The sequence below is a fragment of the Dama dama genome, chromosome X (assembly GCF_033118175.1).
Source record: "Dama dama isolate Ldn47 chromosome X, ASM3311817v1, whole genome shotgun sequence".
Classification (NCBI taxonomy): Eukaryota; Metazoa; Chordata; class Mammalia; order Artiodactyla; family Cervidae; genus Dama; species Dama dama.
Genome location: NC_083714.1, coordinates 69,749,257 through 69,893,435, shown reverse-complemented (window position 1 = coordinate 69,893,435; position 144,179 = coordinate 69,749,257). Strand labels below are relative to the sequence as shown.

Genomic DNA, 144,179 nt, shown 5'->3' with positions numbered 1-144,179 from the left:
GGGCTTTAGTAAACAAAGACTTTAAATAGGCTATTATAACTATCTTTGAAGATGTAAGAAATCATGTTTAAAGAATTAAAGGAAGTATGACAAAAGAATGTATCCTTAGAGTATATTCATAAAGATCTAGAAATGATAAAAAGAATGATATAGAAATTCAGGAGTTAAGAAATACTGTAACTGACAAAATGTTCACTAGAGAAACTAAATAAAAAATTTGAGCTTTCAGCAAAAGAAGCAGTGATTCTGATAATAGATCAATAGAGATTATTGATGATGATGAACAAAATGAAAAAGAATGAAGAAAAATAACAGAGCATTACCTACTAATGGGACAACATTATTTTCAAGCATACCAACATGCATAACGGGAATCATGAAAGAAGAAAAAAAAATAGAAGGGTCAAATATCTGAAGAAATAATAGAGGAAAACTTGCCAAAACTGATGAAAAACATTAATTTGAATATACAAGAAGCTCAACAAATTCAAATTAGGATAAACTGAAAGCGATAACACCAAAACATACCATAGTCAAATTGACAAAGGTCAAATGAGAGAATCTTGAATACAGAAAAAGAAGATGTCAGCGATACAAATGTTACTTAATGAGCTGAAGAGCTGATTTCTCAAACATCAGATAACCATGAATAACAGAATAAAGAGAAAATAATGGGGTGATAACTTAAAACTGTTGAAAGAAAATGACTATCAGGCAAGAATTCTATAAAATCTCCTAGGAAATCACCTTTATAAAATCTTCATTAAAAGTAAAGATGAAATTAGGACACTTACAGACAAATAGAAACTAAGAATATGTACTGATATCAGATCAGACTTATAGCACATACTAAAGCAATCCTTCACACTGATATGCAAGACACAGGATGGTAACTTAAATGCAGAAATGAAGAGAACCTGTAAAAGTAGTTAAGTGAGTGAATAAAAGGGCTCAGTCATGTCCAATTTTTTGCAACCCCATGGACTACAGCCTGTATTATAAAAGATAGAATATGTATTTTTGTTCCTGTTTTCTCCTTGTATCTATATTAGAAAGAAACAAAATAATAATTACCAAACTATGTTGTTGGGAAAACAATATTATAATTTACAAAGAATGTAGGAAATATTGGAATTTATTGAAGCAAAATTTTATAAGCTATTGAAATTAAGTTAGCATTGATCTCAATGTGATATTTTTAGATAAGATGCCAATTATATTCACCAAAGTAACCAGTAGGAAGTTATATTTAAAAGATGTATCACCAAAGAAAGAAAGAAAGAATTTTTAAAGGCAAAATAAAAACATTTACTTAATTTCAAAAGGAGGGGGGGGTGTGGCTTAACAACTAGAGGAAAAAAAAATGTAAGAAACATAGAAAACAAGTTGGAAAATTGACTGATGTAAAACCTATTTTATAAGGAATTACATTAAATATAAATGGATTAAACATTCTTATCTAAAGTCACATATGAGGAAAAGGGAGTCAAGAAAAAGAAACAACCTGATCCAACCATGTGCTATCTGAAGAGACTTGCTTTATATTCAAAGACAAAATTTTCAAAAGGAAAAGGATGAGAACAAATATAAGTAGCAGTAACAAAAAGAAAGCTGTAGTGGATATATTAGTGTCATACAAAATAAAATTAAGATAAAAATTGTTAGAAGAGACACTTTTATAATGACAAGAGGGTCGAAAATACACTATATGCATATAATAACAGAAGCTAAAGATATGAGAAAAACAGACAATATTGATGGGAGAGGGAAAATAGTATGACAAAATTATGTTTTGAGATTTTAAACCCCCACTATAAGTAATGGATTTTCTTGGTATTTTCTTGGGCTCCAAAATCACTGCAGATGATGACTGCAGCCATGAAATTAAAAGATGCTTACTCCTTGGAAGAAAAGCTGTGACCAAACTAGACAGCATATTAAAAAGCAGAGACATTATGTTGCTGACAAAGGTCCATCTAGTCAAAGGTATGGTTTTCCAGTAGTCATGTATAGATGTGAGAATTGGACTATAAAGAAAGCTGAGCGCCAAAGAATTAATGCTTTTGAACTGTGATGTTGGAGAAGACTCTTGAGAGTCCCTTGGACTGCAAGGAGTTAGATCAAACACGTCCATCCTAAAGGAAATCAGTCCTGAATATTTATTGGAAGGACTGATGCTGAAGCTGAAACTCCAATACTTTGGTCACCTGATGTGAAGAACTGACTCACTTGAAAAGACCCTGATACTGGGAAAGATCGAAGACAGGAGGAAAAGGGGACGACAGAGGACAAGATAGTTGGATGGCATCATGGACTCCATGGACATGAGTTTCAGCAAGCTTTGGGAGTTGGTGATGGACAGGGAAGCCTGGCTGCCTCATGCTGCAGTCCATGAGGCCGCAGAGTCGGACACAACTGAGCCACTGAACTGAACTGATCAGTAATGAATAAAACAACCTGGCAAAGGTAGACAATGAACTAAAAGCCTTTGAGAAATACTATAAACCAACTAAACCTACAGACATGTATAAAACACTCCATCCACAACAGCAGAATGTATATTTTTCTTAAGTGTATGTGAAACATTCTAGAGGCTATATGATAAGCTAGCCTACAAAATAAGCCTCAATAAATTTAAAAGAATTTAAATAATACAAGTATACAAAGTTTGCTCTCTGACAGCAAGGTAATAAAATTACATATCAACAATGGAAGAAAATTTGATAAATTTTTTAAAAAATATGTGGAAATTAAACAACACCCTACTAAACAGTCAATGGGTCAAAGAAAAAACAATCACAAGGAAAGAAAATTTTTGTGACAAATGAAAATAAAAGTGCAACATACCAAAACATATTAGATGTAACTAAATCAGTACTTAGAGTGAAATATATAACTGTAAATGTCCACATTAAGAAAGAAGAAAAATTTCAAATCAATAACCTAACAGTCCACTTTCAGACATTGAAGAATGAAGAACAAACTAAATCTAAAGCAAGTAGATAGAAAAAAATAAAGATTAGAGTAGAAATAATCAAAATAGGGAATAAAAGAGCAGCAGAAATAAAATCAATGAAACAAAAAAAATGGTTTCTTCAAAAGAGCAACAAGACTAACAAACTATTAGCTGGTTTAGGGAAAAAGAACAGATTCAAACTACAAAAAAAAAAGAAAACAAATAAAAGTTTAAAATTACTAACCATACAGAAATAAAAAGCATTATAAAGAAATGTAAATCCATGGCTGATTCATATCAATGTATGACAAAACCCACTGGAAAAAAAAAAAAAAAAATTCAAAAAAAAAAAAAAAATAAAGAAATGCTACAAATGACTTTACACCAACAAATTATGAATTTCAATTGAAAACCTCATCTAAAGGCACAAGCTTTTATTTCAAGAAGAAATAGACAATCTAAATGTATAACAAATGAAAAATTGAATCTAACCCAAAAAACTATCTACAAAGAAGGTCCCAGGTTCAGATGATTTCACCTCTGAATTCAATCAAATATTCAAAGAAGAATTAATACCAATTATTCACAACACTTCCAAGAAGGAGAAAAGGGAACAATTCCCAACTTAGTTTTGAGGCTGAAATTACCCTGATACCAAAACAAAATGCAAACCTTATAAGAAATTAAAATCGCAGACCGATGTATCTTATGAATATGGACATAAAATTACTCAACAAAATACTAACCTACCAAAGTCAGTCACATCATACACTATGACCAAGTGTAATTTATTCTAGGGTTGTAAGGTTGGTTTAATGTAATATATCAATCCAAATTTTTTAAATTATATATACATCTCAATAGGCAGAAAAATCATTTGACAATATCCAATATTCACAATAAAAATGTTCAGCAAATGATGAACAGAGGGGAACTTTCTCAACCAGATAAAGGGTATCTAAACCCTATAGCCATATAATTCTCTTCATTTCCTTTGGATATATACCCAGAAGTGAGATTGCGGAATCACACAGTGGTTCTATTTACAATTTTTTTTGAGGAACATCCATACTGTTTTCCATACCAAATGTATTAATCTACATTCCTACCAAAAGTTCTCTGTTCTTCACATCCTCACCAACATTTGTTATATTTTGACTTTTTGATAATAGCCATCCTAACAAGTGTGAAGTGATACTGGTGGTTTTTATTTGAATTTCCCAGATGCTTAGTGATGCTGAGGACTGAATTTCATGTACTTTTTACTCATTTGTAGGTCTTCTTTGGAAAAATGTCTATTAGGTCATTTGCCTATTTTTGAATTTGTGCACCTTTTGTTTTGTTTTGTTTTCGCTATCGAGCTGAGTTCCTTTACATAGTAAATATTGGGTTGGCCAAAAAATTCATTTGGAAACTTGCTGCCGGGGGAGGGGGGTGGGGAGGGAAGGGGGAGAGGATAGTAAAGAAGTTTGGGACTGACATGTACACATCATTATATTTAAAATGGATAACCAACAAGGTCCTACTGTATAGCACATGGAACTCTGCTCAATGTTATGTGGCAGCTTGGATGGGAGGGGAGTTTGGAGGAGAATGGATACATATATATGTATGGCTGAGTCCCTTTGCTGTCCACCTAACACTATCACAACATTGTTAGTAAGCTATGCCCAATATAAAATAAAGAGCTAAAAAACATACAATACAAAGCTGTCCATTGTATTTCCATACACCAGAAATTAAAAAATTAAGCAACAACAAAAAAGCTGGTTCTGATTTTTCTGTTACATACTATGGAAAAATCAGAACAAACTTTTTGGAGAACCAAATATTAAGCCCTTACCAGATATTTGGCTTCCAAATATTTTCTCCCATTACATTGGCTGCCTTTATACTCTTGAAAGTTTCCTTTGCTCTGATGAAGTTTGATAAAATCCCAGTTATATATTTTTGTTTTTGTTTCCTGTGCCTTTGGTGTCACACCCAAAAAATCACTTCCAGAGCAATGTCAAGAAGCTCTTTCTCTATGTTCTCTTCTGGAAGTTTTATGGTTACAGGTATAATATTTAAGTATCTACTCCATTTTGAGTAAAATTCTATATATGTTGTTAGATATATATTGCAGCATTATTCATAATAGTCAAGATATGGAAACAACTTAAGTATCTGTCAGTGTATGAATGGATAAAAGAAAATGTAACAGGTATACACACACACATATGCATACACACAGGAATATTATTCAGCCTTTAAAAAAGAAGTCAGTGTTGCCATTTGCAACAACATGAATGAACCTAGAAGATATTAGGCTAGGTGAAGTAAGCCATACATGGAAAGACAAATACTGCATGATCTCATTTACATGTAGAATCTAAAATAGTTGAACTCATAATAGCTGATAAAGAGTACAGATTGCAGCTGGAGGATGGGGGAAATGGGGAGATGTTGGTCAAAGTTTACAGAATTTTAGTTATGTACAATGAGTAACTTCTGGAGATCGAATGTATAGTATGGTGACTATGGTTAAGAATGCCGTACTGTATACTTGAAATTTGCTAGAATGTATCTTAAGTGTTCTCATCACAAAAATATTAGATAACTATGTGAGGTGATGGGTGTGTTAAATAACTTGATTATGATAACCATTTACCAGTGTATTCAGTTCAGTTCAGTTCAGTCACTCAGTGGTGTTCAACTCTTTGTGACCCTATGGACTGCAGGACACCAGGCTTCCCTATCCATCACCAACTCCCAGAGTTTGCTCAAACTCATGTCCATTGAGTCAGTGATGCCATCCAACCATCTCGTGCTCTGTCATCCCCTTCTCCCCCTGCCTTCAATCTTGCCCAGCATCAGGGTCTTTTTCAATGAGTCAGTTCTTCGCATCAAGTGGCCAAAGTATTGGAGATTCAGCTTCAGCATCAGTCCTTCCAATGAATATTCAGGACTGATTTTCTTTAGAATTGACTAAGTTTAGGATATTCAAAAGCTGTGTATGTATATATGTATATATATATATATATATATATATATATATGTGAAAGTGTTAGTCACTCAGTCATGTGACTTTGCGATTCTATAAACTATAGCTTGCCAGGCTCCTCTCTCCATGGAATTATCTAAGCAAGAATACTGGAGTGGGTTGCCATGCCCTCCTCCAGGGAATCTTCCCCACCCAGGATCAAACCTGCATCTCTTATGTCTCCTGCATTAGCAGGTGGGTTCTTCACCACTAGCAGGTTTGAAATGGTTTCAAGAATAACCTTGTATATATGATTTTAAAATCAGACAAAATTGATCCCATCTGCTTTTTTCTTTTGCCCTAGGTGTGAGATTTTAAGTCCTATGATATTTAGGATTTCCACCAATACAAGGGAAGATAACTTTAATGGAGGAAATTCTGGGCACTTCTAAGAATTCTTTTAGATATGGAACAAGAGTGCTTTCCTTTGATTTTAAAAAATGTCTCTTTAAAAAACCAATGTCATGCATGCATAAAATAGCTTATTTCCTTATGTTTCTCATAACAGAAGTGAATGGAAAACTTATTCTGGGAAAATCAGAAAATGGTACATGTTAAACCAATGTTCTGGGTGCTTGGGTATAGTGAAAAGACAGTTTCTCCCATCACTTGATACTACTCTCTCCCTTTAGCCTCAATTTACCTGGTCCCCTTTTGGCTGCCCAAAGTTTTCAACTGTGACATTCTCCAAACTAAATCTTTTCATGCTTCAAAATTCACTCTTTCTTCTCCATCTCTGCTCATTGTCCAGCCACATATTGAAGTTGATCTCAGTATTTAATCAGATTACTGTACAACAAGAGGTTAAGTGGCTCATAGCTCCCTTAGAGGAACTTTGTATTTTAAAAGTAGATAAATTTCTAATTGGTAGAATTCAGAAACCACCACAAAACAAATTATTCTTCCAGAAGAATTCAAAAGCAAAGGGGCTCAACTGCACTTGTAGAGTACCCTACCTACTTTCCTTCATGCCTACTCTACTGTATTTCTTCTCTCTCTCTTTTTAAATTTTATTTTAATAAAGCATAGTTGATTTACAAAGTTGTGTTAATTTCTGATGTATAGCAAAGTGATTCAGTTATATATATTCTTTTCTCATATTCTTTTCCATTATGGTTAACCACAGGATGTTGAATATAATTCCTTGTGCTATACAGTTAAGACCATGTTGTTTATTCTATATATAATAGCTTACATCAGCTAATCACACCCCAGTGCATCCCTCTCACACACCCCCTTGGCAACCACAAATTTCTTATCTGTCTGTGAGTCTGTTTCTGTTTTGTAGATATGTTCATTTATGTCATATTTTAGATTCCACATGTAAGTGATATCACGTGGCATTTGTCTCTCTCTTCTGATTGACTTCATTCAGGATGACAATCTCTAGGTCCACCCATGTTGCTACAAATGGCATTATTGCATTTCTTTTATGGCTGCATACTATCCCATTTTGTGTGTGTGTGTGTGTGTGTGTGCGCGCACGTGCATGCACGCATGTGCACACCTGTATCATCGCACATCTTCTTTATCCATTCATCTGTTGATGGGCATTTAGGTTGTTTCCATGCTTTGGCTATTGTGCATAGTGCTTCTATGAACATAGGGGTACACGTATCTTTTTAAATTATAGTTTTACCTTGATATATGCCCAGGAGTAGGATTGGTGGATCACATAGCAACTTTATTTTTAGTTTTTTTCTTCTGTCTTTAAACTCCCTCCCTACAGACTGTAGATGGCCCACTGGAGAATGAAGTGGGAAAACCACGTCAGTATTCTTGCCTTGAGAACCCTATGGATAGTATGAAAAGGCAAAAAGATATAACACTGAAAGACGAACCCCTCCAGATCAGTAAGTGTCCAATATACTACTGGGGATGGCTGGATGGCATCACTGACTCAATAGACATAAGTTTGACCAAACTCAGGGAGACAGTTAAGAACGAGGAAGCCTGGCACGCTGCAGTTCATTGGGTCGCAAAGAGTAGGATACAACTTAGCCACTAAACAACAATAGATTGTGAGAGTTGATCCTCAGACTTCACACCTGCTGTATTAGTTATACCATTGAATAACAAATTACTTCCAAACTTAGGCTGAAAACAACAATAAACATTTTTATTTCACAGCCTTTGTAGATCAGGAATTTTAGCACCGCTTAGCTGAGTGGCTCTGGCACATCTCTCACAAAGCTGCTGAGGCTACAGTTAACTCAAGGCTTCACTAGGAGATGATCTACTTCCAAGCTCAGTCATGTGACTATTGGTGTGCCTCAGGGCCTCTCTGCCTGTTGGCTTGGGATATCAGTTCCATAGGGCTGCTCACAGCATAGCTTCTTAATGCACACACACACACACACACATACACACACACACTGTGACTGAACCCAAGATAGAAATCAGAGATCTATATACAACCTTATCTTATCAGAAATGATATCCCATCACTTCTGTTCCTCAAAAGCAAGCCACTGAGTTCAGATCACACTCAAGGGAAGATGGTGACATAAGGGTCAGAATATCAGGAGATGGATAATGTTGGGGTCCATCATGGAGGCTCCTGCCACATTTACACACAGCTAAACAAGGGATGGGAAGGGTGACATCAATTCATTAATAAGTTTATAATGCTTAAATTTATATATAGAGTCTAAACTATTTATAGAGACTATATCTATAGATGTTCATTTGACCTATGTCAGTTACTGTTAGTATAGTGCCTGCTTTTATGAAGGTGCATATTTTAAGGATTTAGTAGAATGGGACTATGATCAAGAAAGAGAGAAGTGAACAAAGATATGGTTTAGCAAGCAGATATGAGTAATTATTTTGTTAATTTCTAAATAAATACTCATATTTGAACTCCTGATGCATATTGCATCATGCAATATACTGTAGATCCAAATGTAAATAGAATAGTCTCTGCCCTGCAGGTCTCCCAGTCTAGTGGAAGTAACTAACAGGTAAACAAAACAGGGATTCCCAGGTGGTTCAGTGGTAAAGAATCCACCTGCAATGCAGGAGACACAGGAAACGTGGGTTGAATCCCTGGATTGGGAAGATCCCCTGGAGGAGGAAATGGAAATCTATTTCAGTATTCTTTACTGGAAATTCCATGGACAGTGGAGCCTGGCAGGCTATAGTCCATGAGGTTGCAAAGAATCGGATATTACTTAGTGACTAAACCACTACCACCCCCAAACTGACGTATAAAGCATGTGTGAGAATAGAGGGTTGACTAAAATGCCACAGATAATGAAGTGTATATCTTTGCCTGAATAGCCAGGAAAGGAGTTGAATCGTTACCTGAGTCTTGAAGTAAGAATGTTTCAGGAGGGCAGAACTAGGGAGTGAATTGCAAGCAACAGTGAGAACAGTTTAAACAAAGGAGTAAGTCAGGAAGGCGTGGGCACTTTCTGGGGGCCCAAGATATTCAGCAAGAGGAGTCCTGGGTATATGAGCAAAGGGATGGCACTGCAGGAGGTGTTAAATATAAGTAGGAGCCAGGTCATATTAGGCCATGCATGCCATGAGAGGACCTTGGATTTTATCCTTAGGTTATTTATTTACTGCTGGAACTATTTAAGCAAAGGTTTAAGAAGGACAGATTTGTGATTTAGAAACATCACTTTAACTTCAGTGTGGCTTTCAGAGTGGGGATGAGGGAGGAAGCGAAGGGGAATGGGATTGTATTATGGTGCAATGGTACCGTGAGTACAATAGGATTGTATTAATACTACGGGTTTAAGAGTATGTGCTTTGGCCTCAATTTCTGCTTCATACGAAAATAAGCATCTTTATGATTTTTTTCCAGAAGGGGCTACAATCTTATCCCACATCTCTATGAGTGAGAATGCTAAATAAAATTTACATTTTATTTTTTATTTAAAATAAATAAAAATAAAATAAAATATTTTTATTTAAAATAACTATTTTACATTTTATTTATATTTGCTACAAACATACATTTGTTGTATTTCCAACAAAAATATGTGACATTATCTGTGTTAAATCCTTAAAAGAAATGTTAAAATAACTTTCATTAGGAAGCATGTGCTCACACCTCATGATGGGCTAAATAATTTGAAGCTGATCATTCAATGTATTGACATGGGACAAACAGTTCTGTGATGGACATATTCTTATTGACCTTGTGATGTGACTGTAACTAAGCCCCGAAATGTAAATCTGCTCTTCCTTACTCTTTTTTTTCCCCTATGCAGATAGAAACTAATTTGTCAGCATGCCAGGTTTAACTAGCTGAGATGAAGCTAAGCTAATTTAATAGGAATTGTTCAATATCTTCGACCGACCTGACACTGTCAGTTAAAGTGGATCTATGCCCCACTGTCTTTCATTATTCCCAATTCTTTCATCAGAATGGCTGAACATCAAGTCAAATAATATGCTTAGTAGTCAATAGGCTTGACTTTTTTCTCAAGGACATTCTTCTGGTGCCAGAAACTGTCAAGTGGAAAAATATGTACTGTGAAGGTGAGAGGACACTAATTAAATATACATAGCTCTAGCCAAAGAAGCATGAGGCACAGCTTACTGAATGAAAACTCCACAGACTGCTGACTGAGGTCACAGCTGTTGACTTGCCCTAAGTTCCTAAGTTGCAATTTCTCTTTGATGTGATTTAATATCCCTGTATTTACATTAGGCATGGGCCATCCTCAGGAAATGATGCACAGTTTCAAGTGCAAATATTATGGTTCAATTAGGCATGATTCATGCTTAGGTCATGAACTTCTTTACCTCTTTAGCTACATGTACTGCTTTTAAAGCATTAAGTTATTCTGACCTGTGCTGGACATATGATATGAGTACGAAATAAACCTTGGTTGGGTAAACCAGAAAAAAAGAAAAAAAGTTCTTCCTCAGTGTACAATCTAATGATACTCTAGAGTCAAACTTCTTTTGAAACTCTTGGTAATATTTTAACCATGGGGATCTCTGTGCTTCAATGTCCTCCTCTTTAACAGGGTAATGGTGATAACTGTCCTTACCTCTCAGGCTTACAACAAACTGTGGGAACTTCTTAAAGAGATGGGAATACCAGAATACCTTACCTGCCAACTGAGAAATCTGTATGCATGTCAAGAAGCAACAGTTAGAACTGAACATGGAACAACAGACTGGTTCTAAATCAGGAAAGGAGTATGTCAAGGCTGTAGAGTACATCATGTGAAATGCCAGGCTGGATGAAGCACAAGATGGAATCAAGAATGCTGGGAGAAATATCAATAACCTCAGATACAAAGATGACACCAACCTTATGGCAGAAAGTGAAGAACTAAAGAGCCTCTTGCTGAAAGTGAAAGAGGAGAGTGAAAAACTTGGCTTAAAACTCAACATTCAGAAAACTAAGATCATGGTATCTGGTCCCGTCACATCATGGCAAATAGATGGGGACACAATGGAAACAGTGAGAGACTATTTTCTTGGGCTTCCAAATCACTGCAGATGGTGACTGCAGTCATGAAATTAAAAGACACTTGCTCCTTGGAAGAAAAGCTATGACCAACCTAGACAGCATATTAAAAAGTAAAGACATTACTTTACCAACAAAGGTCCATCTAATCAAAGCTATGGTTTTTCCAGTAGTCAAGTATGGATGTGATATTTGGACCATAAAGAAAGCTGAGCACCAAAGAATTGATGCTTTTGAACTGTGGTGTTGAAGAAGACTCTTGAGAGTCCCTTGGACTGCAAGAAGATCAAACCAGTCAATCCTAAAGGAAATCAGTCCTGAATATTCATTGGAAGGGTTGATGCTGAAGCTGAAACTCCAATACTTTGGCCACCTGTTGCAAAGAACTGACTCATTGGAAAAGATCCTGATGCTGGGAAAGATCGAAGGCAGGAGGAGAAGGGGATGACAGAGGACAAGATGGTTGGATGGCATCATGGACTCGATGGACATGAGTCTGAGCAATGTTTGGGAGTTGGTGATAGACAGGGAAGCCTGGCACGCTGCAGTCCATGGGGTTGCAAAGAGTCGGACATGACTGAGAGACTGACTGAACTGAACAAAGGAAATATATGAAAAGCTTTTAGCATGATACGTGTAACTTAGTGTGTGCTCCAAACACTATAGCTAGTAGTACAGATTTGAAATTAAGAGACAGCACTTTAGAACAGGACATTCCAGATGGTCCTTTCTCTTCCTTAATTAAATCTATCTATCGCCTCTGTTGTAAACAGTCCACATCTGAGAGCTGTTGCCTTGATAAAACTTTAAGCATCACAAAGTCAAATTCAAGTTACAAACCTTTGGTCTGTTTGTTTTTGAAAAGCAAGTAATAATTGCCAATTTCTTGGATCGTCAAAGTAGTATAACTTAGCTATCTTGTTTGCACCTGAGAAAGCTGAAGAAATAGGAAATAAAAGATATGTATTTTGTGTTAATAATACTATAAGTAAAAAGGACTCCCATGTACACTGTGAAATGAAATTCAAGTGTTATTATTATATTTGCCCCAAAAGATTACAGTAAACATATATTAATAATCATCATTATTAATTTCATTTTTAATTTCATTAACAATTCTCCTTAGTTTATTGTAGCTGAAGAACAATGTCCTATTTATTGCTTCTCACACTTGATTGCATAGGATGAAAAGAAAAGAGAAGGAAGGATTTCTATCAGATTTCAAAAAAATACCTAAAAATCATGAGCTTAGTCCTTGCATTCAATCTTTTAACCCCACTATAAATAGGCCTTTTTTTTTTTTTTTTTTTTTTTGCTAGATGACGTTTGGTAGCCTTTAGCTATTCCCAGACTCAGTAGGTGTTAAATGTAGCAAATCACAGTGATCTATGAACATCAAAAATAGGATTCAGATATAGAAACATTATTGAAAAAAACCCCTGGCAATATCAACCTTCAAAAAGACATGAGGTATAGAATACTATAAATGAGAAATGAAACATGATTTCATTTAAAGAAGATGTTCTGTGCTTAGTCATTCAGTTGTGTCAAATTATTTTCAACACCATGAACTGTAGGCCACAAGGCTCCTCTGTCCATGGGGATTCTCCAGGCGAGAATACTAAAATGGGTTGCCATGTTCTCTTCCAGGGAAAGAAGATATTAGAAAGTTATTTTAAAGAGTTGTGAAATATGTCAGTAAATGTTAGATGAAATGGATAATTTCATGGAAATATATAAATTGCCAAACTGATTCAAGAAAAATAAAATGTATACAGAGTCCAATAAGTACAATAGAAATTAAAGCAGTAGTTTTAAAACTTTTAATAACTTAAACACCAAATCTGAAGTAAACACCATATCTGAAGTATCCTTTGTCGAAGATAAGGTGCCCATAGGTATGTGGATTTATCTCTGGGCTTTCTATTCTATTCTATTGATCTATATTTCTGTCTTTGTGCCAGTACCATACTGTCTTGATGACTGCGGCTTTGTAGTAGAGCCTGAAGTCAGGCAGGTTGATTCCTCCAGTTCCATTCTTCTTTCTCAAGATTGCTTTGGCTATTAGAGGTTTTTTATATTTCCATACAAATTGTGAAATTATTTGCTCTAGTTCTGTGAAGAATACCGTTGGTAGCTTGATAGGGAGTGCATTGAATCTATAGATTGCTTTGGGTAGTCTACTCATTTTGACAATATTGATTCTTCCAATCCATGAACACGGTATATTTCTCCATCTATTTGTGTCCTCTTTGATTTCTTTCATCAGTGCTTTATAGTTTTCTATGTATAGGTCTTTTGTTTCTTTAGGTAGATATACTCCTAAGTATTTTATTCTTTTTGTTGCAATGGTGAATGGTATGGTTTCCTTAATTTCTCTTTCTGTTTTCTCATTGTTAGTGTATAGGAATGCAAGGGATTTCTGTGTGAATTTCATATCCTGCAACTTTACTATGTTCATTGATTAGCTCTAGAAATTTTCTGGTAGAGTCTTTAGGGATTTCTATGTAGAGGATCAAGTCATCTGCAAACAGCGAGAGTTTCACTTCTTCTTTTCCATACTGGATTCCTTTTATTTCTTTTTCTGCTCTGATTGCTGTGGCCAAAACTTCCAAAACTATGTTGAATAGGAGTAGTGAGAGTGGACACCCTTGTCGTGTTCCTGACTTTAGGGGAAATGCTTTCAATATTTCACAATTGAGGATAATGTTTGCTGTGGGTTTGTCATACATAGCTTTTATTATGTTGAGGTATGTTCCTTCTATTCCTGCTTCCTGGAGAGTTTTAATCATAAATGGATGTTGAATTTTGTCAAAGGCTTTTTCTGCATCTATTGAGATAATCATATGGTTTTTATCTTTCAATTTGTTAATGTGGTGTATTCCATTGATTGATTTGCAGATGTTAAAGAATCCTTGCATCCCTGGGATAAAGCCCACTTGGCCATGATGTATGATCTTTTTAATATGTTGTTGGATTCTGTTTGCTAGAATTCTGTTAAGGATATTTGCATCTATGTTCATCAGTGATATTGGCCTGTAGTTTTCTTTTTTTGTGGCATCTTTGTCTGGTTTTGGAATTAGGGTGATGGTGGGCTCATAGAATGAGTTTGAAAGTTTGCCTTCTTCTGCAATTTTCTGGAAGAGTTTGAATATGATAGGTGTTAACTCTTCTCTAAATTTTTGGTAGAATTCAGCTGTGAAGACATCTGGTCCTGAGCTTTTGTTTACTGGAAGATTTCTGATTACAGTTTCGATTTCTGTGCTTGTGATGGATCTGTTAAGATCTTCTATTTCTTCCAGGTTCAGTTTTGGAAGGTTATACTTTTCTAAGAATTTGTCCATTTCTTCCAAGTTGTCCATTTTATTGGCATGGAGCTACTGGTAGTAATCTCATGATCCTTTGTATTTCAGTGTTGTCTGTTGTGATCTCTCCATTTTCATTTCTAATTTTGTTGATTTGATTCTCCTCCCTTTGTTTCTTAATGAGTCTAGCTAACGGTTTATCAATTTTGTTTATAAAAAAAACCCAGCTTTTACCTTTTTTGATTTTTGCTATGGTCTCTTTAGTTTCTTTTGCATTTATTTCTGCCCTAATTTTTAAGATTTCTTTCCTTCTACTAACCCTGGGGTTCTTCATTTCTTCCTTCTCTAGTTGCTTTAGGTGTAGAGTTAGGTTATTTATTTGACTTTTTTTTCTTGTTTCTTGAGGTAAGAGGCTTACTTTCAAGCAGTGGTTAAATTCTATCCTTGATTCCCTGATAAATGCAGTTTTGATTTAGAAATTTGGCACCGGGTCAAAGAAAATGTTGAATGAGCCTCCAAACAAGGAAAACAATGTTCCAATTGATTTCTAGCCCCTATGGCTCTCATTAAAGCTGTAATTCTGCCATTTCAAGGTAAATTCTAGCCGTTCCAATATTTGACAATAGACAGAACACTTATTACATTAATATAAATCAAATGATAAAACTTTACAAAAGGCCCAATTAAAACAACATAAAATATTTTAAATTTTCTTACTAACCCTGCCCGGGCTGCTCCAAATGCTCCTCCTCTGCCAACAGGTGCAACTCCAAAAGTCTCTCCTTTGTTGGACCCTAATGAAAGTTATGCTAATTTTTTAGCTAGATTAGAAACTGCTATTTCCTGTACTGTAATCGGAGAAGAAACCAAGAAACAGCTAGAGCAATACTTGTTTATGAGAATGCAAATCAGGAATGTCAAAGAGCTATCGCTACATTTCGTGAGACGGGGACTATTATTGATTATTTGAAGGCTTTTCACAATCTAGGATCAAAAACTCAAAAGATGCAAATACTAGCTGAAACAATGGCTACTACCTTTAAAAAGGGAAATGAAGGATGCTTCACATGTGGAGATAAAAACCATTTAAAAAGGGACTGCCCTAAGAAGGCTAATAAAATTCCTCCAAGAATCCACCCTCGCTGCCACAGAAGAATACATTGGGCCAAAAACTGTAAATCTAAATTTGATATTGAAGGAAAACATATTCCAGGAAATTCCAAACAGGGAACCTCCCAGGTCCCCTACAACAAAACCAGGGGGGCAAATTCTATCTTTTCCCTCAAACCCTCAACATCCGGCACTGCTGTCATCAATATACCAGCCCTTAATGATTTTTTCCTTTACCCTTAAGCATTCTCTTCTAGAGTACCTACAGGACTTTTTGGACCCCTGCCCCCACAAACCTTCAGTCTTTTATTTGGCCGATCTAATTTGGCTTCTAAAGGAATTACTATTTACCCTGGAATAATTGATTCAAATTGTAAAGGAGAGATTCAAATTATGATGTCATCTTAGATTCTATGGCGATTCAAAAAGAGGGACAAAATTGCTCAGTTACTTTTTTTGCCTTACATTTCTATTAACTCCTCTATTAATGTACGGACAGGCGGATTTGGCAGTACAGATCAAAACAATCCTTATGGACATCATTGGTATCTGAATATGCCCGGCCAAATATAAATATCAAAATTAATGGTAAAAGATATTCTGGTCTCCTTGGCACTGGATCTAATATTACTATTATTTCCAAACACGTATGGCCCAAATCCTGGCCTATACAGAAGGTCTCTTGTCAAATTGCAGGAATTTCTCAAACCAAAGTACAAGAAATTTATCAAAATGTTCAAATCTACCATATAATAGACCAAAAGGCCAACCTACAACAATAAGACCTTATGTGATAGAGGCACCCCTTAATCTAATAGGAAGGGACTTACTTATGCAACACAAACTCAGGTATAGATTCCACATTTTTCCTAGGGGCCACTGCATATTTAACAAACAAAATAATTACTAAAATAACTGAGAAAAATGACGAGCCTATTTGGACAGAGCAATGGCCCCCTACGAAAGAAAAATTACAAGCTACTAAAGAACTTATAGACACAATTAGAATCAAAATATATTGAGGAATCTTGCTCTTCTTAGAACTCTCCTGTTTTTGTTATAAAAAAGAAATCTAACAAATGGTGTCTCTTAACAGACCTTAGAAAAGTTAATGCATCTATGAAACCTATGGGTGCAATACAACCAGAGATCCCATCACCTATTACTATTCCTCAAAATTGGCACATTATTATTACTGGTTTACAAGTTTGCTTTTTTTAAATATACCTTTACACTCTTTAGACAGGGAGAGATTCACTTTCTCTCTCCCTTTTCCTAATAGTATCAGGCCTCATAAAAGATTTCAATAGACTATGTTACCTCAAGGTATGCTTAACAGTCCTAGTATTTGTCAAAATTTTGTAGCCAAGGCTTTACTTTCTATGTGGCAGCAATTCCCTCATGAATATATCATTAATAATATACTATAAATATACAAAGGAGAAATGATATTTTTGACACTGAATGACCATGATATTCTTTAGAGTCCAGAGAAAAGTTATTAAAATAAAATCTTTTTTGAAATTGCAAAACCAGTTCTTTTTACACGTGCAGTTAGGAAAAGGTTAACTTGTTAAAATTCTTTTTCAGAGCTCCAATTCTGCCTGGGAAACAAAAACAGGACTAAGAAAAAACCTAAAGTTAACTCTTATCATGTCTTTGGGATACACAGCCCACTCTATCTGGAACTCCAGCCACAAACAAATTGGTAGAACTCAAAATAAATAAATAAAACAAAAAGATATTTTAAATTTCAAATGGAAAACTATGCCTATCTATCTAAAATTATCTATGTCTCAATATATGTCTTTGTTTTCGGATAATATGAAGTTAATAAGCTCTATTTAAATTCAACTTCATGTGAACTGAAAAAATATTCAATATTAAATATAATGTTTATTTAATATAAATGTAATTTAAATATAACTATTTGTTAATCTAATTAAGACATGTCTTAAGTCATCAACATTATGTAATACTTTTATTATGCCTAGGTTTAAGGTAAACTAAGTTTGTCAACAAAAAGGTAACACTTTGTGTATATATATATGTATATATATATAAATGAGATGAAAACTTTTAGATAAACTCTATTAAAAATAATTATATTTTTGATAGAATAATCTAATATTATAATCTAAAACAATCCCTTAGGATGGTGGTTACTTAAGTTTCTGGAGTTATACTAAACTAAATAATAAAAGTTTGTTAAATAACTAGGTCATTTCCCAGTAAGACGGTAGGTGTTGCAAGAGGGCATCAAAGGGCAGGACACTGAAACCGTAATCACAGAAAATTAGCCAATCTGATCACACAGACCACAGTCATGTCTAACTCAATGAAAGTAAGCCATGCTGTGTGGGGCCACCCAAGATGGACAGGTCATGGTGGAGAGGTCTGACAGAATGTGGTCCAATGGAGAAGGGAATGGCAAACCACTTCAGTATTCTTGCCTTGAGAACCCCATGAACAGTATGTAAAGGCAAAATGATAGGATACTGAAAAATGAACTCCCCAGGTCGGTAGGTGCCCAATATGCTACTGGAGATCAGTGGAGAAATAACTCCAGAAAGAATGAAGGGATGGAGTCAAAGCTAAAACAACACCTACTTGTGAATGGGACTGGTGAAGGAGGCAGGGTTCAATGCTGTAAAGAGCAATATTGCATAGGAACCTGGAATGTTAGGTCCATGAATCAAAGCAAATTGGAAGTGGTCAAATAGGAGATGACAAGAGTGAACATTGACATTCTAGGAATCAGTGAACTAAGATGGACTGGATTTAACTCAGATGACCATTATATCTACTACTGTGGGCAGGAATCCCTTAGAAGAAATGGAGTAGCCATCATTGTCAACAAAATAGTATGAAATGCAGTACTTGAATGCAATCTCAAAAATTACAGAATGATCTCTGTTCATTTCCAAGGCAAACCATTCAATACCATGGTAATCCAAGACTATGTCCCAACCAGTAACGCTGAAAAAGCTGAAGTTGAACGGTTCTATGAAGACCTACAAGACCTTTTAGAACTAACACCCCCAAAAGATGTCCTTTTCATTATAGGGGACTGGAATGAAAAAGTAGGAAGTCAAGAAACACATGGAGTAACATGCAAATTTATCCTTGGAGTACAGAATGAAGCAGGGCAAAGGCTAATAGAGTTTTGCCAAGAGAACACACTGGTCATAGCAAACATAGCAAACACCCTCTTCCAACAACACAAGAGAAGACTCTACACATGGACATCACCAGATGGTCAACACCGAAATCAGACTGATTATATTCTTTGCAGCCAAAGATGGAAAAGCTCTATACAGTCAGCAAAAACAAGACCGAGAGCTGACTGTGGCTCAGATCATGAACTCCTTATTGCCAAATTCAGACTGAAATTGAAGAAAGTGGAGAAAACCACTAGACCATTCAATTATGACCTAAATGAAATCCCTTATGAGTATACAGGGGAAGTGAGAAATAGACTTAAGAGACTAAATCTGATAGACAGAGTGCCTGATGAACTATGGATGGAGGTTCCTGACATTGTGCAGGAGACAGGGATCAAGACCATCCCCATGGAAAAGAAGTGCAAAAAGGCAAAATGGCTGTCTGAGGAGGCCTTACAAATAGCTGTGAAAAGAAGAGAAGTGAAAAGCAAAGGAAAAAAGGAAAGATATTCCCATTTGAATGCAGAGTTCCAAAGAATAGCAAGGAGAGATAGAAACCCTTCCTCAGCGATCAATGCAAAGAAATAGAGGAATACAACAGAATGGAAAAGACTAGAGATCTCTTCAAGAAAATTAGAGATACCAAGGGAACATTTCATGCAAAGATGGGCTCGATAAAGGACAGAAATGGTGTGGACTTAACAGAAGCAGAAGATATTAAGAAGTGGCAAGAATACACAGAAGAACTGTACAAAAAAGATCTTCAAGACCCAGATAATCACGATGGTGTGATCACTCCCCTAGAGCCAGACATCATGGAATGTGAAGTCAGTTGGGCTTTAGAAAGCATCACTACAAACACAGCTAGTGGAGGTGGTTTAATTCCAGTTGAGTTATTTCAAATCCTGAACGATGATGCTGTGAAAGTGTTGCATTTAATATACCAGCAAATTTGGAAAGCTCAGCAGTGGCCACAGGACTGGAAAATGTCAGTTTTCATTCCAATCCCTAAGAAAGGCAATCCCAAAGAATGCTCAAACAATAGCACAATTGCTCTCATCTCATACGCTAGTAAAGTAATGCTCAAAATTCTCCAAGCCAGGCTTCAGCAATACGTGAACCGTGAACTTCCAGATGTTCAAGCTAGTTTCAGAAAAGGCAGAGGAACCAGAGATCAAATTGCCAACATCAGCTGGATCATTGAAGAAGCAAGAGAGTTCCAGAAAAGCATCTATTTCTGCTTTATTGACTATGCCAAAGCCTTTGACTGTGTGGATCACAATAAACTGTGGAAAATTCTGAAAGAGACGGGAATACCAGACTACTTGACCCCCCTCTTGAGAAACCTGTATGCAGGTTAGGAAGCAACAGTTAGAACTGGACATGGACTGACAGATTGGTTCCAAATAGGAAAAGGAATACATCAAGGCTGTATATTGTCACCCTGCTTGTTTAACTTATATGCAGAGTACATATGAGAAAGGCTGGGCTGGAAGAAGCACAAGCTGGAATCAAAATTGCCAGGAGAAATATCAATAACCTCAGATATGCAGATGACACCACCCTTATGGCAGAAAGTGAAGAAGAACTAAAGAGCCTCTTGAAAGTGAAAGAGGAGAGTGAAAAAGTTGGCTTAAAGTTTAACATTCAGAAAACTAAGATCATGGCATCTGGTCCCATCACCTCATGGGAAATAGATTGGGAAAACGTGGAAGCAGTGCCAGACTTTATTTTTCTGTTCTCCAAAATCACTGCAGATGGTGATTGCAGCCATGAAATTAAAAGATGCTTACTCCTTAGAAGGAAAGTTATGACCAACCTGGTAAGAGTTTGCATATTAAAAAGCAGAGACATTACTTTGCCAACAAAGGTCCATCTGGTCAAGGCTATGGTTTTTCCAGTACCCATGTATGGATGTGAGAGTTGGACTGTGAAGAAAGATGAGCACAGAAAAATTGATGCTTTTGAACTGTGGTGTTGGAGAATACTCTTGAGAGTCCCTTGGACTGCAAGGAGATCCAACCAGTTCATCCTAAAGGAGATCAGTCCTGGGTGTTCATTGGAAGGACTGATGTTGAAGCTGAAACTCTAATACTTTGGCCACCTCATGCGAAGTGTTGACTCATTGGAAAAGACCCTGATGCTGGGAGGGACTGGGGGCAGGGGGAGAAGGGAATGACAGAGGATGAGATGGCTGGATGGCATCACCGACTCAATGGACATGAGTTTGTGTAAACATCCGGAGTTGGTGATGGACAGGGAGGCCTGGCGTGCTGCAATTCAGGGGGTCGCAAAGAGTCAGACACGACTGAGCGACTGAACTGAACTGAACTGAGGTCATTTCCAAATGAAGTAAGATTTTAAAACATTAATTACTGAACATTAACTTCCTGTAACAAAAATTTTTCTTAGAGAAAAACTAAAGAGATTTTAACTTATTAATAAATATATATATATATTTTTATATAAATAAATATACATTATAATATATAATATGACATAATAAAATATTCACCAATCTGTAAAGTACTAACATACAAGACACTTCATAGTTGCTAAAGAAAAGTAAGATATATGCTTTTAATAAAAAGATATAAGAAATGGCAAATAAAATGATGAATACAAAAATATAAAAAAGGTTTATGACAAATGAAAGAGAATTTTATGGCAAATAGATGTGACTCATTGCCCTGAACTTTCTTCCTCTTCCTTCTTACATGTCTTGATCAATAGAAATTCTTTTCTAGGGGCCACTCCTCTCCAAAGTAAAACTATACAACATGTTATAACCCACCTATCAACTTACTTTGCGGTGATGAGAACACCTATTTCTATAAAAATATACAATGGCCCTGCCTATATTTCTAAGCAGTTCAAACAATTTTTACATTCATCTCTATTAAACAGATTACAGACATTCCTTATTATCCACAAACACAAGACATAATTAAACAAACGCATTACACACTGTAACTGCAGTTAAAATTTTAAATAAGAGGAAATACACAGGAACACTTTTGTCTTCCTTATCCAGATAAGACTTTACTAGATTCTAATTCAATATATTCTTTAAGCCTATAACTATTATTAATATAGCTTTATTTCTCTTTCCAGTCTGTAAGATTCTTAAAACAAAACAATATTAACTTCAATGCCTGTTTCACAATACAAAACAAAAACAACATAAAAAGTACACCATTTGTCAAGTAAGTTATTTGTTCCTAAGAATATCAAAAGTGCAAAATATTCACCTTTTCAGGTCTGTCTTGAAGGTATAATCATCTTCTTTAACACACTGAACAGAGAGACTCAACAGCTGCCAGGCTGCATTTCTTTTCCAAGGACAAGGTTAAATATATTTGGATGTGAGCAACATTTCATTTGTCACGTTATTCTGCATCAGCTTTTTTTTTTAATTTATTTATTTTTTTTTATTAGTTGGAGGCCAATCACTTCACAACATTTCAGTGGGTTTTGTCATACATTGATATGAATCAGCCATGGATTTACACGTATTCCCCATCCCGATCCCCGCTCCCACCTCCCTCTCCACCCGATTCCCCCGGGTCCTCCCAGTGCACCAGGCTGGAGCACTTGTCTCATGCATCCCACCTGGGCTGGTGATCTGTTTGCATCAGCTTTTTAATAATTTCACTTAGGAAAAAATGTTTGAATGTTTGCTCCTAATCCTTTGCCCCAAATAACACAAACCACTTAAAACACAGTCAGATCCCATTTCTTTTTATATCAGGAAGAATGTATGTACTGAATGAAGAGAAAATCAACCCATTAATTCAAAACCACAGCCAAATACCAGTCCCAAACAGATTTCTAGATGATTTTTTTCTTTTGGACTGAAATATTTCCTACGAATGTTTTCATCATTATCTATTGCTTTCCTTTCTTTCTATAACTATTGTTAATATAGCCTTATTTGTTTTAAATTTTTTAAAGTTACTGCAACGAGATATTTTGACAAAAGCAGAAAAACATTTTGAAACATTAAAGGACACCTCCCTTCCTTTGCCCATTGATATCAAGACGGGTTAACTAATCAATGGAAATCTAAGAAACTAATCTTACAGGGAAAGGGGTATGCTTCTATTTCTCCAGATGGATCCAACGAACTCACATGACTTCCTCTTCAGAAGATTCAACCTAAGGGGGCCCCCAGCATTCAGACTAGAGACAAAACAACAAAAACTCCAAGAGGAAATAATTCCAACACAAGCCATGGCGACTTTAAAAATTTCCACAAAACACTGCACTCGATGTCACCGACCTTATGATCTCCCTACTTGGGGACAGATGAAAACCCTTACTAATCAAACTGAAAATCTGATTTCTCAACAGAGAATGCCTCGGAATCCTGAAAATATTTTTCTTCGCTATGCTTGCTTTGCTTGCTTTTGCTTCCCCCACTCAGGTTGATTTGATTGATCACACTTATTGGGTTTATATACCTAACACCCCTTTTTTATTGTAGGTTATGAAATGGACAGATATAAGACCAATCATATCCATTAATGACTCAACACATATGCCCCCTCCTTGGAACTTGGAGGGGCCCTCTCATCTTGAAGAAGAAGAAAAACTAATTATATCTCTCTAGGTTATAAAGTCCTTCCTTTGTGTATGAGCCCAACAGAATTATGCATAAACATTAGCCGACAAACTTGGGCTTTCGCCCTGCCTCCAAAAGAGGACTCTTTCGGATGCTGCTTGGATTATTTACTGCCCTTTTTTGTCCGTGAATCATGTTTATACTACTGAAACTTTAGGGAAAGAATGAAAGAAAGAACAAAGAACACTATGCAAAGGGTTTACTAATAAGAACTTTAAATATATTCCTGTTCATTGGGACAAATGTCAGGCCAAATCAAGAAAATTAATGCTTGTGGATAATCATACAATTGTCGATTGGGGACCCCATGGTATGTGGTTATCTAACTGCTCAGATGATATTAACAGCACTATGTGTGATTACGTTACTCAAGTAGCATGGAAGGTTACTAATACTACAATGGAACATTACCATGACAGAAGACTTCTTGGGTGCCTTGACGGTGGAATGGCCTCCCCTCGTCCTTGAATCGTCCTTGATAAACAGATTGGGCCTGAACAATGGGATATCTGGAAAATTGCTACAAACACCGAAGAACTTGGGACTTGGACTGGACATTTCACAGGAACCAATCGTAGCTATAGTAATTATTTATTTCACTATAATAAATCATATTTTATACAAGCCTAGGTTCCACTTCCTTTTGTTGTAGCTATAGGAAATTTACAATTCAATAAGACTTTATGTTCTATAACTTGCATAAATTGTAAATTATATACCTGTCTTAACTCCTCTATTTCCTTGAGAAAGGACTCCCTTTTGATTCTTCAGTCTCAACATAATCTGTGGTTACCAATAAATCTCCAGCGGCCCTGGGAAGAGGGTCCCATGGCTGGACTTACTTCCCGGTTACTTACTAAATTGCTCCAGCGATCTAAACAATTCATTGGATGGCTGATTTTTGGCATTTTGGGGTTAATTCTATTTGCACCACTGCTGCTGTCACTGGTGTTGCTTTACAAACCTCAATTCAAACACATAATTTTATCCAAAATTGGACTAAAGATGCTCCTACTATGTGGGCCACTCAGGCTCAAATAGGTGAGGATATTCAAGATGAAATACAGGAACTGAAATCAGCCATCAAATGGGTTGGAGATCAATTATTAGATGTACAAAAACAGGTGATACTAAAATGTGATTAGAATTCTACTCAATTTTGTGTTACTCCTGTTCAATTCAATAATAATGCCTACAACTGGGAACAAATCAAATTTCATTTACAAAACATACATGATAATGCCTCTCTGAATGCACAATTATTACAAAAAGAACTATTTGAAACCTTTTCTAATAATCTCACCTCTTCCATTAATTTGGAAACTTTAGCTGAACAACTAGCTGATCAATTATCTAGGCTAGACCCACATGGATGGTTTCCAAGCATTACTCACAGCATCGGGTCTGCAACTGTAATTTTAGTTATTGTCTTGACAATTATATTTCTCATCTACTGTTACCTTCATGCAAAGATTGTTAAAACTAAACAAACTGTTATGGTCAGAACTCTTTTAACAAATACTATAAATAAATAAGGGGGGATTGCCAGGGAGTGTTTGACGGGAGGATTCCTAGGTGCTGTTTCTCTTAAATCCTCTGTTCTTTATCAGCTTCTGCCAGAAGTGAGTAGAACTGCACGCAGCTCTCAGGACTGAGGTCATTGTGTGAGACAGGCTTGGGTCTCCTTTAGTAAAACACTCTCTTTATGACAAAACTGCTTAGTTTCTCCCCTCTTTTCTTGAGATATGGATTGTCTCCTGACCTTGTGACCATTATTATTCTTTGTTTCCTTGGTAACAGTTACTGTACATTTGGTTTTCTGATCTTTATCATTATTGAAAGAAATTTCTTGTACTATAGCCTATATATACTCACAGAAAAATCATTAAAGCACCTTTGCTCCATCAGAGCTTGGGTCCCCGTGTCTGTCTTTCTTTCTTTCTCTCTCTCTCTCCCTCCCTCCAGCTCTCTCTTTCACTTTCTTATCGTCGACTCCAGACCTCCAGGTCCGGTCCATTAAAGGATCCCAACATGTGATCATCTCAACAGGTGCAGAAAAAGCATTTGTCTAAATTCTATGTCCATTTGCAATAAAAAAAAAATCTAAAACTAAAATTAAATTTTTTAACTCAGCAAACATGGAATACAAGGGAATCCCAACAACTTGATAAAGGACATCTACAAAAATCCTATCACTAATTTCATACTTAACAGTAAAAGATTGGCTGCTTTCTCTAGATCAGGAACAAAGAAAGGATGTCTCTATCCACACTCCTATTTAATATTTTGCCAAAAGTCCTATCCAATGCAACAAGAAAAGAACATTCATATAGACTAGAAAAGAAAAAATAAAACTGTCTCTATTCAAACACACTTGTCTATGTAAAAAGTACCAAAAATGTAAAAAAAGGCTATTAGAACAAACAGGTGAGTTTAGCAAAAATCTCAGGATAAAAGATCACTGTACAAAAATCTATCAAGAGCGAGGGGACATATGTACACCTATGGTTAATTCATGTTCATGTATGACAGAAATCAAACCAATATTGTAAACCAATCAATTAAAAATAAATATTTTTAAAAACAAAAATCAATCATATTTCTATAAAAATTTTTAAAAATCACTTATATTTCTATACACAAGTAGTGAACAAATTGCAATTAAAATAATAAACAGTATGGCTTACAATAGCACCAAAAACATTAAATACTTAGGTATAAATATAAGAATATATGTATGAATTGTGTGCCAAAAATAGTGAAACACTAATGAAAAATCAGAAAGACTTGAAGGATACAGGCATATATCACTTTATTGCACTTCACAGAAAATGCATTTTTTTACAAACTGAATTTCTGTGTCAACCAAGTCTAGGGTCACCAGTTTTCCAACAGCATTTGTTCACTTCCTGCTTCTGTATCATATTCTGGTAATTCTTGCAATATTTTAAGCTTTTTCATTATTATTATATTTGCTATGGTCATCTGTGGTTAGTAATCTTATGTTACTGCTAGGTAGGAAGTTAAGCATGAGCAAAGAGGGTTAGCCTGGCTGAAAATGATGCAAGCTGATCTATCAACCCCATCCCAGACCCAGGAAAGCTCACAGATACACTACCAAATAACCACAGAGACTTTTCCAACTTCTACACATGTTTCCTAAGCACACAGTGGATACAAACTAACCAGAGGTGCATCCTCAAGTAACTTTAGGCAGCCAGGATCCCATTAAGGGTTAATAAGCATTCTATGCATGTATGCATCTGATTGTAACAGATTGAATTAATGGAAGACATATACAACAGAGCCTGATGTTATATAATTTGTGATTGTCAATCAGCCTTGAGCGTATGCCCATTTGCATTCCTTTTCATTGATTAGTGGTGGGTACAAGCCTTATTTTGTACAGGGCACAACCAAAAGGAGGAGACAGAAAGTATAAAAAGGGGGAAGCCAAGAGGGAATTTGGATCACACTCCTTTGGGATTGGCCTGCTCCCATGCCTTGGGAGTGTCTCTATAATAGAAAATCTGTCTGCCTGAGCTGAACTGAGCTGTAATCTTTCTGTTGTTTTAAACCCTTTAGTCTGTCACTGCAAATGTTTGTTGCAATGAGACAAGAACTGAGGAAGAGAAATACACTAACCTGACACTACTATTGTAAAAAGGTTATGACTCATTAAAAGTGGTTAGGATTTTTTATCAATAAGGTATTTTAAACTAATGTATGTACATTTTAAAAGACATAATTGTATTATTTTACACTTTAAATAGACTATAGTATGGTGTAAAGAACTTTTATATACACTAGAAAACCAAATAAAAATCACATGACTTGGTATATCATGATATTTACTTTATTAGACTGGTCTGGAACCAAAACAACAGTATTTCTGAGGTATTTTTGTGTACTGTGTTCATGGATTGTACCATTCTACAATGGTAAGACATAAAAGTGATCTATGAATTGAACAGAATTTCAATAAAAATTACAGGAGAAATTTTCATAGAAGCTGATGCTAGAATTGATAGTGAAAAGCAAAGCAACGACCAGAGGGAAAACCATTTTGAAATGTACAAAATTTGAAATTTACATTATCCAATTTCAAGACTTACTACAAAGCTACAGTAATCAAGACTGTTGTGGGGAATTCCGTGATAGTACAGTGGTTAAGACGTGGCACTCTCGTTATCACCTTTCTAAATTCCATATATATGTGTTAGTATGCTGTAATGTTCTTTATCTTTCTGGCTTACTTCACTCTGTATAATGCAAAACAGAAAAAGAGACACAGAAATACAGAACAGACTTTTGAACTTTGTGGGAGAATGTGAGGGTGGGATATTTCAAAAGAACAGCATGTATACTATCTATGGTGAAACAGATCACCAGCCCAGGTGGGATGCATGAGACAAGTGCTCCGGCCTGGTGCACTGGGAAGACCCAGAGGAATCGGGTGGAGAGGGAGGTGGGAGGGGGGATCGGGATTGGGAATACATGTAAATCCATGGCTGATTCATACCAATGTATGACAAAACCCACTGGAAAAAAAAAAATAATAATAATAATAAAAAAAAAAAAAAAGACGTGGCACTCTCACTGCTTCTTGGCATGACCAAAATAAAAGACAGTGTTGTGGACAAAGAATGTGTTAGAGAAATAAAATAGAAGTAGTCTTGTTCAGGCTTCAGAGGCAAAAGAGCAGAGTAGGTCTCTGATCTTGCTTCTAACCTGCCTGGACACTGCCCTGACTGGGAGTGACTGCCTGTTGTGAGTGCAAGACTTACAGTACCATAAGTAAGATGGGGGAAGAATTTTGAGATTGTTGAGCCCCTGGAGGGAGCTTGGCCAATCAAGCCCCAGACTTAATAACATTCCAAGTTTTACAAGACAAAACAAAAAGCATTAACATGAAATCAGGCTTGCAATTTGGTCTCAGATTGATAATAATATCTGTCCTGGCATTTTACGTGGGAACCCTGAACTATAACCTTTGAAGTCTCACCCATGGAGTGGACGTGATGCCTGGGTCCTTTTCTCAATTGGGACTCCAGATGTGCTGTGACACGGGACTTCTCAGCACTGATTAATGCTGGATATTGGTCAAAATCCAATTTGGTCATGTATCCTCTGTTCTTCCTATTTCTCTTTTCTTTTAAAGTTAGTATATTGAAAGTAAGCTAGATAACTATCTAATAAATATTTGTATTATGTGTTTGTGTATAATGAGTGGTTTATTTTGTTAACAAATCCTTTGAACCTGAGATAAAAGTGAAAACTTTTGGCAAAACAGAATATTGCCTGCCATATCAGTTGCAGCCATCAGATTATCAACCAGGGTAGCCATCCTTGATTGTGTACTCTGAAGAAATTCATGATGGAGAAAAACAATTCTGGCCCTAGATAGCTGAGGTGCATATATCAAAGGGATGATTTCAATGAGCCCAAACTCTTGTATGGATGTGAGAGTTAGACTGTAAAGAAAGCTGAGCACTGACAAATTGATGCTTTTGAACTGTGGTGTTGCAGAAGACTCTTGAGAGTGCCTTGGACTGCAAGGAGATCCAACCAGTCCATCCTAAAGGAAATCAGTCCTGAATTTTCATTGGAAGGACTGATGTTGAAGCTGAAACTCTAATACTTTGGCCACCTAATGCAAAGAGCTGACTCATTTCAAAAGACCTTGCTGCTGGGAAAGATTGAAGGCAGGAGGAAGAGGGGGCAACAGAGGATGAGATGGTTGGATGGCATCACCGACTCGATGGACATGAGTTTGAACAAACTCCAGGAGTTGGTGATGGACAGGGAAGCCTGGTGTGCTACAGTCCTTGGGAGTCACAAAGAGTCGGACATTACTAAGCAACTGAACTGAACTGATTCCATGACATGAACTGACTCATACATAACAGTATATACAAAATTTAAGACTAATTGGATAAAAGACATGAATGTAAAATCTAAAACTATAAAACTTTTCAAGGAAAACAAAGTAAAGAATCCTTGTAAACATGAGCTAAGCAAACATTTCTTAGATCTGACACAAAACTTTTCTCTTCTTTTAATGAGAGGATAACACACAGATTAGGAGAACATATTTGAAGGATACATATTTGATGAATGAATGGTATTGGGAATATATTATATAAAAGACTTTCAAAACTTAATAATTAGAAAACAGATAACCTATGGGCAGAAGACCTAAATAGAAATTCTGTCAAAGAAGACATACAGATGGCCAACAGGCTCATGAAAAGATGTTCAATGTCACTAACTATTCAAGAAATGCAAATCAAAATTACACTGAGATATCACCTCACACCAGTCAGAATGGCCATCATCAAAAACTCTACATATAAAAAATTCTGGAGAGGGTGTGGAGAAAAGGGAACCCTACTACATTGTCAGTGGGAATGTAAATTGGTACAATCACTATGGAGAACAGTATGGAGGTTCCTTAAAAAATGAAAAATAGAGTTACCATATGATCCAGCAATCTCACTTGTGGGCATATATCCAGAAAAGATGAAAACTCTAATTCAAAAAGATACATGCATCCCAATGTTCAAAGCAACACAGTACAGTAGTCAAGACATGGAAGCAATCTAAGTGTCCATTAACAGATAAATGGATAAAGATGTGGTGTGTGTGTGTGTGTGTGTGTGAGTGTGTGTGTGAGTACAAAATTTGTTATATAACTTTATATATACATTTGTTTTATATATATATATATGTTATATATATATATATATATATTTGTTGCTGTTCATTCACTCAATCGTGTCTGACTCTGTGACCCCATGGACTGCAGCATGCCAGGCTTCCCTGTCCTTCACTATCTCCCGGAGTTTGCTCAAACTTATGTCCATTGAATCAGTGATACCATCCAACCATCTCATTCTCTGTCATCACCTTCTCCTTCTGCCTTCAATCTTTCCCAACATCAGAGTCTTTGTGTGTGTATATACACACACACACAATGTAATATTAGTCATATAAAATAATGCAATTTTTTCCATTTGCAACAACATGGATGGGCCTGGAGGCTATTATGCTTAGTTAACTAAAGCAGACAGAAAAGACAAACACTGTATTTTTACTTATATGTGGAATCTAAAAAATAAAACAAATAAGTGAATATAACAAAACAGAAACAGACACACAGATATGAGAACAAACTGGTGGTTATCAGTGGGGAGAGGGACTGAGGGAGGAACAAAATAGGGAAAGAGCTTAAAAGTTACAAACTACTAGAAATAAATAAGATACAAGGATATAATGTGCAGCACAGGGAATATAGCCAATATTTTATAATAACTATATGGAGTATAATATATAAAATTATTGATTAATAAAGTAAATATACTTCAATAAAAAATTCACACATGTAATTTATTATTTGTAAACAACTTACTGCATAAAACATCAGCCTAAATTCTAAGTTTGAACTTGTGGGAATTTGGGTACACACAATACACCTGCACCTTAGCTTTCTCCTTTCAAAGATGGGAATATTAATAGCATATATTTCATGGGGTTGTTGTGAGGATTATATGAGTTATATGCAAAATGCTTGGAACAGTGCATGGGAATAATAAGCTACACATTATTGTTACCTATTGTTACTATTATTTCATTATTTTGATTTATGAAAGGAAAATTATTAAAATAAATGAGCTAAATATGTTAGAACAATATATAAGAATTCCATACAGAAGTTAAAAATCAGTTCACATATCATGCTTTCTCTTTCTTTCCCTTCTCCAGGGGATCTTCCCAACCCAGAAATCAAACCCAGGTCTCCTGCTTTACAGGTGGATTCTTACCTGTTGAGCCACAAGGGAAGCCTAAGAATACTGGAGCAGGTAGCCTATCCCTTCTCCAACAGATCTTCTTAATCCAGGAATCAAACCAGGGTCTCCTGCATTGCAGTTGGATTCTTTACCAACTGAGCTATCAGGGAACCCTCTTATATAATTAAATTAGAGAACATGCTTGGCTTATTAAATATTGAGAAACATAAGTATTATATACTTTGCTAAGTCACTTCAGTCATGTCCGATTTTCTGTGACCCCATAGACGGCAGCCCACCAGGCTCCTCTGTCCCTGGGATTCTCCGGGAAAGAATACTGGAGTGGGTTGCCATTTCCTTCTCCAATATTATACACCTAGTATGACTAAAAATTATTTTAATGTATTTTATATAATAAATCTTTCATAATGGACTGACCTAAAAAAAACATTTTAATTTAAAATCACTTTTCAATCACATAGCATAGAAAAAAATGACAAAATGAATTTTTTAATTCCCTAGACAAGTCCAAGAAATTATATATTAATAATTCATCATTAGCAAATATTGGGTGCCTATTACGCCAGACATTCTAGGTGCTAGAGGTTTAACATTGAAAAAAATGTATTAATAAAAAGTCCTTTCTAAGGAGCTTATATTCAAGTTAGGAGAAAGAATACATGATGATGTGTCAAGATGAAAAATAAAGCAGACTAAATTAGAGAATGACACCTAGGATGGTCAGAGAAATCTTGCATGTTGAGATGACATTTGAGTAGAGATCTGAATAAAGTGAGGAGACAAGCAAGGAGCTATCTAGAGGTGTGATGTTCCAGGCAGAGGGAATGATCAGCACAAAAGGTCAAGGGCGAAAGCGCCAATTCATGCATTCAAGAAACAGGAAGATGGCTACAATGGTTTTAGACCAAAAAGGTTAAGAAATAGCTCTATTAGAGTTATCTTAAAAAATAGATAAATAAATGCTTGTAATTGAAAAGAACAGGTGAATGGAGACTGCTATGTGAAGAATAGGCACTGTTTCTTGGAAGCTCCTTCATGGAACGCCTCTATCACCTACAAGCTATAGTTTTCTTAAAGACAGGAATTTTGTCTTACTAATTCTTCTCAGTACTTGTCAGATACCAAACACTTCATATATATTTGATGGACTCAATCACATGAATAGAATATCTGATTGTTTCCTCTTGTCTTTTAACTTCTACAGTATAGCTGATACTAAATTCAAAGATCGTGAACTCAATTTTTGAACTTGGATATCAATATTAGTAGCTTAGGGTCACTGACATAGATAAAGAGGATGATTTGGGCCCCACATAAAAATAATGGACTCCAAAATCAAGATAAGTGGGCCTTTCTCTGTGACACGTGATATGGATGTGATAAATGTAATATGGTGACTATCCTGAAAGAAAATTATCTTTTGTCTACTTGCATATGTTACTGGAGATTGAGGTTAACCTGTAGATGTGATATGAGTTTAAGAAAACAAATCTAATTAAGTCTCCAGAGAGAAAGTTAACTGTGAACTCCACTGATGAGGAGGAAAGTTTGAGTTAACTTTTAGAGCCAGTGAAACTTACCTGGGATTCAGACCATGTTCTCAGATTACTGAGAAAGTCTATTGCATATTAGAAACATTTTGGATATGTCAGATTCATGAGAGTTTGGTTAGCAATAATTCTCCAGAACCTGATCACCTCTGAAAAAAGTGATACACTCAACTCTCTATATCACAAAGCTCTGGACACCTGTTGGAAGGACTCAACAATGAGGTTTTCAAACTATTCTTCATAATACATTAATAGAACTGAAGATGGGGTAGAGAGAGCAGAGGAGTTAGGAAAAGTGAAGGAGCTAGAAAAAGACAGAGTGTTAGACGGTATGATGAAAGGTCAATACCTGAACTGACAAAAATGGCCAAGGGATTTTTCAAAACATATGGAAATAAAATATTCTATTTTAAATTACGTATTTAGTTTAGTATAACTCCTCTCATTAATAGCCCTGAGTCTTTAATAAAAGGCCACAACACAGAGTCATTTCACATGAGCATCATTTGGGGAGTCAATACCATATACAATTAAAGTAAGACATAAAATGCAGAGTGAGAATTCAGCAGAAGTTAGAATTCAGCAGAATCACAGTCAGAGTTGACTGGGAGAAATATAAGCCACCAGGAATTTACAGAAATCTTTGCAAGAGCATTACACTTTCCACAAGATGAGCAAAGGATATTTGAGATGATCTTACCTAGATTTAATTGCCAGAGTGATCCCAGCTGGCATCTGAGCCACAAAAATCCAAGAGTAGATTTAAGTGCAACAAATATTTATTGACTGAAAGTCCCTGTGCTGGAGCCTTCAAGTCACAAAGATGACCCTGTGCTGAGGGAACATAAAATGCTGTGGTTGTACTACTATTTTTTATTATTATTATTCCACTGTGGTGTGATGGGAATTGGCACAGGTAGCATTAAGAGGCTGCTAGAAGTCATAAGAAGAAACGTGTCTTGCTTGAAATCTGAGAGCCAGAATCAAGGGCAGCTGGTATTAGTCTAAAAACCAATCTTTCTTTTAATATAAACTATCGAAGTTTTAACATCTCAGTCACTTAGCTCTTTAATCCTACTAGTTATCACTCACATTCAAACACAAGTTACAAGAAGCTGTCCTTTATACTTGTCTAATGTTTGAGCTTCTTTATATAGAAGAGTATGATTGTATGTTATTTTTAAAGAAACTATAGTAAAGTTAATTATATGGGATACTAAAGAAATTCAGTTTTGTGGTTTATCACATAATCCAAAGAAAATGAAACTAGGTATTGGAACATTTGGCAGATGGGGTCGGATATTTACATGTAAGATTCAAAATGCAAGTTAATCTCTTTTATTGTTCCAAGTCTTTTAAAGTACCAGAAAAAATTTTTTAAAAAGAATAAATCCCTGAGAGCACTGGAAAACAAGAGAGGGGACTATAAAATGCTAGAAACAGAACTTTCTAGAAAATTAAGAGCTTATGGCATGGCATTTTTACTGAGAAACAGGAGAAGAAGAAAAATATCAACAGCTTAAAAGAATCAGGAAAGAACATTTTGAAGGTAAAAGAAATTCCCAATGTAGTGAGAGCACACAAAGTGCAGAAGGCTATCCTAGGAAAATCAGAGACAACTAATAATGGCAAATAAGGAGAAGTTTAAAAAGTAAAAATGCATGTATAATTTTATATCAATTAACTTAAAATTTTAGATTAAATCAATTGTTTTCTAGAGACATTTAAGTCATTCAGGAAGAGGTAGGTTATCTGGACATTGTAATAACTATAGCAGAAGTGGTCAAAGTATGAACTGTCTGTTAAAGCTCACAATGAGCCACGAGGATCAGACACCTTTACTTTTTTTTACACAGTAAAGTAAAAGTACAGTACAGTACAGTGTCTTTACTTTTTACAGTAAAGACACCTTTACTGTAAAACACAGGAAAAGATGAGAAGCTACCAAACTCCCTTTATGAGGCTAGCACACCCTAAAGTCAAAACCCGACAGCAGAACATAAAACAAACATAAGGGAAGTGGGCGGAAGTAAAGAAAATAATAGTTGAACCTCACTTAGAAACAGAGATAACAAAATTTTAAACATATAATGAATAATACATTATGATTAAGTTTATCATAGAATGTCATGTGTGGTTCAACATTAACAAAATTAATTTGAAGATTAAAAGAAAACAATCACATGAACATCTCAATTGGTACCACATTTCAAAAACAGTGTGCATGCTCAGTTATGTCTGAGTCTTTTGCAACCCTTTGGAATATAGCCACCAGGCTCCTCTGTCCATGAGATTTTTCAGGCAAGAATACTGGAGTGAGTTGTTATTCCCTCATCCAGGGGATCTTATCAAGCCAGGGATTGAGCCCACATCTCCCGCACTGCAGGCAGATTGTTTACAGCTAAGCCATCAGAGAAGACCTCATTTAATGAAATCCAGTACTAATTCCTGATTTTAAAGAAAGAAAGAAAACCAGCAAAGAACCAACAAAATGTGAGTGAAAAATAAATGTACTTCTTAAATGTGATTAAAGGTATTGAAAATAAAACTATAGTGATGACCATATATTATAAGTATTCCCAATACAAACAGCATAGTGATGTTTCTCATGCTCAATATATTCAACATTGTAAAGGAGATCATGGCTAATGCAATCAAAAAGAAAAAAGAAAGCAATAATAGATAAACACTGGAAAGTAGGACACATAACTGTGATTATTTGCAGATGTTATGATAATCTTCCAAGAAAATCCATGAAAATCAGCTGAAAAGCTGAATGTAAACTGAAACTATATAAAAGTTAAAAAATAAAAGAAGTCAATACCTTTCCTTCATGCCAAAAATAACCAAGTTGATAATATCATGAAAACAGATCCTATTTTCAATACCAACAAATCTAAATATAACTAGTAAAATAATCTTATGTATAAGTATTCAATTTAAAAAAGTAAATGTGTAAGATGTATAAGGAGAAAGCAATATAACTTTTCTAAAAAGTTAAAATAACTCTAAAGAAATGAAGGGACATGGCACATTCCTGAATGGGAAGATTTAGTAGTAATCCAAAGTTATTCTATAAATTAAATCCTATTACAACCAAATACCAATGTGAATCTTTTTAGCTTCACAGATTTATTCTAAAATTTATGTAGGGGAGAAAATTAACAACAACAATTAATACACACAATCAAAAAAAAAAAAAAAAGAGAGAGAGAGAGGGTACTTTGTCCTTTCTACTGAGGTAAATGATAGATTCCCAAAAGATATGTACACAGCCTAATGCCCAGAACTGTGAATGTTACCTTACTTGGAAAGAAGGGGTGGGGGTGGGGGGAATTTGCAGATATAATTAAATTAGGATTGTGAGATGAGATTATTCTGAATTAACTGGGTAGGCCCTAAATTCAAAGACAAGTGTCCTTATAAGAGTGAAGAGAGAGAGATTTCAGAGATAAAAGAGGAAAAGGTCATGTGAAGATGGAAGTAGAGATTGGAGTGATGCAGATGGAAAATTCAAGGAACAAAAAACCCCATACAGCCACTGGCAGAAGAGTGACTCTGTCAACACCTTGATTTTGGACTTCTGTCCCCCAGAGCTGAGAGAATAAATTTATATTTAGAAGCCAACCCGTGTGTGGGAATACATTACAGAAGCCTGAAGAAACTAATAAAAACCTTTCAAAGATCAAAACATACAAAAGTATTAGTAATTAAGTAGTATGGTACTGGCACAAAAGAGACAAAATAGTCCAATAGAAAATAAACCCATTTTTATATAATAATTCAGTGTGTGATAAAAGTGGTTATTCACATCAGCAGGGAAATTATAGTAAATTTGATAAATTGTTTGGGAACATTTGGACAACTATTTTTTTTTAATCAACCCTGAAATTAACCCAAGCACAAAAATAATTTCCTGATGGGGTTAAAGACTTAAACAAAAAAATAAAATATATATATATATATTAGAAGAGGACTTCCCTGGTGGTCCAGTAATTAATAATCTGCCTGTCAATGCAGGGAACATGAGTTTGATCCCTTGTCCAGGGATATTTCACATGCCATGGGGCAATTAAGCCCATGCACCACAATTACTGAGTCCACACGTTGCAACTACTGAAGCCCGTATGCTCTAGAGCCCATGCTCTGCAACAAGAGAAGCCACATCAATGAGAAACTTGTGCGCCACAACTGCAATGTAACCTCTGCTTGCCACAACTAGAGAAAGCCCATGTAGAGCAATGAAGACCAAGCACAGCCAAAAATGAACTTTTTACAAGTACTTTATAAAAAACAGTATTGATTGAATGAACATATATTTATAATCTTAATATAAGAAAGGACTTCTTATGCAGAAGCTGTAAAGGAGAAGAAAGAGATTTTGTGGCTCCTGATGTGCTAAATCTAGAAAATATATGGAAGAGCAAAGAATAAGGAGGATTCAAGGCAGTCTAGAAGAAGAGTAAATTGGAAGGATGTAACTTATAAGATAGCAACACTTATTTTAAAAAATACAGTTTGGCGTTACCTAGTAAGTTGGATATGTGTATACCTTATAACTCAGCATTTCTTCTCTGAGGTATACATTTTACATATACATCAAGACACATATAGAAAAGTGTCTATAGTTTTGCTCATATAATAAATACATGAGATAACCTAAATGTTCATCAACAGTGAAATTTATAAATTGTGGAATATTCAAAAAATTGAATAGTGAAAATAAACTGCTTCTACATGTGTTAATCTTGATGCATTGCAAATATATAATATTAGACCAAAAAAAAAAATCAAGCCACATAGGAATAAACAGATATGACAGTTAATTTTATGCGTCAACTTGGCTGGGCCAAAGGGTGCCCAGATATGTGGCAGTAGTTTAAAAGAAGTGAGGTGGATATGTTTATTTCTGTTAACATGGAAAAATCCAAAACTTTAAATGAAAAACTAAGTTGCAGAACACCACACACAAAATGCTCCCATTTGTGGAGGAGATATATACACAGACATTTGCATGTGTTCATATGTGTGCGTGCATGTGTGTGTGACAGAGAGAGAGACAAAAACAGATAGAAGGTAGGTAGGTGGGTGAGTGGGTAGACAGATGTTTGATTTGCACATGTATGTTTTTATGTACATATAGAGAGAATCATTTGGAAGGACACACACCAATCCTAACAATTGCTACCTATTAGGAGAAAGAGGTATTTGGGCAGAGGGTCAGGTAAAGAAAGCAGTAAGGAAAGACTTTCATACATTACTCTATAGACTTCTGAACATTTTACACTGAGGATAAATTAGTATAGTACTTGTCTAACAGATTTTGGAGTTAAAATAATAAAGAGGATATGGCTTTTTTAGAATCTGAAATGGAATCAAAGTGCAACAAATGCCATGGGGCTTTAAAAGCGTGAAATGGCTGTCAATGAAAGCATGGTAGATGTGATTTAAAATTCAGTCCAAATGATCAATCATGCCTTTTCCGGTAAGCAATAAAAGCAACAAGATTATATTTTTAAAAGTGGGCTCTACTTCCCTGTCATGATTCTCTAATTTGACAGTCATCTCCTTTTAAGACAACACCATCATTAATGACCAGACAAATACTCTTGTCAATGAAACCAATTAATCTTATCTCGCACAACATGACTGCCCTTAACAGATTTATCCTGCAATCTGGAACAGAGATTCAGTGCTTTTTTTGTCTCTAGCCAACCAATCCTTCAACATGAAATCATCCTCTCATTAATTTCTTGTCTTAGCATCCAATGCAGTTTAATAACAGACAGATGAAGTCACATAAGATTAATTTTATCACCCCAATTTTTTATGGGGACTATAAATTCTTAGCAAATATTACTTAAGCAAATCTCAAAAGTAAATAAGTTTCTCTTCCTTTTTAATTTTCTGTTCCTACTCTCTGATAGGAACTGAGTGAGTTCATACTAGAGATACAAAGATAAGTAAGATGTGGTCCTTAAATATTCTGCTTTGTGAGTGTAAGGCTTTTTAAACTATATCTTCCCTATTAAAAATGTAAAACACGATCATTGTCTAAATTTTAGAAATGGTTAAAAAGTTATAAAGAAAAAATAAAATTACTCAGTATCATAATTACTGCACTATCCAGACATAATCTCCTGTAACATTCTGATGTATTTTGGATGGTTTTCTTTATATAGCTCAGATACTATTGATAGAATTCTGTATACAGCTTTTGTTGTTATTTAGCATTATACTATAAGTAATTCTCATGTTATTATAATACTTAATAACCATAACCTAATAACTGCGTAGTGCTCCACTATAAATATGGAAAGCAATAGGGAAAGGCTTTCTGAGGATGCTAATATTTCTCCTGAATCCTAATGGAATGTGTTCATGGGGTGGGATGGGTGGTAGGATGCAAGGAAAGGGAAAAGCATCTGAAAAGTAGCCCAGAACTACTGGAGGCAAGAGAAACACAGCACTTTGTCCAAAATCCAAAATAATTCAGAACTACTGGAATACAGAGTTCAAGTGGGACTGGCAGGAAATAATACCAGAAAGATGGACAAGGGCCAGATCATGAAGGGGAAAGGTAATCTGTACTATGTAACTATATGCTAAGCACTAGGTACAATTTTGTATTATGTCATGAAGGACTTTATGCTAAAAGTTTGAAATTTACCAACTGAGAGGCTGAGGCTATGAGAGGTGGGGTGGAGCAATCAATGATAGATCTTAAGGTGAGAAGTTGCATGAATAATGATAATTTAGAAAAATGGTCCAAACATTATGTCTATAAACATGTATTAAACTATGATGCAACAGTAAAAGAAATCAGCAGACAGTACTATGCCAAGTTAGAGGCTTTTTTTCCCCAAGACCTGGGTAGCATGTTAGGAGAATTACTTTTTTTGTAGAAAAATAGAAAAACAGTTCAAAAGAGAGTGTTATTTTGAGAGCCTTTGAGCAAAGGGCCATCTGTGAGCTGCTTGGCACCAAAGAGGAAGAAGGGAAGGGAGAGCAGTGGAAGATACTGAGAAGGAAGAGATATAAAAAGGAATTTCAGAAGTCGCACTGTTGATTGGACTCACAGTCTTGTGACACTCCTTGAAGAAAACCTACAAGTATGTAATTTTAGAGTTGGCCTAAAGTTCATTTGAATGTAACCCTGTACTAGAAGTTCAAGGCAAAGGCAAGGTGGCCAGCTTTATACTGATTTTTTAAATTGGAAGATAAGTGCTTTACATTATGTTGATTTCTGTTATACAACGATGTGAATCAACTATAAGTATACATATATCCCCTCTCTCTAGAGCCTCCATCCCACCCACCCCCCATCCCACCACTCTAGGTCATCACAGAGCACTGAGCTGAGTTCCCTGTGTTACAAGCAGCTTCCCACTAGCCATCAATTTTACCTATGGTAGTGTATATGGGTCAGTGCTACTCTCTAATGATTAAAGCAATATGTGAACAGTATGATTTCAAACTATGTAAAAACAAAGAGTAACAAATAATTTTAAAAATAAAACACCAAAAGGTAACAGGGGTTATCTCAGACTGATGGGAGTATTTTTTTCTTTTCTATATTTCTGCATTTTCTAGATTTTTACAATGAACAAATATCTCTGTTACCCTCATGAATATATAAATCTTTGAAGAAGGGTCTAGATTTGGAGTCCTTAGCATTTAAATTGCAGACTAAGTTAGGTACATGGATGAACTTCCCCTGAAAATGTTAGTTGCTGAGTCATGTCAGAGTCTTTGAGACCTCACAGACTGCAGCCTGCCAGACTCCTCTATCCTTGGAATTATCTAGGCAAGAATACTGGAGTGGGTAGCCATTCCCTCCTCCAGGGGATCTTCCTGACCCAGGGATCAAACCTGTGTCTCCTGCATCACAGGCAGGTTCTTTACTGTCTGATACACCAGGGAAGCCCTTCCCTGGTGGTGCTAGTGGTAAAAAAGAAACCTGCCTGTGAATGCAGGAGGCATGAGAGACATGGGTTTGATTCCTAGGTTGGGAAGATCCCCTGGAAGAGGGCATGGCAACCCACTCCAGTATTCCTGCCTGGAGAATCCCATGGATTCTGGCAGAGGAGTCTGGCAGGTCCACGGAGTCGCAAAGAGTCTGACACAACTGAAGTGACTTAGCATGCAGCACACATGGATGAGTTAGCCCAGAGAATATATTAGATGCAAAGTGGCCTAATAACAATCTTGAGAAATATTAACATTTAGGAACAAATGTGGAGACAAAGCAAACCACAAAATATTCTGATAACAAGAAGCCAGAAAGGTAGAATAAGTAGGAGTAATTCCTTTCATGTAAGCAAAGAAAGACATTTCAATGAGAAAGGAAGGCTTAAGGGTTTATATTTCCATAGACTAGAAGTCAACTAAAATAAATACAGGAAATTGCCTAGGAATTTGGTGCTTCTAGGGTTCTTGGCAAAATTTCCAAGAGTAGCTTTAGGAGATTAATGTTGGACGAGGCCAGACTGTAATGGGTTGAAGAGTTAATAAGAAGCAAGGTCAAAATAGTAGAAGGTTCCTTTTACAGGAAATGCCACTGTGTTTTCACTAGAAAGAAGCTGTCATTTAACAGCTACCTCCATGGAAAACTACTGAAGAGGAAAAGTTAAATTTTACATAACCTCCTGCTCCTTCTGCCTCTGTAACTCAGCTTGCTCCTTGCAAAGAATGGATCACATAGGGGACGTAGTCTCAGAAAGTGGGGACTCATAATACTAGGAAATGGAACTTCTCTCACTCACCCTTGTCCAGCTCTTTGCAAACCTGCTTAATCATGCCTGCATGTATAAAAACTCTGTAACCCCTTTGTTTGGGGCTCAGAGCTTGGAGTGTTAACTCCTCTGGGCCCACCGGTGTAATAAACCTGAGTTCTCCAACACTCTGTGTGGGGGGCTTGGTTTCTCCAGCACTGGTTTCTGCAACATTTCTGGAGGCTCCAGTGAGATTCCAACCACGCCGGCCCCTTGAGCTGCCTGACTGGTGGCTTGGCTGGGTTGGAGCAGAGGGGCCCGAGACGAACGAGGAGGCACACCACCTAACAGTATTCCGGGTTCTCTTTCAGACCAGTGTTCTGACCCTCCAGATAGCTGAGCCCTGACCAGACTCTGGAGCGACGGGACAACTCACCAGGAATGGCCACAGGATCAGGTAAGGCCCCAGGGCCAGTCCCCAGTCAGGTCCTACCCCAATGGGTAGAAGAGGAGACTGATCACCTCCTTGGAGCTCCTAGGAAGGGAACATCAGATAGGGAGAACTGGGGACTCAGGAGAAGTGAGGCATTGTGACTGATAACCTGCTTAGAGCTCCCAGAAAGGGAGGAACAGTTAAGGAAACCTGGGGACTCGGGAGCAGGGAAGCATTGTGATAGCCTCTGAATGACTGTCAGTGTGTGATTGCTGACAGAATGGAGTCAGAGAAATTTTTATTTTTGGAAACTGCAAAACCAATTATTTTTGCATATACAGTTAAAATCAACTAGCTTGTTAAAAGGCCTGCCTAGGAAAAAGTTTGAAGTTAACCCTTTCCATGTCCTTGAAATACACAGCCAACTCTGCCTGAGACCTTAGCCTTGGGCAAATTAGAACTTCAAACAAAGAAAAACAAAAAGGGAGGGGGGGGTCAAAGAGATATTTTAAACCTCAAACAGAAAAATATAAGTCCTCTGTCAGTCTGTCTGTCTGGATTTATATATGTCGCAGTATCTTTTTTTTTTCTTCTTCTGATAATATTGTTGAAGTTGTAAATGAGTTATAATTTAATTGGCCTAAAGAAATGTAAGCACTTACAAATCAAACAATTCTAAATACAAGAAAAATTAACCTAAATAAATTTCAGATTCACATAAACTGGGAAATATTCAATATTAAATATCTAGTATTAATGTTTGTTTGCTAAACTAATAAGGAAGTAGGATGTATGTTTTTAGTTAAAAAAAGTCATAAAAATAAAATTACATTTTATGAAGGGAAAAGAAAGTAGGTCTGACTTACAGGTAGCTGTTACAAAAAGTGATTAGAAGGTTTGTGGAAAGTGACTCCGGTTGGGGGGGGGGGGTCGGAACTTTTGTGCATGGTTAGGACTGACAAAGTTTAAAATAATTTTAATTAAGCTTACCTAAATGAGTTTAAAGTAAGCTGGTGCAAAACTTGAATTCAGCCTTTCTCCCTGTTAAGAGAGTTCAGATGTTGAACTGCTTTTAATAATAGATTTAAGGGTTTTTTTTTTTTTAACCTCTTAATTGATCTATTCTATATTTACCTTTGAAATCTTTTGTTAACTTTAACTAAGTAAATAACTATTATTTCACAGTAACTTATACGATCCTACCTGACTGTTATAAACCCTTTTGATATTTATTGACAAAACTTCCTAAATAAATTGACTTCTAGCTAACTTTGGGATGCTTCAGAGGGCCCCTGAGACATCCCAAAGAGCTATTAAGCTACCTGGGCTCATTGGACATGTTAAATTACATGGGAAGTACTGTTAAAGGGGTGATAAATCTTTTCAGGTTATACTGTATGGTTGATATTACTAAATAGATATCCTAAAATTGTGTGAAATTCATATAGATCTGATATGCCCTGATAAAATATAGTCAATTGCAATTCTATTTATCTTATTAAGGTGTTACATATCACAATGACCAGGTTTCTTTGTCAATTGCAATACAATCAGATTTTAAACATGCTTTCTATGGTTTTACTCTCATGCCTTTAGAAGAATATTGCTAGTTCTTCAGGATTTATGAAAAAGACTTTCTAAGATTAAATAGATAAACAAAGTTTGTTTTTAACAGTAAGCTGACACCAGACTAGAATTTGATCTTCTCTCTGTTTAGAAAACAAAGTTTTCTTAGAATGCAGATTTTGATAACAGATTACGGATTTCTTTGTGTTTAAGTGATTTATATTTGCTTTTAAAATCTTTTTGTTACTTTCATAAAGTAAATAAGCATTATTTAAGATTATGGCACATGTAGACAAAGTTCATAATGCTTCTACAAAACATAACTCCTCACAGTAAGACTTTTGCTATCCTGATGTCCTTAAAACATGGTGATAGTCTGCTCCTAAATCAAGAAATTAAAAATGGATAAAAACAGATGAAAATCAAAGAACCAGGACTATGGGAAGTCCAAGATAGCCACTTGGCTTTTCCCAGCTCCCTGACAGACCTCATTTTATTTGATGGGTTAAAGCCTTCCCTGGCTACAATGTTAATGCCCTCACAATGAGCTCTCAAATATATATATATATATATATATATATATATATATATATGCATATGTGTGTGTGTGTGTGTTTCACTCAATATTAACTTCTAGTTTTGTAATTAAGGTCTGTGCTTACTAAGGCTCACTTCTGAGATAGTTCCTTGTTATATTGCTAATAAGTTTAATTAAATTATTAAAAAGGATGCTCTAAGATTGTTTCTAAAGCTTATCTCAGTAACCAATCTTTGGATAAAGATCAGATGCTCCATGATGTACAACCAAGAGATTAACATTTGGCTATAATCATTTAACTTAGTCAGATGACCTGGGGTATGCCAGGCTATACCCAATGAAATTTCTTAACTTAAATTCTTGCTTGTGACCTTACTAATAACTGCTAGCTATATTATTTTCTATGTAGCTTTTTTCAAAAGATTGTTTCTCATGTTACCAAATGTGTGACTGAGCCTTTGATAAAATGTTGATATACAGTTCCATATTAGATCAATAATTGTAATAATGTAACTCTAGATATGGGAAGAAGCATCAAGAGGAAATATTTTCCTGGACGAAGAGGCTAGTAAGTCAGGTGTGGTCCAGAGACTTTTGCTACTTACAAGGCCTGATCTAGTGACAATACATTGAGTGGCCTGTCAATAGAATCTTTGTTAGACCTGGGAATGAGCCTTCCCAGCACTGTGGGACACAATGACCATGAAATGCCCCTAAAACATGGCCAAATATGTGGCTATGAAGGGGCCCTGCTGACTGGAAGTTGGCCCTTGCCAGCTGCTTCTACAAAGATTAAATCATGACTACTACAAGATGCTAACCTTCAACACCCCCTTGAAAGGAGTTCAGGGTGGAGACAAAAAAAAAAAAAATAAGCACTCTGTGCTCTGGAAGAAACTGGAAAAATAGGCCTCCAGATAGTCAGATGTTTTCAGGTAAAGATTTTCATGAGTCCAAATTCTTGCATCTTCTCATACCTAGAGAAACACTAATGTTAGGAATCAGTGTCTAGGCCTGGTTCTCCTGGCTAGCCCTTCTGCAGCTTTCCTCCTTCTATTAATCTTTGGGTCATATATCTTTAACTTTCTTGTTAAATTTGTTTCTCCAAGTAGTAGTATGACAAGAATATCCCCCGGCCAACACCCAGACAATGCTGAAACAAGCTGCCTTATCATTCTGTGGACATTCACCTCCCTCCGTAAATACACCCCAAGGTCCTTAGGCGATTCACCCTTTGAAATTTTATATGGGAGAACACCCCCAGTGACAGGAAAACTCAAGCAAAACCCCCAACAACTGGCTGACCTGGAGATGTCCTACACCTCCAGGCCCTGGCGAAAGTCTTCTACCATATCACCTGAGAAAATCTTAGAAAGGACACACATCCATTCCTTTGGGCAACTGGGTTCATCCTTATCAGCCAGGAGATGAGGTATGGGTTAAAGGTTGGAAAAAAGGACCACTTCAGCCAGTTTGGACAGGACCTCACACAGTTGTCCTGGCAACCCCTACTGCTGTTAAAGTTACAGGCGTCATGCCTTGGATGCACCACACCAGAGTCAAAAAGATAGTGGCTTCCTATGGTGAGGACACCTGGAAAGCAGTTCAGGACCCCACAAATCCCCTCAAAGTCCGGTTCCAAAAACAATAGCCTTCACCCAAGAAGGACGCTAAGCCCTGCTCTAGTCACTCCAGAAGCTGACTAGTCAATGCACGGCAGAAGCTTGAGGATCCAGCTTTCAAATTATCGATGGGTTTTCATTGTCAACCATGGCCTCTTTCCCTAATTAGTATCATCGCTGTGCTCTTCGTTATGGGGCCAACTAGATTCCCTGGCTGAGGTGGTTTTACAAAGTAGGAGAGAGCTAGACCTAATGACAGCTGAAAAGAGAGGGCTCTGCCTCCTCTTGAATGAAGAATGCTGCTTTTATGTAAACCAATCAGGAATAGTCAGGGACATGGTCCAACAGCTAAGGAAATGAATCATGAAAAGGAGAGAGGAACCAGCAAATTCCTGAGGTAACTGGAACAATATCTGGAGCTGGGCATTCTGGCTTCTCCCTTTACCCCATCCTTTCTTCATGTTCTTTGTGGCGCTCTTGTTTGGCCCTTTTATTCTCAATGTTATTACCCAGTTCAAAACCTCTTGAATTGAATCCATAAAGTTACAAATGGTAATAGCTCAATATAGCCCCTTAAATGATGGGGAGCTCTGAATGTCCTACCAAAGCATGAGATGATGCTTTCTATAATGAGTGACAGAAGCATCAAAAGAGGAGAATGAAGAGAAAAAGTTAAAATTTTACATAACCTCCTGCTCCTTCTGCCTCTGTAACTTAGCTTGCTCCTTGCAAAGTCTGGATCACGTAAGTCATGTAGTCTCAGAAAGTGGGGCCTCACAATACTATGAACTGGAGCTTATCTCACTCACCCTTGTTCTGCTCTTTGCAAACCTGCTTAATCATGCCTGTCCATGTATAAAACTCTATAACCCCTTTGTTCGGAGCTCAGAGCTTGGAGTGTTAACTCCTCTGGGCCTGCCGGAGTAATAAACCTGAGTTCTCCAACTCTCCGCGTGTGGTGCTTGGTTTCTCGAGTACTGGTTTCTGTAACACTACCAGTATAAATCTCCTTCCTTCTACTTTAAAAATATGATTAATTTTTGAAAGTGAAAGTTTCTCAGTTGTGTCCAACTCTTTGGAACCCCATGGACTATACAGTCCATGGAATTCTCCTGGCCAGAATACTGGAATGGGTAGCTTTTCCCTTCTCCAGGGGATCTTCCCAACCCAGGGATATAACCCAGGTCGCCAGCATTGCAGGCAGATTTTTTACCAGCTGAGCCACCAGGGAAGCCCAAGAATACTGGAGTGGGTAGCCTATCCCTTCTCTGGCAGATATTCCTGACCCAGGAATCAAACTGGGGTCTTCTGCATTGTAGGCAGATTCTTTACCAGCTGAGCTACCAGGGGAATGTAAAAAGTAAAAATTACCTTTTAGAATGAAATAAAATTTTTCTTAGCATGGAGATTATTAAAAGGATTGCAATGATATATCAAATAAAATATGAAAGGGCCTCACTCAGGGCTGGTATATAGGAGAACTTAACTAATGTTAGTTTTCAGAAAGAACTGCATCAAAAAAAATAGTAACAGTGGTCATGTTAGAAAAATGATAGGAAGGTGTTATTCTTTTCTGTAGCATCTGATTTTTCTAAACTATAATTTGTTAATTTTATATTTTGATGTTTCCATTCCTAAGAAAGTTGATGTGAAAAATCACCACAGTGTGAAATCTCACTTTCCAGTGTGAAATCATTATCTATGAAATTAAAGCACAATATAACTCACCAAACATTGGATGCTGACAACCTAAGTTCAAGGTATAGACACAACTACAACAGACTTCTGCATTAGAATATATATATATATATATACATATATATATATACACACACACACACACACACATGCCTGATACATAAAAAGTGATTAATAGATAAATGAACATGTGAAAAAAATATGTGGTATGACATTGAAGGAATGACATAATTCACAAATTTGCATAAAAGTATTCCCCATGATTCTGTTCCAATCCTGCCACTTAAAACATCATTCAGTCTCTTTCAGCCTCTAATACCTCATTTGTGAAATGGGAAAAAAATATTAATATTTTCTATACCTCTCAGGATGGTTTTAAGAATAAACTAACCATTTGAGAATCATTTACTCCATGCCTGGAGTGAACTGAACCCTGGCCAGTGAACTGAAGTGGAGGAATGCACAATTAAATCAAGACCCATTAGAAAGAGCTGGAAAGAAACCCTTATTCCCAATGCCTTCTGGGTCCATAGGTGGCAGGAGAGAAACATATAGAAAGCACACTCTTCACTCCCTTACTAACTCTGCCCGGAAGATGTGCAGCAACTTCCCTAACTGGTGAGTTAAAGATAACTGAGCATGCTTGGAGGTTTTCTGTGGAGGTGCACAGTGGTACACATTATGAAAACCCTGAAATGTCACTCTGTGCTAGTGCTCAGTAAGTTTATCTTCCTCAAGAGTAAAATATCAAGATGTCCGTTGTGACTTCATATATAAGCCATGGCGTGTCTTTCAGCATTTGTTATTAACAGCTACTTTGTTCTCCATCTCACTCATTTGTTTCTGAATTCAGGTGCAGAGGACAGGAAGACATTTCTTCCCCTCTAAAATTCCCAAAGGATTTATTCTCACTCATTTCACACAAAGACAGTCATTTTGGGAAACGTAGCAGAGTTACAGGAACTTCTTTCACTTTTTTAACCTATCAGAAAATGCACTCAAACCTGGAAGCCAGGCTTAACTATATAAGAGAGCTAGTCTTTTTTTTTGTTTGTTTTTTAACCTTTACTTCTAGCTCATCTCCAGTGTGCATTAAATTCTGGTCACAAAATGTCCTACCTCAGTTTGATATTAACTTCATTTTTCCTCATTACCATCTCACGGAAGATTAGCAGGGTCTCCAAGATATTGTGGGTCAGGTCTGGATATTAAATCTTAAATCATTTAGTTTAACCCTCTTTTATTGGATATTGCTATGTATGTCTACTATTAATAGATCTGTTTATTCTAGATTTACCCCGTTTCCTGTATCCTCTCTCCACTACTTACACATTTCACAGGTAGACATATATAAATGTATATAAACATACATATATATGTTTACTTTATAGTCAGATATACACTTAACAGAATAATAGAATACTAGGTGATTTATTTACATTAATTAGATCCTTGATCTTATTATCATTATTTTATAAATAAGGAAGTGGAAGATCAAGGAGATCAACTTATTTCCCCAGTCATACAGTTTGAAAGTGACAGATCAAGAATTAAAATCATGTCTTGCTGACTGTTGAATTCATGTATTTAACTACTGCTTATGGTTTGAGGTTGTGTAATGGCTTTGGAGAATTTTATTTTGTTTTTAAGTTCTATATTAAAAGCATTTTCTTCTATGTTTTAACTGAAATTATCAAACAAAGAAAAGCTTAATTTTCTAGTGAGTATCAACACAGCCACCACCTAGGTTCTACAATTAACACTTTACTATCATTGCTTTAGGCTATATCTGTTCATCAAACTGTCCTTCTATCCATCCATCATCCCATCTTAGCGTTATGTATTTTAAAGTTGCAGCTATCAGTGTACTTTCCCCAAATACTCCAGCATGTAGCTCATTAACAAATGAGCTTATAGATTTATAAGCTTTATAGATTTTCTGTTGATTTAAAATTTATATAAAATGAAATATACAAATCATAACTGTACTATTCCATAATTCCCTCTGCCAAAAACTACACAAAAGAGAAAAAAAACTTTGAGGGGTAAGAAAGCTGGGACAGTGTTTTTCAAACACAGGATGAGCTGTCACAGGAAGAAAAGTGTATCAGGCTGATGTGCTGATTCAGTGCTCAGTGTCTGCCATCCTACAACCTAATTGTGAGAACGTACCTTCTCTAAATCTCAATTTTCTCATCTGTCAAATTAAGATAGTATTACTCTCCTACTAGGATTATTGTTAGCATCAAATGAGATAATGCATGTAATGTGTTTCACCCATTATTGTTATTATCTTCATTAAATTAGCCATGTTTATCTTAAAAGATACAGGAGAGGGACTTTTTTTAATGCTATGTTAGTGAACTAACTTGATCTGTGATTGGTTATAAACTCCAAATTCAGGAGAACATATATACAGTAATCAAGGAACTGCTCTGTGATTAACCTCTGAGCTTTCTTAATTAGTTTATCTACAGTTCACTTTCATTTGTCACCACCACCTATATCCCAGGCTCTATTGTATGATCTGGGGAAGTTATGGATCTTAGTAGGAATAATAGGGAACAAATACTTATAATGAGGGGAAGTAATAAAAGTTGTACTGAGGGTACTTTGGAAAGCATATATTTGGTGACCTAATGTTCAAGTCTCTTATAGGTGTATTTTTGTTTAGAATAGCACCCCAAGGAGAACAAAATACTTTAATTATTTATAAAATACATTTATCATTTCTTTCCATCTTCATTCCATCACCCCTCTTCTCTTAGTCATGTGTTTCCCCAAAATAATCTGTTAGAGAAGTGTTGATATTTTGAATGGTTAGTAAAAAGCAATCTGAAAGCATGTCAATGACAAAGGATAGGACTTACCATCTAAAGATCCGTTTATTAACAGCAATTTACTCTTCTTTTTCTCCCTTCCCTCACTTTCAACAGCCAAAACTCAAGATTATATGTTAGAATGGGAAATACTAAAATATGATTATATCTCAATCCACCTCAATATTTAACAGTTCTTTGTCAATGTAAATTGACTTCAACAACTGATACACTTTTTAACCAGTTAAGTCATCAATCAACATATTAACATACTTAATATTAGTATTTATAATGACAAAATTACTATCTTTGAAATAAACTGCCAACAAGGTACTCAGTAATAACTGACCTCACTACAATGGTATTCTTTTATATATGAATATTGAGTTAGTGATATTTGGGTTAGATTTAGAATGTGCAGCTGAGCTAACATGCCTTATCAACATGTCTCTAAGCATATGCCATTAAGAAACACATGTATTCAAAGAAGGGAGGAAACAAAATCTTATATATAACTATCAAAAAATAAAATAATTCCTGGCCTGTTTTTTTGTTTTGTTTTGTTTTCAGTACTCAGAGAAGCATGTGCCACTTCTGCCTCCACTCCATCTCTATCCCTTAGCCTTTTTATACAAGTGCATCTTTCTTTAATGACTTAATATTTATAGCCTCTTTCTAGCCTTTCTAAAAACACACCAGAAAGATATACAATATAGCTACTCCTCCCTAATTGATTTTATTATAGATATTCACAATCTAGTCATATCACCCCATTAACAAGCACATATTTTGTTTCAAGCATATTAATGGGGGATAATTTCTAGCAGCCTAGTCAATCTATTACCATTCTTCTTAAAGACTGGAAGAGTTTCAAACTTGAACATTTTATCATCCACCATGTGGGCCTTGATCAAAGAAAAGGCAAATTGAATACTGCATAAGAAGATCAAGTAACTTAAGCAGTAATTTAAAGCAGTGTAAAAAAGGATCAGGGCCTTTAACTTATTTTCAATAGTACCTCTAGCTTGTTATAATCCTTCAAAGTCTTTTTTTTTTCCTTCAAAGTCTTTAGTAAAATAAGACATGGTCTATTTTGTGGTCTCCAATCTTTTGAGATGAGGTTACTTTATATTTCCTGTAATAGCTACTATTCCTTGAATACCACCTTTAACAAGCCTTTCATGTGTGTTCATTATCTTATATCCTACAATATCCCTACAAAATAGGTATTTTTAAAATGTACAATTTAAAGATGAGGATCCAGAGAAGTAAGAACTCGCCCCCAGTCATATAGACAGTAGATGGTGGAGATGGGAATTTGAGCTTCAATTTTATCTGATTCTAGGGCCCGAGCCTCTGGCTACTATATTGTACTGAAAAAATTAGATTCCCAGATAGCTCTAAAGTCTGGCCAAATACATACAAAGCTGGCGGGAAGAAAACCTCAATGTCTGGAGGAGGAGAGAGAAAGATGCCTGAGGTTCCCTGACTTCTGCTTTTTATCAGCACTGTTGAAGAGGTAACAAGTCCCAGAGAGGGATGATAACAAATCCTGCAGAGGAATGGCTGCGGGGTGGGTGAGAGCCTTGGCACAGAACAATCAAACTTCAACAAAGATCCTTGTGTCCAGGTTTGGCACAAAATTAGCTATTTTCCCCCATACCTGACAGCTACTTAGGCTAGGATAATGGGCAACTCAGTGGTATCTGTATGGCCAAGTATCTGAAGACCAGAATCTCAGCTAAAATACTGGGACAGCTTAAGACCCTAAATGTGTGACACAAACTCTACAGAATACAGAACCTTAAACATAAGATTTTACTTGTCCACTATCCCTATGGAATGGAGACTAAGAAGCAGAGATCATGTTATTACAGAAAATGATGTCATGTCTCTGGCACACTGAGTCCATCCATGCCTCCTATACTTATTTCTACCTGCAATGTTACACTATTTCCCATTTAACTAACACAGTATGTGAAGTACTAAGTGCTGAATTGCTAAGTACTTAGTACAGAACTTGGCATATAGGAAGTGCTCCATGACTATTAAAACAAGCACGCACTAGATAATAATAAATACCTTTGGAGTAGAACTAAATCTATGGGTCCTACTAGCTACTTATTATATCTCTCAAATTCAGTTATTTCTGTATAATATTAAAATTCTGTATACATTTTTAAAAACAAAACTTTAAAGCAATGAACCTTTAAATCTGATTTCAAAATAACTTTTTTTCCTAAATTCAAATTGATGTCACATCTAGTCTAAATATATTACTTCCTATTATAAATATGTTAATTAATATCTTACTCTCTTAGCAGTGGAATTTGGATATAAGTGTGTATGTGTATATATATGCACACAATTTAAACATGCTAAATTCAACTTGGTCAACCTAAAATGCATGTATGGATATATATATATCAGGAAAAGGTAAAGAAATCAAACAGTTCAATGTCATATAGTATTTATCAGATTTGTGTTCTAGTAATATAAAAAGAATTATAAGCAATGATGCATGTGTGTGCTGTTAAGCTGAGTCCAAATTATTTCAGTCCCATTTATGGTACTGGAGAAGTGAAGTGAAGTGATGTGAAAATTGCTCAGTTGTGTCCAACTCTTTGCAATCCCATGGACTATACATAGAGTCTATGGAATTCTCCAGGTCAGAATACTGGAGTGGGTAGCCTTTCCCTTCTCCAGGAGATCTTCCCAACTCAGGTATTGAACCCAGGTCTCCCACATTGCAGGCAGATTGTTTACCAGCTGAGCCACAAGGGAAGCCCAAGAATACTGGAGTGGGTAGCATATCCCTTCTCCAGCGGATCTTCCTGACCCAGGAATTGAACCGGGGTTTCCTGCATTGCAGGCAGATTCTTTACCAACTGAGCTATGAGGGTATTGAGGTACTCCACAAAAGTTTTCCATGTAAATTGTGAAAGCAGCTCACTCCTTCCTTGGAAATGCACTTACACTCTGTGCTAAAAAGTGGACTATAACTATAAATCATATTTTATATGCCATACTTTAATACAGAATTTGATGATTTTATATGAATACATAAAAGTAACAAACAGTAGAGAAACAGTAATAACAACAATGTATGAAAGTGTATCAACAAGCAGTAAACCTCCCCCTTTTCCTCACTCCAGTAATTACTGCTGATAGTTTCTTGTGTATCCTTCAGACATCTTTATTTTGCTATTTAACTTTTCATGCATACAGGATTTGTTTCCTGTCTTCCTAATTAGAGGGTGAGATCACTGAGTACAGGGTGTGCAGCATATATTTCTTCCATATTCTATATACTGTCTAACTCTGTGCTGGACACCTTATAAGCATGCAATAAAAATAACTGCAGCTGTGATGGTTCCATTGACTCTCTTAAAAAGGGGGAGAAATTCAAATCACGCATATTATACGAAATCAGGGCAACATTCTAAGGCCAAGTAGTAAAAATCTTTGTTCAATAATCCCTGGGTCACAGTATTAAATTCAGATGGTTCATTTTTTAAAATTTGGATAGAGAGGCATTCATTCATTGAGTAAATTCAGGCAGAATCAAACCTGGCTCTATACTGTGGGATATACAGAAGCACAACCATCTCATGAAGCAACCATCATTATTAAGTCCATTTTATAGACAAAGAAATTGAGATATAGAAAGGTTAAGTATTTCGTCAAGATTTATGCAATTAGTAGAGGCCCAAGTTGGAATTCAAATTCAGACAGCCAGCTTCTAAAGTGTATGTCCCTTAAGGGAAAGGAATATACTTGAGAGTTGGTATAAAGGAAATATTAGAACACGCTTAGCAATCCATTCATTGGGAAGGGGTTGTGAAAGAGAAGCAGGCAAAATGATTGTGAGGTTTCAAGACTGCATTTCTCAGGAAATAATTTGAGACACCTTCCAGATAAGCATTCCAAAACACCCATCAACACTGTATATCCTTTCATGCAAATAAGAAATCAAGCTTCCTTAGTGATGATTTATTTTTAAAGTTATAAAATACAATTATCACTCACTAAATAACATCACTTTATTTCCCCTGTATCATTCTACTACTGATACAAGTATACTAGGATTTTTCACATCAATAATAATATAGATAACTAGAATATTCTTGGCTAAATTTCAGCTTCTTAGCAGACTCACGTGAAGCAGATTAATAAATAATGCTTCCCTGGCTCAGAGGTTAAAATCTTACCAAGTACACATAGTCATGGCAGGATCAATTATCTGTCAGTCAAGTATTCTTTCCTGAAGTTTCTAGGCATTCAAATCCACATTTACTGCTAGTGTAGATTTAAAGAAACAAAATGCAGAAAACTGCAGCAGGAGTATGGAGAACAATTTTCTTGTACCAATATACTTTCTGGATCACAGTTCAATTCAGTTCAGTCACTCAGTCGTGTCCGACTCTTTCCGACCCCATGAACCGCAGCACGCCAGGCCTCCCTGACCATCACCAACTCCCGGAGTCCACCCAAACCCATGTCCATTGAGTTGGTGATGCCATCCAACCATCTCATCCTTTGTCATCCCCTTCCCCTCCTGCCCTCAAACTTTCCCTGCATCAGGGTGGATCACAGTAGGTGATCTCTATTTTTTCCTGATATTTAGAAGCTGCATCTTATTAAACGTTATCCATAGGTTCTCTAAAAGTTGCATATGCAGATCCAAGGGTCAATAAGATTGAAAGAAATGTTACAACAGAGAAATTATAAGAATACTGTGACTTCCAGAGACACTAACAAATACGGAATACCATGCCAGAATGCCTATGTATGTTCTCATAAATGTACTTTGTGACTTCTACCATGTGAAAGAAGCTAGAATTTACTCAATTGGATAATAATTACTGCCTAGAAAACCCTTCCTACACACTAGTATCTCCATGAATGTTTCCCTTTAAATATCAAAGCTTTCCCTTTACTAAAACCTTGTCACATGCAGAGAACGGGTTAACTGGGGGGTGGGTGGAAAAGTGATATTTGATAGGACTTGTTTTACTGACATGCTTCTAATCTGGAAATCTTCGACTTGAACACACATCTTTAAGCAAATTTGTACTTCAGAGACTTTGAAAAAGATCCTAAGTCCCAGCTTCTAGGAAAATATTCATCTCCTGCCAGTATATTCCATAAAATGGAACACGTCTGTGAAACATACTCATCATGAAAGTATTAAAGTATTAAAGAATTTAGAGAAGATATGTTGTTGCTAGTATTATTAAGCTACATCTGCACAGTCATGCACACTGGATAGTAAAATAGGAATAATATATTCAGCTATATTTATTTACCATGGTCCAGTCTAATCCTGAAGATTGCAAGAATTCTAAAAACCACAGTGCTACCATCCTACCCCGTCATCTCAGTCACAGAGAATAAGACCTGATGGCCAAATTCTCTAGTCAGAGTTGATAGTAAGCAATAGAAAATGTATTGTGACACAGAATATATTTCTCACGAAATATGCATGGAAACATTTTGTTTAACAGGTATGTTACTTGCCTGGAGAAGATCTCCTGTAACAACATTCCTGTATTTTCACATAGGTGGCCAATATCATGGTTTGGAGTTGTTTTTAAACTTTTTTTTTTTTTTTTTCAAATAGCAATTGGAACTACATTTGAGCCCCAAAGTCTAGAAATATTTGAGCTACTAATTTCTAATGCTCTGAACTTTTTGTTAAAATGTAAACTCTCCACCTTCTAACAAGTGCCTCACAATAGACTCATTGATCTGAAATATTTCCTCTATGTATATATGTATAATTTAATTGCAAAAGTTAATAAATAGAATATTTATTAACTTTTATTAGTATAGTATAATATTTTATTAATAGTATAAAGAATATGGGCAGAGACATGATTCATAATTCTATATATCCAATAGTTTTAAAAGTGATTACCTTGCCCAAGATGACTCAACTAATAACTGAAAAAGCAATATGTATTTGAATCCCAGGTCAGAGTCACTCTAGAGTGAAGAATATAAAAATGGTATGGACATTTTGCAAAAAACATACATCTGTGCATGCAAAGAAAAAATTTAAAGCTTATCCATGCATGAATTTTAACTTTCGTAAAAATACAAGCAATGATCTACTTGAGCAACTGGAATGTAAGGTCATTAATAAGTTTCCTTTGCTTAGAAACTCAAGAACAGGAGTTGTTTTATGACAGGTAATGATTAAGTTGTCTATTTTGTAAAACTGCACCCAAAATTCCATCATTATTTGATCAGAATTTTCACATAGAAAGTCTTAGGCATATACTTTGTGTGTGTGTATGTGTGTGTGTGTGCATGTAAATATATATATATATATATATATATATATATATATGTTGTGGTATGTGGAATCTAGTTCCCTGGCCAGGGATTGAACTGATGGTTATTATTATCAAAAGGAAGCACACACACCTATGGTCAATTAATCTTTGACAAAAGAAGCAAGAATATACAAAGAGAAAAGGTCTCTTTGGTAAGTGGTGGAAAAGTTAGACAGCCAAATGTAAATCAAAAATAACACACCCTCTCACAAAAAATACACAAAAATAAACTCAAAATGGCTTAAATACTTAAACATAAGACATGGCAACATAAAACTCCTAGAAGAGATCATAGGCAAAATTCTGACATAAATTGCACCAATGTTTTCTTAGGTCAGTCTCCCAAGGCAACAGAAATAAAAACAAATGAAAATAAAAAAATAAGACATATCAAACTCACAAGTTTTTGTATAGCCAAAGAAGCCATAAAGAAACAGAAAGACAAACTACAGAATGGGGGAAAAATATATGCAAACAATGTGATTGACAAGGGTTTAATTTCCAAAATATACAAATACAACTTAACAACAAAAACAGAAAACCCAATTGAAAAATTGGCAGAAGATCTAAACAAACATTCTGCAAAGAAGAAATACAGTCAACAGGCACATGGAAAGATGTTTAACATCTCTAATTATTAGAGAAATGTAAATCAAAACTACAATGAGGTACCACCTCATACCAGTCAGAATGGCCATCATTAAAAATCTATTAATACAAACAACAAATTCTGGTGATGGTGTGGAGAAAAGGGAACCCTCCTACAATACTGGTGGGTATATAAGTTGATATAGCCACTATGAAAAACAGAATGGAGGTTCCTCAAAAAAAACTAAAAATAGAATTATCACATGGTCCAGCAAACTGGCTCCTGGGCATATATCTGGACAAAACTCTAATCCAAAAAAATGCATGCATTCTTATGTTCATAGTGGCACTATTCACAACAATCAAGACATGGAAACAACCTAAATGTCTTTCAGCAGAGGAATGGGTAAAGAAGATGTGGTACATACATGCAATGGAATACTACTCAGCCATAAAAAATGAAATATTGCCATTTGCAGCAACATGGATACAATAGAGATTATCATACTAAATCAGATAAGTCAGAAAGAGAAAGACATAAATACTATATAATATCACTTACATGTGGAATTTAAAATATGACACAAAGGGACCTATCTAAGAAATGGAAACAGACACACACATAAAGAACAGACTGGTGGTTACTAAGATGGAGGAGACTAGGAGACAGATAGAATGGGAGACTGGGGTTAGCAGATGTGAGCTATTATATATGGAATAAATAAACCCTAAGGTCCTAGCATATAGCACAGATAATTATATAATGTAATATATGATAAACCATAATGGAAAAGAATACCTTAAAAAATAATATGTGTATGTGTGTGTGTATATATATATATGTGTGTGTGTGTATACATATATATATATATATATATATATATGACTGAATCCCTCTGCTATACAGCAAAAATTAATACAACACTGCAAGTCAAAAATACTTTGATAAAAAATAAAAACTTAAAAAGGAAGCAGATCTACTCTTTCCTCTTGTTCACTTTTAAAAGTCAATTAATAATCAATAATTATATGTCATCTTTTAGATCTGGCTCAACATCATTAGTCATCAAGAATATTCAAGTCAAAATCATGTTGAGAAACCACTTCACACTCTCTAGAACCACTGGAATCAACAATAGAGATAATAACAAGTATTGGAAAAGATACAGAGAAATGGATCCCTCATATTTAGCTGGTAGGAATGTAAAATGACGCAACCACCTTTGAAAACAGCCTGACATTTTCTCAAAAGGTTAAGCAGAGTTATCACATGACCCAGCAGTCTGCTTCTAGATATATACTCAAGAGAAATGAAAACACATGTCCACATAAATGTTCAAGTAGCATTATTCATAATAGCCAAAAGTGGAAGCACCCAAATGTCATCACAGTGTACAAGAAAATGTGATATATCCATACACTAGAATATATTTAGCCATTAAGAGGAGTGAAGTAGAGGAGCCAAGATGGCGGAGGAGTAGGACGGGGAGACCACTTTCTCTCCTACAAATTCATCAAAAGAATATCTGAACGCAGAGCAAACTTCACAAAACAACTTCTGATCGCTAGCTGAGGTCATCAGGCGCCCAGAAAAGCAGCCCATTGTCTTCGAAAGGAGGTAGGACAAAATATAAAAGATAAAAAGTGAGACAAAAGAGCTAAGGATGGAGATCCGTCCCGGGAAGCAAGTCTTTAGAGGACGTTTCCAGACACCGGGAAACTCTTGCACTGGCGGGCCTGGGGGAAGTGTTTGAATCTAGGAGGGCAACCCGACTGGGAGGGAAACAATAAATAAAACCCACAGATTACGTGCCTAAAAGCAACTCTCAGCAGAAAAGTGCCCCAGACACCCGCATCCGCCACCAGCAAGTGGGGGCGGCACGGAGAGGAGCGGGCGGCATTGCTTGGGGTAGGGTCTGGGCCTGAGTGCCCTGAGGACAATCGGAGGGAGCTTTTGTGAGTTGCCAACTTGAACTGTGGGAGAGCAGGGAAGAGAGAGAAAATTGACCGGCCGGAACACGCTGCCGGCCGTTCGCGGAACGGGGGGACTGAGAGAGTCCGGAGAGGGGCTCGCAGACTGCGGACCGGCGTGGACCCGCCGGAGGCTGGAGCAGGTTGCGGTGAGACACAGCGCGCAGGCACCCGACCGGCGCAGGCGGGGACTGGGGCTGGGGGCAGAGGGCAGAAGGCGCACGCACCCGACTGGCGCAGGCAGAAACCGAGATTGGGACCGTGGAAGGGAGCGGGTGCGCCGCACCCGGAGAGAGTGTGCCTGTCAAGCTCCTGGCTGCCTGGACCGCTCTGACGGGGAAGGCACAAGAGCGGACGCAGCCTTTTGTTCCGCACTTTTGTGGAACACCCGAGGGCTGGAGCTGCGCACAGTGCGCGGTGCGCTCCATATAGAGCAGCCGGGATCCTGAGCAGCGCAGACCGAGAAAGCAGCGCCAGCCTCTCCCGGCAGCGCCAGTCCATCCCCGCAGCGTCAGCCCCTCCCAGTAGCGCGACGGAACTAGCTACCTGAATAAGAGTCCACCTCCGCCCGCCTGTGTCAGAGCGGAAATGAGGCTCTGAAGAAACCAGCAAACAGAAGCCAAATTAACAAAGGGAACTGCTTCAGGAGAGAGCAGTGCAACAGATTAAAATCCCTGTAGAAAACACCGATTACACCGGAAGAGGCCTGTAGATATCGAGAAGTGTAAGCTGGAACGAGGAGATATCTGAAACTGAGCCGAACCGACACTGACCGCAACAGCTCCAGAGAAATTCCTAGATATATTTTTACTTTTTTTTTTTTAAATAAAAAAAAATTTTTTTTATTTTTTATTTTCTATTTTTTCTCTTTTATTTTCCTTTAAAATTCCCTATTACTCCATCACTCCTTAACTTTCATTTTCATAGATTTTTATGATTTTTTTAATTAGGGAAAATTCTTTTTTTTTTCTTTTTTTCTCCTTTTTCTCTTCTATTTTCTATTTTTCTTTTTCTCTTATTTCTTTTAAAGTCCTCTAGTACTACTCTACTACTCCTTAATTTTCATTTTCAATACACTATAACCTTACCAAAAAAAAAAAAAAAAAAAAGACAGGCCCTATTTTTTAAACTGAACTTCATATATATTTTTAAAATTTTTTTTGGTGTGTGATTTGGTTTTTGTTTTTAATATAGTATTTTTAAGAGTCTAATCTCTACTGTAGATTTTTAATTTTTGTTTTTCAATATATGATATAAATTGTGAACATTTAAGAATCCAATATTCAGTTCCCATTTTTATTCAGGAGTGTGTTGATTATTCTCTCCCAATCTTGACTCTCTGTTTTCTACCTCAGAATACCTCTATTTCCTCCTTTCCCCTGTTCTTCCCAATCCAATTCTGTGAATCTTGGTGGGTGTCTGGGCTACGGAGAACACTCTGGGAACAGACAACTGCGTAGATCTGTCTCTCTCCTCTTGAGTCCCCCTTTTTCTCCTCCTGCTCAACACTATCTCCCTCCTCCCTCTCCTCTTCTTCATGTAACTCTGTAAACCTCTCTGGGTGTCCCTAATGGGGGAGAATCTTTTCACCATTAACCTAGAAGTTTTATTATCAGTGCTGTGTAGTTGGAGAAGTCCTGAGACTACAGGAAGAATAAAACTGAAATCCAGAGGCAGGAGACTTAAGCCCAAAACCTGAGAACACCAGAAAACTCCTGACTACATGGAACTTTAAGTAATGTGACCGTCCAAAAGCCTCCATACCTACACTGAAACCAACCACCACCCAAGAGCCAATAAGTTTTAGAGCAAGACATACCACGCAAATTCTCCAGCAATGCAGGAACCTAGCCCTAAACGTCAACATACAGGCTGCCCAAGGTGACACCTAACACATAGACCCATCTCAAAACTCATTACTGAGCACCCCATTGCTCTCCAGAGAGAAGAAATCAAGTTCCACACACCAGAACACCGACGCAAACTTTCCTAACCAGGAAACCTTGACAAGCCAATCGTCTAACCCCACCCACTGGGGAAAAACCTCCACAATAAAAAGGAACCACACACCTCCAGAATACAAAAAGCCCAGTCCAGACACAACAATCTAAACAAGATGAAAAGGCAGAGAAATACCCAACAGGTAAAGGAACATGAAAAATGCCCACCAAGTCAAACAAAAGAGGAGGAGATAGGGAATCTACCTGAAAAAGAATTTAGAATAATGATAATAAAAATGATCCAAAATCTTGAAAACAAAATGGAGTTACAGATAAATAGCCTGGAGACAAAGATTGAAAAGATGCAAGAAATGTTTAATAAAGACCTAGAAGAAATAAAAAAGAGTCAATTAAAAATGAATAATGCAATGAATGAGATCAAAAACACTCTAGAGGAAAGCAAGAGTAGAATAACGGAGACAGAAGATAGGATAAGTGAGGTAGAAGATAAAATAGTGGAAATAAATGAAGCAGAGAGGAAAAAAGAAAAAAGGATCAAAAGAAATGAGGACAACCTCAGGGACCTCTGGGACAATGTGAAACGCCCCAACATTCGAATCATAGGAGTCCCAGAAGAAGAAGACAAAAAGAAAGGCCATGAGAAAATACTGGAGGAGATAATAGCTGAAAACTTCCCTAAAATGGGGAAGGAAATAGCCACCCAAGTCCAAGAAACCCAGAGAGTCACAAACAGGATAAACCCAAGGCGAAACACCCCAAGACACATATTAATCAAATTAACAAAGATCAAACACAAAGAACAAACATTAAAAGCAGCAAGGGAGAAACAACAAATAACACACAAAGGGATTCCCATAAGGATAACAGCTGATCTATCAATAGAAACCCTCCAGGCCAGAAGGGAATGGCAAGACATACTGAAAGTAATGAAAGAGAATAACCTACAACCTAGATTACAGTACCCAGCAAGGATCTCATTCAGATATGAAGGAGAATTCAAAAGCTTTACAGACAAGCAAAAGCTGAGAGAATTCAGCACCACCAAACCAGCTCTTCAACAAATGCTAAAGGATCTTCTCTAGATAGGAAATGCAGAAAGGTTGTATAAACATGAACCCAAAACAACAAAGTAAATGGCAACGGGACCACACCTATCAATAATTACCTTAAATGTAAATGGGTTGAATGCCCCAACCAAAAGACAAAGATTGGCTGAATGGATACAAAAGCAAGACCCCTATATATGCTGTCTACAAGAGACCCACCTCAAAACAAGAGACACATACAGACTAAAAGTGAAGGGCTGGAAAAAAATATTTCATGCAAACGGAGACCAAAAGAAAGCAGGAGTCGCAATACTCATATCAGATAAAATAGACTTTCAAATAAAGGATGTGAAAAGAGACAAAGAAGGACACTACATAATGATCAAAGGATTAATGCAAGAAGAAGATATAACAATTATAAATTTATATGCACCCAACATAGGAGCACCACAATATGTACGGCAAACACTAACAAGTATGAAAGAGGAAATTAATAGTAACACAATAATAGTGGGAGACTTTAATACCCCACTCACAACTATGGATAGATCAACTAAACAGAAAATTAACAAGGAAACACAAACCTTGAATGACACAATGGACCAGCTAGACCTAATTGATATCTATAGGACATTTCACCCCAAAACAATCAACTTCACCTTTTTCTCAAGTGCACACGGAACATTCTCCAGAATAGATCACATCCTGGGCCATAAATCTGGTCTTGGAAAATTCAAAAAAATTGAAATCATTCCAGTCATCTTTTCTGACCACAGTGCAGTAAGATTAGACCTCAATTACAGGAAAAAAAATTGTTAAAAATTCAAACATATGGAGGCTAAATAACACGCTCCTGAATAACCAACAAATCATAGAAGAAATCAAAAAAGAAATAAAAATATGCATAGAAATGAATGAAAATGAAAACACAACAACCCAAAACCTATGGGATACTGTAAAAGCAGTGCTAAGGGGAAGGTTCATAGCATTACAGGCTCACATCAAGAAACAAGAAAAAAGCCAAATAAATAACCTAACTCTACACCTAAAGCAATTAGAGAAGGAAGAAATGAAGAACCCCAGGGTTAGCAGAAGGAAAGAAATCCTAAAAATTAGGGCAGAAATAAATGCAAAAGAAACTAAAGAGACCATAGCAAAAATCAACAAAGCTAAAAGCTGGTTTTTTGAAAAAATAAACAAAATTGACAAACCATTAGCAAGACTCATTAAGAAGCAAAGAGAGAAGAACCAAATTAACAAAATTAGAAATGAAAATGGAGAGATCACAACAGACAACACTGAAATACAATGATCATAAGAGACTATTACCAGCAGCTCTATGCCAATAAAATGGACACCTTGGATGAAATGGACAAATTCTTAGAAAAGTATAACCTTCCAAAACTGAACCAGGAAGAAATAGAAGATCTTAACAGACCCATCACAAGCAAGGAAATCGAAACTGTCATCAAAAATCTTCCAGCAAACAAAAGCCCAGGACCAGATGGCTTCACAGCTGAATTCTACCAAAAATTTAGAGAAGAGATAACACCTATCTTACTCAAACTCTTCCAGAAAATTGCAGAGGAAGGTAAACTTCCAAACTCATTCTATGAGGCCACCATCACCCTAATTCCAAAACCAGAAAAGGTGCCACAAAAAAAGAAAACTACAGGCCAATACCACTGATGAACATAGATGCAAAAATCCTTAACAAAATTCTAGCAAACAGAATCCAACAACATATTAAAAAAATCATACACCATGACCAAGTGGGCTTTATCCCAGGAATGCAACGATTCTTTAATATCCACAAATCAATCAATGTAATACACCACATTAACAAATTGAAAGATAAAAACCATATGATTATCTCAATGGATGCAGAGAAAGCCTTTGACAAAATTCAACACCCATTCATGATTAAAACTTTCCAGAAAGCAGGAATAAAAGGAACATACCTCAACATAATAAAAGCTATATATGACAAACCCACAGCAAGTATCACCCTCAATGGTGAAAAATTGAAAGCATTTCCCCTGAAATCAGGAACAAGACAAGGATGCCCACTCTCACTACTGCTATTCAACATAGTGTTGGAAGTTTTGGCCACAGCAATCAGAAAAGAAAAAGAAGTAAAAGGAATCCAGATAGGAAAAGAAGAAGTGAATCTCTCGCTGTTTGCAGATGACATGATCCTCTACATAGAAAACCCTAAAGTCTCTTCCAGAAAATTACTAGAGCTAATCAATGAATATAGTAAAGTTGCAGGATATAAAATTAACACACAGAAATCCCTTGCATTCCTATATACTAACAATGAAAAAACAGAAAGAGAAATTAAGGAAACAATATCATTCACCGTTGCAACAAAAAGAACAAAATACTTAGGAGTATATCTACCTAAAGAAACAAAAGACCTATACATAGAAAACTATAAAACACTGATGAAAGAAATCAAAGAGGACACAAACAGATGGAGAAACATACCATGCTCATGGATTGGAAGAATCAATATTGTCAAAATGGCTATTCTACCCAAAGCAATCTATAGATTCAATGCAATCCCTATCAAGCTACCAACGGTATTTTTCACAGAACTAGAACAAAGAATTTCACAATTTGTATGGAAATACAAAAAACCTCGAATAGCCAAAGTAATCTTGAGAAAGAAGAATGGAACTGGAGGAATCAACCTGCCTGACTTCAGACTATACTACAAAGCCACAGTCATCAAGACAGTATGGTACTGGCACAAAGACAGAAATATAGATCAATGGAACAGAATAGAAAGCCCAGAGATAAATCCACGAACCTATGGACACCTTATCTTTGACAAAGGAGGCAAGGATATACAATGGATAAAAGACAACCTCTTTAACAAGTGGAGCTGGGAAAACTGGTCAACCACTTGTAAAAGAATGAAACTAGAACACTTTCTAACACCATACACAAAAATAAACTCAAAATGGATTAAAGATCTCAATGTAAGACCGGAAACTATAAAACTCCTAGAGGAGAACATAGGTAAAACACTCTCTGACATAAACCACAGCAAGATCCTCTATGACCCACCTCCCAGAATATTGGAAATAAAAGCAAAACTAAACAAATGGGACCTAATGAAACTTAAAAACTTTTGCACAACAAAGGAAACTATAAGTAAGGTGAAAAAACAGCCCTCAGATTGGGAGAAAATAATAGCAAATGAAGAAACAGACAAAGGATTAATCTCAAAAATATACAAGCAACTCTTGAAGCTCAATTCCAGAAAAATAAATGACCCAATCAAAAAATGGGCCAAAGAACTAAACAGACATTTCTCCAAAGAAGACATACAGATGGCTAACAAACACATGAAAAGATGCTCAACATCACTCATTATTAGAGAAATGCAAATCAAAACCACAATGAGGCACCATAACACGCCAGTCAGGATGGCTGCTATCCAAAAGTCTACAAGCAATAAATGCTGGAGAGGGTGTGGAGAAAAGGGAACCCTCTTACACTGTTGGTGGGAATGCAAACTAGTACAGCCGCTATGGAGAACAGTGTGGAGATTTCTTAAAAAACTGGAAATAGAACTGCCATATGACCCAGCAATCCCACTTCTGGGCATACACACTGAGGAAACCAGATCTGAAAGAGACACGTGCACCCCAATGTTCATCGCAGCACTGTTTATAATAGCCAGGACATGGAAGCAACCTAGATGCCCATCAGCAGATGAATGGATAAGGAAGCTGTGGTACATATACACCATGGAATATTACTCAGCCGTTAAAAAGAATTCATTTGAACCAGTCCTAATGAGATGGATGAAACTGGAGCCCATTATACAGAGTGAAGTAAGCCAGAAAGATAAAGAACATTACAGCATACTGACACATATATATGGAATTTAGAAAGATGGTAATGATAACCCTATATGCAAGACAGAACAAAAGACACAGAAATACAGAACAGACTTTTGAACTCTGTGGGAGAATGTGAGGGTGGGATGTTTCAAAAGAACAGCATGTATATTATCTATGGTGAAACAGGTCACCAGCCCAGGTGGGATGCATGAGAGAAGTGCTCGGGCCTGGTGCACTGGGAAGACCCAGAGGAATCGGGTGGAGAGGGAGGTGGGAGGGGAGATCGGGATGGGGAATACGTGTAAATCTATTGCTGATTCATGTCAATGTATGACAAAACCCACTGAAAAAATAAATAAATTAAAAAAAAAAAAGAGGAGTGAAGTATTAACTCATGATACAAAATGGATGATCTTTGAAAACATTGTGGTAAGTGAAAAAATGCCAGTCATAAAAGGCCACATTATATATGATTCTATTTATAGGAAATTTCCAAAACAGGAAAATCTATAGAGACAGGTAGTAAATTAATGGTTGCCTAGGGCTGGAGGAAAGGAGAAATGGGGGAAATAAGGAGAGACCACTAGTAGGTATAGGATTTTTTTCATGTGATAAAAAAAAAATATTGATCATGGTGATTGTTTCACAATTCTGTAAATATACTATAAATCATTAGATTGTATTAATATATTGTAAAAGTAAATGGCAATGTCCATGAACTGTCTCTCAAAAAAGCTATTATTTTCAAAAGGATAGAACAACAAAATAATAACTTCTGAGGGTTGGAGGAAGGAGAGGATTTCTTGATTTTTCCATTGTGATCATGAAGAGGGAGGAAAGGGAGAGTAGAGAGGAAAAAATGTGTGTTACTTTTACTTTAGTATTATTTAAAATAAAAGTCATAAACTTGTTGCAGGTATTTAGCAATTATAAAAAACATAATAACAAGAGTACTGGAAGTCTTAAAGAGATGAATCTAGAAGAAGGTATGTTCAATATCATTATATACTCTTTATTTCTATACTGGGGATGTTTGAATTTTTCAGGCATTTTCTGCTACTAAGGGTTCTGCTGTTAGTGTATTTTATATCTTTATGAAGACAGTGTCTTTGTTAGGAAGTCTTCTCATCTGAAATATTTAGAACCAGATTAATTGGCAAATTTATCATACTTAATCTAGAAGTAAAAACAATCCCCTTCTCTGAGAATTTCAATTCATCTTTATATATTATAATACATTAACTATCAAAAAATGGTATAGAAAAGGAGTAACCAAGTCAAAAATGACTTAATCGTTTGTCTAGGAAGAAAAAAGCAACAGAACATGTGAAAAGAGGAGAGAAGGAGTGAAGATAGACAAAGTTAGAGAGAAAGTAGAACACTAGAAAAAGTGAGAGACAAACTGAAATAAAGAGAACAAAAAAGAAGCAACTGAAAAGATTATTTAGGCCTTGTAACTGAAAAAAACTTTGTTGGTTCACAAAATAATAACTTCAGAGGGCTTAAGGAAGGAGAGGAGTTGGATAATAGAAAAAGCAAAAGATCATAGAAAAAGCAAGAGAATTCCAGAAAAATATCTACTTCTGCTTCACTGACTACACTAAAGCCTTTGACTGTGTGGATCACAACAAAGTGGAGAAAATACTTAAAGAGATGGGAATACCAGACCACCTTACTTGCCTCCTGAGAAATCTGTATACAGGTGAAGAAGCAGCAGTTAGAACCAGACATGAAACAAAGGACTGGTTCCAAATTGGGGAAGGAGTATGACAAGGCTGTATATTGTCATCTTGATCATTTAACTCATATGCAGAGTACATCCTGCAAAATGCTGGACTGGATGAAGCACAAGCTGGAATCAAGATTGCCAGGAGAAATATCAATAACCTCAGATATGCAAATAACATCACCCTTATGGCAGAAAGCAAAGAGGAACTAAAGAGTCTCTTGATGAAAGTGAAAGAGGATAGTGAAAAAGCTGGCTTAAAACTCAACATTCAAAAAAACTAAGATCATGGCATCTGGTCCCACCACTTCATGGCAAATAGATGGGGACACAATGGAAACTGTGACAGATTTTATTTTCATGGGCTCCAAAATCTCTGCAAATTGTGACTGCAGCCATGAAATTAAAAAGACTCTTGCTTCTTGAAAGAAAAGCTATGATCAACCTAGACAGCATATTAAAAAGCAGAGACATTATTTTGCTGACACAGGTCCGTCTAGTCAAAGTTATGGTTTGTCCAGTCGTCATTTATGGATGTCAGAGTTGGACCATAAAGAAAGCTGAGAGCTGAAGAATTGATGTTTCTGAACTGTGGTGTTGGACAAAACTCTTGAGAGTCCCTTGGACTGCAAGGATATCAAACCAGTCAATCCTAGAGGAAATCAGTCCTGAATATTTATTGGAAGCACTGATGTTGAAGCTGAAGCTCCAATACTTTGGCCACTTGATGCAAAGAACTGACTCACTGGAAAACACCCTGATGCTTGGAAAGATTGAAGGCAGGAGGAGAAGGGGATGACAAAGGATGAAATGGTAGTATGTTGTCACCGACTCAATGGACATGAGTTTGAGCAAGTTCCGAGAGTTGGTGACAGGGAACCTGTCAGAGTTGGACAGGGAAGCCTGGTGTGCTTAAGTCCATAGGGTCACAAAGAGTCAGACATGACCGAATGACTGAACTGAACTGAAGTTGCTGGTTCACAGAAGTAAATTAATATACTCTATGTATATATAAAGAACAGACTGAGAAATGTACTATTAAAATTATTCTATCTGCCATTAAAAAGAATTCATTTGAATCAGTTCTAATGAGATGGATGAAACTGGAGCCCATTATACAGAGTGAAGTAAGCCAGAAAGATAAAGACCAATACAGTATACTAACGTATATATATGGATTTAAAAAGATGGTAATGATAACCCTATATGCAAAACAGAAAAAGAGACACAGATGTACAGAACAGACTTTTGGACTCTGTGGGAGAAGGCGAGGGTGGGATGTTCTGAGAGAATAGCATTGAAACAAGTATACTATCAAGGATGAAACAGATCACAAACCCAGGTTGGATGCATGACATAAGTGCTCAGGGCTGGTGCACTGGGATGACCCAGAGGGATGGGATGGAGAGGGAGGCAGGAGGGGGGATAGGGATGGGGAACACATGTATACCCATGGCTGATTCATGTCAATGTATTGCAAAAACCACTACAATATTGTAAAGTAATTAGCCCCCAACTAATAAAAATAAATGGAAAAAAAATTCTCCAGAGTTAAAAAAAAAAAATTCTATCTGGAACATTGTTGTGGCAGTGATGGAGTTTCTGCTGAAGGAAATGAGGCTTTTAACTTTCCCATTGGCAAAACAATAGTCTTTTGACAAGGAGAGAGGAAGAAACTCCTTTTTTCTCTAATCTCCAAGAACAATGGGAACCTTAATCACCTGTACTGAAGAACAGGGTCAAGAAACCCCAGTGTGGGAAATAAGCTGGTGCTTGCAAGATATATGGCATCAGGGAGGACTGCAATTCAGGGACCCCTGTTCAAATGCATAGACAATGGACCTTTTATGGCTAGTTTTTAAATTTCCTTTTTCTTAAGAAGAAAAAAAAAAGATCCAGTTGTGCAGACATAGAAAACGAACATATGGGATGGGGGCACAGGCATAGGAATGGTGGGTAGGGTGAATTGGGAGATTGAGATTGACATGTACACACCACTATGTATAAAGCAGATAAGTAACAAGAACCTACTGATAGCACAGAGACCTCCACTCAGTACTCTGTGGTAACACAAAGGGGAAGTAAATCCCCAAAATAGGGCATGCATGTATATACATGGTGAATTCACTTTGCAACTGCACTCCAATACAAAACTAATTTTTTTTTTTAAATTTCCTTTTTCCGTCTGATAATTTTCTTCTGCCATTCCCAAACCATCAATAAAGTATTGTTAAGCATTTAAGAGTCAGGTATGAACTGTGTTTAGGGGTTTAATTTCTAGAGTGATGTGTTCATTCTTAGTGTAATGTGGGTTGGGTAAGAGGCAGTGGTGTGAAGAAAAAGTTGTAAGACAGCATAATATGACCAGTCGAAAAGTGAAGCACACTCCTTAAGAAAGAACTGATAAACGACCATCGGGCACACTTTTGGAACATACGACCAAGCATTCTCTAGTATTTCTAGGAAATACTTAGAAAGGAAACTGGGCAGAGACTAGGTTACTTGATTAGGTTAGTTAGGTAACATGGGGGAAGGAATGCTGAGGCTAGGTTATTTGAATATTTAAAAGGAAAAACAGCCACTGAAGGTCAGAGAGGTTGGAAAAACTTGGCTTTGTAGTAATAGTTAATTATCCCAAAAATGGAAAGGGAAAGCATTGTGGTTTTGTAAACCTCTCATTACCTGGCTGTTGCGTGACCTTAGATGGTTTTTAGATGCAGTGAGCCCAAGATTTCTCACCTATAAAATGAGGAAGTAGATCATCTTTAACATTCTGTTAGTGTCAGCATAATTGGAATAAGTGTTTGGTCTTAAGGTGATCACTGGGAAGGAAACAACACTTGTGTATATACTTTTAAATGTTAGTTTCCAATATTACATAGCTCAAATATGTGCCTTATGGCACCTTCACAATTCCTCATTTGTTTTCTGACTGTACACATCCACATAATTGTTTATAATTCTAAAATGTTCCTATTTCTCCTGCTCTCTTTTCTGATCACGACAGTAAGTTCTGATCATTATATAAAATTTAGAATACCAAAAATCATGAATATAAATTACCTCAAACTCCATTACACATAGATAACTAGCATCAACATTTTTTGTACTACATATAATTTACATATATATGCATACATTTCCATATATTGAGATGTTTTTCATTAAACAATTTATCTTAGCTACCTTTCAATGTCAGCATTGATTATTATTTTAAATGCCTTTACATTATTCAACTGTATGGATAAACAATAGCTTATAAATTGAAACCCCTCTTTTTGGACATTTAAATTGTTTCAGAAATCTCAGTATTGTAAGCATCACCAAAATGAACACTCCTATAACTGTTTTTGCTTACTATTATTTCCTTAAGAAAAATTCCTTGAAGATTTGCCAGGTGAAAGAATATGCACATTTTAAAGGTTTTTATTAAGTATTGCCAAATCATACTCCTGAAAATGTGTACCATTATACCTTTCCACTTGCAGCACATGGTCAGGTATTTTCTTCACAGTTTGGAATGATGATGGAAAATTTTAAATTTTACTTTGCCAACAAAACAGGTAAATAGCAGTATCTTCTTATTTTAATGTTCATCTTTTTTTTTTCTTTTATTAGTAGTATAGGAAACCATTTTTCATATATATTAGCCAAAAGACTAACCTATAAAAATATTCTTCTGAATTACTTATTCATTTCTTTTGCAAATAGTTTTCTCCTAAGATTGTCATTCCTCTTATACATTACCTTATAAATGGTGTTATTATGGTTTTAAACAGGAATTATCAAGACAGACCCTAAAATTGGATGAGAAATGTCAGCTTGTATTCTCTCTCCTATCTTCCCTTAGGTACAAGGTGCCCTTAGGAAAGTTATCACAAATCAGGTTGCTAGATAAAGAAAAAAGGCTAAATAAAAGTTCTTAAACATCAACAAATTCTAGTATTTTAAAAAATCATTTAATACATTTTTGGTAGATGAAAATTTGTTAATCTGCCCTGAGTAACAAAACTTTGACTCAATTACACTGTACAATACACAAATACTTTTTGTGTACTAAAAAAGATGATAACATTAGGACAGATTTAAGCCATATTTAATATGAAATAAGCGTTTCTGCAAGAAACATTCTTTTTCACATATAAACATTAGAGTAATTGAGGTAAGCCATTTGTAAGTTCTTGCTTCCTTGTGAAATCACTAATAATTATACTAATGGAAATATTTAATAACATGAGCTAAACAAACCTAAACACATTTCAAAAGATCTAACTTATTTCCAAAACAGTTGTTCAGAAAAATCAACTGAGCATTTCCCTAAGCTAGAGAAATTTTCTGATACTTTCCCATGTGTTGCTTAGAGATTGATCATTTAGTAAACTTACAATTGCAAAAAGTTGATACATTTCTATAAAGCCTCATCATCTATACAGATTTTTTCAAAAATACCTATGCTCTTTCGCTAGCCCTTCAGTATAATTAAATGCATCTGTAGTCTTCACGTAAAAGAATTTATAACAATTAATTGGCAACCTGCTGACAGTAATTATGCTGTGAAAATTCAACTTTTCTAATATTCACAAGTATACTACACTGGTTGAAATGTTTTCCTAGCACCCTGAACCTAGTCAAAAATAGTGGAAAAAACGTTTAAGTTGTATATTTGTTTTGGTGCATTTTTAAATTTATTTTTCAATCCAGAGACTGATGAACTCTATTAAAACTTGAATTACACCTAAATAATTATAAGCAATGCATCATATTCCCATATTTTTACTGGATTAAAAGGGATGTTTTCCCTTAAAACAAGACAGGCTGGTGCGAGTTAATACCAGTTTCAACAGCTTTATAGCTGATATTTTATGTGAAGCTGTAAATAGTCATGACAGTTTAAGGAAATCATTACAAGAAAAATTTTTACTTTCCTCACATTTCATTTCTTATGCAGTGCAGAGCAAATGTTTTCAGTGATACCATCTGCTATGCTACCTCTTGTGTTCTCTTAAACTTCTGCAAGCAGTTCTTATAAATGAATTTCCTGACCAAAAGAACAGTTTTAGAAACCATGGTAAAAATAAATAAATAAATAAAAATCACTGACCTGACTTCTATGTCCCCAGTTAATATCCTGGTCAAAACTAAGAGGAGGTTATGAGGAAAACAGTTCACACTGGAGGTGGTTTGTAAACCACTATCTTGCATAGAAATGCATGTCTGGGGTCTGGGAATGGTCCAGATGTATTCAACATTACTAAAGAAAAGCATTTGTCATAGACTTTTTGGGGAGAAAACAAACTGGGTAAAGTTCTGACTCCTTGGAGGAATGGATTAAAAATTTAAAATCACCTTCGAGGACTGTAGACATAGGGAGTAAGGAAGTATGCAGGCAGGCGGGTGTTTACCAGGAATTAGTTCCGAGCTAGTGATTTAGGGAGGAAAAATCCAAGAAAGAACAGTAGCAGTTACATGAAATCCATGAAAGAAAGAGGATTTTCTTCTTTGAAGACAGACAAACCTGGATAAGTTATTATCAACTCTAACATCTTTAGTATTATGATATATTACCTGGAGTTACCAAGTAAAACTCAATTATCCTAAATATAGCAATAAATTTTTATCTGAATGGTCACTGCATGTCAAACACTCTAAAAGCACTTGATAAACAATATCTCATGTAAACCTTACAATAATTCTATGAGTAGTCAGATAACAAGCTTCCCAGGTAACAAGCTTCCCAGGTAACAGTAAAGCCTGCCAATGTACAAGGTGCAGGAGATGTGAGCTGGATCCCTGGGTCAGGAAGATTCCCTGGAGAAGGAAATGGCAACTCACTTCAACATTTTTGCCTGGGGCATTCCATGGACAGAGGAGTCTGGCAGGCTACAGTCCATGAGGTCACAAAGAGTCAGACATGACTGAGTGACTGAGTGCGCACACACACACACATACACATACATTCAGATAAATATGCCCATTTTAGAGATAGGAAAAACAAGGATTAGAGGGGCTAAGCAACTTGCAAAAGGTCACACAGCCAATAAGTGACAAAAGTGGGAGTCAATACCAAGACTATTAGACTTCAAATATGAGCTTTCATCCTCTATATTGCCTAATTCCTGTAAATGCCCCTTGGGTTCTGCTCAAGGATGCTTAGGAGTAAACCACATTTTCAGCATTTTTTTTCCCTTCTTACACCTATTGATTGTTAGACTCTTTACTGCTGCTTATTACAGGAGATAATGGAATGATTAAAAATATGAGCAGTTGAAAAGGTAAAAGAAATCTTTAGTAGTAATGGATCACTCTATATTTAATTGAAATAGAAACTTACTAAGTCAGTTCTCATCATACTTCTGTGTATGATAAATATGACCTAGTAGCTTACCATTACCCAGTGGTCTCACTAAGCTATAAAATTTGATAAGATTTCTCATACACAGGCTACAAGTGGATTCAGGGGACACTACTGCTGGGGAAATGGAAATTCTTACTTTTCCTCTATAGATAGGCATCCCCCTTTTATTCCAGGTTTTGCTTATTTCTCCTCTGCTGCTTCCCTTGGGCCCTATCTACGCCTAAGTATGGACAAAGAAGGTGCTTCTCTCTGTGGTATAGCATGGTAGAGAGGTGGAATAATAGAGCAGTTTAGAACATGGACTAGAGCCAGATTCCCAACTTTAAAGCCTGACTTTGTCACTTACTGATTGTATGAACTTGGACAAGTTACTTAATCTCTCTATACCTCAGTCTTCCCATTTGTTAAACAGAAATAATAATTTACCTAATTAATAATACTGCAGGAAAAATTCAGTTCAGTACAGTTGCTCAGTCATGTCTGACTCTTTGTGACTCCATGGCCTGCAGCACGCCAGGCTTCCCTGTCCATCACCAACCCCCAGAGTTTGATCAAACTCATGTCCATCAATTCAGTGATATCATCCAACCATCTCATCCTCTGTCGTCCTTTTTCCTGCCTTCAATCTTTCCCAGCATCAGGGTCTTTTCCATTGAGTCAGTTATTCGCATCAGGTGGCCAAAGTATTGAAGCTTCAGCTTCAGCATCAGTCCTTCCAATGAACACACAGGACTGATCTCCCTTAGGATGGACTGGTTGAATCTCCTTGCAGCCCAAGGGACTCTCAAGAGTCTTCTCCAACACCACAGTTCAAAAACATCAATTCTTTGGTGTTCGGCACTCAGCTTTCTTTATAGTTCAACTCTCACATCCGTATATGACTACTGGAAAAAAGCATAGCTTTGACTAGACGGAACTTGTTGGCATAGTAATGTCTCTGCTTTTTAATATGCTGTGTAGGTTGGCCATAGCTTTTCTTCCAAGGAACAATCATCTTTTAATTTCATGCCTGAAGTCTCCATCTGCCGTGACTTTGGAGCCCAAAAAAATAAGTCTCTCATTATTTCCATTGTTTCCCCATCTATTTGCCATGACGTAATGGGACCAGATGCCATGATCTTAGTTTTCTGAATGTTGAGTTTTAAGCCAAGTTTTTCACTCTCCTTTTTCACTTTCATCAAGAGGCTCTTTAGTTCTTTGCTTTCTGCCATAAGGGTGGTGTCATCTGCATATCTGAGGTTATTGCTCTTTCTTCTGGGAATCTTGATTCCAGCTTGTGCTTCATCCATTCCAGTATTTCACATGATGTACTCTGCATATAAGTTAAATAAGCAGGGTTACAATACACAGTCTTGACATACTCCTTTTCCTATTTGGAACCAGTCTGTTGTTCCATGTCCAGTTCTAACTATTGCTTCTTGACCTGCATACAGATTTCTCAGGAGGCAGGTAAGGTGGTCTGATATTCTCATCTCTTTAAGGATTCTCCACAGTGCTGTGATCCACACAGTCAAAGGCTTTAGCATAGTCAATAAAGCAGAAGTAGATGTTTTTTCTGGAACTCTCTTGCTTTTTCTATGATCCAATGGATGTGTAATAAAGATTACACAAATAATAACATGCATACTCCTAGTGCACAGTAAGCACTGGATAAGTTCTGTAAGGAGATCAAACCAATCAATCCTATAGGAGATCAACCCTGAATATTCACTAGAAGGACTGATGCTGAAGCTCCAATACTTTGGCCACCTGATGTGAAGAGCTGACTCATTAGAAAAGACCATGATCCACCTCCCAGAATATTGGAAATAAAAGCAAAACTAAAGAAATGGGACCTAATGAAACTTAAAAGCTTTTGCACAACAAAGGAAACTATAAGCAAGGTGAAAATACAGCCCTCAGATTGGGAGAAAATAATAGCAAATGAAGAAACAGACAAAGGATTAATCTCAAAAATATACAAGCAACTCCTGCAGCTCATTCCAGAAAAATAAATGACCCAATCAAAAAATGGGCCAAAGAACTAAACAGACATTTCTCCAAAGAAGACATACAGATGGCTAACAAACACATGAAAAGATGCTCAACATCACTCATTATTAGAGAAATGCAAATCAAAACCACAATGAGGTACCATTACACGCCAGTCAGGATGGCTGCTATCCAAAAGTCTACAAGCAATAAATGCTGGAGAGGGTGTGGAGAAAAGGGAACCCTCTTACACTGTTGGTGGGAATGCAAACTAGTACAGCCGCTATGGAGAACAGTGTGGAGATTTCTTAAAAAACTGGAAATAGAACTGCCATATGACCCAGCAATCCCACTTCTGGGCATACACACTGAGGAAACCAGATCTGAAAGAGACACGTGCACCCCAATGTTCATCGCAGCACTGTTTATAATAGCCAGGACATGGAAGCAACCTAGATGCCCATCAGCAGATGAATGGATAAGGAAGCTGTGGTACATATACACCATGGAATATTACTCAGCCGTTAAAAAGAATTCATTTGAACCAGTCCTAATGAGATGGATGAAACTGGAGCCCATTATACAGAGTGAAGTAAGCCAGAAAGATAAAGAACATTACAGCATACTGACACATATATATGGAATTTAGAAAGATGGTAACGATAACCCTATATGCAAAACAGAAAAAGAGACACAGAAATACAAAACAGACTTTTGAACCCTGTGGGAGAATGTGAGGGTGGGATATTTCAAAAGAACAGCATGTATACTATCTATGGTGAAACAGATCACCAGCCCAGGTGGGATGCATGAGACAAGTGCTCCGGCCTGGTGCACTGGGAAGACCCAGAGGAATCGGGTGGAGAGGGAGGTGGGAAGGGGGATCGGGATGGGGAATACGTGTAAATCTATGGCTGATTCATATCAATGTATGACAAAACTCCAAAAAAAAAAAGGAAAAAAAATACAATAAACTTGACAGGTTTCAAAAAAAATTAAAAAAAAATAAAAATCTACTCTATACCACAGACCTATATAAAAAAAAATAAAATAAAAAATACATAATATGAGAAAAGATCATGATGCTGGGAAATATCGAAGACAGGAGGATAAGGGGAGGACAGGGAATGAGATGGTTGGATGGCATCACCATCTCAATGGACATGAGTTTGAGCAAGTGCCAGGAGATGGTGAAGAACAGATAAGCCTGGCATGCTGCAGTCCATGGGGTCACAAAGTGTCAGACATGACTGAGCGACTGAAAAACAAGAATTTCACTTTCAGATTTTCTGAAGAAGGACCTTTTAATTCTTTCTTTTGTCCCTATGGGAGGTTCTGGCCACTGGCAGTCCTGTTTCCTTTCCACTTGTTTTTATTCTCCTATGGTGGTGGTGGTGGTTTAGTTGCTAAGCTGTGTCTGACTCTTTGTGACCCCATGGACTGTAGCCTTCCAGGCTCCTCTATACATGGGGTTTCCCAGGAAAGAATGCTGGAGTGGGTTGCTATTTCCTTCTCCAGGGGATCTTCCCCACCCAGGGATTAAACCTGCGTCCCCTGTATTGCAGGCAGATTCTTTACAGACTGAGCCACCAGAGAAACCCTTATTCTCCTATAAAAGAGTCATAAGTCAGTGATTAACATGCACGAATGCCACTCAGCAATAAAAAGAAGAGCCTATTGATACAGGTACAAATTGTATGGATTGTAAGGTTATTTAGCTTAGTGAAAATATGTCATCCTCAAAAGGTTACATGCTATATAAGTCCATTCATTTAACATTCTGTATAATTTTTGCATTTCAAAATTGAGAACAAAGTAATAGTTGTCAGAATTTAGGGACAAGAGGAATAGTTTTGAATTTTTATTTTAGTAGTAGTTGTTTCATGAATTATACATGTGATAAAATGACATGGAACTACACACAAACACAAACTCACACTCATACACACAGAGAGAGAGGAATGCATGCAAAATCTATCAAAATCTGAATGACATCTGTAGACTACACAATGTTAATGTCCTGGCTTGGGTATTTAGCCATGTAAGATGTTACCATTAGTTGCAGCTGGGTGAAGGGTATACAGGAATTTTCTGTACTATTTTTGCAACTTTCTGTGAGTCATTAATTATCTCAAAATAATTTTTTAAATGCTGATTAAGGATGCTTTTATTAGTAGATAAAGTTGGGCTAATTTCCCTATTTGTCCAAGGCCAAATTCACCAGACTAGTATTTCAGAGCACTGTGAGTTAGAAGAATTGCTAATAGCTGTGCTTCAGAAAAGCTTTCTGAGGTCAGTACATTTAGGGAACATGACGTACCCCCTCCCCTCTTGGAGATTCCCTTCTACATTGCTCTGTTGTTTTCAATCCTTCCTGTGCACCAGACTCATCTAAAAAAATTTAAAGGCTGAAATGATCCTTAAATCAAAGAAATCATCACAATCCCTAGCCACACACTGGAAAGAATATCTTCCACTTACAATGAAATTTAAACAAAAATATTGCAGGACTCTGAGCTAACGCTTGCTTTTCCCTTAAGTGTTCAAGCTGTGAATATCTGATTTAGGCCTGTGACAGACATTGAAAGCAGCAAGAAATGACCCATTAGGAAAATAGCTTCATAATATAGAACAAAAAGGGAGCTGGAGTTAAGGAGAAATTATACCAACACATCATCTTCATTTTCAGAGAGCAGCTAGAGACTGCTTCAATATGAGGAGACAGATAAGCAACAGGTAACTAAAGACGCTGGCCAGTCCGTTGAGCAGAAATTAACAAGAAGATTGCCACAGAATACCTCTAAAGCAGGCATTTCACTGAGTCATGCTGACCTACTCAATCCAAAGCTGGCACCAGTGAGGGCTGAGAAAGTAGAGAATACCATAAACTGAAGATAGAAATGGCCTCCAGCAGAAAATAAATATGGCAATTCAGAAAGAGAATGAGACAAACCTGAATTGAAGCTTCTGTGATGCACAGTCTCATTCCTCCTGCCACTTCACACATCACATTTCAGCAAACAGTAGCTCCCATTCAAAGCTGGAAATAAAAGGGACAACGCCTAAGCACAGATGATTGAAAAATAAGAAGCAGAACAGCATAAGCAAAAAGTAGATGAAGGAAGAAGAAACTGAAGAACAGGCTCTGAATATTCTTTAAAACAGGTAAACTCTACAATTCTACTGAAGGGTATTAAACATAGCTTGTCCTTGGATAAGAAGACAATAATATGATACTCCTGATTCTCTGTAAATGAAATCATAAAATAATAATCAAAATATCCATAGGCCTTAGGGAGGGAGCCTGAAAAAAACTGATACTACAGTTCATCTCAGAAAATAAATAGGTGAAAATATCCCTCCAAAATCTTAGAAACAAGTTTTATAAGGACCTTTCTTGCCAAATAATAAAATGTATATGAGAAATTTGTTTTAGAAGATTTTTACTGGCACAAGAATAACACTACTAAACAGAACAGTTCAGAAATAGGTACAGACACATAAGGGAATGGATTACATAATAAAGGCAGCAATTATTTACATTGGATATTTAATATTCAATAAATGGTGTCAAAACAACTGATTAGTTGTGCAGAAAGATAAAAAGTCATATAGCTGCCTAAATCCTTGCTTGGGCTTGGGCTTACTCTTTCAGTTGTGTCCAATTCTTTGCAACTGCAACATTTTCCCTTAATTCAAAGACAGTTCTTACAATTACCAATCAATAGAAAAAGATGCTCTTAAAACTATACCCTTGTAACAGAGTTTGGGATTTCACTTTGTCTGCTCCTGGCATGTCACTGTTTGTTATCAGAGCAAAACAAAAAAAATAAAACAAGATTCTTCAAGTCAGACTCAGTGCACTACAATTATCTACAAAAGCACAGGGATAGAGAGGAAGGAAAAATGGCTAAGAGTAGATTTAAGAATCCTAAAAAAAAAAAAAAAACCTCCCCAAATAATGATAGCCTGAGTTTATATAGTTTTGGGGAAGAGATATGGAACATGGTGGTTAAAAATATTAGATATGGAGCCAAAACCTATGGCACATCCATAAAATGGAATATTCTTCATCAACAAATAGAAATGAGCCATGAAAAGACATAAATGAATGATAGATGCATACTCATAAATCAAAAAAGTTAATCCGAAAGGGTTACATACACTATAATTCCATTAATATGACACTCTAGAAAAGGCAAAATTATAAAGATAGTTAAAAGCACAGTGGTTGCCATGGTCTGTAGGGTGTAGTTAAATAGGCAAAGAATCTGGATTTTCTTAGGTCAGTGAAACTATTCAGTATAATACTATATAGCATATATAACACACATACATTTGTTAAAACCAATAGAACTTAATGACACAAAGAATAATGTATACAAATCTTTATATAAAGTAAAAAATTTAAGAAGTTGTTGGATTCCAAGATGAAATGATAACTGTAACAAGAATCTAACTGATTCAAATGAATTCTTTTTAATGGCTGAGTAATATTCCATAGTGTACATGTACCATAGCTTCCTTATACAGAGTGAAGTAAGCCAGAAAGATAAAGACCATTACAGTATACTAATACATACATATGGAATTTAAAAAGATGGTAACGATAACCCTATATGCAAAACAGAAAAAGAGACACAGACGTACAGAACAGACTTTTGGACTCTGTGGGAGAAGGCGATGATGGGATATTCTGAGAGAATAGCATTGAAACAAGTATACTATCAAGGGTGAAACAGATCACCAGCCCAGGTTGGATGCATGAGACAAGTGCTCAGGGCTGGTGCACTGGGAAGACCCAGAGGGATGGGATGGAGAGGGAGGAAGGAGGGGGGATCGGGATGGGGAACACATGCAAATCCATGTCTGATTCATGTCAATGTATGGCAAAAACCACTACAATATTGTAATTAGCCTCCAACTAATAAAAATAAATGAAAAAAATAATCTAACTCTATTACAAATATATGAAATAATTTCAATGAAGGTGGTGGTGGAAAAATGTTCTAATGTAGGTGACCTTGGAAATGCAGAAAAAAAAAAATAAAGCAAAAAGGAAACATGCATAGCATAGTCCTTTTCTGGGTAAAGTATTTCTCATGGAGAACTGGTTAACAAATTTGAAACCACTCACTTCAAATATATAGTGGAATGAACAATTATGTAAAAGGATAGCAGATAGTTGAATCCATGCTTCTTACTGTTGGAGTAGTATGTTAGAAACAAGAGGGGAAGACTAGAGGTATCCATGTGTTAACAAATTAGCATTGGAGACATCAGTATGAATTCATGAGTACCTAAATATAGAAATAAGTAGTTAAATATAGAAATATGAGTATAGGCATAGGTTAATACATATACATATATTACCTTGTGCTCTCAGTTGAAATGGATTAGAAGCAGGAAAATCTATGGAACAAGCATACCCAGCTTCCAATATTGTCTCCAGTAAAAGGAACCATGTTCTTTGCTGAAATGGTTGGTTTTTAGGACCAGGGCAGAACTAAAAAAAGCAAACCTGGAGCATCTTATAGTCTCAGAAAATAAGAAAGTGATTAAAAAAAAAAACAGTTATGGATCTATCAAAGTGATACAGGAGCCAACTGAAAGAGCTCCCAATGGTCAAAGTGGAATTATGCTATAGTCAACAACATATCCAAGGCATAAAATTTTTTATATGAAAAGATGAGACAAAATAAAATTATTGTGGAAAAATAAGACATAGCTGGTGCATCAAATACATACAATGAAATTCTATATGCTTATAAAAGGACATTAGGTAAAAACGAAGGCAATCTGAATAAAATATTAATATATATTTAGTTAATAGTTATGTATCATGTTCTCTTTATTAATTGTGAAAAACATACCATACTACCATAAGATTTAAATAGCAAATGAAACTAAGTGTGGGATATTTGAAAACTCTGTGCTATCTTAACAATCTTTATATAAAGCTAAAAGTTTCCTGGAAAAAAAACAAAAGATTCTCCTAACCTAAATGCCCATAAGAAACGTTATGATATGTTAAGCAGAATGAAGTTTACATGCCCTGATAGAGAAAGGGTTCCAAAATACATCAAATGAAAAGTTAAAGGGACAGTAGTACATTAATAAAGATAGCTATAAATATTTTCATGTGAAATGTGGTTATCTTTGAAGATAGAATTGTTTAAAATAATTTTTATACTGAAAAGTATATTTTCCATATTTTCTGTAATGAACATATTTTATAATCAAAAGATATAATAAAATAATAAAGTGATAACTTTCAGTGAAGCATACTGCAAAGATATACTTAATACCCTTAGTTTACATAACTTATGAGCAAAAGATGAGAAAACCACTTGCAAACACTTTTACTAGTAACACAGAAGGAAATAATAGCTCCATTATGTTTATTTTTTTCTTTAAAAATACCTCTGTCATGCAAAATTTAAAAACATAAATAATCTAGAAGTGGTATTAATGTGTTATTAAAAATTCTTAACTCTATGCTACTTTAAGTCAGTGATAATAATGTACTATATGTAAAGTACTATATCATAATAATTCATAATTTATAGCACAATAATAAGATACACCTGGTCCGAGTTGATTTAGTCTTTGTGCCTCTGAGGAGCAGGCATCACACATGTAAACTGGCTCTGTAGTTTTTTTCCTCAAGTAAATATTAGTTTCAGTGGAGTTCTGATAATTTTCCCAGTTACACTCTAAAAGGGCATCATAAGGATTAAATTACACAGAGGCTTTAGAGAATGTGTTGTGTTCTACATCTCTTGTAAAGAAGTGTATTTCTAAATGCTGTCTGTTACAATACTTAAATTTTTCATTTTTAAATTTAAAAGACACTCCACAAAAAAACACAAAACATAAAATTTGAAGTAATGCACGTGTGTTGGAGTTACTATACTGCAGGTTGTCCCAATCCTAGCGAACACCTAATCAAGTGAGGATTTATCCTTTTTTCCAAAGCGGCCAATTCCTTTTCAAACTCAGCTTCTATCTTATCACTTAACCCCTGAAGCTCTTTGAGGTCTAGGACACCTGTACTGTTAGACCCAGTCAGAATGGGAGCATTTGCATCATTTGACTATCTGTGTGGTCTCTTTCTTAACTCCTTTCTTCCCTGACCTCTTCAGCAGCCCCTGCTGCTGCTTAGGAAAGCCCTTCCCTTATCTACGTTTGCCATGTTAAAGGGAAAGAACAAACTTTTATAGTGACGACCTGGACGCTCAGGGCCAAATTCAGGTTGCTGAAAACTCTCAAAGGAGAAGGCGGGGACGACTGCAGCAGCGGAGGAGATGAAGACCTCTTAGGTCGGGCTGGGGGAAGAAAGGAAATGGCTGGCCTCATCCTTAATCACTGCCAAAGGAAAGAGCACACTAGTAAGAAGGCACTGAGGAAGACCTCATAAAACCCTTCTCACGCCCCTGCCCCCTGCCAGTGAACTGCATTCCCAGTCGACTTTTTTTTTTTTTTTCCTGGCATCATTCATTGGCTGAGTGTGATGGACAAACCTGCAGCCCAAAGAACGTGCAAGCTTATCGGCTTTCCTGGCTCTTTTTACCTTTGACTTAGCCTAGGTGGTTGAAGCACCCAACGCTCACCTTTTGCATTCCCAGAATCCTATCTATACTGATTAAAAAATCCAGGACACCTGCCCGCTTCCCACCCCAACCCCAACCAGACTTAACCTGAAAAGACCTGTAAGTTGTCTTTCCAGTTAGCTTCTTATGCCCACCCAACTTGATTTGAGACAAGAACTTTTGGTAAAACCTAATCAAAGAGATGAACGGGGAGAAAATATACCAATCTCCGTACACCAATCTTCCTGTAGGGTGCTTCTGAATGATTATTATTATCCGCATATCTCCTTTTATTCTGCAAATATTCCACAATGACATGTATTCCTTTAATACTGGAAAATACACAGCAGGAAGGGGCTAAATACTTCAGTAAATGTGCTAAGCTGCAACAAGGATGTTGCATTCCATGTAGAAATTTTAAGGGCTCTACTATTTGTGATGTCCGGCAAGCACGGTATATTATCCCATTTGAGAACCTCTGCAGCAGTGACCCAGGTGTTGTGTGTGTGTATGTCTGTGTGTGTGCTCAGTCACGTGTAACCCTTTGCGAGACCCCATGGACTACCAGGCTCCTCTAGAGGTCTATGGAATTTTCCAGGCAAGAATACTGGGGTGGGTTGCCATTTGAGTGGGTTGCCATTTCCTCCTCCAGAGGCTCTTTCTGTACCAGGGATCAAACACACATCTCTTGAGTCTCCTACATGGACAGGCAGATTCTTTATCACTGCACCACCTGAGTAGCCCACAGTGAGCCAGGTACATGCTATTTACTACAGTCTTCTATTTGGCACTGGCTTATAAATAAATCTGCTGCCACACAACTTCTCAATGGATGCAAAAATCTCAGAACTAAAATACAGGCACTCTCAGAATAGCACAGCTATTGCAAAAAGCAACCATTTGCTTCCTGATTTTGTATAAATCATAACCTACATATCCAAACATGCATGATTGGTTAAATATATATTTCATGGGTTGGAAGATTTTTACATTTAGAGACACGAAGGGGCTTCCCAGTGGCTCAGGGGTAAAGAATCTGCCTGCAATGCGGGAGACACCAGTTCAATCCCTGGGTTGGGAAGACCGATTGGAGGGCACTCCAGTATTCTTGCCTGGGAAATCCCATGGACAGAGGAGCCTGGCAGGCTATGCTCCATGGGGTCACAAAGGGTCGGACACAACTGAAGCGGCTGAGCACACAACAAACATGTAGACATGAGGGGCTAGTTAAGCAGGGATAAATGCAAGATACTAAACTATATATGGTGGGATCTGGGAAGACTATTGGGTAATTTTATGGCAAGAGACCCTGAAATTCGCAAATCCTATCTTCCTCCTGCTGCAACTCTTTCCTGTAAGGTCTTGAAGAAAATATATGCAATTGGGGAAATGGCAGATGTGAAATAAACTATCATTTGCTGTGCTTGTGACTTTATGCCTAGTACAAAGCACTCTGGTAAACTGAGTTTAAGAGGTCTCCTCCTTAAAATAAATTCAAACCAAAATCTTAGGATCATGCATAATATCACTTACAAGGAAAAATAAACTACACAAGGGAGGGAGACCTCCTCCCAAGTCACAGTGGAGGATGGGCCTGGGTCATTTCAGATCCTACTCTGGAAAGTGAAAACTGTTATTGATATCCTTTCTGGGTGAGGCACTCCTGCCTATCTCCCCACTTCCCCATCCCCACTTCTTCCCATTCTCTCCACTCCCCACCCTCCTCCCTTCCCTTCTCCGCTCTCATTTCCCATCCTTCTCTCTTCCACTCTGTTCTCCTTCCACCCCCCTCTTCACCCTCCCTCTGCCTCCCCACTTTCTGTACTTCAACCCTCCTCCTCATTCCTTCCTCCCCTTCTCTTTCTCTCCCCCTTGTCTTAGTCCTCCTCCCCTGTCCCATTTTTCTCCAATCACTTGAATGTATATCCTCCAAAAAAGACCTAAGATCTAGGAAATGCATCAGAATGTTAATTATAATCATATATTTTAAAATATCCCTTTTCCTAAAGATTCCCTACTTTTTCTATAATAAGCAACACATTTTTTTATAATGAGGCAAATATGGTAGATTTTTATAGCATGATACACTTTATTTGACATTTATTTTAGGTTGCAATAGAATATGAAAAAAATGATATAAAGTGATTATTTCCAGTGAAAGGCAAAGTAGAACATATTACAAAGAAAATGTGGTTAGTACCTTTAGTTCACAGTTACACAGGATAAGATGAGCAGATTTTTAAAAAATACTATGTTAACACCTCAGTAATAAACAGTAACTTCATTATGCTTAAATTTATAAATCACTATGTCACATTAACATGCTCAGTCATATCATACATGGTTTGATGGACATTATTAAATGTATGCTAATCTTTTTTCAAGCAGTCAAATTTCACAATGTGCTGTTCAAGTTAGTATAATATGTATTTCTATAGCAAATGAAGGCACAGCTAGTACAAAGCAGATTTAAACCCTTAGTCTGTTGGGCTGGGAAAAAAAATACACTTGCATTGATACTTCAGGAACTTTGTTTTATTTCAAGAAAATATTGTCTTGGTTAACAATTCTGACAGTTGTCACAGCTATATTGTAATAGGAACACAACAAAAAATTTCACAAGAATTAAAACTTTGTAGCACCAAACAACATGCTTTAGATAACTGACAGCAATTTACATGTTTTGATGAATATTACACAGCAACAGCCTAGATAGAATAAACTGATACTTAAGACAATTTAAGACAATATTTTAGGCTACCAAGAAGGTACAAAAACTCAAGACTATGAGGAATACTAGTGTTGAGATTACAGGGCAGGTTTTTGCAAAGCTATATAAACCTTCTTTACTTCTGCTTGAAATTTGAGATTTCTGAAAATTCTTTCATGCAGCCTCTTTTATATTTTTGTTATTTCCTGTTTCCATAATCTTTACCGAAATCATAAGTACCGTTGACTTCTCCTGTATAGTAATAGATTGATTTCAGGATGACGTTATCATGTAAAGTTTGACCAATTTCAAAATCTTCATCAAGGATAGCATCTTCTCGTGGTTCAAGCTTTCCGATAGTAGGAATCTCAGGAGGGCTAAAGAAGTTGAAGAATGATGCATTAGGAACCACTCTTGGCTGGGTTTCAACTTGTCCAGCAGCAGCTGTGTGACTCTGGGTGGTTGTCACTGTGACATCCTTTCCTCTTCTCCAATCTATCTTACAGCCTTTGCAATCTTGGATTTCCCAGCCCCAAGAGAAGAAGGGATCATTGCGATCTGGCTTTGACTTTATTATATATGTCTTGGTCAGCACCTCATTCTTGAAGTATGGATTGGGTAGAAAGCAAAATTCAAATGTGTAACTTACAGGCCTGCCGGGTTTTGAAAACTTCAGGCTAACATCAGACAGGAACTTAAGAATGGGCTCATCATACTTCTGAATCATGGGCCCCAGCTTGTCAACATTCTTGAACACAGTCAGCCAATAGTCGGGAATGCCTTTAGGATCTTCCCTTTTAGGCTTTCCTTTGCGAGCTCTTTTAAGAGCTCTTTCTTCAGGCCTGACCTCAGGAACTCTTTTTGGAGCCTCTTTTCCTGGAGTCCTGGTCTTAGCCTCTGCTGCCTTAGTCTGCCCTTTATCTTCTGCCTTTGCCTGGGGGGCTTCTTTTGGATCTTCTTTTACTTCAGGCTTGGCCTCCAGAGCATCTTTGGACTCTGCTTTTTCTTCAGTCTTTGCTTTGGGATTTTCTTTTGGTGTTACATTCTCTTCAGCCTTGACCTCAGGTTTTGCTTCCAGATCATCCTCTTCTTCCTCACCCTCTAAAGCAGGCATCTCACTAGAGTCTTCCTGTATCTCTTCATCGCTGCTGAACACCTCATCCTCCGAATTCCATTCACATTCTTCTTCCGTGGGCTCATATTCTGCATTGATGATTTCGAATCGCCGGTTGTACAGAGGCCTACTGAGTTCGGCATATTTTCGTTCAAGATCATGAACTGCCTTTAAAAACAGGGCATCTACCTTGTCACATTCGTCTTGAATATTTCTGAGAGCCTGCACACGATTTCTAACTGCCCTAGGCAGCTGATCCACGAAACTTCTACCTGACGGAGTCCGCCGCACACTTCTGGAAGGCCCAGGTACACTTACACTTCTATAGAAGGGGCTGCGGCCGCTGCTGCTGCTGCTGCTGTCAGATTCGTCCCCAGAATCGCTAGACGAGGCAGCTACCATCTCTTCATCCACCCCCTGGGCGGCAGGCTCCGAGACCCTGTTAGGATCCGCTTCTGCCATTCTGCAAGCCTGCAAACCTCTTAGGGTGGTCACTACCGCGTGCCCAGAGATGGGCAGAAAATGACTCACGGATGCTTGGATGCTGGCGGCGGAAGCCGGGGCTGAGGAGGTGGCAGCGGAGAAGGCAGCAGGAGCGCTGGGCGGGGCGCGGCTGGGCCGAGGTGATTGCACCGGAGGCGGCGGCGGCGGCGGCGGCGGCGGAGGCCTGGGCGAAAGAGGCGGAGGCCAAGCCTCTCTGAGCTGCAGTTGCGGCGGACTGAGGTGTGACGCAGCTGAATGTCGCATTGCGTGAGCCCGAGATCTCTTCGCTGCTTACATCTTGTGCCCCCTCCCCTCGCAGTCAGACCTCCCGTTCATTTGGTTCCCAGTGTGCCTTTACCTCGCACCTCATTTGCTGGACCAACTTGATTGACCTTGATTGACAATGCCTCAGCCCAATAAGTGCGCAAGCACACCGCCCCCTCCAGGCTCTGCCCTCCCTTCCAGACGTTCCTTGGTTGCTGAGGCACACACCACTGGAAGGCGTTTTTTTTTTTTTTTTTTTTTCCCCTTAAAATTCTATCTTTATAGATTTATAATTTAAAAAAAAAAAAAAAAAGCTTAGATATGAGGTAAAAATACTAGTCATGGTTCCTAACAAGGGAAGAGGAGTATCCTCCCATCCGCGCATCCTTAATTCCCGTTTGGTTTGTCAGGGGCCTCGGGACAAAAAGCTGTTTTTAAAAAATTGGAAGAAAATGCTCCAAATGGCATCATTGGGTAGTATGATTATGGATTTTTTTTAATTCTCTTTCTTTTATCTGAATGTTTTATAAGCATGTATTTTTTACCCTGGGGAAAAGGGGGGAGTCGTTTATTGGCGAAGGGGGGGGGGGGGCTAGAAAGCAGGCATATTGAATTCCACGTAGCAGCTTTAATAAGTGCTGTCTGTGATGTTTGGCAAGCCTGGTTTATATCCATCTACAAGGTTTGCGAACCCATGTGGCCGTGAGTCAGTTACACCATTTTTACTGTACTCTCTTTTTAAGCTGACATATAATAGACCCCATCCTTGCTGGTGATTTGCCACGTAGTCCTTCTCGATGCTTGTAACAACCTTGTAGATAAAAGGGATAAACGGGCATTCAAATGTTAGGTAGTATTATTTAAAAGCAGATGGTTTGTGCTATACTTTCGTGCAGCAGCTTTTAATTTCACGAATAGCAGGATGGGAGGGGGAATCTGTGCTGATGAAACTGCATCCTCTGTCAGGCTGTACTTTACAATGTCATCTGCCACCAGTTTCCGTCTAACATTGTAAAATTCTAGCCATACTTCAGTATGATTTACAGGTCCAGTAATATATAAATAAACTTGCAAAATGAAGTTTAAAAACAGGTATGTTATTTTTATTTACAGGATTCTTTTCTGCAACAGAACGACTCCCTTGTTACAACCAAAAAGACCAGTGTTTACTTTTCATTAAAAGGTAAGGAACATATTTAGCCCATTTTTATGAATGACAAGCATTACCTATCTATATTTGAATAAAAATTCACAAGATGTAGTTTTTTAATTGGAAGATATCTTGTTAGTTCCATGGAAACAGAAAAATCCACAGAGGTGATTTGGAATACTAATGTAGAAAATAACCTAATTAATCACATTCATTTTTCTAAACTTGCTCATAGACTACAAGTAACAAATTAAAATATAAAATATGATGAATTATTCATTTCAAATGAGGAAAAGGATTAAAGTTAGATTAACCCTTATCTTTCCTTTTTATTACAGAATTTTGTGCTTAGTTATTTAGTCATATTTTTTAAAAATTAGGAAACACTTTTATTTCTATTTTGTAAATGAATTTACTTTTATTATTTATTCCTGATTGTCAAAGTATGTTAGCAATGTAAGGAAAAACACAGCATAGAAAATTTCAATGATGATACAAACACAGTCTTAATCAAGTGATAACCACTGTTAGAATTTTGATGCATTTCCTTCCAGAATTTTCTTTGTAAATATACACACATGCCTGTTTACATATGCTGTTTTATCTATGTGATACCATATTGTGTTTTGTAATCTGCTCATTTATCAATTAATTGTGGCTATACTTTCACAGTAAATGGTTGAACATATCATTTTAAAATAGATGCATATTCCATGGAAATATTTCCCTTAATTTAACCAGATTCCTATTGTACGGCAGCTACTTCTCATACTACCTCTCTACTAACACACACATATTTTTCCTGTTACAAAATAGTTATCCCATATACCTACTCTATGCACTTGTAAAAATTAGCCATATGATAAATTCCTAGAAATGAGAGTCCTGAAATAAACTGCCTGCTCATTTTACTCTTTGATACATAGTGCCAAACGTCTCTCCAGAAAAAATTATCACAATTTGCAATTACACCAACAATGCATCAGTTCATTTATTTAGTCATTCAACTATTATATTTTTGTGCCTGCCGTGTGCCAGGCACATGTGGTAGAGGATGATGATATAATGCTGAATAAAACTTACTGGGTGCATATCCTTTCATTTTTAAAATTTTAATTAAAATATATACTATGGAAACAATGATTTAAATCAATGAAGCTATGCCATAAATATTGTTCTACAAATTATTATTTTCCCTTAAAATGATGGACATATTTTGTTAATGAAGGAACTTATATTTTATAGTACTTTAATGGTTTAATATACATGTTAAATTTTGTGCCAACAAGAATTAGTATTTTGAAGTGAGCAATGAGTTTGGGATTCAGATTTTTTAATGCATTTTTATTAGCTAGTTAATTTTCTGAGTATCACTTATTTGATAATCTTTCTGTCTCACACTTATTTGAAGTGCTACCTTTCCGGTATTAACTAAATCATTTGGTTGTTTCTGAATTCTGTTTTCTGATCCATTCTCCATAAAGTTAGTTAAAGTGTTCGGTGCTCAGTCATGTCCGACTCTTTGCGACCCCATGGACTGTAGCATGCCAGGGTCTTCTGTCCATGGAATTCTCCAGGCAAGAATACTGGAATAGGTAGCCATTCCCTTCTCCAGGGGATCTTCCCCACCCAGGGATCAAACCTAGGTCTCCTGCACTGTGGGCAGATTCTTTACCATCTGAGCCACCAGGGAAGCCTGATCCAATCTCCATAATTTATCTGCAAATAACTAAGGAGGCAGTTTTTAAAATAACTTTATATTTTCTAGAAATGATATGGATTGAAAAAAGTCAGTATGTTGAATTCCAAAAAATAAATTTAAAATAACTCAAAATATGCTGATAGTCACCATTCTCATTTTCATAAACATCTCTAAGTTAATTTCTCATTATTATGCATTTGTATTTATTAGATTAGTGGTAAAATTGAAAGTCTTTCATTTGTTTATCATCCACTTTGGAATTGCTTATTCATATCCTTTGTTTTTCTGCTGAATTGAGAAAAAATAATCAGTGGTTGAAATCCTAAGGGTGAAATAGTTTTGGCCTTGACTTAAGACATCTGTGACTCTTTTAGAAAATCTCTCTCTTCTAACTTATGTTATTGGACAAACATGGCTCAACCACAGCTTTCATTCTAAAATTACCTACTTAGAGCATTGTTTACATGCTTTTCAAGCATTAGTTTCTTAATCACTCACGCTGATACAGAAAAATTTGGAATGGAACAGGGAGAGTAAAAAGAGAAAAAATACTTGTGAAAAGAACCTCATACAAAGATACTATATTAATGAGCTATACTGGCTTTTGATTGGAAGTATTTTTCCCCCACACCATAGATTTTAGGTGCCTTTTTCTAACAATGGTCTATTTTTGATGTGCATGCACTACTTTAGATATCTCATGACACACTTATTTCTGTAGCTTTTTTTGGTCGATTAGTTAATTTTATAATGGCAGGTCCCTAAAAGAAAATATTGTATTCACATAATTAATTTACACATAATACCATATTTTTTCTATTTTAAGTATTAGTGCTTAGTATATAATATGCTATTTTTCTACATAAGGCTATCTGTAAATTACTTGTATAGTGATATGATCTCTGTTCCATTGTTTTAAGATATTCTTTTACTGGGTTAAATGTTCGTAGTTCTACATGAGATGGTTAAGACAGAATCTATTTCAGGTTGAACATGACTCTTGGATGTCTCTTTATACTTTCCCTGTTTTGATCATACACACAATCCTACCCACCACCCCTGCCACACAAACACAATACATAATACACAATGAAAACTGCTCTAGCAGTATCTTTTGTTGTAGGTGTTTAAGAAGCCAAGCATTGAAACTTCATTTATTTTTGGACTTATTTGTTTTTCTTTTTTATTGTTCTTCTAGACAGACTTTTTCTGAGTTAAAAAAAATGTTTTTTTTTTCTCTTTTTTTTCCATTGATTTTTATTAGTTGGAGGCTAATTACTTTACAATATTTTAGTGGTTTTTGTCATATATTGACATGAATCAGCCATGACCCAGCAATCCCACTTCTGGGCATACACACTGAGGAAACCAGATCTGAAAGATACACGTGCACCCCATTGTTCATCGCAGCACTGTTTATAATAGCCAGGACATGGAAGCAACCTAGATGCCCATCAGCAGACGAATGGATAAGGAAACTGTGGTACATATACACCATGGAATATTACTCAGCCATTAAAAAGAATTAATTTGAATCAGTTCTAATAAAATAGTTCTTTTTAAAACAATTTTACTGAAGTACAGTTGACCCTGCAACAACAGTTTTGAGCTGCATGGACCCACATGTTTTTTTTTCAATAAATGTCATAGTACTACACAAGCCACTGTTAGTTGAATCCCAGGATGAAAAGCTGTGGATACTATGGCATGCTATAAAGCTATACACAAGATTTTTGACTGCACAGAGGATCAGCACCCCTACCCCCAGAGTTGTTCAAGGGACTGTAAAAGACATACAATCATACATAAAGTGTGCAGTTTGCTAATTTTTAAAATTTATTTTAATTGGAGGCCAATTAATTTACAATATTTTAGTGGTTTTGTCATACATTGACATGAATCAGCCATGGGTGTACATGTGTTCCCCATCCTGTACCCTCCTCCCATATCCCTCCCCATCCCATCCCTCTGGGTCATCCCAGTGCATCAGCCCTGAGCACCGTGTCTCATGCATCAAACCTGGACTGGCGATCTGTTTCACATATGATAATATACATGTTTCAGTGCTATTCTCTCAAATCATCCCACCCTCGCATTCTCCCACAGAGTCCAAAACACTGTTCTATACATCTGTGTCTCTTTTGCTGTCTCACATGTAATTCAATATATATGCGTTAGTATACTGTGTTGGTGTTTTCTTTCTGGCTTACTTCACTCTGTATAATAGGCGCCAGTCTCATCCACCTCATTTGAACTGATTCAAATGTATTATTTTTAATGGCTGAGTATTCCATTGTGGATATGTACCACAACTTTCTTTTTTTTTTTTTTTTTGTACCACAACTTTCTTATCCATTTGTCTGCTGATGGGCATCTAGGTTGCTATAACTTTTATTTTTAAGAAACTTGATTTAGTAAATATATCAAACTTTGTGCCAGTAAACATGCATAATCTTTTCTGACACAAATGGAATATGCCCCTGTAACATTTGATTTTTAAAAGGAACTATTTGTAAATTACATTTCTGGCATTATAGCCTTGCCTGCATGGAATTTAAGAGAACAGTTACAATAGAAGAGAAGGAAAATTGGTTAGTAATTTGGATATTTGTTCTAATGCTACTTTTCAACTTAAAAAAATAGCATAAATTGTTCAAAAATGTAAATCCACATCACAAAAGAGCACTTTTACAAGGCCACTCAAGAATCTTTTGCCCACAATACTCATGGGAAGAATTATCACACAAAAATTCTAGTAAAGTAAACCTTTTAAACTGCAAATTTGGAAGCATTTTATTTCATTCTGCTATAAAGGGAGGAAACATTTTTAAAGTTTTGACTGGTGAGCAATGTTCATGCATTTATATATGACTACAAAAACTGTTTCTAAATTTTATATTATATTTGGGCAATATAGAACAAGCCCAAATGATATTTTCTGTAATTTTTTCATCCAGAATACCCAAATATATTTAATTAATTGTATTACATGCATCCTCTGAGAAACAGAAAAGTCTTAAGGAGTTGTAAATATTCTTGCTGGTGGAAACAAATACATATTCCACAGCTCTTCAGAGGTGATTGTGTCAAACAACATACACACCATTTTAAAAATCCTCTCAGAATTTAAGAGAAGAATCTCAATAATAACCAAATTTCAGCATTTGATTTCCTTACTGAGACTTTATGACCTAAGTGATTTTAGCGTAGGTTTGGGCATCAGAAATGCTAGGCTGAATCTTTGTTACTCCTCTTACTAGTTGTATTAGACATTGGGCAGGCTACCTCACTTTTATTACTTCTATTCTCCCTCTCTAAAATGGGGCTGAAATATCACACAGATCTCAAATTCAGTATTATTTGCTAGTTTTCATAATATTATCTTTGATCAAGATTGTGTGTAAAGAAACATTTCTTACTATGTAGTCTTAAGCCACTCATAGCATTTCTTTCTGAATATGCTGTGACTTGTATTTTGGAAGCAGCATGTGCTATTTCACTTCAGTCTTGTCCGACTCTTTGGAAGCAGCATGCTGCTGCTGCTGCTGCTGCTGCTAAGTCACTTCAGTCGTGTCTGACTCTGTGTGACCCCATAGATGGCAGCCCACCAGGCTCCCCCATCCCTGGGATTCTCCAGGCAAGAACACTGGAGTGGGTTGCCATTTCCTTCTCCAATGCACTGAAGTGAAAAGTGAAAGTGAAGTTGCTCAGTTGTGTCTGACTCTTAGCGACCCCATGGACTGCAGCCTACCAGGCTCCTCCATCCATGGGATTTTCCAGGCAAGAGTACTGGAGTGGGGTGCCATTGTCTTCTCCGTTGGAAGCAGCATAGGACTCTACAAATAGAGATTTTCCAACTCTAACATGCGTGAGGGTGGAATTTTATGACTGTCAGCAACTCCTTGATAATAGTAATATTAGGTCTTAATAGTTCTAAAGTCAAATAGTCACTCATCCTGCTTGGCATTGTGTGCCTACAGAATATCTCCTATTATTTCAAAGGAAAATAAATCATCACAATTTTAAATAAAATTCAAACCAAGTATCATTTTAGTATTTTACAGCACATGCAGCCCCTTTTCTCTCTTGAGAGCTTTCAGACTTATTGATAGTCCTAAATTATACATCTTCATTATTTAAATCTCAGACTCATATTTTGTATTTATTTTTCATACCTTTTATTTTTATACCATTATGAAGGTTAAAAGTATAAAATTTGCATACCATTAATTACATAAATTTTAAAACATAATAAAAAATAACTCCCAATGTGTTAAATAATGACTTCTGCTCTTGATATTTAAATGTGTATATATATATATATATATATATATATATTTACTTTTTACATGTTGGTTAATTTTAGCATACTATGCATCATGACTTACTTTTAAATACTCACCTAGTACTTTAGATGTCCTATCTCATTTCCATTTTTTAGAGTATTGGTGTCAAATCTAATGAACAGCTGGTGGAAAATATAGTCCTAATTGGAGACAAAAGGGATTTTAGAGATCTTTTAGTACAATCTTCTTATACAGACTGGGGAAACTGAGGCCTTCCTTATTGGATGGACATTCTAGGACTTTACATATATTTGTCACTACAGACAATTCTGCAGTTAACACACTTTTACATGTATTATTATGTATTCAAAAAGTGATTTTCTCAAATGTTAATGGCTTTGGTTTAGAGCAATTTAAGGAGTAAATAAAGATTGTTCACATCCTCTAATAATGGATAATTACCCTAACCATAAGCACTGTGTAGTAAGTATACATAGTTGTCACTAAATGATAATAAATAATTGTATTTATCACCTTCAGGTATCAGACACTGAAATAAGTGCTTTACTTTTACTGTTTAATGAACCCATTTGAGGTTCATTATTATCCTCATACTATCTTTGTTTGATATCCTCATCTCACCTTAGTACTTACTATATCTTCAGTGAGGAGACTGAGTAACTTGTTGAAGGTCAAATAGTTTATAATCAGAAAAGCTCAGATGTGAAAACAGATGATTTGATTCCAGAAGTTGAGTTCTTAACCATTCTACTACACCATCTTTAAGGAACAAAAGTGAATGAACTCCTCAACAGGAGCTCGCTCCTCGACTCCTAGAACTGGAGTTAAATGACAGCCCTGACCATTCTTCCATCCTTCTGTAATAGTTATGTCCTCTTGGTATTAGCAACTTTAGGGGCATCAGTTGGAGAAGGCAATGGCACCCCACTCCAGTACTCTTGCCCGGAAAACCCCATGGACAGAGGAGGCTGGTGGGCTGCAGTCCATGCGGTCTCAAAGAGTTGGACACGACTAAGCGACTTCACTTTGACTTTTCACTTTTCACTTTCATGCGTTGGAGAAGGAAATGGCAACCCACTCCAGTGTTCTTGCCTGGAGAATCCCAGGGACGGCAGAGCCTGGTGGGCTGCCGTCTATGGGGTTGCACAGAGTTGGACACAACTGAAGTGACTTAGCAGCAGCAGCAGCATGGGCGTCAGTACTCAAGTTCCTCTGACTTACACAAAAGATTTAGCTTGAACTGACAGGGTATACTGGAACAAGCTACTTTAATGAAAAAGATGGTTTTCATTAAATTTAACATGCCTAATGACTTTATTTGGTTAACAGCCAAACACTGGGAGATCAGAGTTTAAAGTAAATACCAAAGTATTCAATCCACAATTAAATGAATATTATACTAGGAATTTTTGCATTTAGTATCCCCAGCAGCAGAGGAACTTGTATTTCTGCTGCTAATCTGTGTAAATTATTTATTCATATGTGTAAAGACTCAATAAGTGCTATCTATTATTATGCCATTCACAGGACCACATAGGGTTCTTGTCCCAGTTAAATAAGGATGTTCCAGGGCCAAGGTTAATGGGATTAATCAATTTACAATGTTACGTTTTATATATTCAACTTAGAAAATAAGTTGAATTTGCCTTATAACCCAAAGTAACGTTTTGTCAGGGTGAGAACTTATATCCTTGGGTTAGTTATTCTCCACTGGGGCAGGCTTTTCAGTTAAATGACATGCGTGTTGTTGTTTAGTTGCTAAGTAATGCCCAACTCTTTACAACTCCTTGGACTGTAGCCTGCCAGACTCCTCTATCCATAGAATTCCCCAGGCAAGAATACTGGAGTGGGTAGCCATTCCCTTTTCCAGGGGATCTTCTTGATCCAGGGATTGAATCCAGGCCTCCCACATTGCAAGTTGATTCAGTACCATCTGAGCCACCAATGCTTCAGCAAATCTAGTTAGTACTAATACTTCCAAGGTGAAGATAGCTAATACTTCACTGTTCTCTAACTCATCAATGAAAGAGAAGCAGGGAAATTGCATCATGACTGACTGCAAGTGAGTAAATGAACAAGATAGGTAATTAAGCCATTGTTTTAATTATCAAAAAGCTACTTAATACAGAGAAAGAAATGAAATGGAACCATAAATTCTCCAGATTTATAATTTTGTTTTAGTGACTCTCTTAAAATTGTTGTAACCAAAATTTCAAACTTATGATATCGAGCAGTTTTGTTTCTCTTGTTTTATAACCAGTGTTTGTCTATCTAAAAGGCTAAGCATTGTTTGTTTAGAGATAATCAAATGTTCTAATTAACACAATTTCATTGTCTAGCATCATGAGACTTTATCTTGACTTCTCTGGAAGGAAGATTAAAGACAGAATTACATGAATTATTAGACTAAATGGCCTATCTGCTTGCAGCGCTCTCCATGCTGTTCCTTAGCTTCTAATACATAGTTTTTTTTAAGAATATTCCTGAAAATACTTACCTTATCCCTGTTCTAATCCCAAAGTTTTGGTGATATTCCACTGTCTGGAGTCAGATCTGTGCATGTAAGCCTAAGCTGTGTCTTTTACCCTCTGGTGACCTTGTGCAAATTTTTCGATTCCCTTTGCCCCAGTTTCATCATCTGTAAAATGAGGATAATAACAGTACCTTCCTCATAGAAACATGGTGAGCTTTAAGTAGCATAATACATGTAAAATACTTTGAATGTGGTGAATGCTCCATCAGTGAATTCTAACTTCCTTACCAAACTTATCTTCTCCAGGAATGCTTACCCAGGAGAATGTAGTTCTTTAACTCTTCAGTTATTTCAGGGCTTATTTACTAAAGCTATATTAAAGTTTTATATATGTTTTGAAAAACATTTTAATGGAGCCACATAGATAATTTCTTTTGCAAACCTGTTCTTTCCCCAAGTATATTTTAAATTTCCCTAGTACAGGACCTGAGATGTTTTCTTATATGTAACTCTCCATCTTCACACAGAGTATTTGCTCTGCACAAGAATACACTTAGTACTAATAAACCAACTTCTGAAACTAATGAACTGGCTTCCTGAGATCAAGAGTGTTAGTACTTGCTGCTGAAGTTTTTATTGACTCTATTTTTCTTTAAAAATTGTGCCATACCCTAATGTGCCAAATTTACTGCTGCATACCTGCCATGCAGCAAATCACATTAATTTAGTACATTTTCAATATTTAAAGAATTAGTGTTTTAGCAACCAAATCTTAAATAGGAGCACTTCACACACTTATAGCTAGGAGAGTATGCAGACTTTAGAAGAAAAATTGTGGAATTTAATGAGGATCTAGAGTATTAAATTCAAATGTCTATGTACTTAACCTTCTGTTTCATTAGTATTTTCTTTCATAAGACAAGATTTCTAAAAAATAATTATCTGAAAATTGTTTTACAAATAATAGGCATTAAAACAAAAATATATACTGAAGTATCAGAGCATCTTTTTTCAATAAATTGTACTCTGGATATCATTAAAAAAAACTATTCAGTATGTTTCAGTTAAGTAAGATGAGTAAGCTCTAAAGATCTGTTGTATGATATTGTACATATTGTCAACAATAGTGTATTGTATGCTTAAAATTTGTTAAGAGGATATATCTCATGTTAAGGGTTCTTACCACAATAAAATATTTTTTAAAAAAAGACTACTCTGAGAACCAGATTTTGTTTGTTTTCAGAGCCTTGCTGTGTTAATTAAGCATGTAACATGTCACATTGAATTTTCCTTACTTGTATCATATTTAGAAACAAATTTACCAATTCCTGCATTACTTATAAGATGCTTTTCTTTGACAATTCATGTTTTTCTTTAACACAAAATCCAGTTATGGAAGTCTTTAAATGATTAGGAAAATGCCAGAAACTAGGACTTGAGAACACATCTGCCTTGGTAACAACAAAAGAGCTGGTTATCAATACGTGCAAATATGCCCAGAGTAGAGTGTCAAATGAAAAAGGCAAGTTGCAAAACAGTATCATCAGTATGATTTGTCTATATAAAAATGCATATAAAAAGGTGTATATATGGAGTGTGCATGTGTATATGGGATTCTCTTGTTCAGTTCAGTTCAGTTGCTCAGTCGTGTCTGGTATTTTCATGTTCATAGAAAAATTTCCAAAAATATACGCACCAAACTGATCTAATTAGAAGGAAAAGCTTTAACTTTTTGTTTTCTATTCTGAAGCCCTTCTTGAATTTTAAACAATGAGCACATATTATTTTTATAACTAAAAAGAAAAAAATATTGCAGTGACAATGAATAACATTGTTTAAATAAGTTTGCATTGTATTTTAGTCAAACAAGGTTTATACAAAGAGCGTGAGTACTGTCCCAATTATTACTTTTGCAAAGTAGGAAGCAGCTTTTGCTTGAGCCACACTCATATAGCCTGATCTGTATACATTTCTTTCATTCAAATTGTTTCCATTCCACTTATTTCAAAACTCATATCCTATTGACTTGTACAGCTGTTTTTTTAATTATTTTTTTTTTATTGAAGGATAATTGCTTTACAGAATTTTGTTGTTTTCTGTCAAACCTCAACATGATTCAGCCGTAAGTATACATATATCCCCTCCCTTTTGAACTTCCCTCCCATCTCCCCCCGACCCCCCCGCCTCCGTTTGAGTTTCCTGAGCTATAGAGCAAATTCCTGTTGGCTATCTATTTTACATATGGTAATGTAAGTTTCCATGTTACTTTTTTCATATATCTCACCCTCTCCTCTCCTCTCCCCACGTACAGCTATTTCTAATGGAGAAAATGATTCTTGCTTCTTTAGAGGCTCAGGTTGCCTGGAAAATGAAGACCATGAGTAGACTAACCATTCTTCTGAGCCATTTATTTTTAACTTTATGGGGAAAACTTAGGCCAATTCTTACAAATAACTGTTTGGATTTTGTGATATCCTTTCCTTCCTGTGGCTTTGTGATGATTTGAAGAAATTTAAAGCCATAAAATATTGCTTGATCATAAAATTACTAAGCAAAGTGCATTTTTTTCTGCAAGTGATGTATACAGAGTTTAACTACAAATGATGTGAATTTGCTTGTAAGTTTATAATATGCTTACTATGAGATTCTGTTTAATTCAGTAAAAGACATATGCTTACTGTACTGAAATTTAAAATCACTGAACCAAAGTCATTATAAAATAGTAAAAATTAATAGGATGCACATTTTAGAGATAAAACTATGACAATTGATAAAGTATTCTATTTACTATTCCCTTCTGTACTCTCTTGCTTTCTCTCATTTCACTGTTTCAAACCACTGTTATTTTCCATCTGAATTATTTACCTCATCCTTGTTATCTATCTCCCTACCTCAAGCTCTCTTCCTTCTCTTCTAGCCTATACTATGTTGTGAAGCTAACCTTTCTAAAAATGCCATTTTCATCATATTTTACCCTTCTTGAAACTCTGCAGTGAATCTTCATTGAAAGGCAGAGTGGTGAAGGGAAAAAAAAAAAACAAAACAGAAGTTTTGAAGTCAGACAAACTTGGGTTTGAGTCTTGGTAAGTAACTTTTTAGAAATTAAGATTCGAGTCAAATATGCCCATATTTACCAGTTGCTAGCTGTATGGCCTTGGAACATTATTTAATCTCATCAACCCACAGCCTCTTTATCAGTGAAAAGTGGAAAATAATACATAACTAATTCATAACAGTGAAAAAGTATTAGTTGCTCAGTCATGTTCAACTCTTTGCAACCCCATGGACTGTAGCTCGCCAGACTCCCCTGTCCATGGAATTCTCCACTAGAGTGGAGAGCCATTCCCTTCTCCAGGGAAACTTCCTGATCCAGGGATCGAACCCAGGTCTCCTGTTTGACAGGCCGATTCTTCACAATCTGAACCATGAGGAAAGCCCAACTAATTCCTAATAATAACATATCACTTAGGACTTTTCAGCTACAAGCAGTATAAAACAACTCTGGCTGTTTTACTCAAAATTTAATTCATTTGAAAATAACAAGGTTTCACAGAATCTGTGGAAGATTGGTGAGTCAGGTCTGGAAGCAGGCAGGAACTGAAGTAGCTCTAGATACCTTAGGAAGGAGAAAACACAGGACCTCATAACCAAAGTAGTCTAATCATGATGTTTAGGATGAGATAAACTGAAACTTCACTTTCAATTTAATTGTTTGTCCTTTCACTACAATAGGTAAGGCTTCTAGTTATAGTCCCATTAGATTCTTCTCAAGAGAAAATCAGAGTGCTAGGAGAATGAGGAAATGGATGCCCAATATCCAACATACAACAATTGCCAGCTATGTATGTAAACCACCAGTCACATATTAGGTGCTCAGTAAATGGCTATTTTAACAGAATTATGTCTGGAAAACTTAATCAGGCCTTCATGGCTGTTCAGTTTCTGACCTTAATCAACTTTTTAAACTTAATTTTCTCCCCAATTCTCTACATAAACCTTGAATTCTCATTTCTTTCCTTCTCACTTAATCCATTTTCACTGCCTGAAATATTCTCAACCTCTCTCACTTTTTAATTTCCAATTTATCTCTTGAAAGACTCAGTTTAGCTCTTTTTCTGGTCCCAGAATCACTGATTTTGTTTCCTCATTTCTCTTAATCATGCATTGCTTCTTGATATCTTTTTTGAATGGTAGTCTTATATTGCTAAATCTTCACATTCCCAGCTGGATTATACATTCCTTCATAAGAGAGATTATGTATCATATATTTATTTACTTCCTTGATGACACTGAACCCAGTGCCTTACACATAGTAGGTGCTCATAAACTTATGATAAATGAGTACAAGAATGTAAATTATTAATTTAAATTGAGGTAATTGATAACCTCAATTTAAATTAATAATTTACATTCTTGTACTCATTTATCATAAGTTTATGAGCACCTACTATGTTTTTGGGGGGCTCCAAAATCGCTGCAGATGGTTACTGGAGTTATGAAATTAAAAGATGCTTACTCCTTGGATGAAAAATTATGACCAACCTAGACAGCATATTAAAAAGCAGAGACATTACATTACCAACAAAGGTCCATCTAGTCAAAGCTATGGTTTTTCCAGTAGTCATGTATGGATGTGACAGGTGGACTATAAAGAAAGCTGAGTGCTGAAGAATTGATGCTTTTGAAATGTGTTGTTGGAGAAAACTCTTGAGAGTCCCTTAGATTGCAAGGAGATCCAACTTATAAATCCTAAAGGAAATCAGTCCTGAATATTCTTCAGAAGGTCTGATGCTGAAGCTGAAACTCCAATACTCTGGCCACCTGATGCGAAGAACCGACTCATTAAAAAAGACCGTGATGCTGGGAAAGTTTGAAGGCGGAAGTAGAAGTGGACGGCAGAGGATAAGATGGTTGGATGGCATCACCAATGCGATGAACATGAGTTTGAGTATGCTCCAGGAGTTGATGGTGGACAGGGAAGCCTGGCGTGCTGAAGTGCATGGGGTCGCAAAGAGCCAGACACAACTGAGCAACTGAACTGACTGACTGACTGAACCATTTTTAATCTGATTTTCTTATTGAGTTTTGTGAGTTCTTTGTATGTTTGGATACTGGTTGAATCATTTGCAAATATCCTCTCCAATTCATTAAATTAACTTTTCATTTAAAAAAAAATAATTTAAATTGAAACATTCATTTAATGATCACCTTCTGTATACTCAGCACTGTGGTGATTATTTTGAGAATGTAGGGAAAAAAACACATTGAAAGTTGCCTTTGTAGGTTACAGTTTAATTTACGAGCAAAAAAATAAAAGCATGAAGTACCAAAAGTGCAGTTATATTAATAAGTAAAACATATCATGATAAGATGTTATATATTGGTACTAAGTGTATGAGAAGATACAAAAAGCAGGAATAACTAATAGTTATGGAAAATTTGAGAAGGAAGTCTTATTGAGGTGGAGAAGTGGAGTTAGCAGGAAGTTTTCGTTATTCAGTTGCTCAATCATGTACGACTATTTGCAACCCCATAGGCTGTAGCACACCAGGCTTCCCTATCCTTCACCATCTCCCAGAGCTTGCTCAGACTCCTGTCCATTGAGTCAGTGATGCCATCCAGCCATCCCAACCTCTGTCATCCCCTTCTTCTCCTGCCTTCAATCTTTCCCAGCATCAGGGTCTTTTCCAATGATTCAGCTCTTCGCATCAGGTGGCCAAAGTATTGGAGTTTCAGCCTCAGCATCAGTCCTTCCAATGAATATTCAGGACTGATTTCCTTTAGGATGGATTGTTTGGATCTCCTTGCTGTCCAAGGGACTCTCAAGAGTCTTCTCTGGCACCAGAGTTCAAAAGCATCAATTCTTCAGCACTTAGCCGTCTTTATGGTTCAACTCAAACATCCATACATGACTATTGGACTACTGAAAAAAAAACCATAGCTTTGACTATATGGATCTCTGTCAGCAAAGTGATGTATTAGCTTTTTTTTTTTTCTTATCTTTTATTTATTTTTTCCCATTTATTTTTATTAGTTGGAGGCTGATTACAATATTGTAGTGGTTTTTGCCATACATTGACATGAATCAGCCATGGATTTTTCATATGCTGTCTAGGTTTGTCATAGCTTTTCTTCCAAGGAGCAAGCATCTTTTAATTTCATGGCTGTAGTCATCATCTACAGTGATTTTGGAGCCCAAGAAAATAAAGTCTGTCACTGTTTTCATTGTTTCCCCATCTATTTGCCATGAAGTGATGAGACCAGATACCATGATCTTAGTTTTTTTTTTAATGTTGAGTTTTAAGCCAGTTTTTCATTCTCCTATTTCGCTTTCATCAAGAGGCACTTTAGTTCCTCTTTGCCTTCTGCCATAAGGGTGGTGTCGTCTGCATGACAGGTTTTTGATGTTTCTCCCTGCAGTCTTGATTCCAGCTTGTGCTTCATCCAGCTCAATATTTTGCATGATGTACACTTCATAGAAGTTAAATAAGCAGGGTTTTAATATACAACCTTGACATACTCTTTCCCAATTTTGAACCAGTCCATTGTTTCATGTCCAGTTCTAGCCGTTGCTTCTTGACCTGCATATAGGTTTCTCAGGAGGCAGGTGTGGTGGTCTGGTATTCCCATCTCTAAGAATTTTCCAGGTTGTTGTGATTCACACAATCAAAAGCTTTAATGTAGTCAATGGAGCAGAAGTAGATGTTTTTCTGGAATTTTCTTGCTTTTTCTATGATCCAGTGGATGTTGGCAATTTGATCTCTGGTTCTTCTGACTTTTCTAGATTCAGCTTGAACATCTGGAGTTCAGTTTGTGTCCCGTTAAAGCCTCACTTTGAGAATTTTGAGCATTACTTTGCTAGTGTGTGAAATGAGTGCATTTTTGCATTAGTTTGTACATTCTTCAGCACTGCCTTTCTTCCTAGCAGGAAGTAGTCTGAAACATAACTGGATATATGAAACCAGAACTGGAAAAAGGCTTAGCAATTGGGGCTGGAGATACAGGCTTGTGATTCATTTTTTTTTTGTAAGCAGTGTTAGTGTAAATGGAGAAATTATGAAAATTAGTACATAGAGTGAGCCTAAGAAAAGCCATGTAGGTGCCATAAAGGAAGTCCACCAGATACTTCCATTTAAAACATCCCTGTGTTTTCTAAAACAGATTTTTTTGAATTTAGTATGAAAAAGTGAAAAAGTGGAAGTATTAGTCATTCAGTCATGTCTGACTCTTTGCAACCCCATGAACTGTAGCTTGCCAGGCTCCTCTGTCCATGGAATCCTCTAGGCAAAAATACTTTCACTTTTTCATACTACATTTCAATACATACTGTAAAATTTATTCTTTTCAATGTATAATTCAGTGGTTTTAGTAGATTAGTAGAATTGTGCAACAATCATCACAATTCAGTTTTAAAATTTTTCCATCATCCAAAAATTCTGTGAGACCTATTAGCAGTAAACCTCTTCTCCCATCCTCAGGCTTAAGCAAATACTCTTCTGTTTGCTTTCTGTGTAAATTTGCCTTTTCTGTACATTTAATATAAATGGAATAATATAATATGTGGTCCATTGTGCCTAGCTTCTTATACTGAGCATATTTTTAAGGTGTAGCATGTATCAATAACTTGTTCCTTTTAATTGATTAATAATATTCCATTGTGTAAATATAGCACAATTTGTTCATCCATTTACTAGATGCTGGACATTTACATTTTTTCCATTTTTTTCTTTTTATGGGTAATGCTTCTATGAATAGTGACAACATGCCTCTGTGTGGACATATAATTTTATTTCTTCTGGTTAGGGGGCATAAAATAAAATGACTATTATATGGGAAAATTTTGTTTAACTTATTAAAAAACTGTCAAAATGTTTACCAAAGTGTCTGTACCATGTTATATTCCCATCAACAATGCACAGATGGTCTGCTTTCTGTACATCCTCAAATCTTGATACTATTTGTCTTTTTTATTTTAGACATTCTAGTGAATATGTAGCAGTTTCTAATTGGTATTTTGATTTACATTTCCCTAGTGATTAATGATGTTGCATATCTTTTCATATTCTTTTAAGCCATTCATATCTTCTTTCACAAAATGTTGAATCAAATCATTTGCCTATTTTTAATTTGTTTTTTTTTCTTCCTAATATTATTGAGTCATAATAGTTATTCAAATACTCTGTATACAAGCTTATTTTATTATTATTATTTTTAATATGGCTTTCTCTTTAAATCCCCTACCTCTTCAAATTCTCAAAAAAAAAAAAAAATACCCAGAAATTAAACATACAGAAGCTCAAAGAACCAAGGCAACCCAGCCTTAGTAGCAAACACCTTCCCACAAAGGCCAAAGTTCTGGGTGCTGGGGTCTCCATTCAGAGCCTGGTAGTTAAAGCTGGGGCAGAATAAAGTACTCCAAATACTACCAGTAACCCTGCCCAGAGGAACTTTCTGCACAGGAGTACCCCTAACAGGGCCAGGCTATGTAAAAAGTGGTGTTTGTTGGTCTTGTGAAAGAGCTCCTTCCTGTGGGCATCCAGGAACTAGCTCCATGAGCCCTGTAGGAGGCCAAGCCTAAAGCCCCTTACCCCCTACCACTATAGACAAGGCACTCAGGCAGCAGAAAGCAGCCCCTGGACCAGCCACGGCTGTGGATCTACAAGCTTTTTATTAGATCTGTGATTTGCAAATACTTTCTGCTAGTCTGTCGCTTTTACTTTTGTTTTCTTATTGGTGACCTTTGAGGAGCAAAAGTTGATAAATTCAAATTGATCAAGTTTGTCTTCTATGGGTCATGCCATCAGTATTGTATCTCTGCCCTGCTCAAGGTCACAAAAATTTTCTTTTTTTTTCTTCTAGAAGTTACTTATTTTAGCTCTTAAATTTGGGTCTGTGATCCATTTTGAGTTAAGTTTTTGTATATGGCATGGCATGAAGCAAGGGTCTAATTTCTTTCCCTATTTTTTTTTGGGGTGGGGGGGGGCGATGCACCACTTGGCTTGCAGGATCTTAGTTCCCCAGCCAGTGAAAGCACCAAGTCCTAACCACTGGAACATCATGAAATTACCCCTCTATTTTTATTCAAATGTGGATATCCAGTTATCCTACTCCCTTTGTTGAAAAGACTATACTTTCCCCCATTGAATTGTCTTGGTAACTTTGTGGGAAATCAACTGATCATAAATGTTAGAATTTATTTCTGAACTTTGAATTCTGTCCCACTTATCTGTTTACCTATCTTTGGGTCAATACCACATTGCCTGATTAACTGTGGCTTTTATCTTAAGTTTTAAAATTAGGAAGTCTGAGTCCTCCAATTGTGTTCCACATTTTCAGGTTTGTTTTAGCTATTCTGGTCCCTTTTATTTCCACTTGAAATTTAAAATCAGCTTGTCAATGTCAGTTTCTGCAAGGAAGCCAGCTGGGACATTCATAGGGGTTGTATTTAGTCTATCCATCAATTTAGGATGAATTACTATCTTGGTAATATTGAGTCTTCCTATCTAAGAGCATGAAATATCTATTTATTTAGATATTCTTTAATTTCTCTCAGCCGCATTTTGTGGTTTTTAGTGTATAAGTCCTGGAAGAACCTCTGTGCTGAATGAACTGAGGGGTGGAAGGTATGGGAGCAGCTCCAGGTCCTAATGCCACAGATTCCCATTCTTTGTACCCCAAGTTCAGTGATGTTTTGGGAATAAACACTCCTCAGATGGGTATATAGTTTTGGTCAGTTTTCAGAGTGCTGAAATGGTTATTTTGTTAATTTTGTCCAGGTTTATAATGCTTTAGGGAAAGATTTCCTAACCTCCTCATTTAGCCATAGCTGGAAGTTCCAACATGTGTGTGTGTTTATGAGAATTTGTGTTCCAACTACTTCTAACTCCAAAATCCCACTGATAGAATATCTTCTGAGCAATGCTAATTCATTCAAAAAATATGTCAAATTCCCACTTGTCTTGTAAAGACAAAACATATGACTTATTGGTAACTTTTTGTGTAGCATTGACTATGTGTTAGAGTTGTGATGAAAGTGACTAAAATTGACTGCATAATTTAGTTCAAATAAACAGATATATCAAGCACTTCTTATGTGTTTGGTACACATACACAGGACGTAATAGATGAATAAATCATTAGTGTTACCCTAAAGAAATTCTCCATGTTGTGTCAGAGTCTTTAAGAATACTTCAGATCTACAAGTCTTCAGAGTCTGAAGTATAAATAGACAGCCAAGTGTACATCCGTTTGGAGCCTCAGACTCATATAATTAACTGCCTATTCAAAATCTCTATTTGGATGCCTAGCAGGCATCTCAAAATTAACATGTACAAAAATGAATTTGCTCAACCACCTTTTAAAACTAATCTTATTTAGTGACCCCATCTCAATAAGTGGTACTTCTCTCTGCCAAGTTTCAGATACTTGATAGTTATCCTTGGTTTGTTTTTCTCCTCCCGTACCCCCTATCCAATCAGTCACCAAGTCCTCTTGCTTCTACCTCCAAAATATTATCTCATATCTATCTGCTCATTTGTCTCCTACTCTAATGTCAACATCCTAGTCCAAATCATGTTCATTTACTGCCACCACCCCCTCCAAGATATCATACCTGGACTACTGCCTAGTTTATCACTCTGCATTCCTTCCTAGACAGCTAATGTCAATTCTTCACATGTGGGGCAAAGTAATGTCAGGCAAGTGTAATTTCCTCGGTTCTGTCTCATCTCAACAAAATTTGAAGTGACAAACCTTAAAGCCCTCGGTGTGTCACAGCTCTTGGACAGACAATGTTATAGCTCTCACGTCTTGAACAGACCATGTTATAGCTCTTAGATCAGTGTTACAGCTCCATGTTACAGCTCAGTTTTATTAAAAAACATCAGGAAAATACATCCTTGAGGTGTGAGGGCATGCAGACCCAAAGACGCGAAGAGAAGAGAGAGCTCTGGCTCTTTGACTCCTCTTTTTATATGTTTTTGCCTCCCACCCTGGGCCTGCCCTATGTAAATTGGGCTAGCCAGGAGTGCTGTTTGTTCTACCTGAGGTCCTCACTCCGATCCTTAGACCTTCCTTTGACCTTCCTTTGTTCTCTTTTTGTGGGCTTTTCCCTTCCTTGTCTTTTAGCTACCACCATTTTGGACTCCTATTTCCTATTCTAACTACTTAACAGTAATCTTTGAAAAATGGAAATATGATCACATCACATCCCTGCTTAAAATTTTCAGTGGTTACACAATCGATGTGCAATATGGTGCCCAGTTAAGTATGTTATTCAAGAGCCATGGCATTTTAGCCCCAACCTAGTCCAACTAACCTCCCACCTAGATCTCCCACCTAGATTAACATTCCTTCTGTTTGAAGAGGGAAAGGTAAAATTTTACATAACCTCCTTCTCCTTCTGCCTCTGTAACTCAGCTTGCCCCTTGCAAAGTCTAGATCACATAGGTCACATAGTCTCAGAAAGTGGAGACTTGGAATACTAGGGACTGAAGTTTATCTCACTCACCCTTGTCCTACTCTTTCCAATCGCCCAGCCCCTGAAAACCTGCTTAATCATACCTGTCCAGGTCAGGCATCCCCCTCCCCATCTTGACCACCCTTCCCACACACGTAAAACCCCTTAGTTTAAACCAGCCTATTAACAGCTAGTGTTGCCCACTACAGTCTGTCTATAAAAACTCTGTAATCCCCTTGTTTGGAGCTCAGAGTTTGGAGTGTTAACTACTCCGGGCCCACTGGTGTAATAAACCTGAGTTCTGCAACTCTCTGAGTGTGGTGCTTGGTTTCTCCAGTACTGGTTTCTGCAACATGTTTACAGTCTTACTTATATCTATTCTCCACATAGTGAAGAGAATGATTTTTCTAAAATACAAATACGAGCAGTTCTCTTTTCTCCTTTACTCAGAATCTTCCCATTAAGTTTTATGACAAAGTTCATCTCTATTATTGCCTATAAGGTCCTTCATGATCTTGCTCCTGCCCATTTCCTCAGCATCATCCCATGGCACCATCACCATTAATCATTACTTTCCAGTCATATTGGCCCATTGTTTCTTAAAGGAGCCAAGCTCATTTCCGCCTCAGTACCTTCACATATGTTTTTTCCTTCTGCCTTGAATTAATCCTCATCCTCTTTATCTGATTAATGACTATTCTTCTTTCAGGTCTTATTTTAATTCCCACTTTCAAAGAGAGATCTTCCCTGATCCCACTAAGTACTAGTTATGTACTGTTATCAAACCCTTTCCATTTTCTTTATAGCACTATAACAGTTATAAATATACAGTTTTGCAGTGCTTCATCACTCAAGTAATGTCTAACTCTTTGTGACGCTATGGACTGCAGCCTACCAGGCACCTCCGTCCGTGGTGGTTCTCCAGGCAAGAATACTGGAGTGGGTTGCCATGCCCTCCTCCTGGGGATCTTTCCAACCCAGGGATCAAACCCAGGTCTCTTGCATTGCAGGTGGATTCTTTACCAGTTGAGCCACCAGGGAAGCCCTTGTACATATGTGTGTGTGTAGTTAATTTGTTATAACTACTTGTTATATATAACTATATAATTATATAGTTATTTGTAGGTTAATTATTTAAAATGAGCATTCCTAAAATCTGTGAGGGACCATGATTATATTATAGTGTCACTAGCATTTTCTAGCACAGTGTTGGGTGCATAGTAAACACTCAGTAAATATTGGCTGAATTAACTAGTGAACATGCTATAGTAACGTAGGGAGAAAGAACTTGTTTCCTACTAGGAGGATCTGGAAAGTTGGAGGTTAAAACAAAAGTATTCTAGGCAAAGGAAACAAAACATTTGTACAAAGAATTAGGAAATATATTTGAGAAGTAGTAAGGTATTTTCTGCTGCGGAAGCATAGGAATTTCAGTGACACATGGAAGAAAAAGAGAGAATAAGAGGAAGAGTTAAGGAAAGATGAGTTTGGAGAAGCAGGTCAAGATCACGGTCATTCTGCCGAACTAAGGAATTCAAGTTCAATTAAATAAATATTAGGGAGTGACCACATCAGACTTTCTTTAAAGGAAGGTGACTAGAATTGGGCAGAGTGGAAGAGGGATTGGACAGAAAAAAAGAGTAAAGAATAATATGTAAGCAAGTGGGGTATATGTGATGCACAATATTTGCATAGCAGTCTGTATTTTTTATAGCACCCTCCTAAAACTCTACCATTGTGTGTTTGTGTGTGTGTGTGTGTGTGTGTGTGAGAGAGAGAGAGAGAGAGAGAGAGAGATGTCATTCAGATATACTTTAATTTCAGAATTTGTAACAGGGCCTCCCTTTATGTCCTCATGGTATCATGATAATTCTTAATACTAACAATTCTAAAAATATGAAATTATTTCAGCCTGTAACATTTAACTTTTTAAAGTATGTTCACTTATAGGACTATATTTGATTTTCACCCAAAGCCATAAAATAGAGACAACTTTTCTTATTTACACAATGTGAAGACTGGATTCTCAGAGGCTAAAAGACTAGCCTACAGTTATATAACTAGTAAAGCTAAGATTTAGCATTGCAACCTTTTTCTAAGTCCAAGATCCTTCTCAATTTAGTACACATCCATGCATTTTAGTACTAATTTTACTGTTCTTCATTTTACAACTCATTCTTTTAAAAGTTTTATAATGAGTTTTCATAACTTTGGAATAACAAGGTTAGCTTCCCTCAAGTTGCTCTTTTGAAACATTTCCACAATCTATACAGCCTGAACAAAGAATTTCCTAGATAAATGATCATAGATTACAATCTTACCTAAAAAATATATGTTCATTATTAGCTTGTAAAAAAACACATTTAAAAAAATCTTTAATTAAAAAAAAATCTGTGGGTAAGAATGAGCACTCACATAGAAGAATTGCATTGTATTGGCAGAACAGCAATCATCCCATTTCTTTAGAAAGTGAAGATAAGATGAAAAAAAAAAAAGATTAAAGATTCTAAAAGATGGAAATGCTGGTATGACTGAATATCTTTTGGGGGAAATGGTATGGCATGTTTATCATTTATAGTAATTTCATTTGGAATGTCTTTTTTAAGACTTTATTTTTTAGAGCAGTTTTAGGTTTACAATAAAATTGAGAGAAAGGTACAGAGATTTCCTCGCACTCTGTCCTCCACATGCTCATGTGTGTGTGTGCTCAGTCACTCAGTCGTGTCTGACTTTTGCAACCCCAAGGACTGTAGCTGCCAGGCTCCTATGTCCATGGAATTTTCCAGGCAAGAATACTGGAGTGGGTTGCTATTTCCTTCTCCAAGGGATGTTCCTAACCTGGGATCGGACCCAGGTTGTATGTTCTTCGTTTGTTTTTACCAAAAATGAACCTACACTGATACATTATATTCACCCAAAGTCTACCTTAGGATAGTCTACCTTAGGGTAGACTCTTGGCATTACAGATTCTATGGGTTTGGACAAATGCATGGTGATGTACATGGGCTTACCTATTCTAATCCCAAAGAAAGGCAATCCCAAAGAATGTTCAAACTGCCGCACAATTGCACTCATCTTATGTGCTAGTAAAGTAATGCTCAAAATTCTCCAAGCCAGGCTTCAACAATACGTGAACTGTGAACTTCCAGAGGTTCAAGCTGGTTTTAGAAAAGGCAGAGGAACCAGAGATCAAATTGCCAACATCTGCTGGATCATCAAAAAAGCAAGAGAGTTCCAGAAATCCATCTATTTCTTGCTTTATTGACTATGCCAAAGCCTTTGACTGTGTGGATCACAATAAACTGTGGAAAATTCTGAAAGAGATGGGAATAACAGACCACCTGACCTGCCTCTTGAGAAACCTATATGCAGGTCAGGAAGCAACAGTTAGAACTGGACATGGAACAACAGACTGGTTCCAAATAGGAAAAGGAGTATGTCAAGGCTGTATATTGTCACCCTGCTTACTTAACTTATATGCAGAGTACATCATGAGAAACGCTGGGCTGGAAGAAGCACAAGCTGGAATCAAGATTGCTGAGAGAAATATCAATAACCTCAGATATGCAGATGACACCACCCTTATGGCAGAAAGTGAAAGTGAAAGAGGAGAGTGAAAAAGTTGTTTTAAAGCTCAACATTCAGAAAACTAAGGTCATGGCATCTGGTCCCATCACTTCATGGGAAATAGATGGAGAAACAGTGGAAGCAGTGTCAGACTTTATTTTTCTGGGCTCCAAAATCACTGCAAGATGGTGATTGCAGCCATGAAATTAAAAGACGCTTACTCCTTGGAAGGAAAGTTATGACCAACCTAGACAGCATATTAAAAAGCAGAGACATTACTTTGCCAACAAAGGTCCATCTGGTCAAGGCTATGGTTTTTCCAGTGGTCATGTATGGATGTGAGAGTTGGATATTGGAGAAGACTCTTGAGAGTCCCTTGGACTGCAAGGAGGTCCAACCAGTCCATCCTAAAGGAGATCAGTCCTGGGTATTCATTGGAAGGACTGATACTAAAGCTGAAACTCCAATACTTTGGCCACCTCATGTGAAGATTTGACTGATTGGAAAAGACCTTAGTGCTGTGAGGGGTTGGGGGCAGGAGGAGAAGAGGACGGCAAAGGGTGAGATGGCTGGATGGCATCACCGACTCAATGGACATGAGTTTGAGTAAACTACGGGAGTTGGTGATGGGCAGGGAGGCCTGGTGTGCTGCGATTCATGGGGTCGCAAAGAGTCGGACATGACTGAGCGACTGAACTGAACTGAACTGAGTGGCTCAATGGTAAAAGAATCTGTTTGCCAATATAGGAGGTGTGGTTTCAATCTCTGGGTCAGGAAGATCCCCTGGAGAAGGAAATAACAGCCCACTCCAGTATTCTTGTCTGGGAAATCCAATGGACAGAGAAACCTGGCAAGCTATAGTCCATGGGATTGCAAGAGAGTTGGACATGACAGTGACTAAACAATAGTGGTGACATGTATACACCATTATAGTATCATACATAGTATTTTCACTGCCCTAAATATCCTCTGTGCTCTGCCTATTCATCTCCTTCCCCCACAGCCCCATCCCTGGAAACCACTGAAATTTTTTTATCATCTGAGTAGTTTTGCCTTTTTCATTATAATGGTGTCAAAAATTCAAAGTGAAGTTGAGAAAAATTAAAAGCCACAGTAAGATAAGCTACCTGCAAAAGTAACCCAAGGGACTGCTTCTGAGTAGATAATTTAATTTGGACACACTAAAAGTTTTGGTTGAGTTTCAGGGAGGCATGATTAGAATGTGATCATAAATTTAAAAGATAAAATATAATCAATTAATGGAAGACTGAATTATCAGAAAGAAGAAAAAACACATTAGGGAAAATCAGAGAACTAGCTGCAAGTTTCCAGCAATGTCTAGGAAAGAGAGTGCCCTGATTATCAGATTGGAATACTTTAGTCGCCCACCCAATGGTGGATATTGGTAGGTAGATCAAATTAAATCTTGAGGCAGTAATCATTAAGAATATCTGCTGACTCATTTTTTAATGATTCCAGGTTCACATTGGTAATTTATGACTAATTTGACTTTGTATGTGTTTTATCTAATGGATTCAGGATGTTGGTTATCAAACTGAACAACCATGTGTTTTACAACATTTCCAGTTATAAACTAATGGATGGGTATCTGATTTATACATTGATATCATGTGACTTTAGTTAGTGTGAATTAGGCTCCCTCATCCAGGTACAACTGGCACACTGATAAAATAGTATAAAGTTTTACATAGGTTGAAGCAAATATTATGTCTGTATGGAAAAGCATATGGGTAACATCATTTATCTATTTGCAATCAAGAAAAGAACTAAGTTGTTATACAGAATACACTTATGTTTCCTCTTATTTTTATTGTTTCTTGTTGAAATTTCCTCATGGAATGGTTTTTGGACATTTTACCATAATAACCTGAGGAAATTATTAAAATTACATGTTTGTGGGACTTAGAGATTCTGATAACACTTAGTCTGGGATGAAGCATAGGACTCTGCATTAAAACAAAAAACAGCCTATATGATTCTGAGCTTGAGCATTAGTGGACTTTACCTTGAATAGCACTGTTTTACAGAAAAAAAAATGCTATATTTAAATAAACCTGTGGTTCTTAAAGCAATTTTTCACAGCTGGGAAAAATTCATGATTTCTGTTAGATTTCTGTTACAATGACATCATAATCAGTTTCAGACCTCTAGTCATAACTGTGTATTCAAATCACAGCAAGGATTGAGGAAGTGGATGGCAGGTTTGTAAGGGTAACAGACAGGGGCAGGGCTAAGGGAAGACAAAATGGCTACCATTTTCACTGTACTGTGTGCCCCAAGGTGAGGAAAAGAAAGTAGAATCCTTTGAAGTCTTCCCTGTTCAAGAGCAGAAGCAAATAAATAAGTACTGATGCCAAGGTGCAGCCTAGGCAATATAACCCCCTTCCAAATTCTTATCATCTCCACATCTCCAAGTGAGACAATGTAAGTAAAATCAATGTGCTTCCTATGAAAATGCAACTTTTAAGTCCCTAACTTTCTCTGATGAGAAAAGCTGACTCATTGGAAAAGACCTTGATGCTGGGAAAGATTGAGGGCAGGAAGAGAAGGGGATGATAGAGGATGAGATGATTGGATGGCATCACTGTCTCAATGGACATGAGTTTGAGCAAACTCCAGGAGATGGTGAAGGACAGGGAAACCTGGCTTGCTGCAGTTCATGGGGTTGCAAAGAGTTGGATACAACTTTGCGACTGAACAACAACAACAACTCTCACTCAGAGCCAGATTGCTGCCCCTAAATACCTCTTACATACAAATTTTCCGGCTTACTCTGGTAATGAGGAACTATTTAATTGAGGATTTGCAATTGAAAGAGGATTCAGGAGATTTGAGTGAGGGGAAAGTAAGGGTAAGAAATTGGTTGGTAGAAAGTGGTATAGGTTAGGATAACAAACAAGGTGGCAGAACTAGAGTTTGAATCCATCAGACTCCAAAGTCTATATACCTTTTTATTAAATTTTTCTAACATCAATGTATATAAGAATTACCTGAGGGTCATGTTAAAAATATATGTTCATGACCCAAGAAGTTATGATTTAGTAGGTCTTATATGGATTCCAGAAACCTATATTATTATCAAGTATCACAGATATTAATAATTCTGATGCAGATGATCAGTGGACATATTTTGAGAAAAATTTCCTAGAGAAATAGTTCTCAAACCATTTGGTTTAAGGATCTCTTTACACTATTAGAAATTACTGAGAACCCCAAGAAGCATTTGTTTATGTGGTAAAGAATATCTGATAAATGATAGCTATTGATATTTATGGTAATAAAACTTAAACAGAAATTTTAAAATATTAATCCATTTGAAAATGCCAATAATAAGACCATTAAATTTTAACTAGATAACATTGTGTGAAAAATAATTATATCTTCAAAATTGAAACATCTAATGAATAGAGATGTATTAGTTTAACATTTTTCAAATCTCTTTTATGTTGACTTAATAATTCTCATATATATTTCTACATTCAATTTGTTATGATACAATGTTTTGGTTGAAGTATATGAAAAAGAAAAAAAAACAAAAACTCAAGCCTCACACAAATAACATATTTGCAGACAACATGAAAGGAGCCTGGAGACTCCCATGGATACAGGCATCACACTTCGACTTAGTGTCTTTAAAGTAATAGCTATTATTGCTATCAGAAATAGCTATTTTCTTCAGTCTGTATTAGTCATCAAAGTTTAGGGACACTAAAGAAGGTAGAAAAATTAATTTGTTTCTTAGACTGTTTGGAGTTGTTAAATGATTTCATAAAATGTATCCCAATATTACTCCTTTATTAATTTACTTTATAAATTTGAAAGCACTATAGAAATGTAAAATAGGAGTCCAGGTGTTTGGGCAGAATTTTGTTTATAGAAATTGGGATTCAGAACAAAGATTTCTTTTAGGGTAGAGGGATATCAATAGGCAATGAGGAAGGAATACATTAGGTGAACATAAGAATACATAGGTAGGAAAAGTATAAAAGCAGTGAATAATCTGGAGTTGCTTATAGTGGATATTTACAGTTGAATAAATAACTATAATGGTGAGAAAGTGCTAATCATAACCTTTTAAGGAGAGTTATTACTTTGCCTGAATAAAATAACCTTTTCTTCTGGTCACACATCTCTTCAAACTTGGTTACTTTTTGTTGTTGTTGCTTTAAGTTTTAGTTCTATAACCTAAAACTTGCTGCCAAATTATGCAAAGACTTTAACAAATATTATCTCATTTCTTATCTTTGGTCAAAGTGGAAGCACCTGAAAAGGAGATTGGAAAAAGGCAGCTAGGAAAGTGAGAGGAAAATTGAATGTTTATAATCTTGGAAGCCATTTGAGGTAAGTGGTTCAAGGAGGAGGGAGGGAGTAATCCAATGTGTCAATTGATGCTGATTGATGAAGTTAAGATAGAAAATGAAAATTGATCGTTAGATTTACTGGCATGAAGGTGATTAATGTCCTGGACAACAGAAGTTCCCATGGAGTGGTTGAGGTGAAAAAGCCCCAAGGTGGTTTTCATTGGTTTAAGTGATACAATAGCATGTTTCTGTGCTAATGTGTTTTTCAAGAGCTTCAGTAGTGAACACAGTACATACAAATCTTTTCCTTATAAAACCTATAATCCAGTAATTCAAGCTGATGAAAGCAAGTTTTCTTCCATTTCAGCATGCTATACACATACAGCATGCCCAGGTAGCTCAGTGGTACCTCTGCTTGCCAATGCAGGAGCCACAGGAGACTTGGGTTCAATCCCTGGGTTGGAAAGATTTCCTGGAGGAGGAAATGGCAACCCACTCCAGTATTCCTGCCTGGAAATTTTCATGGACAGAGAGGAGCCTAGTGGGCTGTAGTCCATGGGGTCGTGAAGAGTCAGACCTGACTGAACACTCTCATGCAGATACACATTTTAGATGTTTCTCTAATTTTTAGGATGTCAAATTTGTTTTTAAGATGAGAAATTTCATGCTAAAACAATTTGGAATAGATCAGCCAAATAGATTATAAAATTTTGATAGGCCTGCTTATCAGAAGAGTTAAAGGATTACATAAGTAATCTGTATGCCCACATTCAGTGCTGTTCAGCAATTTGGGGTTAGAATTGACTCCATCAATAGAGAAAAACAGTTGTCTAGAGTTACTGAGTCTGAAGTAAATCAAGAAAATGTACTGAGATCTTCAGGTTCCTGATTCAGACAATAATATAGGCAGATTATTTCAGTGTCTGTCAAAGGGTGAAAATGATTCAGGGGAGTCTAGGTAAAAACAGCTGACTTCCTAGTGTGGAACTTTCCTATATTCCTAACTACTGCATGACAACTGCTGTTGGCAATGATATGACAAATAGGTAAAAATGACTGATATGACATGCTAAGTGTCAGGTTAGCAAATTCTTTGACTTAGAATATCTGCAAAAGTAGTGGATAGAGAGCATGATAATCTGGGCAGTACTACAGTCTTTACTCTTTAGGAATCTGCAATCCAGTGAGGGAAAAGGAAATTATAAGTGACACTCTACATATACATGGCAGGAACATATACAGCCATGCAAAGGAACAGAGACAAGTAATAAGTAATCTGGACTGCACTTCTCTGGTGGCTCAGCTGGTAATGAATCCTCCTGCAATGCGGGAGACCAGGGTTCGATCCCTGGGTTGGGAAGGTCCCCTGGAGAAGGGAACAGCTACCCACTCCAGTATTCTGGCCTGGAGAATTCCATGGACTGTATAGTTCATGTCTCAAAGAGTGACATGACTGAATGACTTTCACACACAATCTGGACTATAAAGGGAAGAAACTGTTAGTAATTTATAGATTATCCAGGCTGATTTGAATAGTTTCCATTTGCTTTTTGCTGATTATAGTTAACACTGTTCCTTAAGCATCCCCATACTTGCAGATGTGAAGAGAGATGGGAAAACTTGAATCAATCCATTTTAGCAACTCTGTTAACCAGGTTGGGTAAGGAAAGAAATGAAAATAGTGAGTGAAATGGTGTTTTTGAGTTTTCTATGCATTTCTATTTTCTCAAGTTATTTTCATTATCATTAAAGTTAGTTGTATCCACCACATGGTTATGCAGAAAAACACATTGGCTAGTTTAAGCTATACTCCCACACCAAAGAAAGATTTATGCTTCATGTATCTGAAAATTATAGATTAATATGGCAATTAATAGAATATCTGCTACAAGTTGTCCCAATTTGTAGAAACTGATATTATCAATGATATTACCAACCAATTTAAATTTTGTTAGCATTAGACACTTTCCTGCTCTTTCAAGGGAGCATTTGTCCTATGACCTTCTGAACTTAAGGGATAGATGTACAGCTACAAATAATCATCATATTTTCTTTAGAGTCCTCAGCTAGAATTTGCAGCCATTTTTCATGCTATTGATATAACATTCTTTAATAATGCAGGCTTTAAATCAGGCTGCCAAGGGTCCAATCTTGGCTCTACTACTATCAGACATTGGAAAAATTATTTTTTTTCCTTCCTTTCCTTCCTGAGACTGATTTGCTCATCTGTCAGATAGGAAAATAATAGCATCTACTTCATGAAGTAGTGAGAATTCAATGAGATAATCCATGTAGACCACTTGGAACAGTACCTGTTCATGGTGAATACTGAATAATTGTAATCATTATTACATGATTGGTGGAAATAGTCATAGGAATATCAAGTCTTTACATTTATATAGACTCTAATACTTTTCAGACTGTGGCCAAAAAATATTTCATTTGAACCTTGGAGCAGATGACAGGATTGAAACCTGAGACACAGAGAGGTTATGTAATTTGTCTGAGAGCACTCAGTAAGTTAATACGGAAGCTGGTCCTTCACCTCTATAATGATACTGAATTCTAATGATGATTGCTGCATCAGTGAAGTTAAACAGCCTGCCTAGTGAATTTTCCTAAAATAATCTGCCTTCATCAAGCCAACTCTTCCTCAGTGTTTTTCTTGGAATTGAAAACTAAGTTTTCTCCCCCTTGATATGAATACTGAGTTATCTCTTTCACATGGTTTTCCAAATCAGGCAAGTCCAGCATACTAAAGTATTATTAATACAAGTTTTCACACTTTCCGATGCTTTTCAGTATACCTCATTATTGTTTCAAATAAGCATCTATAAGTTAGTTATTATAAGAAGTCTGTATGACCTGGCCTTTGAATTTTTAGGAAATTTGCATATGTAGTCATTTGTGAGATGAGAGGTGACAAGTAAATATACCTAGCTGTGCTGCTTTTATACTGTTTATAGTCAGTATATTCATATATACACATTACATCAAATTATCTATTCTGGTTTTAGAAATATACTTTAAAAAATTCATGTAAGGGTGGCAGAGTACAGAAGGCAATAATTGAAGCATTGATACATGAAAAAACAACTAAAGTTATTTAAAGCTATGTATAAGTAAATGTGTTTTGAACTGTGTTCCCTGGCAAAATAAAAGCTTCCCTGGTTTGCTTCCTATGCTTAGGACTTATCTTTCATACATTGTTGGAAGAGCTGACAACTGTATACTGGCACAACTAGATCCAGGGAAAAGTTGACAGATTTTAAACAACAACTGAGTTTGAATTCATAGTACATTGCCTCAATAAGCATCTCATGATTCTCTCATATAAAATACATCACTTTTAACACAAAATGTAGATAAAATTATAAGGAATAAATGGAAGGTACAATTCTATCTCACTTTGAACTTATAATGTATGAGTTAAATTCCATTCACAAAACTGGTGAGATGTGAGTGAGATTGATTTTAGATATCCAGTGCTGAAAAACACAGACAAGCTTTGTGACTTGAAGTATCTTGTCAAGGGTTTACATAAAACTTATTTATTAAATAGAAATTGGGACAATGGGGAGAAAAGATGTGGTAAATCTTATTTGGGGAGTCTATTTTCATAGAAGTCATATCACACAGATGGAAAGAAACTAGTATGCAGTTAGCACTGGTTCATGTAAGGTGGTCCCTAGAGTAGAGGAACTGGAATTTTCAGTGGTCCTAGGATGTTTTGGTTACGTTATATATAACCATGAGTTACCATATCTAAACACACACAACAGGGCAAAATCTGTTGTCAAGGAAGACTCAAGAAAATCATTAGTGAACATCCAAAACTTATCAAGTGCACTGACAAAATAAGTACCTTTTTGGCAAATGCTTAGTTGAATTTGGTGTGTGTGTGTGTAAAATCATTTTCTGCAGAGTGTTTCTTAAAACATTGATGCTGACACTATAAACAATACTGTTATTTTGTTCATGGCTTCTTGACTAGGGCAAAATGTTAATGGGGCAAAGTTGTTTTTCTGCGCGCCTTTGCTCTTTTCTTTAACTATACTCAGAAGTTTAAAACATTTTCAGAAATGTATGCAGGAGAGTGCCATTCCTACTAGTTGAGAAACAACCATGATATGGACTCTATTGATGATGAGTCAGTCATGTCACCTAGATGCCACATTATAGTAAACACAGTGTTTTGTGTTCCATCTCCAAATAATTTATATTTGTCATCCAAGTGCCAGGTACTTAGTTCAAGCTTAGTACATGATTGAATAAATTAAAATCATTTCCTATTTCCTAGCTCTGTCTGCTGAAAGAGTCCAGAAGCAGCAATATTCCAATGGGGGCTAATGCACAGGATATACAAGATGATCCTACAGTGTCTTGTAGAATGAGAAAGTAAGGAAGTATGTAGGAGACAAAATGAAAAGGGTGTGTCAAAAGGATACAGGAGCCAACTAAAAGAGCCCCTGAAGGCCACCGCTGAAATAATTTCAACAACAAAATAAGTAAAGTAGTATTGAAATATTGCCCAAAGTATAAACTTAATTAAAACTCATGATCTATACTGATAAAGTGATCAAATCTCCATACACAAGGATTTCAAATATTTTATGTAGCTATTTCCCATCAAGGAGGTAGAGCATAAGTCTCCATTACTTAAGTGTGGATTGTACATAGTGACATCCCTTCAAAGAGTATGGTATGGAAACAGAGTGTGTATGATCTTGCAGTGGAAAAAGTTGGCAAACATTCATTACCTCAGTCTTGTGATCAACATTAACATCATGATAAGTCACCTTCACATGTACCCTCAATGTAATGTAATGAGAATTGTACTTTACTTGTGTTCTTTCTTCCAAGAACTTGCAGCCTAATTCTAAACACGAGAAAAACATCAGACAAACCCAAATTGAAGAGTGTTCTGAAAAATCAACATCTGATCAATACTCCTCACAACGAAGAAAATTGTGAGTAACTGCCAGTCTAGAAGAGCCTGGGAGACATGATTACTAAATGTTATATGGTATACTGGATAGATTCCTAGAACAGAAAAAGGATATTAACTTAAAAACTAAGGAAATTTGAATAAAGAATAGACTTTAGTTAATATGAATGTGTCAGTATTGGTTCATTAGTTGTGGCAAATGTACATAGTAATGTAAGACATTATCAATAAGAAAACTAGATGCAAAGGATTCTTGCAACTTTATTACAAATCTAAAGATATTCTAAAACAGAAAGTTTGTTTTAAAAAACATTTTACTTCATCATCATAAAAGCTAAATAATAACAATGATTTGTTTTTCTGAATCACCGGATGCGAAGAGTTGACTCATTGGAAAAGACCCTGATCCTGGGACAGATTGGGGGCAGGAGGAGAAGGGGATGACAGAGGATGAGAATGTTGGATGGCATCACCGACTCGATGGACATGGGTTTGAGTAAACTGCAGGAGTTGGTGATGGACAGGGAGGCCTGGCATGCTGTGATTCATGGGATCTCAAAGTCAGACACGACTGAGCGACTGAACTGAACTGAACTGAAGAGAAATAAGAGGGTGAAGTACTCATTTCTTTAAAATAAACAATTAGCTAAAATTTATACTTAGAACTTTATCCTCTCATAGCCTTTCTTTTCCATTTTATCTCTTGTATTTGCAATATTTTATTGCTGCTCTAAATTTCTGGTGTCATCCTTAAGATATTAGAGACTGATCCCTTGTCAATTGACAATTCTGTAGACAGAAAAAGAGGCAATATTTCAGATTCTACACCTTTTCTCTGGAATGATAAATGCTCCATGACACAGCTATGCCAGAGGGAATTCACCTGAAGTGAAGGCTTTTAACATAGCACAGCGTTGTATCATGTTGATTCCAGTCAAAATAAGGGATAATTTCTCCCTCAAAACAGTCATGCTACCAACTAGAATAGAATATGTTGTTGCTTGAGTTTTATTTAGAAGAAAGGTATCATTTTTTATATACTTGCTAAAACTAGTATTTTCAGGAAATTTTCAAGTATCATTAAACATCCCCATAAATGCTCTTTTTTTTCTTATTTGATCTGTGAATTCCATAAAACTGTGACGATCCTATATATTATCAGTTGGTGTGAAATAGCAGAACACAATGATAATTAAAGGTATTGGTAGCATATATGTAGGTATGTGTGTGCATATGTCATGTCAGTCAGTTCAGTTATCAGTTGTGTCCAACTCTTTGTGACCCCATGGACTGCAGCACACCAGGCCTCCCTGTCCATCACCAGCTCCCGGAGTTTCCTCAAACACATGTCCATTGAGTCAGTGATACCATCCAACCATCTCATCCTCTGTCATCCCCTTCTCCTCCTGCCCTCAATCTTTCCCAGCATCAGGCTCTTTTCCATTGAGTCAGTTCTTCGCATCAGGTGGCCAAAGTATTGGAGTTTCAGCTTCAGCATCAGTCCTTCCAATGAACACACAGGACTGATTTCCTTTAGGATGGACTGGTTAGATCTCCTTGCAGTCCAGGGGACTCTCAAGAGTCTTCTCCAACACCACAAGTCAAAAGCATCAATTCTTCTGCGCTCAGCTTTCTTTATAGTCCAACTCCCACATCCATACGCGACTACTGGAAAAACTGTAGCTTTGAATAGACAGATCTTTGTTGGCAAAGTAGTGTCTCTGCTTTTAAATATGCTATCTGGGTTGGTCATAACTTTTCTTCCAAGGAGTAAGCGTATTTTAATTTCATGGCTGCAGTCACCATCTGCAGTGATTTTGGAGCCCCAAAAAATAAAGTCTGCCACTGTTTCCCTCATCTATTTGCAATAAAGTAATGGGACCAGATGCCATGATCTTAGTTTTCTGAATGTTGAGTTTTAAGCCAACTTTTTCACTCTCCTCTTTCACTTTCATCAAGAGGCTTTTTAGTTCTTCTTTGCTTTCTGTCATAAGTGTGGTATCATCTGCATGTCTGAGGTTATTGATATTTCTCCCAAAAATCTTGATTCCACCTTGTGCTTCATCCAGTCCAGCATTTCTTGTGATGTACTCTGCATATACGTTAAATAAGCAGAGTGGCAACATATAGCGTTGACATACTCCTTTCCTTATTTGGAAGCAGTCTGTTGTTCCATGTCCAGTTCTCACTGTTGCTTCTTGACCTGCATACAGATTTCTCAGGAGGCAGGTCAGGTGGTCTGGTGTTCCCATCTCTTTAAGAATTTTCCACAGTTTGTAGTGATCTACACAGTCAAAGGCTGTGGCATTGTCAATAAAGCGTAAGTAGATGTTTTTCTGGAACTCTCTCGCTTTTTCAGTGACCCAGCAATGTTGGCAACTTGATCTCTGGTTCCTTTGCCTTTTCTAAATCCATCTTGAACATCTGGAAGTTCACAGTTCACATACTGTTGAAGCCTGGCTTAGAGAATTTTGAGCATTACTTTGCTAGCATATGTGCATATGATTATTTTATAATATAGTAGACTCATTGATTTCTTAAAGCCTTTAAGTAGGTTTATGAGGCATATATTTCAGTAGCATGATATTTAAATTTACATTAACTAGTGGTAATAAAGAACATTAATTTTTTTTAATAGAGGCTGCATCCAAATGTCCAGAGCTTTGCAGAAGAGTTGGATATTTTAAAGTCTCAGAGCTATTGCCAACTATTTGCAAAGATTTTTCAGCTGAAGTCCCTATGTCTGTGAGAGAGAGTACATTGCCTACAGTTTGACATATCATTAAAAAATTGAATGAAATGATTTGTAAAATAGAGTAGCTCTTTAAAATAACTAGCCTTGATGATAGTGACAATTGAAATTAAGACTGTGAAACATTAAAATATGCTTTAAGTTAATTTGAATTCATATTGACTTTCACCTGAGCATGTTCAATGAAAAATGGTGTTGATACAATCAACATGTTGATACAATTAACATGGAGAAGTGGATATGATGACTGGTTTACAACAGTGTAGTAATGTGAATATATGCATTATATTTGGCTTTTCCTTTTCACCTCAGGGCCTTAGCATCTGATATTCCTTGTGCTTGCAACATACAGTCAACTTTGGCTCTTTTATTACTCCTTTACTCTTTAGTCACATGCATCTAGCTAGCTCTAATTTATCCATCAGGTCTCAGATTACATGTTACTTGTATTTTAGTATCTCAGAGTTGACCTTCTATTCTAAATTAGTTCACGTATTATTCATAGTGTCCTATGTTTTTCTTTTATCATTCTAATCATGATTATAATTAATACTCACTTGTTTGATATTTGTGTAATGACTTTTACCTTTACTAGACCATGATCTCCATGGGGTATAGCATAGTGTCTGGTGCATAATAGATGATCAAAAGGGAGTTGTTATAAAAATGAATGGACAGATAACTGTTATAACACTTAGATCACCAGCAAGGCTGTTATAATTTGTATTTAATATTTATACAAAATCAGCATACTTCATACAAATGAATAGAGATAAAGAAAATGAATTTTCTCTTCTAAAATAGAAACAGAAAGTAAGCCACAGTACTTTTAAGACAGAGTACCTGAGCAGGAGACTTTGTTGCTGTTATTTTTTTTCTCGGTGTTATTATCTTCTGAGAAAAGAGCATACATATTCTGCAAGTCTGAAGGCCTCCCACAACACTTGTCTGGTGTTATTTCAAATTGTAATTATTGTTCTCAAAACTCCTATGCTATCTCAACCTGTCAGTCGTAGCAGATGACCTTGGCATGTATGATTGAGTGAAAATGAAGGCTCTTATGTGAGAAATGCTTCAAATTTCCCCCTTTCATCTCCCCTGTCACTAACAAAAGAAAAAAAAGAAAAACCTATACCCATACTCTTTATTCTTTTCCTCTGCTCTTTCAAGAAGGGAGATCCTCTAACTATGCCTTTGATTCCTCTCTGTTTCTTCTATGGTTTTGCCACAAAGAATTATTGCCTCTCTTTCCTGTCTTCTTTAAAGTCTTTCTATTTAAATATCATCACCCTCTGAATATGTTCAAGTTTCTTCTATGATAAAAACAAACAAGAGTGAAAAATCATTTTTTGAAAATTCTTCATCTCTCTTTGGGCTTCACTGGTGGCTTAGCTGGTAAATAATCTGCCTGCAATGCAGGAGACACAGGTTCGATGTCTGAGTCAGGAAGATCCTCTGGAGAAGGGAAGGGCTACCCACTCAAGTATTCTTGCCTGGAGAATTCCATGGACAGAGGAGCCTGGCAGGCTACAGTCCATGGGGTTGCAAAGAGTCAGAAATGACAGAGCAACTAACACACATCCTATGTCTCTAATATCTCACCTCCAATTTACTCTTTAACCTTCTGTCATCTGGTCTATGCCCTAATTAATTGAAATTGTGTTAGCAAAAGTTACTAAAAATTTCTTCACAGTCAAATATAATGGACATTTTCAGATTTTATCTTATGTGACCTATTTGATTTAGTATTGTCCATAACATCATTTTTTTTCCTGGATTTTTTTTAAAGTTAAACATAATACCTGTTCATCATAAAAAAAATATAAATAGTATAGGAAAACTTACAAAAGAAAATAATGCCTTCTCTTATGCAGAGATAATCAGTAGTTACATTGGTGAACTTTCTGTATGTGTGTACCATAATTCATACAACCTGTTTGTTATTGATGAACATTTAGGTTTTTTCCTCAAATTTTAATGTTTAGAAATTCCTCAAGTGAAATTTATGAATCTTTAAGGATTATTGCCCTTGCCTTGAAACTCTACTCTCCCCACTCTCTTTCTGTGACCTTACTTTATTTTCTGATACTGCTGTAGCTCTTACCACTCTGGCTAATTTTCTGATGTCTTCTTTGTAAGTTTTACTTTCTCTGCCAGCCCTGTGTATGTTGTTCATTTGCACACAGTGCTCAAACCTTTTTTCATATGAAATCTTCCCTCAAGGTAATTTAATTTTCTCTCATGACTTTAGCCAACACGCAGTGACTGCCAATCCTGTATCTCTAACTCAGGTCATATTCCAGAGTTTTATCACCCATACATCCAATTTCCTACATGTAGGTTCATTCACATGTTTCAAGCTTTATGAATCTAACATTGAACCTAGAACTTTACTCAAAGTCTATGTCATTTCCTATATTATCCAGTCATTGGCCTTTTATCTTGTCTCACAAGCCAGAAAAGGCAGAGGAACCAGAGATCAAATTGCCAACATCTGTTGGATTGTAGAAAAAGCAAGGGAATTCTAGAAAAACATCTACTTCTGCTTCAGTGACTGTGCTACAGCCTTTAGCTGTGTGGATCACAACAAACTGGAAACTTTTTAAAGAGATTGGAATACTAGACCACCCTACCTGCCTCCTGAAAAACCTGTATGCAGGTCAAAAAGCAACAACTAGAACCAGACATGGAACAACAGGCTGGTTCAAAATTGGGAAAGGATTATTTCAAGGTTGTGTATTGTCACCTGCATATTTAACTATTATGCAGTGTACATAATGAGAAATGCCAGGCTGGATGAATCACAAGCTGGACTCATGATTGCCAGGAGAAATATCAACTACCTCAGATATGCAGATGGTACCATTCTAATGGCAGAAAGCTAAGAGGAACTGAAGAGCCTCTTGATGAGGGTGAAAGAGGAGAGTGAAAAAGCTGGCTTAAAACTCAACATTCAGAAAACTAAGATCATGGCATCCAGTCTCATCACTTCATGGCAAATAGATGTGGAAAAATTGAAAATAATGATAGATTTTATTTTCTTGGACTCCAAAATCACTGTGGATAGTGACTGCAGCCATGCAATTAAAAGACATTTTGCTCCTTGGAAGGAAAGCTATGACAAACCTAAACAGCATATTATAAAGCAGAGACATGACTTTGATGACAAAAGTCCATATAGTCAAAGCTATGTTTCTTCCCATAGTCATGTTATGGATGTGAGAGTTGGAACATAAAGAAGGCTGACCACCGAGGAATTGATGCTTTTGAAATGCTGAGAGTCCCTTGGATTACAAAGCGATCATACCAGTCAGTTCTAAAGGAAATCAACCCTGAATATTCATTGGAAGGACTGATGCTGAAGCTGAAGGTCCAATAATTTGGCCACCTGATGTGAAGAGCCAAACTCATTGGAAAAGACTCTGGTGCTGGAAAAGATTGAGGGCAGAAGGAGAAGGGAGTGACAGAGGATGGTGATTAAATGGCATCACCAACTCAATGGATGTGAGTTTGAGCAAACACTAGGAGATACTGAAGGATAGGGAAGCCTGACACCTTGCAGTCCATTGGGTTGCAAAGAGTTGGACACTTGAGTGACTGAACTTCAACAACAGGCCAGAACCTTGCCCTAGATTCCTTTCTCTTCCTCATGCTTTGTATCTAATTGTTCATTAATTCCAGTAGAATCTCCTTAGTATGGCTCATATTTCCCCCTTTTTCACTCATAATACCACTATTTTTATGTTTCTTCTGCCTAGAATGTCCTTCAGTTCCTCATTTATTCAGTGAACTCCTATTTATTCTTCAAAATCTTGTACTGACATCACCAACTCCAGGAGCCTTCTCTGAATGCACCTCTTTCATAGAGTTACCCATCCATTAATCCACTCATTTGTTTGTTTATTATTGAGCAAATATTTATTGAGTACTTAGTGTGGGCCAGATGCCAGTAAGATACTGGGAACATCATGGCTAGAAGACAGGTCAAATGTGACCTTTACCCTTCTTGGCCTTATATTTAGAAATGAATACACACATGCATATGCACGTGAACACACACATGCATTCACACACACAAAAATACACATCCAAATCAATAAAGAAAATAATCATCAGTTTTCTAAGTGCTATGAATAAAAGAGGCAAGAAACTGTGATAAAGAATAAAGAGTGTAAGGGACAGATACAGAAGCAGCATTAAAATATAAAGCCACTAGACTATTTTAAAATACTTCTGATTTCAGTGTGGGACTGAAAGGGAAGAGAATAAGGGCAAAAAATAGGGCTGTCAAGAAGTTGATGTCAAGAGGCAATATAATGTTGTGTTAAGTGTGCAGGGTTTGGCCTCATGCTGCCTTGATTTAAATCCTGGTTTTACCATTTGCCATTTATTATGTCACTTTATGCAAGTTACTCAAATTCTCTAAGCTTCAGTTTCTTCATTTGTATAATAGGATAATGACAGGATCAACTTCATAGGACGTTGATCTATGACTAACCTTTAGATTAGTCTAGAGACCAAATAAGATAATCCACTGCACAACACTGATCAGTCCCTGGCCTCTAATAGAGATGAATAATCCAAGTGACAGGTTACAGTACCTGCACTATTTTGATGACAGCATATTTGAAGAGAAGTGAACAAACATGAGACCTCTGTTGTTGTTTAAACAGCAAGATTTATTAATGAATTGGATATGTGAATTGAGGGAGAAGGATTTTTCAGGCATGACTCCTAGGTTTCTGTCAAAGAGTGGAATGGGTTGTGCTGCACTCTACTGAAATGGGGAAGGTCTGCCTGGTACAGAATTTGGCTACAGACATTTCTCTCTCGTTATACCATATAAGGCAGAATGAAAGAAAGAAAAAAGGTAAGTACCATACAATATAAAAAGAAATAGCTATGTAAAATTTAGATAAGTCAGAACTTTACATGAGATATGAAAAACACTTTATGTTATATTTACACCACAATGTCTAAAACATGTAAAACTTTTGTGTATATATTTTCTCAAGGTCTAAGATTTTGTAAATCTTTCTACCATACTATGTGATAAACAGTGAACAATTAAACTTATGTGCTTACTTTGTCTTATATTAAAAGTGTTTTGTAATCATTCCATCTGCTTCTCTCACAGAATGGAACCTGCTTGGTATACCAGCAGATGAAGAATTTAAGGAGGGTGTCTGTTTTTATTCTCTTTAGCAACTGAGAGTTTGCTCTGGGAACCATCAGGCACCATGGGGAAGCGGGACAATCGGGTGGCCTATATGAATCCTATAGCAATGGCCAGATGGAGGGGCCCATCTCAATCTGCAGGCCCAACAATACAAGATTATCTGAATCGACCAAGGCCCACCTGGGAAGAGGTGAAGAAACAATTAGAAAATAAAAAGAAAGGCTCCAAGGCATTAGCTGAATTTGAAGAAAAAATGAATGAGAACTGGAAGAAGGAACTAGAAAAAAGCAGAGAGAAATTATTAAGTGGAAATGAGAGCTCATCCAAAAAAAGAGAAAGAAAGAAAAAGAAAAAGAAGAAATCTTGTCGGTCTTCATCTTCTTCATCAAGCACTGATTCTTCAAGCAATTCTCCAGATTCTGAAGGTGAGGAAAAGAAAGAAGGAAAAAAGAGAAAGAAAAAGAAGAACCATTCATACAAATCATCAGAAAGCTCTCCATGTGATTGTGAATCCGAGAGCAAGGAATCTGTGAAAAAGAAAAAGAAGTCAAAGGATGAAACAGAGAAAGAAAAGTGTATTAGAAGTCTCAGCAAAAAAAGAAAGAAGACTTGTTCTGAGAATAAACTTTTATCATTGGAGTCCTCATCAGAATCAGATTATGAAGAGGAGATGCAAGCAAAAAAGAAGAGAAGACGTGAAGAGCAAGAAAAAGCAAAGAAGAAGAAAAAGAAACAGCACAAAAAACATAGTAAGAAGAAGAAAAAGAAATCAGGTTCAAGTCACAAATCAGGATAGTATCAAGTGAAAAAAAGATTTACCTGTTGAAAAAAGCAAGGAAGGTCTATAGGAAAATTCAACTGTGAGTGTTAGAGCATATTTACCAAAATGCATGAGTTTCCCTGTGTTAGTAGAATTATTCCTGACTTTGTTGCCAGTCAAATGCCACTGTGCCAGAAAGGGCCGTAATTGTTGCCTGCAGCTTAAATGTAGGGTTTTGTTTTGTTTACCTGTTTTTCCCTCCACTGGCTAATTTCTCTGAGAGCTAAAATCGTGTTGTCATACTAGTGTTTAAAATGTTTAGAATTAAATTGACGTTTTAGATGATAAATAATTCTGACCAAACAATGTATCTAATGTCAAAAGTATCTAATTTGGATACATCTTTAAAATATATTCAGAAATACCCAGGCAACAATAGTTGACCTTTTTGAAGCATGGACTTAACATTAATGTCTCTAAATATTTATGTTTGAAGATTAAAATTTAGTTTATTTTTCTTTTCTCCTTAATAAACTTTTGTTTACATGGGGAAAGGGCTTGTGGGGGAAAAAGAGTTTGCTATCACTTTGGTGAGCTGAATAGTGTGCCTTTGATACTTACACATCCTATTTTTGCTAGTGGAGCATCCATTCTTTTCTTACTTAGTAATGTATGCTGCTTCACATGAACAAGAAAGACAACAATTTACAGTATATGTAAAACCCCAGTTTTATAAAACTGACCTCCAATTCAACAGTACTGAATAATATTTAGTGTTAGAATGTTACATGATTTTAATTAACTTTGATACCCTTTGGAGGAGAATCATTTTAAATAGACCCTGGTATTTTTTTATTAATAAATCTTTATCCTGAAATGTTTTGCATGTTTTATACTATTAAGTTTTGATTATCCAGGGACAGTCTATATAATCAGTAATCCTTTTTTAATATGATTTATGCTTAGGGTACAAGTTTCAAGTTTTTAATTTCTTAATCTTACTATATTAATTTCATTACTGTGTTTGATTGCATACTTTCTAAAATATTTAGCATGTAAAAAAAAAGTTATGAAAATATTTAATGCCTTCATATTGAAGCTGGTTTACTGTAAGCAAGTCTTGTTACATAAAACTACTGCCAAAATCTTAGTATGCTGTTTAAAAATTTATTGTCTTAAGCATTAATATTGAGTTAAAATAGGAGTTAAATTAGGAAATTGTAATCTGTTTCATATTTTACTAAGATTTGGAGTTTGTTGCCTCATGTTTGTTGCTGATTCATGTTTACCACTATGCTGAAATAAGTTGAAATTTATTTTTGCTTTACATATTTTATATCAGAGCAATATGAATTATAAATTGATGCCTAAAAAACACCCATTACAGATGCAGTGCTAATTGTAATGTCATATGTACAAAGTATTTTGGCATGAGGAGAGAATAGATAGCTATTTTTTTAAGCTGATTTTATGTCAGCTCCCTTGAATCAGAAGTAAAATTATTATAAAGATGGAAAACATCTGGTGGATAAGTAACATATTGACTCCCCAAATTTTTGCAGTGCATACACCAGAATCTCTCAGTAACATTCTTGGAAAATTATAAATGTAATGCCTTGTTAGGTCACACTGAAACTTCGTAACTGTAGCTGTTTCCTAAAATATAGCTATATCTATATGCAAATAAAAACTATTATATTTAAGGGATATTTTTATCCATATAGAGTTTTCCAAAAATTATTTTTTATTAAAATATTAAAAAGCATGTGTTATTTGTAGAATGTGGCAAAGACATTAACAGCTATCAAATATCTATGTGCTCGCATTCACTTCCCAGCCCCTGTAGTTAGGCAATGCCATTTATTACTTCTAGCAGAGGGATTACAGAGAAATTATAAACAAAAGTGATGTGTTGTTTCAGTACTGGTGCAGTAAAGAGTCCTATGTGACCCTCCAGCTCTCTTTACCTGCCATGTGGACCTGAAAGCAGTGTGCTCTAAATGGTGTACCTACAAGATGGATGCAACCTGTATCTCTAAGTCTCTGTTTGTAAGGGACCTGCCCTGAAGAGCTGATGGACTTGGGGTGAATGTTTTGAGTGTGAGAAATAAACTGTTATGTGTTAAGCCACTGAGATTTTGGGTCTTCCTTTTCATTACTGCAGCAATCAACTATCCTACTCTGAATAGTAACATACAACTCTGGAATGTCTGTTTCATTATTTACATAAAATAACTCACTTATTTCTGTCACATCTTCATGTAGTCAGCAGAATGATTCAAAAGTAATCATTTATGCCATAACAGAAGGAAATGTTATTTTACTTGCCTTGGTTTTTATGTAATGACTGAAGAAGAGGGTGGCCTAGGATATTTCACACTTATCAGCAATAATAACTGTCTAGGAAGTAAAGCTACTTCATTATTCCTCTGATTATGGCCAAAACAATCTGCTAGTAAAGGTTTTTGGAAGGCAGTTTTAAAGCACTCATAGGAATCAGTGAAGAATAGGGATGCTACTTTTTACATATAAGTATAGATGATGGTTAAAAAAAGTGATAAGGAAATATATAGAAGACAATAGACTAAGTAGATTTAGGTAAACATTTAACATGTTGCCTGCAGACTAAAAGCTAAATAAGTTATCCCTTATGTGAAAAGCACTACAGTTACTAGTAATGTGCTCTATGTGATTCATAAGAATAGCTTTAGACACAGTATTTAAGTAAATTTGTGGGATGGGAAGCAGTGGGAAAGTCAGTAAGAAAGTAGACAAGAGATGGGGGAAAATCAATACAATCTAGATTAAGAATGTAATTGCAAGCAGAAAAAGAAAAATTTAAAAGATCTCAGACTGAAGATAAAGATTATATTGGAGATAAGGAGAATGAATAGAATTGGGGGTTCTGGTTTTGTATCTTGTGATACTTTCTTTGGCTATTACAAATTTATTTTGAGGAAGGTTCACCTTTGACATTGTGATTCTGTGGGCATTTTCTGTTTGACCATATTTATTTTACCGAAAAAAGAAGTATTTAATTTGTGATGTAGGTTTGAAGCTACTTCATGATTCATGAAAATTGTAGTCAAACACTCAAGCATACCTATGTACTTCAGAACTGAACTAGTTTTCTTAGTCCTACTTGAGCTGCAAATAAGATGTGTTCTTTCTTCAAATGACTATCACTTTTGACTTTCATGACACATACAGCAATCTACCTTTTTCTTGTTGTTCAGTCACTAAGTCGTGACTGACTTTTTGCAAGTTCATGGACTACAGCATGTCAGACTCCTCTGATCTCCACAGTCTCCTGGAACTGATTAAAATTTATGTCCATTGAGTCAATGATGCTATCTAGCTATCTCATCCTCTGCTGCCCCCTTCTCCTTTTACCTTCAATCATTCCAAACATCAGAGCCTTTTCCAATGAGTCAGCTTTTTGCATGACATGGCCAGAGTATTGGAGCTTCAGCTTCAGCCTCAGTCCTTCCAATAAATATTCAGGGTTTATTGAATATTCTGATTTAATATATTTATTAAATATATTTATTAAATATTCAGGGTTTATTGAATTGGCTGATTTGATCTCCTTGCAGTCTAAGGGACTCTCAATAATCTTCTCCAGCACCACAATTCAAAAGTATCAATTCTTCAGCACTCAGCCTTCTTTATGGTCCAACTCTCACATCCATATATGACTACTGGAAAAACCATACCTTTGATTATATATAATCTTCCCAGATAACTTAGTTGGCAAAAAATTCACCTGCAATGCAGGAGACCCTGGTTTGATTCCTGGGTTGGGAAGATCCGCTGGATAATAGGTAGGCTACCCAGTCCTGTATTCTTGGGCTTCCCTGTGGCTCAGCTGGTAAAGAATCCTCCTGCAATGTGGGAGACCTGAGTCTGCTCCCTGGCTTGGGAAGATCCCCTGGAGAAGAGAAAGGCTACCCACTCCAGTATTCTGGCCTGGAGAATTCCACGGACTATATAGTCCATAGGGTCACAAAGAGTCAGACACAACTAAGTGACTTTCACTTTCACTTTGATTATACAGACCTTTGTCAGAGAAGTGATGTCTCTGCTTTTTAATACACTATCTAGGTTTGTCATAGCTTTCCTTCCAAACAGCAAGTCTTTTAAATTTTATGGCTGCAGTCACTGTCCACAGTGATTTTGGAGTCCAAGAAAATAAAATCTGTCACTGCTTCCAATGTGTCCCCTTCTAATTGCCGTGAAGTGATGGGACCAGATACCATGATCTTGGTTTTTTGAATGTTGGTTTCCAACCAGCTTTTTCACTCTCCTCTTTCACTCTCATCAAGAGTCTCTTCAGTTCCTTTTTGCTTTCTGCCATAAGGGTGGTATCCTCTGCATATCTGAAGTTATTGATATTTCTCCTGGCAATCTTGATTCCAGCTTGTGCTCTATCCAGCCCAGCATTTCACATGATGTACTCTGCAAATAAGGTAAATAAGCAGGGTGACAATATACAGCCTTCTCTTACTCCCTTCCCAATTTTGAACCAGTCAGTTGTTCGATGTCTGGTTCTAACTGATGCTTCTTTACCTGCATATAGGTTTCTCAGGAGACAGTTAAGGTGGTCTGGTATCCCCCTCTCTTTAAGAATTTCCAGTTTATTGTGATCCACACAGTCAAAGGTTTAGTATAGTCAGTGAAGCAGAAGGAGGTATTTTTCTGGAATTCCCTTGATTTCTCCATTATGCAACAAATGTTGGTAATTTAATGTCTGGTTCCTCTGTCTCTTTAAAACCCAGATTCTACATCTGGAATTTCTGGCTTCACATACTGCTGAAGCCTAGGTTGAAGGATTTTGAGCATAACCTTACTAGAATGTTAAATTAGTGCAATTGTATGGTAGTTGGAACATTTTTTGGCATTACCCTTCTTTGGAATTGGAATGAAAAGTGATCTTTTCCAGTCCTGTGGCCCCTGCTCAGTTTTCCAAATTTGCACACATATAGAGTACAGAAGTTTAACATCATCTTTTATGATTTGAAATAGATCAGTCGGAATTCCATCACTTCCACTAGCTTTGTTTGTAGTAATGCTTCCTAAGGCCCACTTGACTTCACACTCCAAATCTCTGGCTCTAGGTGAGTGACCATACCCTTGTGGTTATCCGGGTCATTAAGACCTTTTTTGTATAGTACTTTTGTGTATTCTTGCCAACTCTTAATCTCTTCTTCTTCTTTTAGATCCTTGCTTGAAATGTTCCCTTGATATCTTCAATTTTCTTGAAGAGATCTCTAGTCTTTCCCAAATCTTTTGTTTTCCTCTATTTCTTTGCATTGTTCATTTAAGTTGGCCTTCTTGTCTCTTCTTGCTATTCTCTGGAACTCTGCATTCAATTGGGTATATCTTTCCCTGTCTCCCTTGCCTTTTGCTTTTCTTCTTTTCTTTTGCTAGTTGTAGAGCCTCCTCAGACAACAACTTTGCCTTCTTGCATTTGTTTTTCTTTGGGATGTTTTTGTTGTAGTTCACTGCCTCCTGTACAATATTGCAAACCTCTGTACATAGTTCTTTAGGCACTCTGTTTACTAGATCTGATCCCTTGAATCTATTTATCACCTCCACTCTATAATCATACAGGATTTGATTTAGGTCATACCTGAATGACCTCATGGTTTTCTCTATGTTCTTCAATTTAAGCCTGAACTTTGCAATAAGGAGCTCATGATCTGAGCCACAACCAGCTCCTGGTCTTGTTTTTACTGATCATATAGAGTTTCTTCATCTTTGACTACAAAGAGCATAATCAATCTGATTTCGATATTGACCATCTGGTGGTGTCCATGTGTAGAGTCTTCTCCTGTGTTGTTGGAAGCAGGTGCTTGCTATGACCAGCATATTCTCTTGACAAAACCCTGTTAGCCTTTGCTCTGCTTCATTTTGTACTCCAAGGCCAAACTTGCCTGTTTTCCAGGTATCTCTTGACTTCTTACTTTTGCATTCCAATCCCCTGTGATAAAAAGGAAATCTGTTTTTTTTTTTTTTTTGGTGTTAGTTCTATAAAATGTTGTATTATATATTTTGTATATCTGTGGGCTTAGGTTGTTAAGAGCATTGACTCTTGGATAAGTACTAGTTTAAAATTCTCACCCTGCCATTTCTTGATATGTGACCCTAAGTAAGTTAGTTCACCTCTTATATGTATTTCCTCAGATACAAAACCAGAAAAACAACAATATCTATCTCTGTGACTGCTATGAGAATTAGATAAAATAACATTTAAAGTATTAAATACCGTTTTTGGAACATAGCAAATACTCAGTGAATGCTACTTCTTCTTTCCTCCTCTTCCTAACATCATCATCATCACCATTATTATTTTATTATTATATCATCATTTTCCTTTCTTCATTGTAGCCTCCTGAAAAGTAGAGGCTGTTTCATCTTTTATCTCTTGCAATGATGGTACACAGTATTTTGCATATGATAGGTGCCTCATAACTTTCATTAAATTGAATTAGCTGGTCAAGCCCTTGGACAAAGGAGAGTCTGAATAAATCCAGTGTACCATTGCTATGTATCTGCTCCCTGACTCAGTTTGTAAATGGCTTATTGAGATAATTCATGTGTCATAAAATCCATATTTAAAAATATGTAATTCAGTGTTTTGTTTAATATACTCACAGATATATACAAAGATAACCACAACCCTTTAGGACATTTTAATCACTTCAAAAAAGAAATCCTATCCTCCCCATTAACCTCTAGCCTCCACATACTTTCTTTTTCTATAGATGTCATATAAATGGAATTATACAATATGTGGTCTTTTGTGGCTGCTTTTTTCACATAGCATAAGATTTTCAAGGTTCATAAAATGAAAGAAAATCTAGTGCATCTTACCAAATTTCTACTAGAACAAAGGGAAACACCACTTTCTATACATTGATATACTGGGCATAATTAATCTGACTTGCACATATTTTTGTTTTTTGATTCTTTTCCATTATGATTTATCATAAGATATTGAATATAGTTCTTTGTCCTATACAGTAGCACCTTGTTATCTTTCCATTCTTTACATAAAAGTTTACATCTGCTAACCTCAACCTCCCACTCCATCCATCCCCCAACCCTCTCTTCCTTGGCAACCACCAGTCTGTTCTCTATGTCCATGATTCTGTTTCTGTTTCAGAGATGGGTTCATTTGTGTCATATTTTAGATTGCACATGTAAATAATATCATACGATATGTGCTTTTCTCTTTCTGACTTACTTCATTTAGTATGAGAATCTCTAGGTCCATCCATGTTGCTGCAAATGGCAATATTTTATTTTTTATGGCTGAATAATAGTCCTTTGTATATGTATACCACATCTTTATCCATTTACCTGTTGATGGACATTTAGATTGTTTTCATGTATTGACTATTGTGAATAATGGTAACTTGCACTTCTTTGAAATCCTGATTATACAGCAAGCTATTTGAGGAATTATATTTTCTGGATGTAGAAATGCTCAAATAGGTATTCAAAAGAAATTGGATCAATTTTTATGATGGAGGCTGATAATATTAACACACCATGAGTATGATTTTGTGCTCAGAAACTTGCTAAAACCAGAACTGTTTTAGGACATCTTGAATATGCTAATATTCCTTCCAATAAACTACTATGAATGGTATAATCAAAAACTCTTACAAATGGTGTTTTTAGATGTCTTTTCTCAGAAGTTGTTTACAAAAATTAATAATATTTCTATGATAAATCATCTTATTGCTAGTTATTTTTAGTATCTTGTTTCCCACATGGAGAAAATAAAACTTGTATTTTTCCTTGAATTTAAGCTGACATAAATTTATAGAATTACTTTATATACTGAAAAATTCATCACCCATTTTGCTATCTTACTGAGAACTTAAAATTCTATAGCTCTTATAAACTTATGAAATAGAATAGAAACTAACTTACTAATCATTAAAATAACCATTTGTATCAATTAAAATAGTTATATTAAGTCATCAAATTTAAAAAAATACTGATCAAATGTTTTTAGCAATAGTACTATCTAAGAATAACTGGTTAAAGTATCATCTTTTAAAATCCAAGTTATTCTCCACACAAGAAGAAAAACCTGGGTGGTTTGAGGGCCTCTGCATTTGGTTTGTACATCCTACTCTGTGACAGGCCTGCAGACTATGAGGTTAGTATTCCCACCATTCAGACTATTCCCTGATATTTTTAGGCCCTGTGGAATTACATCAAAGAGTTTTAGATAAGGAAGCTGACAACTCAGGAAAGTAGTCTTTCATTTATTATTTTACTTATGGAGTTTGATTATATGTAGTACTTTCAGGAAAATCCTGTTTCACAGAAATAATTTTAAAGGATATCTTCAAAAAATTTAGTTGATACTAAAAATTAAAGGTTTTGAAAAAATAAAGGTTATAAATCCTGTTCCCTTTCTCATTTCCTTTGACAGCATTGTATCAACCTTTTACAGGATTCAAATATGTAGTCTGCCCAAAGGGCCCCTCACCCCACATTCTCTGAAGGGCTACTATAGGCAATTAAGCCTTCCACCAAAGGAGCTTTGTATTATCTCTTCCCAACTTCATGGAAGGATTATTGTTTATATATTTAAAATAAGTACTTATGTCTTTCATTGTTTCCAGACTTGAAAATCCCTTTTCATATGAGTATTTCTAAATCTTTTCTATACACAGTTAACAGCTGTCTGTTGATAGCTGTGTGACTACCTTCATCTCATCCCAATTCAGAACCTAGGCCAGTCATTTTACTGTCAATCATTTCACATAAACATAGTTATTATATAATTGACATTAAATGCTATGAAACAGGAGATTGGTAAAAGTTACTAATTTTGATTAATATGTTGTGGTTTTTACCATAAACTTTATTTGCCAAATTAAGTGCAAAAACCTAATGCCAAATTTGGAGACCGTACAATGTAGAAATGCAGGCCTTGAAGATCACCTGCTTCACAGCAGCCCTACAATTAAATGAGTTAATCCATGGAAAATATTTAGGCTTTAAGACTCTCCAGCATTTCAATCACTACTATCTTTTCCATTTCAAAAGCAACAGATACCCTTTGCATCCCAGTATAGTACCTTACTTCCCCCCAATTCTTAACACTCCCTTCCTTTATGTGTGTGTGTATGTATTTACATCAATATATCACCAAAGTGCAAATAGTAAAATAAATTCCCTACATTTTTAAGATCTCATTTTCTCCTGTCTTCTCTTCATGAAACAGATTTTCTTCTTTCACAGAGGTAATTATAATGCTCTTTCTGTCTTCAGTGGCCCAGAACAACTTAATTATTTTGTTATCAGTATATCTCAGTTTCAACCCATCCACCCCCAAATATAATCTTTATTCTATTTGTTTACCTATTTTTTTAAAGATATACACTATTCATTCCTTATCCCAACTTTCAGAGTATTAATTTTTATAGATCTTCTTCAGATATAATCCAGAGAAAGATGTTTCCCTTTATTATAGCCTCTTTACTCAGATAAAGTTTTGTAAGTACAGCAAACTTAATAGAAAGTGAAGAACCATATTATAACCCCGTTACATCTATCACAAATGAACAGGAGGGAAAGCAATGAATAAAATCCATGATGTAATATATAACTCAAAGCAATCTCAATATTATGTCAGTGCATAAAACAAGATAGAAATATGAATATCAACCCACCAGGTGTGAAGCTTTATATATATACCTTTTTTTTTTCATTACGCAGCCATTTAATGTCTGCTCAAGTCTGATGGCTATGTATTTCTAGACCTAACCAAGAATCCCATATGAATGATTTCTATAGGCCCAATAGTCCTATGTAATATTGAATAAATATTTAACAATCAAATTCTAAAAGATAATTGCAATTAAGTAACAGGACAAAAATCAACTTATATATATAAGTTATTTGTTATATATAAGTTACTTATATATACCTGTTACTTATATATGTGCATAAAAATTTTATAAACTGACTATACATATCTGATAGACTGATAGCTCAGTTGGTAAAGAATCCACCTGCAATGCAGGACACCTGGGTTCAATCCCAGGGTTGGGAAGATCCCCTGGAGAAGGGAATCGTTACCCACTCCAGTATTCTGGCCTGGAGAATTCCATGGATTTTACCGTCTATGGGGTCGCAAAAAGTCAGACACTACTGAGTGGCTTTCACTTCACATAGATATCTGGCTTGTACCCACCCAGCCATAGATAGTAGACTGTACCAAAAGCACTGCCCAGGGGATTGTATCAATCAGAGATCTAGTCATTTAACAGAATGCACACACAATTTAGGATAATTTAAAAGGGTTTATTTTATTTTTTTATTTTTTCTTTAAGTTTTGGAGGTTCTAACTATGTCAATCAAAGAAGAAAAAGAAGTAAAAGGAATTCAGATTAGAAAAGAAAAAGTAAAACTAAAACTCTCACTGTTTGCAGATGACATGATACTACACCTAGAAAACCCTAAAGAGGCCACCAGAAAATTACTAGAGCTAATCAATGAATATAGTAAGGTCACAAGATATAAAATTAATGCACAGAAATCCCTTTCATTCCTATATACTAACAATGAAAAATCATAAAGAGACATTAAGGAAACAATCCCATTCACCATTGCAAGAAAAAGAATGGAATAACTAGGAATAAACCTACCTAAGGAGACGAAAAGCCTATATGCAGAAAACTATAAGACACTGATGAAAGAAATCAAAGATGGCACATACAGATGGAGAAATATGCCATGTTCTTGGATTGGAAGAATCAATATTGTGAAAATGACTGTACTACCTAAGGCAGTCTACATATTCAATGCAATCCCTATCAAACTACCAATGGTAATTCTCACAGAACTAGAACAAAAAATTATAATTCATATGGAAACACAAAAGATCCTGGATAGACAAAGCAATCTTGAGGAAAAAAAGGAAAAAAAAAAAAAAAAAAAAAAACAGAGCTGGAAGAATCAGGCTCCCTGACTTCAGACTATACTACAGGGCTACAGTACTCAGGACAGTATGGTACTGGCACAAAAACAAAAATATAGTTCAATGGAACAGAACAGAAAGCTCAGAGATAAACCCATGCACCTATGGTTACCTAATCTATGACAAAGGAGGCAAGGATATAAAATGGAGAAACGACAGCCTCTTCAGTAAGTGGTGCTGGGAAAACTGGACAGCTACATGTAAAAGAGTGAAAATAGAACTCTCCCTAACACCACACACAAAAATAAACTCAAAATGAATTAAAGACCTAAATTTAAGTCCAGACACTATAAAACTCTTAGAGGAAAACATATGCAGAACACTCTTTGACATAAAGCACAGCAAGATCTTTTCTGAATCACCTCCTAGAGTAATGAGAATAAAAACAAAAATAAACAAGTGGAACTTAATTAAACGTCAGAGCTTTTGCACAGCAAAGTAAACCATAAACAACAAAAAGGACATCCTCACAATGGGAGAAAATGTTTGCAAGGAAGCAACAAAGGATCAATCTCTAAAATATGCAAACAGCTTATGCAACTCAATATCAAAACAATAAACAACTGATAGAGTCAATTCCTAGGCAGGTTGATAAGAAGTCTAGGGGTCCCCATGGAGAGAGGGGTTTGGAATTCTCAAGGAGGAAGAAAGGACAAATACTTTTTCCCCTCTACATTCCTTAGGATTATATAACAATAATGTATCCTGCTTGAGGACAGTCTCTGAAAAAACCTCCTGGCTAATTCTGTTATCTCAAAATGTAAATCATGGGAGTAGGTCTGGTGAGGTCTTTACAACCTCTAGATATTCTTTTGATTCACTGCAATAACTAATTCGAGAGTATATAATTCCAGTGCTAAAACTAGCAAGGGGGTACTCTTTCTACCCCCTTCTGATGTCTATGTCAGAAGCTTTCTCTATCTCCTTTATACTTTAATAAAATTTTATTACACAAAAGCTCTGAGCAATCCAGCCTCATCTCTGGCCCTGGATTGAATTCTTCTCCTCCGGAGGCCAAGAACCGCAGCATCTTTGCATGATTCAGCAACAACCTTTCACAACCAAATCAAAAATTGGTGGCAAACCTAAATAGACATTTCTCCAAAGAAGACATATACATAGCCAAGAATCACATGCTCAAAATCACTAATTATTAGAGAAATGCAACTGAAAACTACAATGAGATATCTCCTCACACCTATCAGAATGGCCATTATCAAAAAATCTACAAACAATAAAATCTGGAGAAGGTGTGGAGAAAAGGAAACCTTGCACTGCTGGTGGGAATGTAAGCTCATACAGCCACTATAGAGAATAGTATGGAGATTCCTTAAAAAAACTAAAAATAGAACTTCTATGTCACCCACCAATTCCACTACTGGGCATATACCCAGAAAAAAAAAAAAAAAAAAACATAATTCAAAAAGACACACATGCACCCCAATGTTCACGCAGCACTATTTACAATATCCAGGGAATGGAAACATCCTAAATGTCCATCAACAGAGAAATGGATAAAGAAGATGTGATACACATATACAATGGAATATTACTTGGCCATAAAAAGGAACAAAATTGGGTCATTTGCAGAGATGTGGATGGACTATCTTATAGAGTGAAGAAAGTCAGAAAGAGAAAAATATTGTAAAATTACAAAGCAAGAATAGAGACACAGATGTAGAGAACAAATGTATGGATACCAAGTGGACAGGGGGGAATGCAATGGATTGGGAAATTAGGATTAACTATTGATACTATGTATAAAATATATAACTAATGATAACCTACTGTACAGCACAGGGAACTCTACTCAACATTCTGTGTTGACCTGAATGGGAAGGATTTTTTTTTTTAAAGAGGGTATTTGTATATGTAAGCTGCTTCACTTTGCTGCACAGTAGAAACTAACAAACCATAGTAAAGAAACTATACTCAAATAAAATTTTCTTAAAAAAAATAATAGAAGGGTTTATTTATAAAAGAATTATTTACAAAAGTGTTGGCAGAATGTAGGAGATCCATATGAGATAGTGTGGTAACCTGGGCTAGTAATAATGAGTTGTTACAACTTCTAGACATGAAGAGGTAAGAGCTGTGTATAGAAGACCACCTTGGATTGAGCCTGGTCAGTCAGCCTGATCTGACATTTCAGAGAACAAATTCCCTGATCTCACTTTGTCTTTCTTTTTGATCTCCTGTCCT

General features: G+C 36.3%; 2 protein-coding genes across 6 annotated transcripts; one reads left to right on the top strand and one right to left on the bottom strand.

Annotated features, from left to right (window-relative positions):
* Nucleotides 1-86,623: 86,623 nt before the first annotated feature.
* Nucleotides 86,624-88,303, bottom strand: NAP1L3 (nucleosome assembly protein 1 like 3). The gene is given in 1 exon segment (XM_061137589.1): nucleotides 86,624-88,303. A coding segment is annotated over 1 exon segment (1,440 nt). The 5' UTR covers nucleotides 88,064-88,303.
* On the top strand, nucleotides 88,277-133,076 carry FAM133A (family with sequence similarity 133 member A). Of its 5 annotated transcripts, XM_061136468.1 has the most exons (6): nucleotides 88,669-88,822; nucleotides 89,462-89,531; nucleotides 117,281-117,367; nucleotides 122,191-122,297; nucleotides 122,656-122,887; nucleotides 130,165-133,076. In XM_061136468.1, exon 6 carries the CDS (start codon nucleotides 130,268-130,270, stop codon nucleotides 131,000-131,002), a length of 735 nt encoding a protein of 244 aa, XP_060992451.1. In that variant the 5' UTR covers nucleotides 88,669-88,822; nucleotides 89,462-89,531; nucleotides 117,281-117,367; nucleotides 122,191-122,297; nucleotides 122,656-122,887; nucleotides 130,165-130,267; the 3' UTR covers nucleotides 131,003-133,076. The 5 variants fall into 5 exon arrangements, with proteins under 5 accessions (XP_060992453.1, XP_060992451.1, XP_060992454.1 ...); XM_061136470.1 differs by lacking the exons at nucleotides 88,669-88,822; nucleotides 122,656-122,887 and adding an exon at nucleotides 88,277-88,324; XM_061136471.1 differs by lacking the exon at nucleotides 122,656-122,887 and having other exon boundaries at nucleotides 130,233-133,076.
* The last annotated feature ends 11,103 nt before the right edge of the window (nucleotides 133,077-144,179 follow it).

Bases quoted from the DNA above. Each gene is read 5' to 3' on its own strand.
- FAM133A (XM_061136470.1), top strand. From the start codon at position 130,268: ATGGGGAAGCGGGACAATCGGGTGGCCTATATGAATCCTATAGCAATG.